Source organism: Myxocyprinus asiaticus, chromosome 13 (genome assembly GCF_019703515.2).
Source record: "Myxocyprinus asiaticus isolate MX2 ecotype Aquarium Trade chromosome 13, UBuf_Myxa_2, whole genome shotgun sequence".
Taxonomy (NCBI): domain Eukaryota; kingdom Metazoa; phylum Chordata; class Actinopteri; order Cypriniformes; family Catostomidae; genus Myxocyprinus; species Myxocyprinus asiaticus.
Window position 1 is genome coordinate 40149168 of NC_059356.1, and position 121055 is coordinate 40270222.

Below are 121055 nucleotides of genomic sequence, written 5' to 3' on the forward strand. Positions count from 1 at the left end.
CTTCCCCTATTAAAGACAATTAAAAATAAATACATTAAAATAATGCACTGGTGGCTTCAGCAGAAGCATATACCATCGATTAACAACCTCGGAGCTCATGGTCTTTCTTGAAAGGTTTATGAGTGATCTTTAAAAATCTGTTCATCTATGGAAAACAAATAATGGGATTTTAACTTCTGGAACACTATTGCTGTCTCTGTCTTGCAAGAGAGATTTAGAATAACAACATATGAGATGTTGATGGCTTTCATACATGTCCATTAGTGCAAATTCGAATATGCATGCTGTCAGCCTCAAGTTGACACAGTAACAGCGTTAAATACACCAAAATACTTGTGCAACTGCCTCTTTTTGAAGCCTCACACAAATGTAAGTCTTATTTGTTATATAGTGCAGTCAATAAAATGCACAGACCAAAATACGCCTACATTTCTGAAGTGAACAAAGCATGACCCCTTTGGTGTGTAACATAAAAGGGCACTATATTGAGAAGGATATCATAACGTAAATTGACTTGAGGCAAGCTGACAAAAACATTGCGGTTAAATGTACTTTTGCCAAGACATTGCCCTTTAAAAAAATACATTGTTGTCTTCATGTAAGCAAAATGCACATGTTATTTGTAAAAGAAGTATGTGTGTTCTTTAATTGGAGCTTTTTGGAGCGACTTCCACAACATTTCTGCATTTAGATTCAAGCTTCCAGTTATTTACTATAGGAACAGTTTAATCTCTATTATAGTATGTGGTTTCCAAATGCCATTTAATCAAACTCTGTTAAAAGTAAAAGTCTCACTCAGAGAAACCAAACAAATCCCCCCCCCCCCCCAAAAAGGCAGTGCTTTGAAGAATTGGCAAGATGAAAAGGTTTGCCAAACTACACAGATTGCAGAGTTGCTATGGGGAATTTCGACTACTTTTTCGACTCCTGATGAGTGGGCCTGTATTCTTCATGATTAATCAGTGTTTTACTGTAATCCTGAAACCCTACCATTCCTTTTGCACATGCTTTCCCTATCTCCAGGTCCACAGATCCTTCATCCTATAGTGTGTGAGTTTGCATGTGTGTGCATGACTCCAAACAATAAAGAGGATAAGCACTTTCCTAAAGAGGAACAGCTGTGGAAGCAGTAGTAGAGTGAGGCTGGTATTTTTGGAGAGCAGACCTTCTGCACCATGAAAGCATGAGGTGGTTCACAACACCTGTTTGCTCAGGACAGATACCCGCTTATCAAAGCATAGAGTCTCTGAACATGCAAGACTGAGCTGATTGGCATAATGACAATATTTGTCTCAAAGCCTAGAGAATTATGACGTTTACGTTGTTGTTAGCTGAACTAAACTTATGCATACAGACTTAGAGGCCAATCATCTTCCATCAAGAGAACTATTTTGTCATAATTTAACTATAATTAATCCATATATGGATGGTATAGATGTAAATGTAATGTCAAGGGCACAGTAGCTCCTCATCTGACATGAACCACCTGATCTATTACAAGACAACATCTCTTTTAAGATCAAATTTTCGGCTGGCTGAAGAGTTCCTTTTCTTCCCTCTATACTGCTGCCTTTTCCAGGTCACATCCTTAGAAGCTGTCTGTGTTGTGTTGTATTTGGCTCTCTGTCGCCTGCAGCTCATGCTGGCTTTTGACAATGTGAGAGCTCCCAGAAGGCTTTGCTCTCCCAGGATAAACACTTAAGCTTGGCTTTTTTGTGTTTTCATACATTTTCAAGTCTGCTTTGGCCACTGCTGCATTTGTCTTTTTTATAGTGTTTAGACAGATGACAGGGCCGTATGAAGACATTTCTTTCTGTACATTTCTTGATAACAAATGACAAAATATGCTTTATTAACAGAATTGTTGACCTGTAGCATTTAAGGCTTAAAGACAATAATGAAAACAGTCCACTAATGGAAAAACTGAAAGTGAAATGCAATGATTCTGATTGCAAGTGTAAATGTTAGGTGGTGGTGGTATTCAGCCCTATGGCAACAGACTGATACGATTACTGCACTGTCCTCCAAATTGACAATCAGAAGTTTATTTTCTTGGACATAACTATGAAGAATTCTGAACATTTACAACTATCGTCATTTAAAAAAAAAAATAAAAATGTCTATAACTTAAGGGATATGGCCACAAATTATAAGTCTCTTTCTATGACTTTGGATATTTATAGGTAGCTGAATGTGTATTTGGCCGTTTGTAAAGCAGAAAACTCTTGGCAAGCACCTGGCAACATTCTTGTTTCATTTCTATGCCTTTCATTTAAAATACTGTTGGTTTGGTTTCTATTTTTGTTTGAATTGTCAGAGAGGCGGAACAAATAAGCAGCAAAAAATGTGTTATTTGGTGGATTTGTAGCGGTCACAGCAGGCATTCCTTTTAATTAAATAAAATGTATAATAATTAAAATATAAATAACATTTCTCTGTATTATCTACTTTTCTGCAGTTACAACATCTGCTGTGTTTGTACTTCTCTGGTTTACTTTTGCCAGTCTGTATTGTGGTCCTGCTAATATAGTTGCCTCGTATTATAAATTGCTTGTGCTTTTCCTCATTTGTAAGTTGCTTTGGATAGAAGCATCTGGATAAATGATCATGTACAGTATGTGGAAATGCAATGTAAATGTAGGCTATAAAAGTTACATTTATTTAAACACTGTACTGCATACAAATAAAAGTGACTTGACATTGTCTGTATTTCCCAAAATCTTCAAAAACCAAACTCTGAAATATACAGTGTATGAATTAGTTCCTTTTAGGTCAAACGGCTTGTAATGTGCAGCTATGACCTGCCATGGACATAGTGTTGGAATGCATTGCTCGCGACTGACCCTATATGCACCTGAAAGCGATGAGGTGGCGTTCTCTCTCTCTCTCTCTCTCTCTCTCCATTATTCTGAGAGGAATAAGGAGGCAGACCCAGCTCTTGGATGAGAAACTTGTATGAAGATGAAGAGAGAGAGAGGGAAAGCGTAAGCTCTGATTGGACAGTTATAGAGGTGCGACGTGTCTGCGGAAGAGAGAGATGATTATATATATATATATATATATATATATATATATATATATATATATATATATATATATATATATATATATATATAATAGTTGTTGTTTGATCTTTTTTTAACAAAGAAATTGTTTCTACTCTGAATCAGCATCACAATAACAGTCCTGCGTTTCATATGCCAAGCACATAGTTACTTTCAGTGAGCAAATAAAATTACATTTGGCATATAAATGCATTAAAACAATGACTAAACAAAGCTTAAATTACTCCAAACAATACACGGTACCAGCCATCCATTCTTTTTACATTTTATTTCAGTTTTAATCAATAAAAATCTAACATGATATTTTGAAAACGATCTCATGCAAGTCAACAGTCGGTTTCATCATTAAGTGTTCAGTTTGTGACTTCAGAAATTTTTTCCATTGCAATAACTACGAAATCTCCCGATATACTTTTTTTTTTTTTTTTTTTTTTTTTTTTTTACCAACCTATAATAATAATAATATCCTTGAATGCACCTTTTTGCAGTTGAGTTGAAACGTAGTATATACATTAATTTGAAAACACCATTGAGTCCTTCTCATCTTCAAGATAATCCCGAGGAAATTATTTTTTGTAGAGAAGTCTAGCATGTCTGTTAAATCAGAATGGAAATAAAAAGTCCGGAGATATGTCCACAATACAGGTGGTTTCCTTGGCACAGCACCTAACTTAACCAAAAAGAAGTTTGGAGAGCAAACCCTCACCTTTTTATTAAGAGATCAGGTTTCTTTAGATGTAGGGGTGAAAAAGTTTTGAAGACAGCCCCTCCTGTCCCCGGTGAAGGAGGGACGCTATTCTATTAAATGTGGACATTATTGAGTTATCTGCTGCGCCCGGCGCCTCCCAGAAAGTTTGAGGTATAAAAGCCCAGACATAGAGTTCGTTTAGGCAGTAGGGAGTTTCTGTTGGGGTCTGGATTGGAGTCACAGAAGACCGGACCCTACCGTGTATGATTGGAGTCTAAAGGAAAAAAAGAACTTCCCTCGCCTCAAAGAGTCTACATGTCTAATATTTAGACATGTTCAGCTTTGTGGATATTCGGTTGGCGCTGCTGCTCAGCGCAACTCTGCTTTTGACAAGAGGACAAGGCGAGGACGATCGTAAGTATAACTTTTTTGAAACTGTTCAAGCTTTGCTGGAGGTTGCTGGTTGCAAAGGGCTGAGGCAATTTTGTGATGCTGAAGAGGGAGAGAGGCAGCAGTAGAAATGATTCCCTAAGGATTAAAAAGCCATGCTGTGTCTTATATTAGAAATTTCATATGCTGCACAAAATAGATTATATATATATATATATATATATATATATATATATATATATATATATATATATATTCTGGAATGTGAGAGGAACATTGGCAGTCTGGACGTGCATTAGACACACTGGGCCTTTCCGAGCCTTTGGAGGCAAGTTGGCACAAGTTTTGAGGCTCTCCTCCACTTTGTTGTCCTCAAGCTAAGTTTCAGCAGCTGCTGAAAAAAGCATATAGGAAACTAATAAATAAAATAGTCAATATTAAGGCATAATACTTATTTTGCTTGGAAACACTGACTCTCTGAATTTATATATACAAATATATGGAACAAGTTAAGATGCAGTTGCATTTTGCAAATACTGACCAGTTGGGGGAAGGAAAAAAACATTTCTTTTTTTTTTTTTTTCTTTTTTTTTTCTTATTCTTACTTCTTGTTCTTTTTCCCCCAACAAAAAGATGATCTCATTCTAGGACTGGTATTTGGAACATCTTCCTGGGTAGTGAGGTCTGCTAACTGCATTAAAACAAAACAACTACTATCTAATATAGAAGAATGCCCAATATGGAATAATTCAAGAGTTCAAACTAAATGCATTTTAAGTTTTATATTCAGACTAAATAATTTTCCAGACCCATCATTTTAACAGGCTTGAGTTTTTCAGGCAGTATCACAGCGCCCCCAGTGGTTTAATACACAATGACATCATATTTTGACAAGTGTCCCACAATGCCCCCCCCCCCCCCCCTTCGTTTTTTTCAACCCCTCATATGATGATTGAAAACACATGCGGACCCTGCAGACCTTCCACTCAAGGAAAACGTGTGTCGCTGCCAAGCCGACAGTTTTAAATTACTTTGTGATGGACGGTCAGCTTAAAGCAGATGTGGAAACTTTTTTCCCTGAGCTTTTTTACTCCCTGAATAATGGAAATTGGGCATAACAGCGCTGCGCCACCTACGGGTCATTTACCAGACCAACACATTTTCTGTAAAAGGCAATATGTCATTACCTGCATTTAAACCCCATAATTCTCACCAGCCATCTCCAATGTCTCTAGTGGAGGGAGGAGAGTTTCAAGGCCCAAGAAATGGCCATATTGCAACTCTCATGTCAGCAGATACAATACCAAATCCACATATCCAAATGCACATGAGATTATTCACCAGAGAAGATTTACAGAAGTGCACTCTTAATTGTTTCCTACTTTTCTTGTCTGAGCAAGATCAACCTTACACCGAGAAAACAACTCTAAACTTTACTCAATAAGGATTAAATGAAATCAGTTGTCTTGAATAAGGCATTCTGGAATGTGAATGCACTTTTGCACCATATATGATGACAAAACTCAAATATGCAACGAATATTTGAATTCCAACTTCCATGCAAATTCAATTATACCTTACTCGTTCTTTCCGCAGGCACAGGCAGCAGCTGCACGTTGGACGGCCAGATCTTCAATGACAGGGACGTCTGGAAACCAGAGCCATGCCAAATCTGCGTGTGCGACAGCGGCACCGTTATGTGCGACGAGGTGATCTGCGAGGATACGACCGACTGCCCCAACCCAGTGATTCCCCAAGACGAGTGCTGCCCCGTCTGCCCAGACGACGGTACGATGCCTTGATTCTCACGCACCGTTTCTTTATTTACCAAGGAAAATGGTTACCTTGGGGAAACGAGACGGATCCACTGAATTTACAACCCCCCCACGGATTTTTACATGTGATCTTCGACCTTCCAGACTTATTGTCACACTCTGGATTATTTTCTCTCTTGGTGCTTGGTCCAGTAGGCCTAAATCAAGGCCCTAGCCAAGGCCTCAAAACTAATTGGGGAAAACTACAGACTCGCCCTTCACTATATAAGCTGACTGTTACTTTTAATATGTAGCATTAGTTCTTAAAAGTCATTTTATCTCAGACAAAAACATTAGATCTTACAAATTAGGATAATTAAGTTGTATTTTAATATGATTTTAATTTGTCCTTTTTCTGTTTTATTTTATCTGTCAATTTTATAGATTTCCAGGAGCCCAGTGTTGAGGTAAATGTTGATTTAATTTTATTAGACTCAAGACTCCCTAATAGACAAGCTTGTATTACCTCAAATGATTTTGCCATTGTTTGCTTCATAGGGGATCTTATATAATAAATAATATAAAAAGTTAATATGAAAACAAACAGCAAGAATCCTACAATAAGTTGGCCTTACAGAAGGCCTAGTTGAAACTCATTTGGGACTAGTTAAGAGTTGTTATTATTATATTCATTGGTGAATTACAATATTTATTTATCTGATGAAGTCCTAATAACTCCCTTTTTTTATCACTTTTTTTAGGGACCTAGAGGTTCTCCTGGTGAGAAGGGAGAGAGGGTAGGTTTATATTTCTCTTTTTATTTAGATGTCTGTTCATTGCTTCATCAAGGATTTTGTTTAGTGGCTGAAGCTCCTCATGTTATTTTATAGTCAAAATGTTTTACATTTTTCATTTAAAAGTTGTCTGTTGTCAGTGAGTTATACCTTATAGCTTAAATTGCACACAGTTGAATAGTTGTTAATGATATTTTCTAACTTGGCTGAGATTTGAGGTCGAAAAAGTGCAGTTAAGTTTTGTTGGTGAGGTTATGCAGATTTTACTGACATTTTTTAGATATAATAAGACACAAACTCATTAGATTTTAAACAAGATATTAAACATTATATACTGATAATAATATAAACTCATTAGAATATAAAGGTGTGAGAATTTTGTGATATAATGAGACACAAACTCATTAGGAGACATGTGTCTGAAGGCACAGAAAGTGCCAGTACTGACTAATTATTTATTCATATGTTTTACTCCTGTCATTTCTTCATAGCAACAAAATAATGTTAACTGTAAGCATATGCAGCTGTTTTTATTTGCCTTAGTAAATGGTATTTGTGGTACAATTGTGATGAGGCACAGGGAGATGATCTGGTCTATGTTTAATGTAAAGAAAAGATGAAATTATATAACAGACCACCATTTTCCACTAATTCTACCTTTATAAAGTAAGAATGACTGATCTGTAAATGTGTTGCATGATCTTGAACTATAAGGGCTTTGATGTGAACTACACTGGGTGTACGAATATATCTGTTAACTAGTGTAGCATCAGTCTCATTCCCTCAAATCCTATTTTTTCTTTCACCTTCTCTCAAACAGGGACCTCCCGGCCCTCCTGGCAACGATGGAATCCCTGGACAGCCTGGACTTCCTGGCCCTCCAGGCCCCCCTGGACCACCTGGCCTTGGTGGAGTAAGTATCTCACCCTAAAGAGGGAAAATACAACACCTTTCCAACAGACAGGTTAAAGAGGTGACTTATAAGTGCCTTCAGGCCTTGTGCAAATCTTCCGGAAGTTTTACTCTCCCATTTAGTCGTCTAAGTAAATCTGTAAGCCAGAATCTGAAATCAGATCACATTTAAAGAACCTTTAGGTCACAGAGCTGACACATTTCAGCACCATTATAGTGGACAGCGCCCAGAGGGCAGTAGCATGTAAAGATGCCCGAAAAGGAAAATGCTGTCATAATTTATTCACCCTCATGTTGTTTCTAATCCCCTATGACTTTCTGTGTTCTGTGGAACACAAAAGGAAATATAAGATAGGAATGGCAGCCTCAGTCACCATTCATTTTCATTGTATGAAAAAAAAAAAGATGCAGTGAAAGTGAATGGTGACTGAGGCTGTCAGTCCCTAACATTCTGTTACATTAAAAAAAAAGTCATATGGGTTTGGAACAACATGAGGGTGAGTAAATTATGACAGAATTTTCATTTTTGAGTGAACTATCACTTTAAGATAATCCCCCAAATATAAACTAGCTAATTAATTTTAAGTAAGATTCATCAAAGCACATGAACATTATTTTGCTTTGATCCCATCCTGTGCTGAGATGAAGAAAAATCCTTTTTAAGTTGTTAAAGTACAGAGGGCCTCTCATCTCATGCTTTTTGAGAAGAAAATTCATGGTTCCTGTTCAAATTACTAACAAGATCTCTGCCTTTTTTCCTTCTTGTCTCTTCAGAACTTTTCTCCTCAGATGTCTGGTGGTTTTGATGAGAAATCCGGAGGAGCAATGGCCGTCCCAGGCCCCATGGTAAAAATGCACACATGCTAACATACAAACATTCATACATGCATGTACACACACACCGTTCTACAATGCCCTGGCTTGCATTTAGATATGCAGATACGCTTGATGTACCTTATGTCCTTTTTTATTCCTCTAAAAAAAAATGTCTGCTTAGATCCTGATGAGCAAACAACATCCCAAACAGTGGCATGAACATTTCAAACACCTGCTTATTATGTTCTTGTCTCTTCATCTAAACATTAAATTAGACTTAGATCTTAAACAGCCTCATTACAGGCCACACCAAGACATCTAAAAGCCTGTATGTAAAAGCATGTAACTCTTAACAAATTATCATGTAAACAATGTGACTTTTTCAGTTTGCAAGTGTACTGACTGTGTCTGTTAACTTTTTAAAGGGACCTATGGGCCCCCGTGGACCCCCTGGACCTCCCGGAGCTGCTGTGAGTACTCCCTAAAAAAAAAAAAGCACAAAAAAAAAAAAAAGAAACATGCTATCTCCACATAAAATATACCTTTGGACCAGTTACACTTTGGAAGTTCATATTTTAGTCAAACTGAAGCATAGAAAAAGATTTGGAAGCTAAAGTGTGCAGCATAGGACTGTAGCACACAAATAAAGTGTATATATGCAAAAGTCTTAGGCACTTAAGATGTTTCACAAAAGCATTAGTCTTAAGATGGTTATTTATATCTTCAGCTTTAGTGTGTCAATAGGAAATATAAATCTTAGACTTCCAAACATTACTTTTGCAAATAGAAAAGATTAGAATAGAAGAACAGGGAGCCCTGCAACAGATGTCATGGCCCCCACAGAGCCCCCCACTGAACATCGAGTCAGTCTGAGATTACATAAAGAGACAGAAGCAATTGAGACTGCCTAAATAGATAGAAGAACTGTGCCGAATTCTCCAAGAAGCTTGGAACATCCTATCTGCCAACAACCAAGAAAAACTGTGTCCAGGTGTAAGTAGGAGAATTGGTGCTGTTTTAAAATCATTAAACCTAATTCCAATAGATTTTTAAAACCTTATATAGATTTTTGATCACTATACCTTTTATTGGATTTTACTGGCATGGCGCTAAATCACAAACAATCAAACCTAATTCCAAAAAGAAATATTAAATTTACAAATTGGTAAACATTAGCTTTAGTATTTTAACTAACTTTAAACTTTATAATTACATCCACCCAGAAGCTTAAATGAACTATTTTTGCCCACTGCATTTTCTGCCATTTCTTCCCCATGAATCTATTGTTATAGTAACATTGTGATTCTCTGTCCTCCTTAACAGGGACCACAAGGTTTCACTGGCCCCCCTGGTGAGTCTGGTGAGGCTGGTGCCCCTGTGAGTATCTAAACCAATCATTTGTACACTGAAATTAAATGCACACCTTTGAATCAGGATTGAAAAAATGTTTTAGTGATCAGTTAATAATAGATAGCAGTTGAAACCAAAAATTATGAGTGTATTTCACTTAAAAATAATATTACTCTTACCCCACTGAAATGTTTTGACATGTCTGCAATTTGACTCATGTGGGTCAAATGAGGGCAAAAGAGCACAAGCTTCATTAAACTTGACCTCATGCCTGCTAATTGTTTTTCCATTCAGTAACATGACATCCAGCTTGTGTAATATCAAAACAAAAGTCTCTTACTAAGCCAGTTTAAAGTAATTTTAGTCAATTCTTCACTTTTATGCTGCCACAATGTGAGACACATGCAGACACTCACATAGAAAACTAGTTTTTAACCTAGATTATTTAGCTGTTTTCCGTCCTTTAGGGTCCAATGGGTCCCCGTGGTCCTGCTGGTCCCCCTGGAAAGAATGGAGAGGATGTAAGTATCATACACATGTAATCTCCACAATTCATAAAATTACAGTAAACAAAAAGTTAAAAACCTTTGTTTATTTCTAGAAAATTAGGGGAACCTCATTGTTGCCATCAACTTTGACTTCATTAGTGCACTGTAATACTATTACAGAATGGCATACTACTTCTGCTATGATTAATGCAATGTTAGTGCTAAACATAATATTTATAAACATATGAAATGGGTCAGGGAATGCGCTCTCTTGCTTTGGTTCTTTCTTTGTCCAACAACATTCAAGACATCCAGCATTTTAATAGTTCACATACAGTAAAACGTGACATGGTTCCTGAGACAGTAATCGAAATAGCAAAGATTATTCTGTCTGACAGAGGCCTATGGTTTACATACTGTCTCACTATTTCTTTTGTATTTCTCTGATTTCATTCTCTGCTTTTTTGGTAGGGTGAGTCTGGCAAACCAGGTCGCCCAGGTGAGCGTGGACCCACAGGCCCACAGGTGAGTGTACTAGTGTTCCCAAAGAACTTTTTCCATTACGCAGTAAAGTAACTTTTAAGTTCTGCTGATGTTTAACAGATTGACGATTGAATAATTTATGGACTAAAATTTTAAGTCCAATATGGTGCATGACTCAGAAAGAGATGCTGCAAACAACTTTTGAATGGTTGTGGAAACTGAAGTATCCACCTTCCCCTGTCCCTTTCTTTCTCTGCCTAGGGCGCTCGCGGATTCCCCGGAACTCCTGGCCTCCCAGGCATCAAGGGACACAGAGTGAGTGCTCCAGGAAGTGTTTCCTTTAGTTTAATGACTGTCAAAATATATCCACATATCTAAAATCTTTACATCCTTCATCTCAATATCAGGGATTCAGCGGTCTAGATGGTTCTAAGGGAGACACTGGCCCTGCTGGTCCAAAGGTGAAATCCACATTCTGAATCAAAATCACACTTGGATGAAACCACTACATTTCCACAGTAAGCAGATCACTTAACATTCTGGTTTATCCATTAGGGTGAGGCTGGTGCCCCTGGTGAGAACGGAACTCCCGGCGCAATGGGTCCTCGCGGTCTGCCTGGCGAGAGAGGCCGTCCTGGTCCTCCTGGTGCTGCTGTAAGTGACCATATGACCTTGATAAAGTGGTCTGTCCATCTCATAACTGTCCTAATATACAAGTTCTATTGAGAGCCAGTATTGTATGTAAAGATGATATGAATATGTAGAGGAGCTTTGTGCCATAATATATCTTGCCAGCAAAGGACAGTCACATGCATATTAAAAGTATGGCCACAGAAATTATTTCAGTCTTCTAGGGTAGCTTAATGACATTTTAGTCGACACATTATGCTAAATGTTTTCAAATGAGTTGATATCATCTCTCCAACATAATATTAAAGCACAGTATTTATAATCCTTTAAGTAAATCCTCTGCTCTGTAGTGCACAGATTGCACCTTGTAATATAGTAATAATGAATGAGTTGCTGTTATAGTTTCTATAATGATGGTCTCCATCTTGGCTCCATATAATGACTGTTACTCCATTTTTTTCAGGGTGCTCGTGGTAATGATGGTGCCGCTGGAGCTGCTGGTCCTCCTGTAAGTAACCTTTTTTTTTTTTAACCAATAAATTATTATTGAAAACTTCCACAAATAGACACCAGATTATTTCTGTAAAATCACCAGATCTATATCGCTCACCAGATCTATGATCAATATGATTAAGAAATTTAAAAAGATGCTTAAAAATTGTCTCACTGCAAATTATTTTTCTTTGTCTATTTTCTAGGGACCAACTGGACCTGCTGGTCCCCCGGGATTCCCTGGTGGCCCTGGAGCTAAGGTAAATAAAATCAAAGATTTGACTTCCAAACAAACAGTGAAGGTGCCAGGAGGTGGCACTGTGATTGGGCCAGTTAAGGAGTTGATGTTTATGTCAACTCATGGCACATAGATGCCCCCTATAGCACTCAGATTTCCATTTGATGGTTGAGATGCCCCCTATAGAATTTCAGGGATGAGATGTCCCTATAACACTCTAATTTCCATTTGAGGGCTAAGATGCCCCTTATTGCACTCTAATTTACACTTCAGGGTTGGGATGCCCCCATAGCACCCTAATTTACTTTTTTTAGGATTGAGATGCCCCCTGTAGCACTCTAATTTACATTTCAGGGTTGAGATGCCCCCATAGAGCACTCAGATTTACATTTGTGGGTTGAGATTCCCACAATAGCACTCTAATTTACATTTGAGGCATGAGATACCCCCTACAGTACTCTAATTTACATTTCAGGGTTGAGATGCCCCCATAGCACCCTAATTTACTCTTTAGGATTGAGATCCTCCCCTATAGCACTCTAATTTTCATTTCAGGTTTGAGATGCTTCCTATAGCACTCAGATATCCATTTAAGGTTGAGATTCCCCCTTTCACACTTTCATTTACATTTGAGGGTTGAGATGCCCCTTTAAAACTCAGATTTCCATTTAAGGTTTTAGATGCCCCCTCTAGCACTCTAATTTACACTTCAGGGTTGAAATGCCCCCTATAGCACTCAGATTTCCATTTAAGGGTTTAGACTCCCCCTTTATCACTCTAATAAACATTTGTGGGTTGAGATTCTCCCAATAGCACTCTAATTTACATTTGAAGGTTGAGATACCCCCTACAGCACTCTAATTTACTTTTCAGGGTTGATATGCCCCCATGGCACCCTAATTTACTCTTTAGGATTGAGATCCCCATATAGCACTCTAATTTACATTTGAGGGTTGAGATGCCCCCATAGCACTCTAATTTACACTTCAGGGTTGAGATGCCCCCCTAGCACCCTAATAGACTTTTTTAGGATCGAGATGCCCCTATAGCACTCTGATTTAAATTTCAGGGTTGAGATGCCCCCAGCAGCACTCAGATTTCCATTTAAGTGTTTAGATTGCCCCTTTAACACTCGGATTTCCATTTCAGGGTTGAGATGACCCCTATAGCACTCTAATTTACATTTCAGGGTGGAGATGCCCCCTATAGCACTCAAATTTCCAATTAAGGGTTGAAATTCCCCCTTTAACACTTTAATTTACATTTGTGGGTTGAGATGCCCCCTATAGTACTCATATATCCATTTGAGGGTTGAGATGCCCCCTCTAGCACTCTAATTTCAATTTCAGTTTTAAGATGCCTTCTGTAGTACTCTTGTTTCCATTTTAGGGTTGAGATGTCCCTTATAGCACTGTAATTTTCTTTTCAGGGTTGAGATGCCCCTTTAGCACTCAGATTTCCATCTAAGGGTTGAGATGTCCCCTATAGCACTCTAATTTCAATTTCAGGGTTGAGATGCCCCCTATAGTACTCTAATGTACTTTTCAGGGTTGAGATGTCCCCTGTTGCACTCTTATTTACATTTGAGGATTGACATGCCCAACATAGCACTCTGATTTACATTTGAGGTTGAGATACCCCTATAACACTACAATTTACATTTTAGGGTTGAGGTGCCCCCTATTGCACTCTATTTTGCATTTTAAGGTTTGAGATATCCCCTATAGCACTCAGATTTCCATTTGAGGTCTGAAATCCCCCCTATAGCAATCTAATTTACAACAGTGTAGTAAGTGTTGAGATGCCCCCTGTAGCACTCTAGTTTACACTCAAGGGTTGAGAGGCTCCCTGTAGTGGTTTAGTATACACTCAAGGGTTGAGATGCCCCCTATAGCACTCTAATTTACACTCCAGGGTTGAGAAGCCCCCTATAGCAGTCTAGTTTACATTTAAGGATTGAGATGCCACCTACAGCTTCAGTCAAAGACAAACAGGTGCAATCTTGACCTATTACCTCACTCATTCTATCTGCTTTCTCTAGGGAGAGGTTGGTCCTCAGGGAACTCGTGGTGCAGAGGGACCCCAGGGTGCCCGTGGTGAGGCAGGCAACCCTGGACCTGCTGGTCCCGCTGGACCCGCTGTAAGTGAATTTTTTGAGTTTTATAATTTTCACCCAGAAATATATTTTCCTTAAATTTAAAACACTTGTGAGGTGCTATCCTGAAACACCTTGTCTATTTTGCTTTCTTTCTACTGTAGGGTAACAACGGAGCTGATGGTGCCGCTGGTCCTAAGGGTGCTCCTGTAAGTATCATTTTTTTCTTTATAAAATGTGTATCAACAATTCTTATTATTTTTAATAAGTTACTTTATTAGTTAACTTTAGGCCCCCATATGGTCTCCTCCTGGATGAGAACTTTGGTGTTAGTAAATTAAACCCAGCTTATGTTTCTCTCTCTGCTGCCACCTGCAGGGAGCTCCTGGTATTGCTGGTGCTCCTGGTTTCCCTGGACCTCGTGGTCCTTCTGGACCTGCTGGGACTGCTGGTGCCCCTGGCCCCAAGGGTAACACTGTAAGTGTCAAATTCTTCACAAATTATCAGCTCAATTTCTTTTTAACTAATTTCACAATTAGCTTTTGTTCCTTAGACAAATTAAGAGATAAAGATTTATTTGCTGTTGATGATAATGGTGTTGATGAGACTTTTTAAAGTATGATGTATATCAATTTTATGTTTCTTAAAAGTCTTAATTTGTTTCTTAATTAATTGGAAAGCACTTTGGTCAACTGCTGTTGTTTTTAAACATGCTATAGAAATAACATGTATTGAATTGTATTTTATGGTTGTTTTACCTGCTTACTTTGTTCACCCTTTTTGTTTTGTAGGGTGAGGTTGGTGCCCCTGGTGCCAAAGGAGAGGCTGGTGCTAAGGGAGAGGCTGTAAGTATTTAGCTTTTGTCAGGACTCTTATCATGCACATTTAGGTGAACCATTTCTCAACTTTGGCCTAGGATTGTGTCTAGTTTAGCAATGCCCTCTCACAAAGCGAATCATATTTCCTGTGACTTGTATAATAATTGATTATTTATCTTAATTTCTGTCTTATTTCTAAACAAATCTTCTTTCCTGGTGTGCTTACCCAGGGTGCCCAAGGAGTTCAGGGTCCCCCTGGCCCCCCTGGTGAAGAAGGCAAGAGAGGGCCCCGTGGTGAGCCCGGTGCTGCTGGTACCCGTGGACCACCTGGAGAACGTGTATGTACCCACATCAAGCCTATCCAGATAATCTTAGACAGTGTTTCAGATAAGATTATGTATGGAGACCTAAACTGCTCTCTTCAGAGGTTTTCCCTTATAATCGATGGCCTGTTGAGACATACTACTCAAGCAAGTTCTAAACTGAGTGGCACTGACCACAACAACACAACTCTTTGTGCAGGGTGCTCCCGGTGCTCGTGGTTTCCCTGGTGCTGATGGATCTGCAGGTCCTAAGGCAAGTCTTAAAAAGATATAACATTTCTCATACTAATGACTATCCCTTTTTTGTTAGTAACTTATAGGACTTATTAACTAAACTGACTACAATACTTTCACATTAAATTCAGTTGACAGAAAATCAATTTAGCATATTTCATTTATCATATTTCATCAGTAGTAAACTGTGCCACTCTTTTTATCTCTCTAACAGGGTGCCCCTGGTGAGCGTGGAGGCCCTGGAGTTGTTGGACCTAAGGGTGCCACTGGTGAGCCTGGCCGCAATGGTGAACCTGGCATGCCAGGATCCAAGGTGAGAATGTTGACATCAATAGGAATTCTATATCATTGTGCATCGGTTGTGTGTTGGTATGCCAATCCCATAGTTTGACCCCTTCTTTTTTCTTGTCCATTACAGGGTATGACTGGTAGCCCTGGCAGCCCTGGACCTGATGGCAAGACTGGCCCCGCTGTGAGTGCCCCCCTCTCTACATTCTGTCACACCAAATCCACTACTCTCCACATTGTGTTATTACTGAGTGCTGCAGTAGTCTAACATCATTCATATTATTGCTGGGATCCGGGGTTTGAATTCCAGTAAAACCAGGCCTGAAACTGCTCTTTTGAACTCCTGGATTGTTTGTGGTAATTTTCTGTTGTGAGAACCAACAAAAGTAAGGGTAACTATAAATTGAGAGCAAAAGGGGTTAAAAAAGAAGACGACTGCCATATTACAATAAATATCCAGAAGCCTAAGTCAGTTTGAGTCATAATCAGCTTCACATTGATAATTTTCCCACACTATGGATTATAATATCCATGAAAACTAAATTTTCACCAACATATTTACCTCATAATATATTTCAGTCCCATATACTCAAATACACACTGCATACCCAAAATTCATACAAGTTTGATGAGGATCACAAAGCTCACAAAGCCTTTTATTTTTATCTGACAGGGTACTCCTGGACAAGATGGCCGCCCTGGACCTCCCGGCCCTGTTGGTGCCAGAGGACAGCCTGGTGTAATGGGATTCCCTGGACCTAAGGGTGCTGCTGTGAGTGCTTTAGACTCTCTTTACTATTGTCACTTTGACTTGTGAGGGCTGGTTTTTTTAGCTCCTCAACAGTCGGTGATAAAGCTGGATATTTCAGCAGAATCCACTTGAAAAATTTAAACTCTGAAACAATAGCCAGGCAAAACTTGACTGTATCCTTTATATGTTGCTCATTTGCTTAGTCTCAGAACCTTTTGAGCACAGGCTCAATGTGTATTTATTATGTGTATTTACTTACACAAGGCTTTCTAATTAGATGTTATTTATTTTTGCCCCCAACAGGGTGAGGCTGGCAAACCTGGCGAGAGAGGTGTGATGGGTGCTGTTGGTGCCACTGTAAGTATACGTAGCTTTCATTTTGCATACCACAGTATACTTCTACCATTTTTGGCAACAAAAAAAAAAAAAAGTGAATCTTCGTCTGGGCCTTATTGTATTGATTTGTGCTTGACAATAGGGCGCTCCTGGTAAAGATGGTGATGTTGGTGCCCCTGGTGCTCCTGGACCTGCTGTAAGTAACACTTTCAATATCCCACAATGCATCTTCCAGATCTTCATGTCATTTTAGCCTTATTAAAACTTCATCATAAACAACAGCCCGGTTAATTCATCATATAAAGTGTCTCATCTCAAATAATGGCTAAGTGTTCATCTAACAGCCTTAAATGATAGATGAGAATAAATATAGCACAGCTACAACTTAAACCATTTTAATCTGCTCAGTTATAATAATACTTACAATCTATGTAGCATCCATGTATAATTTCTCTAATAAAACACTTTGGCTATTGTGTCTCATGGCATTTTTCTCTACTGAATAGGGGCCTGCTGGTGAGAGAGGTGAGCAGGGACCTGCTGGTCCTCCTGGATTCCAGGTAAGTGTGCTCACTTACAATATCCTACCTATCCAATCCACAAAAACATGAAGTTTTTGCTGTACGAAGTCAGTATCCTCATCTCTTTGTTATGCATCTGCATTGCAGGGTCTTCCAGGACCTCAGGGTGCCACTGGTGAGCCTGGCAAGCCTGGTGAGCAGGTAAGATACTTGCTATTTTACTAGTGTTGATACAGATGTATGAAATGTATAAAATTGCAGATTCATTTTACAGTAAAGAGCTTGCTTAATCAATAGTAAATTTATATAAGACAGAAATAGTAGCTACTCCTGTCCTTTGACATTATATCGACTTATTCTAACAATTCTGTAAGCAATTGCCTAGTTATGAGTGAAAGCAGTGAATTCCCTTATCATCAGAAATTAAGGGCAAGTTGCACTGCACCCTCTAGAGATGACCAGATGTGACACAATTATATTTTGCCTTATTACAGGGTCTCCCTGGAGAGGCTGGAGCTCCTGGACCTGCTGGATCCAGAGTGAGTATCTAAAAAATCAAGATCACAAAAATACCACATAGTCCATAATGCCAAACCTTCTAAGTGCTAGATTATTATGATGGTTACAAACTGATGGAATCTCTCTCTACTTTGTTCTCAGGGTGACAGAGGATTCTCTGGTGAGCGTGGTGCCCCTGGCCCCGCTGGGCCTGCTGGTGCCCGTGGTTCTCCTGGTTCAGCTGGTAATGATGGTGCCAAGGTGAGTCTTACCTGTCCTGACACAGCATTCTTAAACACTAGTGTTGGTCAAGCTGAACAGCTACCACTCTTTCACAACTACAAACAGCTGGGCAGAATCCAAAGGAAGCCTCTAAATATAAATATTTTCTTGCTTTCCTAGGGTGATGCTGGTGCCCCAGGTGCTTCAGGTGCTCAGGGTCCTCCTGGACTTCAAGGCATGCCTGGTGAACGTGGCGCTGCTGGTCTGCCAGGTCTCAAGGGTGACAGAGTGAGTGTCAATGACGATTGTCCTACCACACTTAGCATACTGCATTTTGACAGCACATACTCGCATTAAGTTTCCCTGAACACAAATTATGTAGAGCCCTAAACTACATCACACCACCATTGGTGATTACTCGAAGAACTTGTGTTGATCATTACTTGATCTAATCTATTGGCAAAATCAGGTAAAAGTGCACCTCCCCAAAATGCAGTAAACATTGAGATTATAGCCTGACAAGAACATGTATAGAAAGACACTCAGACAACTCAGTGCAGATAGACACAAAAACGTGTTAGGCATTAACAGCCCGTTAGGTGTTTAACTTGACAGACAAGATCTTCAATTTACATTACGCAGTCAGATAATGCAATGGCTAATGGTGTAAACCTAATGGTCCAGATCCCAACACTGACGGCAAACTCTTATCCTAGGGTGACCAAGGCGCCAAGGGTGCTGATGGTGTCCCTGGTAAGGATGGCATCCGTGGTATGACTGGACCAATTGGACCTCCTGGACCTGCCGGAGCTCCTGGTGACAAGGTGAGTTTCTTTTGAGCTGGATTCCATCGACCAATTGTCACTGATGATAAATTCTTACAAAGTTGAAGAGACCATTCCACCATGTTTTCTATTATTTGTATCTTAACCTAGGGAGAGTCTGGTGCTGCTGGACCTGTTGGACCTACTGGTGCCCGTGGACCACCTGTAAGTACAATCCTTGCCTTTAAACAGTTTAGGATGAACAAAATAAGGACAATTTGAAGAAACACTGATCTCAGGCAAGTTTTACTGAAATGTCCTGACACCTCATCTTTTCTACAATTACCACTAGGGTGAGCGTGGTGAGGCTGGTTCTCCTGGACCTGCTGGATTTGCTGGACCTCCTGTGAGTAAAAACCACCAGTATAACCTTACAACATGTTTTAAACATTATTGACCAGTTTATAGTTAAAACATGTAATTTCTTTCTAATAGGGTGCCGATGGTCTGCCTGGTGCTAAGGGAGAGCCTGGAGACAATGGTGCTAAGGGTGATGCTGGTCCTCCAGGACCTGCAGGAGCAACTGGTGCCCCCGGACCTCAGGTGTGATAATCCACTATAACCTTCTCAAATCAAGGACAATTGTCTCAGATTTTTGTCAACTGCTAGTCCAAAACAGATGTGGATCATGTTCTTTGCTCAAGTGAGGACTGTCTATTATTCTTCCAAATATATAATAATTTGTATCTACGTTTGATGAGCTCACATAATAAAGTTTTCTAAACTAATGTTGACAGTTTTGAGCATTATTTATGAAATTAATTGATTTGTGTCATACAGGGTCCTGTTGGTTCTACTGGACCCAAGGGTGCCCGTGGTGCAGCTGGCCCCCCTGTGAGTATGACTACCATAATTTCATATTTCTTCATTGTTGCTAGATGTTCATATTTACCACAATTAAAATTATAATACATTCTGCTACCAAAGGCACTTGAAACTTACATATCACAATGGAACTAATCCATTTTGACATTTTCTGTTAAGGGTGCTACTGGCTTCCCTGGTGCTGCTGGCAGAGTTGGGCCTCCCGGCCCCGCTGTAAGAACACCTTCAATACTGATATAGATCATCAAACATTACATTAAGACTTGGGATCAAAATTTGGATCTTCTTCCATAATTAATAACTATTGTCTGATCTTTGTCTTTTTTAGGGTAACTCTGGACCCCCAGGACCTCCTGGACCCTCTGGTAAGGAGGGCCAGAAAGGTAACCGTGGTGAGACTGGACCTGCTGGTCGCCCTGGTGAGGTCGGTGCTGCTGGACCACCTGGTGCCCCTGGTGAGAAAGGAGCTCCCGGAGCTGAGGGTCCTCCTGTAAGTTCCTCATGCCGATCAATAACCGAACGTTCTTAAAGTCTGATACATGACCAACCAAACCAAAACATTAGAGAGAAAATGACAGTGCCTTGCAAAATTATTTAGGTGCCTTAACCAATTATCTCTTTATATTGTATTTAAGTATCCCTACAAGTACCAGCTTCACACACTATTCAAGTGAACTATTCTTATTTTGGTGCATTCTTCCATGCAGATATGTTCCTGTTGTTCAGGTTTGTTACAGTAGATGATGTTTACGCACCACAATTTTTAAATTGTGCCACAAACACTTGACAGGACTTAGATCAGATCTGGACCATTGCAGACATCTTGCTGATTGAAAGAAAAATATTCTCCCAAGTTTGGTATTGTAGTAGGCTAAAAAACAGATCCACATTATGATGCTATAACTACTATACTTACCTTCAAATTGGTGTGGTAATTTTTGAGCTGTGTGTAGTGTTACATGTGCACAATACATATTTCTTAAAACTGGGTTTAAAAGCTCCATCCTGGTGTCCAATGAGTCTTACAACAATATATTTTCCCAATATCACAACTGGCCCAATAGTAAGCATTTTTTGGCAAGCACTAGACTTGATTTCAAATAATTATTTTTGAGCAATTGTTTCCTTTGAGTCACCCCTGCATAAGACCAGTGATATGCAGAGCTCATGGTGTGGTTGAAGATTCACCTTTACTCCATTTTCAGATACTAAACTGTATCTCCTTTCAGTGATTGTTGCCCTCTCTGTTGCTTCTCTGTACATTAGTTGTACAAAATTTTCTCAGCAGCATATTTCACTTTCAATATATTCTAACATACAAAAATGTCATATTGCAGTTATTGATTTCAGTCCTAAAAACATTACACACAGAAATCTATTGTAACATTTGTTCAGTAAACTGTGAGAATTGGTAAATCACAGCAGTGTAGTTAAGTTATACAGTACATTCGATAAAGGATTCAGACAAAACATGTTACTATTAGCAGATTGGTAGATTTACTTTTATTCTAGCTACAAAAATACAGATCAGTGTCAAATAGAAGACGTTTCCTCTGTGATGTATTTTCTAGATTATCTCACTAATATTCTAATTTTTCTCACAGGGCTCTGCTGGTATCCCTGGACCTCAAGGTATTGCTGGACAGCGTGGTATTGTCGGTCTCCCCGGACAGAGAGGCGAGCGTGGTTTCCCTGGTCTCCCTGGCCCATCTGTGAGTGTTCTGAATCCTTTATTATCACTTTTAAGTCTGTATTGAATGGGTGGCACTGGATAATTTCTTCAGCCAGTTTGTAATTGTGGTAGTATTATTCATGGGTTATTCATTTTTGTTGTCTTTAATATAGATGAAGGATAGTTGAAGCATTTTCATAGCCACAAACTATGCTCTTCTTCATAATGGTGTGATTTAGGGAGAGCCTGGCAAGCAGGGACCTGGTGGCCCCTCTGGCGAACGTGGTCCTCCTGGACCTATGGGACCCCCTGGATTGGCTGGACCTTCTGGCGAGCCTGGTCGTGAGGTGAGGATACATACCTTCACACCATCGCCTGTTGCACTTCACTTAGTTGATAGTTTGTAGGTTCTCTTGCCTTGTTGACTCTAAACAAACAATAATTTACCTTTCATTAGGGTACCCCAGGTAACGAGGGCTCTGCTGGACGAGATGGTGCTCCTGGCCCCAAGGTCAGCTGTACTCTTTATGTTTTCTCATAATATATACATCCAAACCCATGCTACACACATTAGGCAATTTAACTTACTAGTTAAACTTCCATAAATATAACTTCTGCAGTGTCACTGGCACCATGTCTCTCAGAGCATTCTGTTCCCAAAATAGGGTGACCGTGGTGAGACTGGCTCAGCTGGTGCTCCCGGTGCCCCTGGACCCCCTGGTGCTCCCGGACCCATTGGCCCTGCTGGAAAGACTGGTGACCGTGGAGAGAACGTTAGTGTCCCATCTCCAGTAAACTACACTATGAATATTAAGTGGTTTAACAAAGCTTGGGAGTATATTAAACTCATCCAATTTTTCCTCCTTAGGGGCCTTCTGGTCCTGCTGGTGCTGCTGGCCCTGCTGGTCCCCGTGGACCTGCTGTAAGTCCTCAATCAAATCACATAAGGTTTGCAAAGCTGATCTATGTGTAACACCATCTGTGGTGCATACTATATTGTAAACTGAGGTGTCATCTCTTTGTGCAGGGACCCGCTGGAGCTCGTGGAGACAAGGGTGAGACTGGCGAGGCTGGAGAGAGAGGCATGAAGGGACACCGAGGATTTACCGGAATGCAGGGTCCCCCAGGACCTCCTGTAAGTGACTCCATATAGGCTGCACCTTAATTGTCATATAATATCCATAGGCTGGTTAACATGTTCGTAATTTCTCAACTTGAAGTTAATTTCTTTTATGGTTTCCTATAGGGACCTTCTGGAGAGCCTGGACCTGCTGGATCTTCTGGACCCGCTGGACCTAGAGTAAGCATTCTCACAGAATACGAAATCTGTGCCATAGTATTTGCCCTGGTGTTGTTTCTCTGCTAGATGAAGCATATGCATGATGGCCTGTCAAACAGAAATCTTCCTTATGGGAATACTTGTAAACCACATAAATAATATCTATGCTCATGTATAGTTTTCACTGATATAAACAAAAATGTTGCATACTTATACATGTACGCAACATTCCATATATTTCAAAATACAAAAAAAAATTTTTTTTTATTAGTGATAGAAAGATAAATTGGCAGATATATGTCCATGACTCATGAATTTAGTAAATGTTGTGTAATTTTTTTATTTTTTATTTTAGCACATATTTGGTGAATGGTGATCTTGATTGGTATAATTATAAGTACTAGCCTATAGTAACACATACTGTATGTCTGCATTATATTATTGGCCACCTCACTGTATTGGCCATAGAACAACCCTTATCAGTCAACCGCTAGTTTTCATATCGTGTAACATATTTTTATTTTATTTTATAAACAGAATATACACACATGTATATGGCACATATATTTAAGAACTATAATTTTATATTTTCACATCAGATTTCTGTATGAATGTGTTTTGGAGTTGGTGTTTTGACACAAGTACTTGACATTAATTTTGATTTGGATATTTTTCACTTTGTATTAATAGGGCCCTGCTGGATCTAGTGGCCCCGCTGGTAAAGATGGCATGAGCGGACTTCCTGGACCCATTGGACCTCCTGGACCCCGTGGTCGCACTGGTGAACTTGGACCAGCTGTGCGTGACTCTTTCTACTACATGAGTATGCGCTCACTAAATCAAATAAACACTTTAACCGTCTCCATATTTGATTTACTCTCTTGTGTAGGGCCCACCTGGACCTCCTGGACCCCCTGGACCTCCTGGACCCTCTGGTGGTGGATTTGACATTGGCTTCATTGCCCAGCCACAGGAGAAGGCCCCTGATCCCTTCCGCAGCTTCCGTGCCGACGATGCCAACGTGATGCGCGACCGTGACCTTGAGGTTGACACCACCCTCAAGTCCCTGAGCCAGCAGATTGAGAGCATCATCAGCCCAGATGGCACCAAGAAGAACCCTGCACGCACTTGCCGTGACCTGAAGATGTGCCACCCAGACTGGAAGAGCGGTATGTAATGGCCAGTCTCTACAATGCACAAAACAACTGCACAAATGCCTTTTGCCCTGCATCATGACTGTACTACATTACCATACCAAGTTTAATCCCATTCCTCTCTCAAAAAAACAGGCGAGTACTGGATTGACCCTGACCAGGGCTGCAACCAGGATGCCATCAAGGTCTACTGCAACATGGAAACTGGCGAGACCTGCGTCTACCCAGCACTGTCCACCATTTCCAAGAAGAACTGGTACACAAGCAAGAACATCAAGGAGAAGAAGCACGTCTGGTTCGGAGAGGCCATGACCGATGGCTTCCAGGTGAGTTTGAGTTGACAATGCGAAAGACCATAACAGAATTTCCCTTCATGTATCCATATTTGCTCATTATCTGTGTCGTCCTCTAAACTCTTACAGTTCGAGTATGGCAGCGAGAACTCCAAGCCTGAGGATGTGAACATTCAACTCACCTTCCTGCGCCTCATGTCCACTGAGGCCTCCCAGAACATCACATACCACTGCAAGAACAGCATTGCATACATGGACCAGGCTTCTGGCAACCTAAAGAAGGCTCTTCTGCTGCAGGGCTCCAACGAGATTGAGATCAGAGCAGAGGGCAATAGCCGCTTCACATACAGCGTCACTGAGGATGGTTGCACGGTATGGAACTTCTTAATCTCTTACTTTTCTAAATGAGAGCATCACAGTCACTCAAAATCCCAATATCTCAGCAATAGAGCAGAGAAAAACACCTAAAAATAATCTGACACTCCATTAATGGCACTTTATCAAACTGCAAAGCGACAAAGTTTACTTGAATATGAGAGCTAATACCAAATCTATTATGAAAATGAAATAATAGCTAATATCAAGTCTTTACCACTTTATTCATTATATCATGTTTACATTTACATTTGTTAATTTAGCAAACACTCTTATCCAAAGTGTCTTACAAATGAGAATAATAGAGACAGAAGCATTTAATGAACAAAAAGGACGTGCTACCAAGTGCTTGCTGTTAGTTTAGAGAAAAATATCATAGAAAACAACAAAAAAGAATAATTAATAACAGAAACAATATGCTAATTTTATGCTAATTGTATCCCTCTTTTCCTTTTTCCATCTCTCCAGTCACACACTGGTGCATGGGGCAAGACAGTCATCGACTACAAAACAACAAAAACATCCCGTCTGCCTATTATTGACATCGCCCCTATGGACGTTGGTGCACCTAATCAGGAATTTGGCATTGAAGTTGGCCCAGTCTGCTTCTTATAAAAAAAGAAATCTGGACTTGAGATTGTTTGTGTGCGTGTGTGTTTTTTTTTTTTTTGTTTTGTTTTTGTTTTTTATTTTCTAGCAATCATCTCTCTAAAACCTTTTCTATGCATTAAAATCAAACCCTAGAATTCAATTTGGCTGTCCAAACGGTCCACTTGCTTAGACCTGCGGTTCAGAAGAAAGTGGTTGTGTGCTATCAGGCTTTGTTCTTGGACCACTATTCTGTCACCATCCACACTGAGGACACTTTAGAAGACTCATTTGTTTCACTGGCAACAAGAAAATAATATATACCTATAAAGTGTAAAATCCCCCAGGAGTTTAAAAGAAACTGATACAAGTGACATTTCTCCAACCACTGCAGAAGGACAATGAAAGAGCAAAACCAAATGCTTTGTACCATGTTCAGGTGTTAAATAAATCTGTAAAATGACATTTAAGCGTCTTTGTGTTATACCCATTAGGACCACCGGGTTCCGAATGGCAATGCTCCTTTCAAAGAGTCACAGAAAAAATGAACGTAAAGACAGGGGTTCAACTTTGTTTTGATGTCTTATGGCTACCTCAAAAAAGAAACAACTATGATTCCCAGTGTTGACCTACACCAGGTCAGGATTTTAAGTGGCAGAAGTATGGTTAAAAGAGCAAGTGACAGCTGTAAAGGTGCTATTTCCTCTTGAGGTCCTGTTAGCAAGGTATATTAGGAGTTTTGCTTTTTTTTTCCTTTTTTTATTTTTTTTTTTATAATAATGTTCATCACTTTTGCTCGCAGGGCCTTTGGTGCTAAAGAAACCCTAGTATCTTGCTGCCCAGTTGTAACAGATGCCTCTTTCTCTGAAGTGTTTACTAAGAGCCAAACAGCAGTGCTTTTGTTAAGCAGTACTGTAGCTGCGATACACACAGTCTTTTCAAGTGTAGAATAAGCAGGTGGAGTCTGTTTTTATTTACCAAACACCTTTTATGACACTTTTTGGTTGTTGTCTTTTGGTTTCTTTAGAAAATAGATCCCCCCCCCCCCCCCCCCCCCACACTTTCATCCCATGATTCTGTTATCAGGATTTGTTTTGTTCTTAACCATGGTTTTTAAAAAGAAATACAGGCATTAAAATAGAAAAGTCCTAAAATAAGGAGAGAAGAAGACACACCATAGGGAGTAAAACAAGAGGATATGTACCTATTTTGTATATGTATTATAATTTGAGATGTTTTTAATTATTTTGAATGCTGAAATAAAGCATGTTACGTGGTCGACCTTATGTTTGTCAGAAGTGATCTTGACTCGTCCCTGACTGCCTAATGGACTTGAATGAAGCACAGCTTGCACCTGTTACAGTTGTTTTGACTAAGAGGAAGATTAAAGAAAATCTCAGAAACGTTTGTCTTTGGTACTTTATGTTGTCAGTATCTACCCTACATGACATCCTTGAAGCAAATACATTTCTATTTAGCTTAAAGTTATTATAAATGCTATATGTTCTGATGCGTAGAGGAGTGAACTAACCTGACGCAGCCTGGTGGAGGTTATCTTCTGCCATTTTAATCGGAAAATGATCGTTGGACTCCCACATGCCGATAATAATTCCACAGCTAATCCATCGGTGACAGCTCAGCACACGACGTAGTCGAATTGATGCTCCCAACATTACGTCTGCACGTGAAATCATTGGTCATGCTGTCGAGGAAATTGTAATCCGCAAGCATGTCAAATTCCTACAACGTGAAAGATGAGAGAGATGTCACAGTGAGCGCTTTAAGCTTAAGTATTAAACATTTAACAAATTACTTTTGGGGGAGCCTCAACTCACTGTGTAAAGGGAACCAGCCGTTTGCTCCAGTGTGAAGTCGAATGATGAAGGTGTTCGGTGGTGAGGGTGGTAGTCCTGCAGGACACAACAGGGCCATTGTATCGTGAGGTATGCGGAGCCTTCCGTAGTGGGGGGCTTGAATATTTGAACCGCTAACTGAATCCATGCCCTCACTTTCACTTCAATGTAAATTCTTAGGGGCAGGGGAAAAATGTCTTTGTAATGATACTAATTGTGTAAATTTGCGTAAAAAATATGCAGAAATCTTTATTATTTGCAGGATGTTTTTTTTTGTTTTTTTTTTGGGGGGGGGGGGGTGGGTTCTTCTTCTTGTTAAAACTACATTTGGTTTTTATTTTTTAAGATTTAAGTTTTTATTTTATTTATTTTTTTCGTTTTGATTAAAGGTATAGTTCACAGTTCAATCTCTCAACACTTACCCTCATGCCATCACAGATGTGTATGACTTTCTTTGAATATCTCAGCTCTTTTGGTCAATACAGTGCGAATGCAAAGTAAATGGTGACCAGAACTTTGAAGCTCCAAAAAGCATAAAAAGGCAGCATACAAGTAGTCCATATGGCTCCAGTGGTTAAATCCATGTCTTCAGAAGCGATATGATAGGTGTGTCTGTAAAAAACAGATCAACATTTAAGTCCTTTTTTTTTTTTTTTTTTTTACTATAAATCTCCACTTTTACTTCCATATTCTTTTTTTTTTCTGAACTTTTTTATTTTATTTATTTTGTGATTCACTGTCAGGGTTCTGCCCTTAGTTTTGTCTTTCTGACTTTTGTGGCAGAGCCCTGACACATGTCTTGTTAGTCTCTGACTTGTGTCTGGATTCAGTTACTTCGGTTGGTTTGATTTTAATTTACTTTATGTCCAGTGTCCTGAACCATGAAGCTGGTTTTGCTGGCTAGCCAGGTAAGTTTTAGTTAATTTGCCTCAACCCCAGGTTTTAGGAACCATGAAAGTTGGTCGGCTTTTAGCGGTGTTCATCGCCATAGCAACTTATGCCACACGACTAACCTGCTCCACAGCAGGTTTCGTTCTGGATTACAGATCGCTAACAGATGCTGAACCAATCAGCTGTGAGTAAAATGACATCTCTGAAACGTGTCTCTTAAAACACACTTTACAATTACAATCTGAGAAATCCACAAAACTGACTCTTCCTGATAAATTATTTATTTGAGAATCTAAATGTAGATTTTCAGCAGATAGAGTGTTGTATTTTATTTAAAATGTAATTGCTTTTCATTTACCCTCTTTAGCCGTAGCAAAAATATATTTGAAAATATAAACATAATATGTTAGGCTATCTATAAAACAGCCAGTAAGATGGATTAATATGATACCTGCAAAAAATAATAGTTTTTAAAATATTAAAAGCTCAAGATTGCTTTGGAAAGGGGTGAATGCCACCCAAACCCCTTCTTTCTTTCATGGACTCGAGATTAACATACAGTATTTTATTTAAGTTATAATAATATAACCAATAAGCAATATAAGCAGTACACAAAATACGTCTTTTAATAAAATAACAAATATGTCTTATTGTTGCATGCCAATTTTTTGTAATCTGTTTTAAAGCTGCTATTCTGATTACCCTAAATATATTTTGTTCAGTTTTGTTTCTTAAGAACAATGGCATTTGACCCAAAATAAGATTTTCTGGATGTATTTCTATTGCGCAGTCAAATATTAAATTAACCTGTCTAATCACTTAATTCCAGTAAGTTGTCAATTTAGAGCACTCATATAGAATTTGACTGTAATGAGCCCTTTTTTTCTCCACAATTTCTCCAACAATCCCCTTTTACCATGCTATTGTATTTACTTTGAATAACAGGTGTTATAAAACATCTCATTTGTATTTTCCAAGCATATTCCCTCCAAACACTGGATTGAGTATGGAATGTATTATATGATATTTCTTGCTGACTCATTTTTATTTTTAATTCATCCTCCCACCTACATATAATTTTATTCAGAGTGTCCTGTATATCTCTTTCAAGTGCACACTTTAAAATACCTAACATTTGTATTGGATTAGCTGTATGTAAATAACTAACAAATTGTGAATTTGGAAGCTCATACATTTTTTGCTAGGTTTGAAAAAGGTATCCATTCTTTTATCAGTGAACAGTTGGTGATATCTTTTCAGACCTCTATCTGCCCAAAACTTAAACACATTATCTAATCTGTTTGGCATGAAATCAGGATCTTTAGCAATTTCTTGCAATTGAACTATATATTTCTTAATTTGTTTTTTAATTTTTAATTTTTATTTTTTTTTATTTATTTTTTTATTCTAAAAGTGCTATTAACATAAATATTATCTTGATTGATTTAAATGTGTTTCTTTGTTTGGGTAGGAACAGGGATATACTAATAGGTTCCCTCATTTGATAAATTTCCGTCTTCCTCCACTTCACTTTTGATTCTTCATTCATCCAAATCAGTATAGGTTGAATTTGGGCAGCTTTATAGTAATTTATTAAATTTGAGAATTCTAGTCCTCCAAGCCTTTTTGACAATTTAAGAATTTTAAGACTAATTCTAGGTTTCCTATTATCCCATATATATATATATATATATATTCCATTGTCTAAAAACACTTTCTGATATACTAACTGGTAGATTTTGAAAAAGGGAAATACATTTAGGGAGAATATTAATCTTTATAGTCTCTATTCATTTTGTAATTAAAAGTAGCCTATATTTATTTGTAATAGTTTTGAATGATATATATAATGTTTTTAATTCAAATAAATAAAAAGCTTTTATGTCTTAAATAAATTTAAGCTTGTGTGTTCTTGTTGTGGGTCAATATGAATTCACCAACACATTGATTTATCAGCTGTTTTTTATTTTTTTTATCACATTAAGAATTTGTTTTCAGCAGTCCTCTTGAGCTCTCGTAGCAGCCGCTGTTTCTTCTTGTTGTGTAAATGTCTTTAATTGCTTCATAATTTTACAGTTATCCCTTTTACTGTATAAATCATGTGTTTTAATTCTTCATGATTTCATGCTGAACTCTTGAGCAGTGTAAATGCATTTTAATTGTTTTTATATTTTTAAAACAATGACTTGAGCACAGTTTAAATGAATTTAAATTATTTTTGTTTTCATAATCATCAGCTTATAGCAGAGAGGTAAATCCAGCTGAGTCTCTCGCGAGAAGTGAATCACGTTCTCTCACAGGATTGGTTGTAAACTGCAAATGTCACTCACCAAGCCTGTTGACAGAAAGGTTGATGAGCTGCATCATGGTACCAATTAAGCCTTATTGGACTGGATTGAATTTGTCAACCTGAAACCAATCCTGAAACCCTGAGTTCGTTCAGCGACCTTCATGGTACAGGCCTCAGGCACTTGTGTTCTGTCTCATGTGGTGTGATTGCATGTTTTGTCTGGTCTGTGTCTTGTGTTGAGAATACATGGTTTGCCTTTTGGTTTCCCACAAGTGCAGTGGCGGATTTAGGCATGGGTGACATGGGCAGTTGCCCAGGGTAGCATCTTGTGGGGGGGCGGCACGAGGCAGGAGGGGGTGACACCCAATCCCCCCCCTGGTCAACAACTTTGGGGGCGTGTTGAAGCGGGTTTCGCCCAGGGCGCCATACAAGCTAGAACCACTACTGGCCAAGTGTTCTCTTGTGTTGTTGTTTTCTAGCATGAGTGCATGTTGCTCTTGTGTCATTCTGGCAGCATACACTCATGTCTATTGTTGTGTGTGTGTTAGCATGAGTGCATGTTGCTCTCATGTCATTCTGGCAACATACACTCATGTCTATTGTTTGTGTCTGTCGTTTGTGTGAGCGTGTGGTTTTGTTTTTGTTTCTCATTGCCACGCACTCCTCTGTCTTGAATGATAACCCCGCCTCCTCGTTTGCCCTGTTATCTTGTTATTAGTTCCACCTGCCTCCCTTGTTACCTCTTTGTTTTCTACCTTATTTAATCTCCCTTTGTGCTCTGTCTGTTGCCAGTTTGTTGTCTAAGGGGCCATTTACACTAAACCAAATACGGAAAACTTTTTATGCGTTTTGGCTGTTCATTAACACGACAACGGCGTTTTGTGTGTAGATTTACTGCATCACTACTACAACCAGCGATTGCCATCTTCATTGTTTGTATTCAGCACTCTGTGGAAGAATGCTTATGTGTGCAGGCGCATAGTGTTTCTTTACAAAGTGACATCGCCAACTACTGGCCTGGCATGCATAATACAGCATTTTTAGATGTTTTCGCGGATCCATGTGAACAGGGATCGTTTTGACAACGTTGTCGTCTGTACGCAAAACTTTTCAAAAACGCAAAGGAAAACTTCTCCGTTTTTAGTACATTGTTGTCGTGTAAATGTACCCTAAATGTCATATCGTCTTGATTGTGTGTTTGTTTCCCAGTTAGGTTCCTGTCGGCCGTCTTTTCCTGTTCTGTAGTTATCTATCGGTTCTCTTGCTCCAGCCCCTCAACATTCTTGTCGCCCTGGACTGTGTTTTTTCCCCTACGGGGTAGTTTTTGTTTGTTTTCTGCTATTTTGTTAAAAGCCCTTTATTCACTGCCCTGCATTTGGGTCCTCTCTCCTTGCCTCTGGCAATCCTTGACATTCGCATTCTTCGTGCCCATCACCACCTTTTGGTTGGGGCTCGTCAAAGGTCGAGATTTATAGTAAAAAGGTACTTAAATATTTATCTGTTTCTCACCCACACCTATCGTATCGCTTCTGAAGTCATTGATTTAACCACTAGTGTTGTGTGGATTACTTTTATGCTGCCTTTATTTAAAAGTTTTAGTCACCATTTACTTTTAATGGACCAACAGAGCTGAAATATTCTTCTAAGAAATCTTTCTTTGTGTTCTGCAGAAGATAGAAAGTCTTCTAGGAAATGATGAGAGAATTTTCATTTTTGGGTTTACTATCCCTTTATGTCCAGATATATCATCTCCATTTTAATTCTACTCATTGAAGAAAGGTTCTGTATAGTTTATGCAACCCATTTAAACTTTGGTAAAATATTTCCATCTAGTGGTCAAAAAGTGTTGTTCATATGGGGGAAAAGTGACATTTTTAAATTATATTATGGTGGCATGGTGGCTCTGGTTGTACTGTTGCATCATAAAGGTCCTGGGTTCGAGTCCCAGCTCAACTTTTTTTGTATGGAGTTTGCGTGTTCTCCCTGTGTTCCTGTAGGTTTCCTCAGGGTGCTTCGGTTTCCCCCACAGTCCAAAAGACATGCAGGTTAAGTTAACTGGAGACTCTAAATTGCCATCAGTGAGACTGTTAATGTCTGTGTGTGTTGCCCTGTGATGGACTTGTCACTTGTCCAGGGTGTTTCCCTGCCTTTGTCCTGAAAATTCTCTCATAATTTAAATAGTCACTGACTTAAATAATGATTTGTTTCTAACCTAAATCTAAAATTGGATCAAACAACTGGAGTTGGATAGATAGCTTTAATTCTGCCCTTAAATGCTTTTTGGACCTTCAAAGTTCTGGCCACCATTCACTTGCATTGCATGGACCTGCACAGCTGAGATATTCTTCTAAAAATCTTTGTTTGTATTCTGCAGAAGAAAGAAAGTCTTACACATCTGGGATGGCATGAGGGTGAGAAAATGAGAAATTTTTCATTAATAAAAAAAATAGCTCTTTAAAAACAGGATGAAAACAAAGCTTACAGGCTCATTTTAATGAGGTAGTTAAAGAGCTAAGGTTATAGTTCATGTGAAGAGATCTATTGACAAAATGAAGTACCATAATTGTGTAACTAAGGCACTTTTCCACTGCACGTTACGGTTCGACTAAACTCTGCTCGCTTTACTTTTCTGAGCTTGCTTTTCCACTGCAGTTTAGTGCAGCCTCAACGTGGGTGGGATTATAGGCTGATCATCATAGTTGCGCCACCTCTACTGCCGTAGAGCTACTAACGTACTCCTCGGCTACTAACGAGAGGAACGTCTGAACCTCGTTTATTGACCATGGCATGGTTTTGCGCACAGCAAATTCTTTTTACAATTCGAAAGTCACGTGAACAAATGATACTGCTATCGCTGTTGCTAACTTTAAAACTAGCAGGTTGATGTCTCGTGTCGCAAATCCAGTGACGCTGGTAGTGACGTTTCTCTCTGACCAATCAGTGATCTGCAGGGTTTGACGTCACATTTAGTATCGGCTTGGCTCGCTTGGAACCTCGACCGAGGTGGTACTAAAAAACTACCAGGTACCAGGTACTATCCACAGTGGGAAAACCCCCCAAAAGCGAGCAGAGTCGAGTCGAGTCGAGCCGTACTGTGTAGTGGAAAAGCCCCAATAGTCAAAAACCACCAATATATGTTCTGTTCAGTAAACAATTCAAATAGCAAGAGACCATAAAATGATCAAGACAGCATTAATGAATCAGATCCAGAGATGAGTATCTGTTCAACAGTGTAGTATATAAACTAACAAGACTTTGCAAAGAAGCAACCTGTTTTTTTAAACACGAGACGAGGTATTTATCGCAGGTGAGTGCAATTATGCTTGTTAAACATTATCTGGAGTGGATGCCCTCTGATCAATGCCAAACATGCATCAAACTATAGCTAGCTACGCACATGTGCAGAACACGCCAAGTACAAACAGTAGGGAGGCATGCTGTGTGGGTTTTGTTTGTAATGAGATTAGTATCATGAAATCTGGGTCACCGTGGCGGCAGTATGCAGTAGATCTGTTGCCAAGGCAACCACACAGCTGTTAGAGAAGGGCTGGAACTGCAGTGCTCAGCTGTTCTGGTTCCCTGAGGAAGTCTCCATCACCTGCCCCTGCTGTTCTGCAGACACCAGGAACGTAGTGAGAGAGGCCTGCTGTTTAAAGGAACTGCAATATAGGACATTCAGTTAACCTTTTTATTTTCTTGCTATAACACTTTCTATTATTTAGTATAATAAAAATGCATGAGCTAATATCCTAGTCTTAAAGCAGGATAGGTGGTGTTATAACAAAAAGAGTTTAATTAAAATGACCTAATCTGTTAAAGTGGTTGCTGAAATGTGCATTAAATTTTTTCATCCCTGCTCTGATTTGAATTAACCATGGTTTCCAACATCCTTACAATAAGGGCATTCAGTCCAAAACATCTGGGCTTGGTTAACATTTATTGAAGATTACATTTACATAAAAATACCTAGCATCTTTAGTTTTGCTTAATTTATGACAATGTACGAAAACAGCTTTATTGGCCAAGTGTGCTCATACACAAGGAATTTGTACATATATTAAGAATATACATGGCAAGAATATACATGTAGACAGAAAAACAGAAAATAAATTATGTAGATGAGTGTGCAAATTGTGTTTAGTGTTTTGAAAAGTAGAAATAAATATTTTGTGTTTCAAAATTACAGCAGAATTACAAAAAGATTGTTGCCAAGGTGTGTTGGGTCCATGATTGTAGGATCCGGAAACAGGATAATGATGCATTTTGGTCCTGCAGAGAGAAACATTTTAAGAGAGGTTGACAGGTGGTGAGATAAAAGTTTTGGTCTAACCATTTCACTCTCAAATTATTATTTAAATTCTCTGTGTCATCCAAAAGTGATGTCTTAAGAAGCATTTGACACCAACTATGCAGTCAAACTTTAATGCACTTTTTATAGGTATCTGCTTGCCAATTCATAGCGCACAATCAAATGCCTAGCCTACAAACAAGATTGTCACAGATTACCTCTCCATCTTTTATGCCTGTAACATCATAGACCAAGAAAAATATCCTTTTATCCCATTTTACAACTTAATTAAAAATTCTCCAGAGCAGCATATGACAAATTGGAATACAAATGGAACTGAAAAGGCTGTCTCGCTTCAACTTTAATGCATAATCAGTGCCTACAGACAAACTCGTCCACAATCTCCACAATCACTGACTGAAACTCTAACAAACACTCCCCAGGGTGTGGGTTTCCATAACGGTGTCCTGGCTACAGTGCAATCTGTCCTAGGGATATCCTGTAATTCCATGACTCACCACACGGTGTCGCCCTCCACAGACCAGGAGCCTAATCTCTCTAAAATGGGTCAGTGTGTCTTGAAGGCCTTCGCTTTGCAGAGGTTTGATTAATTTAGAACGATATGGAAAGGGCACGTGTCTACATTACAGGTTATTCCTCGAGCGTACCCCGTTTGGTAGTTGAGAGCCTTGTAAAAAAGCGTTTATTTACAGCTTTAATTTAGACGTACCGAGTAGCTCTCTATGACGTGATAATGTATTAATAATGTCCTATGTTTACCTATTTGACCTGCTGAGAACAAAGAGTGAAATCAAATATTATAAGGATCTATCTATCTATCTATCTATCTATCTATCTATCTACAGTTGAAGGATTTCATATTAACAAACTACCATTTTGGCAAGTCGTATAGGACATCTACTTTGTGCATGACACAAGTAATTTTTCCAACAATTGTTTACAGACAGATTGTTTCACTTTTAATTGACTATATCACAATTCCAGTGGGTCAGAAGTTTACATACACTAAGTTAACTGTGCATTTAAGCAGCTTGGAAAATTCCAGAAAATGATGTCAAGCCTTTAGGCTATTAGCCAATTAGCTTCTGACTAGCTAAATTGAGGCAATTGGAGGTGTATCTGTGGATGTATTTTAAGTCCTACCTTCAAACTCTTTGCTTGACATCATGGGAAAATCAAAATAAATCAGCCAAGACCTCAGAAAAAAATATTGTGGACCTCCACAAGTCTGGTTCATCCTTGGGAGCAATATCCAAATGCCTGAAGGTACTGCGTTCATCTGTACAAACAAAGGTACGCAAGTATAAACATCATGGGACTATGCAGCCATCATACCGCTCAGGAAGGAGACACATTATGTCTCCTAGAGATGAACGTAGTTTGGTGCGAAAAGTGCAAATCAATCCCAGAACAACAGCAAAGGACCTTGTGAAGATGCTGGAGGAAGCCGGTAGACAAGTATCTATATCCACAGTAAAACGAGTCCTATATCGACACAACCTGAAAGGCTGCTCAGCAAGGAAGAAGCCACTGCTCCAAAACCACCATAAATAGCCAGACTACAATTTGCAAGTGCACATGGGGACAAAGATCTTACTTTTTGGAGAAATGTCCTCTGGTCTGATGAAACAAAAATTTAACTGTTTGGTCATAATTACCATCGTTATATTTGGAGGAAAAAGGGTGAGGCTTGCAAGCCGAAGAATACCATCCCGACCCTGAAGCATGGGGGTGGCAGTATCATGTTGTGGGGGTGCTTTGCTGCAGGAGGGACTAGTGCACTCCACAAAATAGATGGCATCATGAGGAAGGAAAATTATGTGGATATATTGAAGCAACATTTCAAGACATCAGCCAGGAAGTTGAAGCTCGGTCGCAAATGGGTCTTCCAAATGGACAATGACCCCAAGCATACCTCCAAAGTTGTGGCAAAATGGCTTAAGGACAACAAAGTCAAGGTATTGGACTGGCCATCACAAAGCCCTGACCTCATTCCGATTGAAATTTGTGGGCAGAACTGAAAAAGCATGTGCGAGCAAGGAGGCCTACAAACCTGACTCATTTACACCAGTTCTGTCTGGAGGAATGGGCCAAAATTCCAGCAACTTATTGTAAAACATTTGACCCAAGTTAAACAATTTAAAGGCAATGCTACCAAATACTAACAAAGTGTCTGTAAACTTCTGACCCATTGGGAATGTGATGAAAGAAATAAAAGCTGAAATAAATAATTCTCTCTACTATTATTCTGACATCTCACATTCTTCTAATAATGTAGTGATCCTAACTGACCCAAGACAGGGAATGTTTTCTATGATTAAATGTCAGGAATTGTGAAAAACTGAGTTAAAATGTATTTGGCTAAGGTGAATGTAAATGTAATGTCTTCAACTCTATCTATCCATCCATCCATCCATCTATCTAGTCAAGTCAAGAAAGATTTATTGGCATGATTTTTAACATTTTACAATATATATATATATATTTTACATAATATATTTTAAGAATATAAATATACTATCTATCAATCCATCTGAATCAGATTTTATATATATATATATATAATTTTTGTGAAAATAATCTTTTTTTGTGCCACTACTGTGCAAACCTACCGTTGAATCGCTGCCCCGTTACCAATGTTCATATACCATACGGCCTTGTTGAAAGGGTTCAAACCTGCGATGCTGATGTGTGCTAGTGGTGATGAAGAGAGAGTAGGGCGCGCGCGGAGAGAGAGAGAGAGAGAGAGAGAGAGAGAGAGAGAGAGAGAGAGAGAGAGAGAGAGAGAGAGAGAGAGAGAGAGAGAGAGAGAGAGAGAGAGAGAGAGAGAGAGAGAGAGAGAGAGAGAGAGAGAGAGAGAGAGCGAGCGAGCGAGCGAGCAAGCGCGTCACAAGCTCATGGGGGGGAAATCAAGAGGGCGAAAACGGCTCGTGGACACAATGGATTCGCGAACAGAAGAATTTTGCGTTGATTAAAACACAGAGTCTTCGATGAACACGAGAAACAAGGTAAGCAAGGTGTTTTGAGAAGAGCGCGCGACACGTTATGTGCGTTATTTGTCGCGCTTTTCCTCATTTTCTTTGATTCCAGCGGTGAACAGTTATTCGGACGGCAGAGGATGCAGGAAGCGACGTCGCGAGTCGAGGCATCATTGCAGAAATTGGGGCCCGGTAGTTCCGCAGGGTCCTAATGTGATGTTTTGACAGGCTGCAGTTTTAATCTCTTGACACTTCTGCAGCGCAATTATCGGCGCAAACAATCTATTTATTTCAGATGTTAATTCGCAATTTGACCAGTCATACACAATATCTCGGTTCTATCCGGAATTAAAACGACAGCCGATTTTTCAAGTGCCTAAAGGCTGGCAGATTCATTCTGCCAAGATAAGTAATCTACTGACATTGATGTCTGACAATGATCAACAGTAGCAGTATGGGATCAATGCAAGTATGCATGGCATTTCCCAAGGATTCGCGAACCTTTTTGTTTTTAAAACAGATATCAAACGATTTGAGATTGTGTCTCGTTGATCTCGTTTACCTCTGACTGTTGAATGTTTCGTTCATGAAATGACTTCCTGTATCTGACACAAAGATCAATTTGATGCCTACAGAGATCATAAACCGTTACAAACGTGATCTGATCGCTATATTCGGATTGATTGTCCATGTTTGGCTGTCATTCTTAATAAAAAAAAAAATGTAGGCAGATATTTAAATGTATTTAATTTATAAGACTTTCTGTCTGTAAAATGCATATTTTGTGTTGAAGAAAATAACCCTGGTAGCACACGTACATAAGAACATGTATATTTTAGGTTGTTTGCTCATCTGCAGTACGTCTTTAAGACGTTTCTTCTCGGATGTCAATGAGACATTCAGCAGATGTCTTTGAGACGTTTATGATTTAGAACGTTTGTAAATCTGATCTTTTTTAAAATGTTTAGCAGATGTTCATTAGAATGTGATGCTTTCTGTATATTCTATAAAATATCTAAAACATCTAGGAGTTGTGCGATCTAGGTTGTTTGCTGATCTGCAACACAATTTAGACATTTTCTCTCGGATATTGAAATTACATTCAGCAGATGTCTTTGAGACGTTTATAATTTAGAATGCGATGCATTCCAGATGAATCGCTCTTAAACAGACATCTCGGAGATGCACGTGTGCTATCTGGGAAGTCAATTTTTATGTACTGTAAGTAAGATGTACGCTCATTTTCAAGGGAATTTCAAGGAAATTCATCTCTACGGATGCGTTTCAAGTCAATAGGTAAAATGTTTACTTAGTATTTTATTTTGTTAATATTTCAACGTAAAAAAAAACAGTGATGCTTAAATGTTAAAATTGAAAGTGACAGATTAAGAATCAGGCCTTTATTTTATTCGTTTACACCTGCACACATTGTACCATTTTTAAAGATGCATTCAGCCTTGAACTTACACTGACACCTAGTGGAGTGGATGCAGCGTCATTAAAATGCAATCGTTTTTCATCATTTTCAGTCAGCCATTTAAAATGAATGATTCACAGTCAGGCATGATTAATTTAATCCACGAGTTAAAGTGTCCAAAAACAGGGTTGTTACTGAGATTAAGCGAGTAGTATTCGACTGGTCATGTGATCCTAACATGGCAGCCCCCATGAGGGGACCCTCTCCTTGTAAAATAAAACAGCTTTCATAATGTTACTGATATGACAGGAGTCTTCATCTTATATGAGTGGTCATGATTTTTAACATGTGCTTCAGTATTTCTGTTGATGTCTTTAGAAGAAAAACTTATCTAATGAGGAAAAAAACACACTGAGTGCACCATTAAATGAACTCTAAATCTAAAGAGATTTAACTTTTCTGGCTTTATGACCCAGGGGTATCTGTGTTTCCAAGGCAGAGCTGTCAATGAATGCCCCAAAACCACTTTAGTGTTACTAGACATTTCCTGTTTATTCTATATTGTATATATGTACATAGCTGCTACTGTATATGAGCTTCTGTTTTAGTTGACAATTCAAGTTTATTTGTTTTCACTCTCTCTTTCCTGTGTTTTGCTCTGAATTTTATATCACAGGCTCATGAGGGGCTTTATTATTAATGCTGAAGTGTGTAATTTCTGCAACATTAGCACCACCAAAGTAATTGCAAAAATAAACATTGTTTTCAAACAGATTCCCAAATACACCCTAAATTTTCCATTGGTCGTACAAACAGAAATCATGAGTCAATGTTGTTGCGTCGGGCTGGACGGGTCAGTCAAACAGATCAAGATCTGAAAGCACCACATAGCCAGAAGTGTTTACATTTTTCAGGGAAATCAACCCACGAATGGTTAACTTAATTGTCTCTGCATATTAAATGGTATAGTATAGTATTTTAACATCGGAAAAATTACACGCATCAGCTTTAAGTATGTTATGCATTCTTGTCTCTTCTTCATACTTAATTTTCTCTTTTTCTGTTTTTTGCTGCTGATAATGTGGACTGATCTGTGAATGCTTCCCTACGTCTGCATCTTCACCTGGCATTCCTTCTTGCAAAAAGAAGTGGAAGCAGAGGGCTATGCCATTTCTGCTCATCTTTAGTGCTGTTTGATTAACCATGATGAAGACTGAACCCCCATCTGCAGCCAGTGGCAGCACTACCACCACCCTCGTAGTGCGAAGCGCATCTCCGCACAGAAATGCCTATGAGGCTGGAATTCAAGCTCTTAAGCCAGTAAAAAATCCCAGTGCTGCAAATGGAGAGGATGGGAAACCTCGACCACAGGGCCGGGGCCGCAGGTACGGCTCCAATGTGTACCGCATCAAGAACATGTTCATGCAGATGGGTTCTCCTGGGGATGAAGAGGATCCATCGAAGGCTAAAGCTCAAGACCAGGCGGTGCGACTGTCCCTCCCCAGAGCCAGCAGTCTGAATGAGAATGTGGACCACAGTGCGCTACTGAAACTCGGCGGAACTGTGTCAGAACGGGTTAGCCGCTTTGATGGAAAGACTGATGGTAGCGCCACCCATGGGACAAACGCAGGTTTATCCAAGCTTCAGGAAACACGGAAGATCTTTGAACAACGTCATCTCCAGGAGAAGCAGGCCGCAACTAACCGGATCCTGTTAAAGAAAGAGCGGGCATCAGGATTCCAAGATAGCCGTCTGGATGTTGTGGTTCGCTTTAATGGCAGTACTGAATCATTGGACAGGATGGACACAGGAGACTATCCCGCAGAAGCAGTGTCCCCTACGGTTAGCCAGCTGAGTGCTGTGTTTGAAAAAGCAGACCAGCGTAACAACCTCCACCGACCGTCCTCAACTTCCCCACTGCCCTTTCACAGTGTAAGCCCTACCCCGAGCAAAATCGAAGGAATAAACTCCAAAATCATCTCCAGAAAGGTGCGGGCCTTACCTACAACAGGGAATCAAGAAGAAGGAGCTCAGCATAAAGACCAGGAGGCTGGACTTGAGAGTCTGAAGACTAGGACAGCTACCCAATCTGAGGATGTCACCGCAGGTACAGATCTAGATAATTCCAGGTCAGAGGAGATCCAGGACGAGGTAAAGGAGTCCAAACCTGGTGAGCATGCAGGATCCATCGTGCTAGATGCAGGGAGTAGACTGGTGGAGGCGGATGTCCATGCCTCTCTGGAAAATGGGGAGGCCACCAGCAGCCATGAGCCTTCAGAACAAAGAGAGGAAATTGGACAGCCAGCAGGAGAGGCCTGCACTGAGGAGGACTTGCACAAAGAGGATATCTCTGAAGCTGACCTGGTTGACATCAGCGCGTACAGCGGCATCGGAGAGGACTCTGGCGGTAGTCAGCTGGATGAGGATGAGGAGGCAGAAGATGATGATGCTTACGAACCAGAATCCAGCTGTTCAGAAGTCCCCGGGCTGCCAGTAGAAGATGAACCACCCCCTAGCAGGAAGATTCGTTTCAGTACAAACCCTATCAAGGTGAGTGCCTAAAATGTGTGAAAGCAAAGATACTGTAGAAAGAGAGGATGCATTGTGTCCAGGTTCAATACAGGTCAAGCTCAATCGACAGCATTTGTGGCATGTTGAGTACAAATGAATATAATTTTGATTTGTTTCTCATTTATTCACAAAAAGCAAAAGGCCTGGTTATAGGAGGGCACTTACAATGGAAGCCACAAGACGTAAACATTATGTGTGTTAACATGAATTTAGTGTGATAAAATTGCTTACTAACCTTATCTGTGCAAAGTTTTATCTAATATGTAATGAATAATGTACAGTCAGCTGGTTGTTATCACAAAATAAACCCTGACAGGGTGATCAGGATCACGTCACGAAGTGGAGGGGTCTTTTATCACCCTGAAGGGGTTTATTTTGCGATAACAACTGCTGACTGGACATTATCCCGCTTACTATACTGCTACTAACCAAATAAATAAATACATGGACATAAAATATTGATTTGTGTTGAAATTATGCAATTATGTGACAAGAAAGTAATGGCTGAACAGCTGAAATCCACCTCCGGTTTGTGTCAGAGTTCTGTTGGTGTTTATTCTATGCAAATGACCGTTGACCACTCATTGTCCAGCTTATTGCTAGACTACTTGCCAAATAAACAAATAAATGGATGTGAAACATTGATTTGCATTGAAATCATGTAATTATGTGAGAAGAAAGAAATCGCTGAACAGCTGAAATTCACGTCCGGTTTTTCTGTTGGTATTTATTTAGCAATTAATGAACGTCTGACTGCTCATTATGCATCTTATTACATGTGTACTTGCCAAATAAATAAATAAATGCACATGAAACACTGATTTGAGTTGAAATTATTTGATTAGCTTACTTGTAGAGATCGCACAGTAATCCAAGAAGCAGGAAAGATGGCTCGCAAATACCCAGATGAGTGGTCTGATACATGGATGTGCGGTTGTTACTGTGAAATATCAAACTGCTAGATGGCGCCATATCTATTGCTCCATAATAATACCTAATATTGTAATGTAATAATAACAACGTAATGCCAGCAAACCCTGTTATCTTGTAAATGTCCTAAGACAGGTTATTGTTCCCTGATTTTGTCACTCTAAAGTCATGTTAACATATTAACATAGCATATTTAAAATTCACATTTTGTGGCTATACTTTTTAAACAGTGTGTTTTTAAATGTGTATGGACTGGTCCACATTCACTTCCATTGTAAATGCGCTTACTCTAACCACATATATATATATTTTTTTAAATAAACCAGGGACCAGCTGAATTTCTTTTTTTTTGCGGTTATCAACATTATGCCACAAATGCTTTTGATTGAGCTTATTGAACTCGGAAATTCCTTTAAACACATTAGTGTGTAATTTCAGTATACAGTACATTGCCATAAAAGCAATTTCAATTTTAGGCTGGAATAAATTGTGGCAGATTATAGCCACCATTTGTATAAAAAGTGTGGTTGGACAGAGTCTGGATGGATGCTGGACTAAGAATTTGCTTACAACACGATTTAAAAGCATGTCTTTCTTAGAAGCAATCTTAGAATGCATGTGTTTGTGCAATTCCAGATGAAAGTATCATTAGTTTGACGAAGAAGTAGTAGATGCTTTTGTTTCCTTCAATGTTCAGACTCTTTTATGAAGTGAAAAATGTTTCACTGCATGTAGTCACCTCCAGGCACCGTCAGCACTTCAATATAGCACACACAAGGCCACTGGCCCCCTCCAGCTGCTGAAGGCCCAATTCTGTAGGATTAAGAGCACACTGTCTCTTACTTTTTTCAGTTTATGCTGCAAACCACATGGTTAGAAAGGTGGTACACAGTAGCCTTTGCATGAGAGTCACATGGCTGTTTTCACTCTGTTTTTGCAACTCTTGCATATAGAATTATATTCTTGAAACTATAGTGGTACAAAACCAGTCATCTAACACTGAATTGCACAGCATACAGTACCAGAATTGCTTCTCTATAAACAACAATTGATATGAGCTAAATCTTCATTTCTCGTATCCCTTTACTCTAAATATATGAGCTCACTTCTTTAATGAATTCCAGAGGTTTCAAATTGGTCTCCGCAAACCATTTGGGCCATTTTACATTGCTGCTTGGCATCAGTCACTTGTGATGTAATTCTCAATTTTGTTGTGTTGACAGATAGATACAAAGCCTCAACTTTCTAAGAGTAGTGTAACATTGAATAGATAGTTTACAAAAATTCTGCCACCATTTACTCACCTCCTGCTGTTCCAAACCCCAATGACTTTCTTTCTTCTGTTGAACACAAAAGCAGATGTTTTGGGAGAATGACGGCCTTAGTGACCATTCGCTTTCATTGTATGGAAAAATTATGCAATGAAAGTGAATGGTCACTGAAGCTAATGTTCAACCTAACATCTCCTTTTGTGTTCCACACACACAAAAAGAAAGTCATTAGGGTTTGGAAGAATGTGAGGATGAGTAAATGATGACAAAATGTTCATTTGCAAATATTCAAGAAATTCTCCTCCAAATATTCATATAGCTATTGTGCATCCTGACAAAACACACGCACATACCCAAACACATCCAAAATGGCAAGGTGTTTTGCTCGGCAGTGCTAGATTCACATTATGGGAGTCACCAGCTCCCAATGGAGGCATACCAAAGAAATGCTGTATCAGAAGCACACACATGTTATCTCACTGACGTCAAGGGGATTTGATATCAGGGGGCGTGTCCTGCATTTCCAAATGGTCCATGGCACTGTCCCTCTTTGTTTTTATTCTAGAGATATTAGATATTAGCATATTTCAATTCACAGCAGAAATGATCATGTCAATAGCAAGTGGTTTAAAGAGAGCTACTTGATAAATTAGGAATCAAACCGTATTTTATGCTACAAATAGTTCTTGGTCTAACATTTATTTAATCTTGATTTTATTCTTCCAAAAATGAAACGTTTCTCATAATTTACTCACCCTATGATAGCCCAGGTGTCTATGACTTTCTTTCTTCAGTAGAGCACATTTGAAGAAAAAAATATATCTCAGCTCAGTAGATACTTGCAAGTGAATAGTGATCATACTTTTGAAGCTACAAAAAGAACAGACAGTTAGCGTAAACTTCATCCATATGACTCCAGCGGTTAAATTAATCGTCGACACGATCGCTTTTGGTGCAAAAAAGATCAAAATTATTTGATCAATATGTACTTTTTAACTATAAACCATCGCTTGCTTTCAGCAGCAGTATGTGCATTCACGAGAGCACTGAGTTCACGTGGGCTCTCGTGTGATGAATTCATGTTGGCATGTTACGGATGTAATCTCACGTTTTTCTCTCAGTTGAGACATCCAGGTGCACCATTTATTGTGAGAAAACAAACAGATACAAATACTGATCTAAACTAAAACCAACAAAGCTTCTGTACAGCATTCCTCCTTCTCAGTTGTGTCGCACGTGCTTCAGTTCTCACGTGAAAATGCCAACGCGATTACGTCACACGTGCATACTGCTGCTGACAGGAAGCGATGGTTAAAAGTTAAAAAGTACTTAAATATTTATCTTTTTCACACCAAAAGCGATTGTGTCACTTTAGAGGACATCAGTTTAACAGCTGGAGTCGTATGGATGGTGTTTACGCTAACTGTCTGTTCTTTTTGGAGCTTCAAAAGTTGGATCACCATCCACTTGCATTTTAAGGATCTACTGAGCTAAAATATTTTTCTGTTTTTCATCAAATGTGTTCTGCTGAAGAAAGAAAGTCATACACACCTGGGATGGCATGAGGGTGAGTAAATTGTTTTTAGAGAATTTTGGGGCCTGGGTAGCTCAGCGAGTAAAGACGCTGACTACCACCCATGGAGCTCACAAGTTCGAATCCCAGGGCGTGCTGAGTGACTCCAGCCAGATCTCCTAAGCAACCAAATTGGCCTGGTTGCTAGGGAAGGTAGAGTCACGTGGGGTAACCTCCTCGTGTTTGCTATAATGTGGTTCGCTCTCAGTGGGGCACGTGGTGAGTTGTGCGTGGATGACGCAGTGGATGGCACGAAGCCTCCACACGTGCTATGTCAACAAGCCATGTGATAAGATGTGTAGGTTGATGGTCTCAGACGCAGAGGCAACTGAGATTTGTCCTCTGTCACTATGCCACCACAAGGACTTAGAGTGCATTGGGAATTGGGCATTCCAAATTGGGGAGAAAAAATAAAATAAAATACATAATAAGAGAATTTTCATTTTTGGGTGAACTAACACTTTAAAGCTCTTGTATATTTTAAACATGGCCTCGTTAGTCCCTTAGTTCCTTCTGCTGACCACTACTGATCCTACAATACTGCTTGAGATAGACAAAGGCCTATTATACCACTTGTGGAGTGTGTGTGTGTGTGTGTGTTTGTGTAAATGTGAATGCTGTGACAATTTTTGTAATGTACTATCTGTTGTAGGTATGTATTATGTACTGTAGATAGGTAGTTTGTGGTTAATGGTAGACTGTGCATACAGTTGCTCCAAAATAAATTTGGAGACTCAGACATGCTTATAAAAATATGAATGGCATTTCATTCGATTTTTCAAGGAAAATACTTAACAAAAAAGTTTTTTAAAAAGTTGAAATGTTAAAACAATTGATACACTGTTCAAAATAAAGACAAAAAAGTATTTGGGCACATTTTAGTTGTCAAATTTAGCAGAAATTGGAACACATCTGTATTTAATTTGATGAACGTTGTCTGCGACAACATCTGTGTGAACTTGAGGGGAACGGGCATCATACATTCACAAAAAAAGACCTTGGGACAAATTAAAAGTTAAAAAGGTCTTTAAAAGTAATTGCAAAAATGGCAGTGAATGTAGTTCTGAGTAAAGCTCTAGCATCATTTCTTTGCACATGCCACTTGGGTTGATTGGTTTGACAATTAGTTAACTAATGCAATGACATTCATACATTTATACATGTGGCTTTATAAGTGTCCAAATACTTTTTGCAGCCATTATACATATTTATTTAAGTTTAAGAAAGAGAGACAGGGAAAAGATACAATGTCATCTTCTGAAATGTCGACTGTTGTTTACATGTTAATGGTGTTGCCTGTTGCTTGCATGAATATTCAGTGTTTATTGTACTGCTTGTATTCTCGTTGATGGTTTGCATTTTTGTTCACATCTAGTTTATAGACTGGCCTTGTTATTAAGAGTCCAGACAGATGTGGGTAGACTCTCTTATCCGTTCAAAGACAGGAAGAACTCCAGCAATTTCAGGAGAAGGAGGCAGGTTTTTTGGGGCTGTTGGTGGAAGTTTCCTTTCAACATTGTATTGCAATTCATTTCAGAAGTGAAATGTTCTGGATTTAGATTCAGTCAGATCCTAAAAGAGTAATAGAAAGTCAAAGTTCTTACTCCGATTTAGCAACTGGAAGAAAAGCAGTATAGAGGAAGTGCTATTAAAGCTTACTTGTGTCTCAGACTAAAACTGTGAAATTGGTCCTTTTGAGACTAAACTGTACAATTTGTGCACCTCTAGTGGACCAAATGTAATTGCAAAAAATAATGACAGATTTCCCAAACACTTCAAGTGCCTCTTTTGCCCTGCACTCCATCTACTTTTGTTTGGACAGTTAGTCCTGCCCTAAACTCAAGAGACATTCAGAAAGTTTACATGCACTTTAAAAGATCGATTTCGGTCAGACTGAAACAATAATTTGTTTTTTTGTTTGTTTTTAGTAATGCTTTAGTCCGACTGAAGTCGCTTTTGAGAAGTCGGACTAACAGACCTAAATAATGTAAATAGATCGACTTTGTCTAGCTTGCATACACGTTAATCATACCACACTTGGCCTTGCTGTTGTGTGCTCTTGTGTGCAATGCTTGAAAAACGTGCAAATTGTATTTTAACACTTCCTCAGCTGACGTCCTTTCGTTAAATATTTGGTTACACATCGTGTCATGAAAACTTGGACAGACGGATGAGGACCGTAGCATGACTGTGTAAAAACTAGGGGTGTGACGAGATCTTGTGCCCCCGCCACTTTTAAATTGTTTGTGTGGCAGCATTTAAGGTACCCAGTGGAAACAATAAACGGTGACAGAGTGACAGCCAAGACACGAACAAAGGCTGTGTCTCGTTTTGAAGGCTGTGTCCTCCGGAGGTCGCATTTATCGGGCGCATACGTCATCGAGGCTGTCTCATTTCATTTTTTTCGATGAAGTGTGCGGCCGACAAATGCGACCTCCGGAGGATGCAGCCTTCCAAATGAGTCACAGCCAATATGTAAGCACTGTAAGAAAATAGTGCCATACACCGTGGCTAACACAAGCACTATGCAAAGACACCTATAGAACCACCGTAGCTCTCAACTAAAATCAGCCAGGTCTGAAGAGACTCATGTGAAATCATACAGGAGAGAAGCCAGTCAGTTGAGTTTGTGGCAAAACCTTTTACAGTGCTTGCATATTGTTCTGTCTTTTTCTGCATATGATAATTCATACTCAGAAAGTAGAACTGAAGTGATTTTCATTACAAGATGATTAGTTAAAACATTTCAAAATGCACCTGCATTTTTTTTGCATTTTGTGACTTTCAGTCGATTAAAAGACTATTTTTCCAGCCATATACACTACTGGTCAAAAGTTTTGAAACACTTGCCTGAAATGTTTCTCATGATCTTAAAAATCTTTTGATCTGAAGGCGTATGCTTAAATGTTTGAAATTAGTTTTGTAGACAAAAATATAATTGTGCCACCATATTAATTTATTTCATTATAAAACTAAAATTTATTTAAAAAAAAGTTTTTGAAATTGATAACTTGGACCAAATAATAAAGAAAAGCATCTATATGCCCAATATATAGATGGGAACTCCTTCAATACTGTTTAAAAATCATCCCAGGGTGATACATCTAGAAGTTGGTTGAGAAAATGTCAAGAGTACATGTCTGTAAATTCTAGGCAAAGGGTGACTTCTTTGAAGATGCTAAAATATAACACACTTTTGATTTATTTTGGATTTTGTTTAGTCACAACATAATTCCCATTGTTCCATTTATGTTATTCCATAGTTTTGATGACTTTACTATTATTCTAAAATGTGAAGGAAAAAAATGTAATAAAGAATGAGTGTTTCAAAATTTTGACCGGTAGTGTGTATAGTGTTAAAATATCGTCTCGTCTCGTTCTCGTGAACCCAGTATTGTGTATCGTCTCATCTCGTGATCTAAGTGTATCGTCACACCCCTAGTAAAAACCCATTGTAGCTTGATTATAACTGGGCATGTAAATGTACTGAGTGTTGACATGTCCTCTCAAATAAAGAGAAACATCATAGAGCCACAATATTTACACTATTCTTGAAAATCAACCTACAAATTGCTTACTTGAAATTGTCTCTGCACATTAAGGTTGCGTAGGGAAAAAAGTATTTTATAATTATTATATTATTATTGTTATAAGGACTGAAGGCATATTGATAGGAAAAATAGGCCAAAACAGGATCTACCACAGCATAAAATTGCACTCAAATGTTGATGTTTGACTATATCAAATAGCTGTTGAATGTGCACCCTTTTAGATTGTCTCAGCCTGCAAATGTGTGCTTTAGCAGCCATTCAACCTAAACAGATTGAGTCCATTCCTGCAGCTAAAAATAGTGAAAAATCCAGTGAAAAAGTCTTGCACTACAGGTGGTGCTAGAGCTTTCTCAGGATTAAGGTAGCTGTGCATTAAGGTATTCATGCCATAACACAAGCAATAATGGTGCTGCTGTGTGGTGTTGTTGACGTGTTGTTGAATGAGGCCCAATATCAGGGTTAAGCAGGAAACTGAGGGGAAAAGGCAATGCTGTCTTAAAGGGACAGTGCATTTTTTTGTTGTTGTTGTTGTTTTTTTTTTTGGAGTGGTTGAAATCCATGGAAACATCTGCTTGGTTGCCTCCAAGCTCTCTTGCAAAGAAAGATGTTGAGTGGCTTGTTAGAATCAAAGTACAGCTCAAATGACAACTAATGAAGCATGGCATCATACTTTAACAACCCACTTTTGTTCTCCAGTGACAGAAGTAATGCAGCATTCTTCAGATTCCACAGCAGATCTAAAGGGCTGCTGAGCATAATGAATAGGGCTGAGTTTATCAAATATTTAGGATATATTCTAAATTATTTGGTCGGTGATGTCAAATTAACCAACATCATCAATATTAGGATGATTTTAATGTACTTTGTGGTCATTAAGTTTCCTAAAGTTGGTCAGTTTCGCTAAGACGGACATATTTTATTAGCGTCTCTGATTTACTGTAATCCTCAAAAGCAAAAATGCAGATAGTGTTGGCAAGTTCGATTTACTTCAATAAATCAGTGCTTTCGCACTGTTTATTTCATCTAATTGGTTCAAAGTACAGCTTAAATGATTTGTTTGTGTCATCGGCCAGTATTTTCACTCAGTTTTTCGTGTGTAGGCCTGTGGTGATTATTAAATATAGTCTGATCGCGGTTATTTGATCTAACCGTGGTTATTAGAAAGAACAGCGATTATTGCGCATTCAAATCAATTTTACCGTCCAATTTTGTGTGTCTCATTTTCTGATGTTTTTGCTTTATGTGAGCACTCCAGCTGAACTCGTACTGTCTCACTGACCTGCACCCAGAGCAGCTTCTGAATCGTGCCATACTCCAGCGAAAATATAAGCGAGGATTTTGATAGGGAAACTTCTGAAAACAACTGAAAATTGACATGGAGTAAAATATCGTCTTGGGATTTTGACGGTCGAAATTGAGATTGTTCAAATGAAGATAGCAGTTAATCCTGAAAATCAATATTTTTGCCCAGCCCTAGTCCAAACACTGAACTTCATCAAGCTCTAATTTAAGATATATAGTGTTGCCCAGCCCTAAAATATTAGACTGTATGTACGTTATCTTTCAGTTGCATCTTAGAACCATCCTAGCATTGTCTTCATGTGGTCAGATGTCAAACAGTTAAATTGCACAAATCAGTGTTGTGTTTATGCTATTTGCCCCTCTAGTCATTTTGCAATAACCCCAGTTTTCAGCCTCGAAGGTGTCAGGGTTGCCAAAGCAAGCCTGTTAGTTTGCCAGAACTATAACCACCCACCTTCCAATTAAACAAATGCTGTATAGCAATCCATTCATGTATATTGATTGAGAAAGACAGAGAGGTTGTTAGGCTAGCTGAATTATATACTTGCAAGCTGGGGGAGGACTGTTTAAATCCTATTGGACCTTTGGCTGGCTTTTGGTGAGGTTATTGATTGATGTATGGCCTCATTTTGTTAAACAGTTCCCACCGCCCATCGCCTCAGTCAATGGCTAGCCTGAGTGCTGCATATCAGACCCAGGGCCTTGGCAGAAGGCAGTAAAAAAAAATAATAATAATAATAATATATATATATATATATATATATATATATATATATATATATATATATATATATATATATATATATATATATACTGGTGGCCAAACGTTTGGAATAATGTACAGATTATGCTGTTTCGGAAGGAAATTGGTACTTTAATTCACCAAAGTGGCATTCAACTGATCACAAAGTATAGTCAGGACAGTACTGATGTAAAAAACAGCACCATCACTATTTGAAAAAATGTCATTTTTGATCAAATCCAGACAGGCCCATTTCTAGCAGCAATCACTCCAACACCTTATCCTTGAATAATCATGCTAAATTGCTAATTTGGTACTAGAAAATCACTTGCCATTATATCAAACACAGTTGAAAGCTATTTGGTTTGTTAAATGAAGCTTAACTTTGTCTTTGTGTTTGTTTTTGAGTTGCCACAGTATGCAGTAGACTGGCATGTCTTAAGGTCAATATTAGGTCAAAAAGGGCAAAAAAGAAACATCTTTCTCTAGAAACTCATCAGTCAATTATTGTTTTGAGGAATGAAGGCTAGACAATGCTTGAAATTGCCAAAAAATCCCAGAAGATCAGCAGTTACAGAAATACTCAAACCAGCCCATCTGGCACCAACAATCATGCCGTGGTCCAAATCACTAAGAATGTTTTTTTTCCCCATTCTGATGGCTGATGTGAACATTAACTGAAGCTCCTGACCCGTATCTGCATGATTTTATGCACTGCACTGCTGCCAAACTATTGGCTGATTAGATAATCGTATGGATGATTGTTGGTGCCAGATGGGCTTGTTTGAGTAATTCTGTAACTGCTGATCTCCTGGGATTTTCATACACAACAGTCTCTAGAATTTACTCCGAATGGTGCTAAAAAATAAATAAAAAAAAAAACAGTGAGCGGCAGTTCTGTGGACAGAAATGGCTTGTTGATGAGAGAGGTCAACAGAGAATGGCCAGACTGGTTTGAACTGACAAAGTCTACGGTAACTCAGATAACCGCTCTGTACAATTGTGGTGAGAAGAATAGCACCTCAGAATGCTGTTATGAGATGGGGGTTGGCGCTGATTTGGCGGCACGAGGGGGACCTACACAATATTAGGCAGGTGGTTTTAATGTTGTGGCTGATTGGTGTGTATATTATATATATACATATATATATATATATATATATATATATATATATATATACTGTACTCAATTACTCACCCTCATGTTCTTTCAGATGTGTTCCACGGAAGAGAGAAAGTCATACAGGTTTAAAAGAACAGGAGGGTGATTAAATCATGTCTCCCTCTCTTTCTTTGTGCTGGAATTTTAAACAGTTTGAGTCGATTCCTGGGAAAAACAGGGGCTTAAGTCCCAGACAAGCTAGGTCAGCTATTTTGAGAAAGACGGGACATGATTATTATAACATTTTAATCTGAATTTGGGATAAAAAAGTCTGGAGTACTTAATACAGTCCCTGAAATTTGATATGGATCAAATACAGCCCATTTGTCCCTCTTTAGAAGCATTTAAAGAAATTGCATCTACATTTCAGATTTGGATCGTGGATTATTGTATTGATGTTTAAACACCTTATTCGCTTTGTTCTAGGCTTCTTGTTGCTGTGTAAAATATTAACAATTAAGGTTAAACTTCTTCCTATAAGTGTTTGTTTAAAGGTATAGTTCACCCAAAAATGAAAATTTGCTGATAATTTACTCACCCTCAGGCCATCCAAGATGTATCTGAGTTTCTTTCTTCATCAAAACAGAATTTAAGACTTTTAGGATTTCATTTCAGGTAGGGACGCACCGATACCACTTTTTCTCTTACGATCCGATCCGATTCCGATATCGGAAGTCTCAGTATCGGCCGATACCGATCCCGATCTGATACCAGTGTTGTTTTTTGCATAATCAGTTTAGAATATCTTTACATTATTGTGTGGAACTAATTGGGTGTGCTCTTTAATATGTAAAGAAACACAAACCTCTAACTACGCATTATTTCAATATAAATGTATAGCTTATTAAGAAAAACTTTATTGTTAACAAGTATACTGGTAATTCAGTAATTCTAGTATAAGTTATCAGTAGAAAAGAAGCCAAATTATTATATATTTTCTTTTTTTTTCAACTTGTATCTGGACTTTAAAGGATTTAGATCTGTTTTTTGTTCAGTTTAGTTGTAAGACATAGTCCACTTTTCATTCACAAAGTTATTTTTTGGAACCCATTCAGCTTAAATATTATTATAATTTGTAAACAAATGATAATAATAATAATAATATATTATAATAGTAATATACAGTACTATATCTCAATCGTGCACCTTTTGTCACGGATCCATGCGGTCTCTTTCTTCCTCACTGCCATCACAGCGCTCACTCTCCCCTGAGTTCTGATTACACGCACCTGCATATCATTAGTGGCTAATCAAGGACTGCATATATACCCCGCTTTCACACACACTCTTTGTCTGTTCTCATCGATAGTAACTCTGAGACTCCACACCTTTCTACTGTGTCAAACATACCTGTGTCTTCATTATTGCCTTTAAGTATCATAAGACTATTGTGAGTTATCTGTTCATCGGGTCTATACCCTGACTGGATATTACTCACCTGCTGTTTGCCACTCTGCTCAACTGGATTTACTCACATGATGTTTACATCACTGTTTCAATCATCTGTTCAATAAACCCTGCTACTGAGTTCACATCTCTGCCTCTGTGACACCTTTAACTTTTAAACCCTCACGCTTTTATTTTGACATTCTAAACTCTCCAGGAAGTCCTGTGTGTGTCTGTTTGTAGACAAGTTCACAGTAGTTTAATTCGCTTCTTATTCAAATTCTGGAAAAAAAAGCACCTCCAATCCAATTCTAAATTCATATTTTAAGTGAACCGAACTATTGAGCATCTACATCTGAGATGTTGTTCGTGAGTAGCGCTCAAATATTGCGCACAGCGTGAAGGCAAAAAATTGCCACGGGTGTGTGTGTGTAAACAGAGCAGCGCCATTCAATAACGCGCTGGAGCTGCGCGTGCATTTTATATATTTACTTATTAAACAGACTTTTGTGATTCACAGAGCTATTTCACATCTTCAAGTGGCTTTGAATAAAATGCACGAGTCATACGAACTACTTTAATTGTGTTTTAATGGTTCTTTTATGTCATCTTTTGAGCTTGACAGTAACGAACATGACTAACACTCAGTATCGGATTTGGATCGGGCTCATCGGACCGATACCTGATCCATTTAAAAACGTCAGTATCGGAGCCGATACCGATCCAGGTATCGGATTGGTGCATCCCTAATTTCAGGCCTTCTCCTCTAAACAATGCAAGTGAATGTCCTCCGTTTTTTGAAGGTCCAAAATGCATATTTAGGGTGCATCAAAATATACCACACGACTCCAGAAGAAATAAAGTTCTTCTGAATGCAAACAATTGATTATTTTGAGAAACAAAACAATACTTATATACTTTTTAACTACAAATGATCGCTTCTGTACATCTCTGTGATGTGCGCTCATGAGAGGGGTGACGTAAGATCGTTGGTAAGGTCACGCCTCACGTGGAGGAGGAGTCAGGAAGCGCGTCATTGTTTACATTGGTTTTTTTTATTATTATTTGGAAATTATTTTTCATTTTATTTTATATTGTTCTGAAATTGTTTTGGACTGTTTTGGTTTGTGAATGGCGCTTGGTCTGTGGTCTGCAAGTTTATCTTGTAAACAGTGACGCGCTTCCTGACTCCTCCACGTGACGCGTGACCTTACCAACGAGCTTACGTCATCCCTCTCATGAGCGCACGTCACAGAGATGTACGGAAGCGAACATTTGTAGTTAAAAGTATATAAGTATTGTTTTGATTCTCAAAATAATCAATCGTTTGGGTTCAGAAGAACTTTATTTGTCTACTGGAGTCGTGTGGATTATTTTGATGCACCCTAAATATGCATTTTGGACCGAGTACATTCACTTGCATTGTTTAGAGGAGGAGGCCTGAAATGAAATCCAAAAAGTCTTAAATTCTTCAACAATTTTAACGTGGTAATATTCAAGCCAATTTTGAATACTTTTCTTTGGGAGTTAGGATGACATTTATCTGGCATTTTTTTATAATTTGTCCTGCATTGTCCTTCTATATTCTATGTGCACTTTGAGAAAAGCTCGTTAAAAGTGGCTCGCATGTTCATTTAAGAATTTGTGTTGTTTAGCGCTGGGTTCAGGTCCTCAGGTTCCGCTGTGAGCGTGCTTCTCTCATGGTTTTCAGAACATTTAACGGATGTCAGTGACCACGTTTACATGCAACGGTTTATTCCAGAGTTATTGTCGAAAGCGATGTTTTTAAACGTCATGTAAATGAGAACACCGGTTTCCTTATGCCATTTAAGGGATTAAGAGAAAGCGGTTTAACACACCTAGGCTTCTGCCGGAGAACGCAGCTTATGTGGCCATGTAAATGCATAAGCGTACCATTCTAGTCAATTTTTAAAAAAGTGCGCATGCGAGTTGAACAGACTGGATAACCAATGTCATGGGAAGGAGCAACATCATATCAACAAGTCAACACAGTGGGAAGAATAAATTTTTTTTTTGGCAGTACAGTGGGAAAAGTACATATACTGTAAAATATACACATTTATACACACCAATTTAAAATATTGTCTGCTGTCCCTCACGTCTGCATATATGTGCTCGAGTACTTTGGGGGAATCCCAGAGTTTTATGTTAGAGGGAAACCCCACTATTGCAGCACAATTCCCCTGCAGGTCACGATGGAAGTTAAGGAAACAAACACAGCAACAATTCTGGAATATCTGGAAACAAAGTGAAGTAACAGAGAATAAAACAGCAAAGTCTTCCTTGGATGCCATGTTTGTTATTTACACAAGCATCACAGGGAAATGCTTACTGACCGAGCCACATGTATACGGGAGTAAAGAGAAAGCAACAAACACAGTGCATATAAACACATATGCCGATTTCAAGTCTCACGCAGCTTTCTCGCAGTAAAAGGCTTTCTGGTGTACATGTAAACTAGCTCAATATTTTCACTGAAAAAATGACATTTGGGTTGTTTCTCATCAAATTCTATTGTATGCCTTTAGAAGATTTGGAAAATGTTACAATCAAGTCACATGGACTACTTGTATGATACTTATGGTTCCTTTTTTAAGCTTTAAAGTCCCTATCATCTGCCATTGTATGGAAAAGACGGACCGGAATAGTCATTAAAAATTTTCCTTTTGTGTTCAACATAAGTAAGACAGTCATATATTTTTGGAACAACTTGAGAGTGAGTAAATGATGACAGAATTATTATTATTATTTATTTATTTATTTTTTTTTTTTGTGAACTATCCCTTTAGGTACAAAACATTGGGCACAATGGGCTCAAATTAAGGATTACTTCCCATTTCCTCCATTTGATTCTCTCTGTTCGGTCAGATTGATTCTTCAGGTGTTTCTCAGTGACCTAAGGTCGGTCTGGTTATTTTTGCTCCTGGGGAGAGAGGGTGTATTTACTAATAGAGGTCAGATATGCTACTGTCTTTGACCAAAGAGACAGCACCCTCCAACTTTGCCAAATGTTTGTCTTTTCTTATTGTCTTGTGCTCAAAGCCATTATCACATTCTGCTCTGAGCCATTATGTGATGTTTATCTTTTTATGAATCAGCTCTGCATCCTGTAATAGCTTCACCATCTTAAAAACCTCTCCCATTTTGGCATAAAGGGACTGTCTTGGTATGAGACATATACATTAGTATTTGAAATTGCTATATAGCAAGACAAGTAATGGCATAATTGGGTTGCCAAAGCAGTTTTACACAATATTTATAATAATGGACTGTAAAAAAAAAAAAAGATTTTATAATAATAATAATTGTATTTACTTATCACACATTATACATTTGCACATATACAGTGAAATTCTTTTTTTCACATATCCCAGCTAAGCTGGGGTCAGAGTGCAGGGTCAGCCATGATATGGTGCCCCTGGAGCAGATAGGGTCAAGGGCCTTGGTCAAGGGCCCAACAGTGGCATCTTGGCAGTGCTGGGGCTTGACCCCAACCTTCTGAACAGTAACCCAGAGCCTTAACTGTTGAGCCACCACTACATAAATGTCTATAAATGTCTGTTATGATGATAAATTATATAGACCCTTCTCTGTCTCTACTTGTTTATCATTTTTTTTATATTTTGTTCAACTTACAGAAAATCAACATGGTATCACCATGTTTTTTGGGCATGGTAGCCTGGTAATAATATCCTTGGAACACGTCTCTAGCTCTCTTCGTGAAGGAGGAGGTGGGAGCCGGATAAACAATCCACGTAGTCTTTTATTGAGTACACTTTTCAGCTTATTAGCATATTATACCACCACTCTGCCATTGTACCACTACAGTATATTTTTAATGAGGCTCAGTTTTGATGTAAATCATTATAGAGCTTTTAAATTTGGCAGCTTGTATGCCTTTGTTTTGTGTTTTTTTTTTCTCCCCAATTTGGAATGCCCAATTCCCAATATGCTCTAGGTCCTCGTGGTGGCGTAGTGACGGAGGACAAATCTCAGTTGCCTCTGCGTCTGAGACCGTCATCCACGCATCTTATCATGTGGCTTTTTGAGCACGTTACCGCGATAACATAGCGCGTGTGGAGGCTTCACGCTATTTTCCGCGACATCCACGCACAACTCACCATGTGCCCCACCGAGAGCAAGAACCACATTATAGTGACCACGAGGAGGTTACCCCACGTGACTCTACCCTCCCTAGCAACTGGGCCAATTTGGTTGCTTAGGAGACCTGGCTGGAGTCACTCAGCACGCCCTGGATTCAAGCTCGTGACTTCAGGGTTGGTAGTCAGCGTCAGTACTCGCTAAGCTACCCAGGCCCCCCTGCTTGTATGCCTTTGTTGAGCTGAAATGTCTTGTCTTGAATTTTAAATTTTTTGTCTCTTTAAGCAGCGAGTCTTTTATATGTATGGCATCTTCTCACAGGCCTGTCGGTTTATCTCATTTTACTCAAGATGTGGTGGTGAAGTTTAGTCAACAGCACAGTGAATCCCAAAATCCTCTTTTGGACATCAGTGTTTTGTCATCATCAGCATTCAGCCAAGTGATTCTTGTCTTGATGCTCGAGTGAAGCATTTAACCTTTAGAAGCAGAGAGCAAATTTCTGTTTGTACTCAAAGAAACATTATGGCTACAGACAACAAAGAACTGTATTAAAAATCTAGGCTGTCGATTTAGTGTTAATTCAGTGCAATTCATTATTTAAAAAAATAGAGCTTTAAAAAAAATGTATACGGTTAATCATGCCCCCTGACCATATGCAAATTACTTAATAATTAATTTTTCAATTCAAGCTTGAAGTACTGCCTTAATGCTTTTGTGAGTCCCAGTCACTGAGGCAGTCACCACAACTCCAGCTGTACAGGCTACAAACCGACAGCAGGACAAAAAACAGCAAAATGCAGGTGTCTTGAGATGTTATTTATAGTTTCCAACTGTATTTCCGTTGACAAAGCATCCTGTATATGTAGCATTTATGTCTAGAGACATGGAAAAACAATGAAAAACGATAGCCATTGTGAGAAGTTCCAAAAGCATTTGTCTGATGCATGTGTACATAGACCAACAAAAATAGCACCTGCAAAAATGTAGGGCCTGAACCTACAACCTTTCAGTTACTGGTCCAGACCTTTACCCACTAGGTTACACCACCCCGTATGTTGTTCTGTCAAGTGTAACAATTCTGCATGTAGGTAAGCTTTGTGCAACTAAAAGCCTAATCACTCAGCAGTGCTCACTAAAGGCAATGCATTTGTTGTTTGCCTGAGTTTCCAAAGCTCTAAAATTAAATATTGTGGTTTTACAAATATTTTGGCTCTAATTAACACCAAATATATTTTCAGCATGAAATGTGTCTCTCACTGAGCTCTCTTTATTATGGAACAGCCAAAAAAGCGAGGATAACTGAGACAAATCTCTTTATTTGGTAATGGACATTAAGTAGATAGTAGCTGATATCTTCTGATGTTGTTTTGCAGAGGTGGGTGTGGGGTTTTTGTGGGTATTCAGTGGTCTTGTTTGTAAGTCAGTGTCTTTGTCTTTTTTAGTTGTGCACAGAACTTTTAGCCGCTTGCTAGTTCCTGCATAAGAAATGCCAGCCAAGGTAGCAAACTGCTTTTTTCCTCTGTGTGGGAGAGCAAAACGTCAGCTGTTGGCTGTTGGTTGATCACAGGGAGTCTGTTATAGAAAGGTTGCTAGGGTCACACTGGAATGCCCAGTGCACTCGTTTATTTCTTTAGTTCTTTCTTATTGGCTGGCACTCCTCTTTAGCAGTCATCCTCAAGCGTTGGCTGTTTGAGAACGAGAAGCGGCACACACTGAAGCCTCTGTTCTTCACTTCTTCATCTCTCTCAGATTCTCTCAATTTTCTCACTTGGCCCTTTTCTGTAAACATTCTCTCTATAAAGCACTCTGCCATGTGCCCTCCTTCTCCTCCTTTTTAAGTAATGCTCTGTTTCTCTCTTGACTACTCCTTTATTTATTTCTCTCTCTTTTTCACTTAAAAGTCATGATCAAAGTTAAAAGTTGGACCAAAATTGACAATGATCTATTTTATTTTTTCCCAAATTCTGTGTTTTCCATTTAATTCCATTTAAAGTTAATTAAATTTTATCATCAAAATGGTGTACTTTATTCTCAATGAAAACAGAACAATTGGTTTTCAACATAACAACATGGTATTATTTTTATTAAATGAAAAGCTTCTGTACAGATCCTTAGCATAATCTAAACATAACACTGGAGTTATTTTTTGTCAAATAAATTGCAGCATAATAGTGCATCAAAGTATAAATTAAAATATTAATTAATATTTAATTATATTTAATAAAATCACAGCCTTTTACACTTAAATAATCACACTAGGCCATTTTGCAATTTTAATTTGAGTAATTGTGCATTCAAACATTCATTTTATCCCAAATGTCAAATTTGGTAAAATTCCAAGTTTTATAGTTAATAACATTTTTATGACTGGATTACGCGATTCCATCCATGTTTTCCACATTTTAGAAATCATAGCACCTTAATTGACCCCATTTACTTTTTATTCATACACATTCGATAAATTATTTAGGAATGGGTCATGGTGGTCAATTAGTTGACTATTCGGTTAGTGAGGTTCAGTTTCGTTGAGCTACGTGTGTTACGTTTGAACGCAAGAACTCATCTTGTAAACGCCTCTAAAGAAACATGTCCGATCGAGGTCGGGTGAACACAAAACCAACCTAAATATACAGAGCTTCCTTAAGACCTATTAGTCAACTAGTTGTTAGGCAACCCACAGACTAGTCAATTTTGAAAATATGTAGTTTTTCTTTTTGTAAATGATTCATCAGTGCATGTTAATCCTAATATTTCATCAAAATGTAAAAACTTTCTCCAGCTCTGAAATGTCCATCCTCTTCATCTGATGTCACCAAGCCCTCATCTGCAACCACCTGCTACAGAGGCCACTTTCATGATCCAATCAATTCCAGAGGATAAAAACAGCTCCCAGTCTAAATTTTTTTCTTGTCATATATTGTTTCAACATGTCACATTTCGCAGATAAAATGGGATGTGAATGCTGTCTCATGTTGACTTTAATAGTCTCTACCCTTCTGTTTTCTCACTTTACACAGCGATTAACACTCCAAATTGGTGGTTGCAGGACAATTGGACTGCATTCTGCATCCACATTATTTATGCATGGCCTTGAATCTTCTGGTCGTGTTTCTCTAAATGTTTCAGTAATACTGATCTGACTCTGTGCACCTCACTCTCTGCCACCTTGTTTGTTCTGATAACGGATCCTCAGATGAGTTTCCTGGAACACAGAGCCGCAGCAAAGGGAGCTGGAGTGGAGGCAGGCACGCAGCCAAAATTGCTTTTCCATCTCAGTTTTGTTACTAAACCCATTTGTTGTGCACACTTCGTGACTGCACCACTGCAGATTCAGTCTCCAACTCTGTCTGCTGTCTCTACTTAAAGGTATAGTTCACCCAAAAATTTTTTTGTCATTTACTCACCCTCACGCCATCCCAAATGTGTATGAATTTCTTTATTCTGCTAAACACAAACGAGACTTTTAGAAGAATATTTCAGCTTTGTAGGTCCATGAATGGTGACCAGAACTCTGAAGGTCCAAATATCACATTAAGGCATCATAAAAGGTAATCCATATGACTCCAGTGGTTAAATCAATGTCTTCTGAAGCAATCCAGTCGGTTTTGGGTGTGAACAAACCAAAATGTAATTCCTTTTTCACTGTAAATCTTGACAGCAGGCTCCTTGGCGATCATGATTTCAAGCTCGATTACACTTCCTATAGTGCCTTCTAGTGCTCTGCGTATGCGTCAAGCACTAGGAAGTGTAATCAAGCTTAAAATCATGATCGTGCCTAGAGACTAAAAGGAGTTATATTTTGGTTTGTTCTCACCCAAACCCGACTGGGTCACTTCAGAAGACATTGATTAAACCACTATGGATTATGGATTAACTTTTATGATGCCTTTATGTGATATTTGGACCTTCAGAATTCTGGCCACCATTCACTTGCATTGTATGGACGTACAGAGCTGAGATATTCTTTTAAAAATCTTAATTTGTGTTCTGCAGAAGAAATAATGTCATACACATCTGGGATGGAATGAGGGTGAGTAAATGATGAGAGAATTTTCATTTTTGGGTGAACTCTCCCTTCAAAGGGAAAAATGATAAAAATAAAAAATAAAAATTGTCATCATTTACTTACCCTTATGTCATTTTAAACCCAAATGCCTTTCTTTATTCCATGGAACACAAATGTTTTTTTTTATACTTCTTTTCAATATAATGAAAGTGAAAGGGTACTGGGCCTGTCAAGGTCCAAAATGACAAAAAGACAGCGTGAAATTGGTCCATATGACACACTGTATTCCAAGTATTCATAAATCATGTGATAGTTTTGTGTGGCAAACAGACCGAAATTTCATTATGTCATGTTTGGCTTCAGTGGGTTCATTCATCCTTGAGTGTCTTGTGACCAAATATCATTGACGTTAGATGTAGACCGATATATGGGTTTACCGATTAATCGGTGCAGATAGTTGCTTTTTGTGCTAATCTGTAGGTGGCACTGGAGGATTCTATAGTTAAAACGGCTTGATTTTTCAGTATAACAGTGGCCTCCAGAGGTGAAATAAAAACAATCATGTGGGGGTTTGTTGTATCTTAACCTTTTTTATTATTGACAAAATTCATTCATATTTTTATCCTCACTTCAATGCATATATTGTTATTTTGATTAGATAATCAAGCGTTCTAAATTGAAGTGAGGTTATGCAAAGAAAAAATGCATCTATATGGAAATGTGCCCCGTCAGCACATACATTGTGTCTCTAACTTCATATCTTGTAAATAATAATAGGCAAAACCTTTTTTCCTCATTAAACTTCATCTGGTGAAATACATAATGTATATATAAAACCCTTAATCTGATGAATATATAGGATATAACAAGCTTAATTTGGTAAATAATTAATCATAGAGCACTGTAACAGAGCCAAGTCTCTGTCATTTCTAAATAAGAGTACCTTGTGTATATGGGCTTGTTTATAGTTAAAAGTACCACTTTATGTACCAAATATAAATTTTTTCTTGTTATTTTTGGGGTTTTGGATCAACAATAAACTGCATCTGGGATTGTATTCATTTTGGATTATTGTAGCCTTAATGTCTGTGCCTGTCATAGTAAGAAAAGACTAAGAAAATGTTTAACATTCTATAAATAGATTTTTTTAAATATCGTCCGATTAATCAGTTATCTGCCTTTTCAACTACCTTAGTTATCGGTATAGGCAAAATCCACTATCAGTTGACCTGTAATTGACGTCAAACTTAAATTTCAGTTTGTTCATCACACAAAGCTACAGTTTGGCTTCAGAAGATTTGTAGCATAGCACACAAGTCGTAAAGAGCACTTTTATGTTTATTTTTGGTGCTTTCTTGTCATTTCGGAGCTTCACAGCCTCAGTCCCCATTCACTTTCATTATATAAAAAAGTGGCATTGACCAAAAATTCACCTTTATATTGCACAAAAGAAACATTCATCAACAACAAGTAATTCGGGTTGGAACGCCATGAGTGATTAATAGAGATCAACCAATATTGGTTTTTAATGACTGATACCATACTGATTATTTTTGTGTTTAAGTGTCCAAAAACTGATATGCATAATTCTACACTTGTTCAAAGCCCCTCACTTAATTAATATTTAAAATATAAAGTCTTTAGTGTCCAACTTTATCAGTAAACCTAATATTAAAGAACCGATTAAGTGAAAAACTGTAAATATCAGTCAGATCGATTATCGGTCTATCTCTATTAATTAAATCATGATATAATTTTTATTTATTTTTTTAACTATCTCTTTAAATCTTTTCTAAATACATCTACAGTAAGGCTCCTGTAACAGATTGGGGAGAGTTGCTGATCCACAAGTCATTAAAACCATCGGCAAGCAAATCACAAAGGCTTTACTCATTCTATCCCGAGAGACTGCATTCCAGTGCTCTGAATAGCAGTCCTGATGTTGAGAGACTGAAATACAATTAGATACATTTGCGTGTGTGTATGTGTGTGTGTGTGTGTGTGTGTGTGTGTGTGTGTGCTGGAAACTGTTGGAACAGCTGGTCAATCTGTAGATCAATATTGAAGGTAGTATTAATGGAAGAAGACCAGCTATTGTGGCCTGGACAGGAAGCCCTGAAGGCATGTGTGAGACCATGACTGTTTTTCCTTCATCTGAAAACCTATTCATGTCTCCCAAATGACACTTGTTACACCCAAGTCCCATTTAGCAGACTATTTGAGTTCCAGTGGCCAAGTAGATGCTTCAAAGGGTCACCCAAAAAGAAAAATTCTGTCATTTACTCACCCTAATGTTGTACAAAATTTGTATGACTTTCTCGGTGACTGAGGCTAACATTCTGTCTAACATATTTTGTGTTCCACAGAACTAACTCTTGTCTACTTTACTTCATCTGGGTTAGTTTGGTTAGCTCAGTTAGCCTGCTAGCACTTCCAACCCTTCATCCAGGTTAGGTCTAAATGTCAAAAGTTCTCAGAGTGCCCCAGTCACACTCTCTTGCATTGAAAGCAAACAGCAGCCAGTCAGGTAGAGGTCAAGCGCCCTCAGGGTTCACAGCCACTTGTGGGATTAAGCCAGCTGGTTGATTTTTAAGGATTAGCAGCAGTGTGTCTTGTAAGATTAAAGGACTACTGCCTGTTACTTACAATAACCTTTGGCTTCGTTTCATGTTTTCAGTAATAAATCAGATTATTTAAGCCTTTTCTTTGTGAGCAAGGCTGCACTGGTTAATTAACAGCTTTTTTATAAATTTTGGAGAGGTTTGTGATGATTCAGTATTGTGTGCCTCTTTTCTGCCTGTATTATCATGTTAGATCAGTTTTGCCACCAGACAGAGATATGATTAGTAGGTAGATCCCTGATCCCTGGAGGTTGCTTGTCACTCTGTCAGTCTGGGTTTTTGTCTGACAGGACCATGGCGTCATTGTCCCATTTCTATCTTGTGTGTCGTTGTCTGTGTACGTGTGAGCGCACGGCTTCGTTTTTTTTCCCTGCCGTACGCTCTTCGGTCTGTCTTGTGTTTCATGTCCAGAGCATGGGGTCTGGATCCTGACTTCCCTGTCTGGTTCGGTTTCGGACTGTGTTGGGATCCGGACACTCATGCTCCATGTTCTGTCTGTTATTGACGTGAGTAAATCATGCTTATGTCATCATGGCGGCATGCACTCGCGTCAATAGTTTATGTCTGTCTCTCGTGAACACGGGTGCGCCTCATGTTGCGCTCACGTTGCGCTGCGTGCCCGCATCGCAAGCTGTCTTGTGTTTCATGTCCGGAGCATGGTGCCTGGATCCTGACTTGCCTGTCTGGTTCAGTTTCGGTCTGTGTTGGGATCCGGACACTCATGCTCCATGTTCTGTCTGCCCCAGCCTGGATTTCACTTTGTGCTTTTCCCCTATGGGGTAGTTTATGTTGTTTTTTTGTTTATTTTTTGTATAAAATAAATTCCCTTTATTTTTACTCTGCTATTGGGCCCTGAGCCTTCTCTGTGAACTTGACAGTTGCTTTCTGATTTCTGTGCTGTTCAGCAGATCTTAGGCAGCATCCTGTTCATTTGTTTATATGTTCAGGGTAGGTGGTGTAAGATGTAAGATGTATTGTGTACAAATGAGTGTGTTGTTGTGTGTGAGCTTGTTAACTTTGAACAGTGTTTCTCCACTGCTCTTAACCTCACTGCACTGCAGTGCCATCAAAGTCACTCACCCCATGTTGTTCCAAACCCATATGACTTACTTTTTTTTGCGGAACACAGAAATATATATTTTAGGGATGTACCAATGTATTGGCCACCGATATTTATCTGTCGATTATTGACCAAAGTAAAACCACTGGTATATCATTCAAAGCATGAAAACACTGAAAAACCGATGCCATGTTTTTAATAAATTGCATAAATTTATTGTATTCTATAAACTTTCTTACATTTTATTTTGTGTAAAATAAAGAAATACATACCAAAATAAATGAAATCAGAAAAAGTAAAGCATTCCAAATTTATATACATACACAAAAAAATTATTTGAAGATTTACGTACTTTAGTTTTCAATCAATATTCAAACAATGTTCAATCAAATTGAGTAATCTCAAAATAAAAAAAAAATTAAAAAAATAAAAATATTTTAAATATTTAAATTACATAATTAAATTTTATGGAACTATGGTGTGAAATGTAAATGCGTAAATCTTAAAAATAGGCAAAAATATTTTTTGAGTGTATATTTCATTGTGTGTCTCTTAAGATTTTGTCCTGTCATGTGTTCAACAGATCCAATCCATGTTCAATAAAAATCATGTATTGTTAGAACAACAAAATAGTTTTTGAAACTCTTTGTACATTTTTTTAAAGGTATAATTCTTAAGCAAAACAGTGATCTGATGAAAAAATAAGGTAAGTGCCAAAATATTGGTATTGGCCTATAGGTTTTTGTTTTTGGCATCTGCCAAAAAATTTAATGTCGGTGTATCCGATATATTTTGAAGAATGTATATATAGGTGTGGGTGAGAAACAGATCAATATTTTTGTCCTATTTTACTATTAATGTACTTTCACACAGCCCTCCTATGCAAGTTCACAAGAGTTCTTCTTCTGTTTTTTGCAGATTCACATTCTTCGAGTATATGCCAACTGAATTGTTGTGCAAATCTGATTTATTTAATCTTTTCCTTTGCTTTATCCCTCCCATTTTTACTTTCTCCTCACTGCCCAGTTGGTGGCGATATGCACAAAGAATGCAAATAAGCAAAAAACGTCCTGGTTACTTTTGTAACCTCCGTTCCCTGATGGAGGGAACGAGACGTTGTGTCGATGTAGTGACACTAGGGGTCACTCTTGGGAGCCCCAAAAAACCTCTGATTTTGAAAAAAGGCCAATGGGAATTGGCGAGTGAAATTTGCATGCCACTCCCCCGGACATACGGGTATAAAAGGAGCTGGCTCGCAACCACTCATTCAGGTTTTGTGCTGAGCCGAGACAAGGTCCCGGCCATTTCTGCGGGTACTTCAGTATTGTGGCAAGAGGGACACAACGTCTCATGGCGTCTGCTCCCTGCGGGTGGCTCCACGCCGGGGCCGGGCCGCGGGGGCAGGCTGTGGTGGAGCCGGTGTTGTTTCGGCAATAGGACGCCCTTGGCGACGAGGTGCGAGGTCTTGAACCGCGCCGATGCAGGATGTGCTGAATAGCCTCCGTCTGGTGTTTCACCGCCAAGAACTGCTGGGCGAAGTCCTCGACGGTGTTGCCGAACAGGCTGACCTGGGAGACGGGGGCGTCAAGGAACCATACCTTGTCAGCTTCCCACATCTCGACCAAGTTGAGCCATAGGTGGCGCTCCTGGACCACCAGGGTGGACATCGCCTGCCCGAGAGTCTGCGCCGTGACCTTTGTCGCTCGGAGAGCAAGGTCAGTCGCCGAGCACAGCTCCTGCATCAATCCCGGGTCAGAACTACCCTCGTGCAGTTCTCTTAGTGCCTTGGCTTGGTGCACTTGCAAGGAGAGCCATGGCGTGCAGGGCGGAGACAGCCTGTCCAGTGGCACTGCAGCCTTAGTCGCCAAAGACGACGTAACCCTACAGGCGCTGGACGGGTGTTTCAGGTGGCCCCGCCAGGTGGCGGCGTTTTGCGGGCACAGGTGCACCGCAACCACCTTATCCACCTGGGGAATCGCTAAGTACCCCCTGGCAGCCCCACCATTGAGGGTAGTGAGAGCAGAGGAGCTCAGAGACCGGGTCCGGGTCCGGCCAGTGAAAGGTGCCCACCACGACTTCGTGGGCTCCAAATGCACCTCCGGAAAGAAAGGGACCAGGGCAGGGCATGGCCGTGAGCGGCGCTCTGGGCCCAGGAACCAATCATCAGGCTGCGAGGTTCAGGGGGGTGAAGGGTTCCACTCCAGCCCGACACACGCAGCCGCCCAGGCAAGCATGGCTGCCAGTTGCACGTCAGGCTGCGACTGGGCGACCGCACCCGAAGGTGGGAGCCCAGTCGAGTCCTCAGCGTCAGACTGCACAGCCCGCTCTCCGATGCTGCAATCGAGAGCGCATCCACTTCGCGAGTGCCGAAACGAGATCACGAACTCGCCCTGAGACGAGCCGGCAGTCTCATCCCAGCAGGGCAAACGAGCATACTGGGGAATGGGAGGTCCGTGGGGAGTTACCCGGCGGAGTGGCTCCCATTGGGGTCCCCAAATCGCCCCCAGTGCTAGCTGACACAGCCTCAAACCCGTTGGTAGAAGGACCGAGGCGGGGAGCCGTTGGGGTGGTCTTTCCCTCTAACGAAGGAGAAACCACGACCACAACGTTGCCATGGTCACGCTCTCGCAGTGAGAACATGACCCATTCACAAACGCTATCTCCGCATGGGCAGCACCCAAGCACGTAAGACCGCGATCGTGGCCATCGGAAGTGGAGAGGTAACGACCGCAACCAGGAAATACACACAAACGGAGAGGCATCTTTAAAAAGGGGGAATGGCGTGCAAATTCCACTCGCCAATTCCCATTAGCCTTTTTTCAAAATCAGAGGTGTTTGGGGCTCCCAAGAGTGACCCCAAGTGTCACTACATCGACACAACGTTGAGTGAGTGACAGATAGGGAACAGAAGAACTCTCGTGAACGTGCATAGGAGCGCTGTGTGAAAGTAGATTTATAGTAGAAAAGGACTTAAATATTGATCTGTTTCTCACCCACACCTATTATATGGCTTCTGAAGACATGGATTTAACCTCCGGAGTTGTGTGAAAGTAGATTTATAGTAAAAAAAAAAAAAAATGTATTCAATGTTTTGTTCACCATTCAATTTTACTGAATGGACCTACAGAGCTGAGATATTCTTCTAAAAATCTGTCTGTGTACAGCAGAATTAAGTCATACACATCTGGCATGAGGGTGTGTAAATGATGAGAGAATTTTCATTTTTGGATGAACTATTATTTAATGTCACTCTGGATCAATGGTGTACTTTAATGCCACCATTTTGCACCATTTTGGGTCCTCTGCGAGTGTGAGAGTGGCAGTAAATTGTGCTTCCTATTTTAGACATTTAACCTTTCATTCATAGGAAAACTGATTGTGTTTTAAAAAGGGAAAAAGGGTGGGGGAGGAAGAGAGAGAAAGAGGAGAACAGGATTTGAGTACAACACTAGTTAAAAAGCAATAGTCGTGCAAAAATGAAAATTGTAATCATTTACTCACCCTCATATTGTTTCAAACCTGTATAACTTTCTTCTGTGGAACACAAACAAAGATGTTAGACAGAATTTTAACCTCGGTCACCATTCACTTTCATTGTATGGAAAAAAAGATGCAATGAAAGTGAATGTTGACTTAGACTAAGGGTGCTTTCACACTAGCACATTTGGTGCGCACCTGGTTTCAAATGACATCAAAGATCGGTTTGTTTGAATGATGTGAACACTGTTTTCCGAACTTGGGTGTACACATGGGAACCGCACCCGAGACCACTTATAAAGGTGGTCTGGGGTACGGTTCATGTGAACTCCAGTTCGGTTCACTGCTGATTTGAATGCAATCATACCAAGTCGCGGAAGTGAATCGCTTGTGATGATGTATAATCTGCATTTCTGCAGGCTCCCTATCGCAATTATAATGATATAATGCATTTCTGATACCTGCTTGTGTCCGAATAAATCACCTTCAGAGAGCAGCTCACATTCTTCACATCTCTTGCAACACACCCGCGGGCTTGGGGCAGACTAATGCTAACATTCATCACATCATAGCTCATTCTATGCATCAGTGGCAGACAAACTCATGTATTGTTCTGTGCATGTAAAGTTTTGGTGGTAAATCCAAAGAGATTATGTCTTCTTGATTTGTTGCATAGTTACAGTGGTAAACAGCTGCCACTTGTACTCACATTGATGATGCAGTCGGTCCCAAATAATGTGATAGACCAGCAGGGGGAGGAAATGAACTCGGGTTCGGTCCAAGCAATTGAAACAAGTGTGAAAGCACCCAAACATTCTCCAAAAATGTTCCTTTTGTGTTCCACAGAAGAAAGATAGTCATACAGGTTTGGAACAATTTAAGGGTGGGTAAATGATGACAGACTTTTCACTTTTGGGTGAAGTATCCCTTAACTCTAATAATTGATGTGGTACTCTACTTCTTTTGACAATGTTGGTCACAAGTGACAATTTTAAAATGCTATGCAGTGCTTTACCCTGCTTAGTGAAGCTGTTTTTCTGTTTCTTTGCTTGTTGGGAAAAAAAAGAGGGAGAGATCACTCAGTTTAGCTTGACATCAAAGACTCAGGCTGAGTTCGGAATTGCATACATCCCATACTACTCATGCTACTTCTGCCATATCTGTCTATGACAGAAATAGTAAGAGTAGTATGATAGAATGCAATTCCGAAAACCAAAGCATTTAAAACTTGGGTAAGTTGCAACCCGGTTCTTATACACCTGTTTGTAAATTTGCACCTGAAGACTTTGAGATTTGCTGGTTCATTCATGTTTACATACAGGTGGACCCAAGGGCGTAGGTTTGGTTTGAAAGTTGGTAGGGATATATTGCAAGCTTGTTTAAATTAATTAGTTTAAAGGATTGTGTCTAAGATACAAATGGAAATTTGTGTAATCTCCAGAGAATGATTAAAAAAGCCCTTATGCACTAATCACAAACAACTGTGATTGTTTGATCCTGAACAGTGCCGAGAAAAAAAACAGGTACCACGTGAAAATGCATTTTATGCACCACTTCAGAAGACGTCGGACAATAACTTGAAAAATAATACTGAGAATTTTAAGTAATTTAAATTCAAATAAAAACATATTATAAAATTAAAGTATTTTATAAGTGCTAAAATTGTCCAAATGTTGTTTGGGACATTTTCGATTTTCTGAAAGTCGGTACATGGACATGTCCATATAATCCCTACCTAAATCTACACCTAGGGGTTAACCTAAACTCTTCATAACGGTAGATTGCGCACGAAAGGTTTTATTGGTTTTCCAATGGTTGAGTGTATTCCAAATCTCTAAATGGCAGAATATTATCTATCTGAATCCCTTTGATTAGAGGAAGCTATTTTGGGGATACGTGCAGCCAGATTGTGTATCTGTGACTTATAATCTTCAATATGCATCATAGCCACAGCTGTTTCAAAAGAGAAACAACCATCCAGTGATAAATGTTTATTACAGTTGTCGAAAATAAAATGTTAATAATTTTAAATGTTAATTTTCTTAACCACGATTAACGCATTTACCAATTTTCACATTAGATTTTAACATTTTATTCAGCTCCTTGTGAGTGCTGAACACTGGTTGGAATTGGGTGGAAACACACTACAGCGATTCTGTGTCAATGATCAAGTGATGGTGAAAGGACCTAACCGTAAAGTAACAATAATTTTTTTGTAAAAGACAAACCCAAATGGGACTTGTAATAAGCCACACTCATCCGACCATCAGTGAAGCATCAGCATTTCCCTGGCGTCGCATTGCAGACAATACAGATTAAATATAATTTACGTGCACAACAAGTAAAACAAGATGTTCTCTGCAAGCGCTTTTCAAGTGGAGTTCAAAGCAGCAAATTATGTAAATGCAGCTTCACGATTGCTGTAGGAAAATGGATAGCCACTATTAACATTGTGGAGGATGAGTGTTTAAGAGATTTAATGACCATTGCAATGAAAACGCAAAGTACTGGGACTAGATATTTCAATTAGTTAACCTCCCACTTTAACTTTGGGAAGTATTTAATGTTACTTGAATTGGTGCTATTTCAGTGCATTTTTTCTTTATACTGTGGAATACTTTGTTTGGAAAATTTTAATAAAACGTGGTTGTTACATTAATCGCAATTAACTATGGAAAAAAATCATATGATTAATCGTGATTAAATATTTTAATCGACTGACAGCGCAACTTTTTATAAAAGGAAACACATGAAATTTAACTTCCATTTTCATTATGATGAATTGTGAAAACAATACCAACCTTTATAACATCTTTTTCTTGACTCGTTATTGATTGTCTGCCATTAGTTACAAATGCAAAATAACCAGTCATGTGATGATGTAGCATATTACGGATTGAAACGTTTATTGTTGCTTATTCCATACTGTTTCACATACAATTACAATACATTGTAGGTAGCATTGGCCTGTACTGTGACTTATACATTAAGCAGTAGGCTAGCATTCCATTCCAAATAAAGCCTTTGATGAAAGTTTTTTACTCTGTGACATTTAACGGCTGTGACTCAGGAGTCGGAAAATGTTGTGAAATTGGAAACTAAATTCAAATTAACTAAAGTGCTTCTCTTCATCTGAGCAGATGAAGAAATCTGTTGATAACTTACAGGAACGGTAAGTGATTCCGATACTTATGATACTTATGATAAAATAATTAACATAAAATAGCAGATGTGGTAAATGTACCAGAAAAGGCAATCCGGCAATTTTACTGTGATGTAACAGGTTTCATGTGTGAGTATGTCTAAATAAAGTCATGGGCTATCCCTGGTCTTTTTGCATCATCTTTTGCTGTCATGGACAGGAACATCTGGAGTCAATAGTGACTTATATACTTATAGCTATAGTTATATCATTAAACAATGTGGACTTTATTTCTAAATATTTAAACCTCAGCATGTGTCTGACTCATACATTTGCATATTTCAGAAATGTTTAGGATTTGTTATTCAATATTAAACAGTAGTCAAAGGATTGAATTCGAATGAAACTTCAAAAAGAGGAGGACAACCCACCATGTTATATGCAGATGAGTTAATCTGCATTATATGAATATCAAACAGGAAGGGAAATAAAGGGATTGTTCATTGTCTGCCATTTTCTGACCTCCCTGCAATGTTTCCCTGCTACTCCCTCTCTCTTTTTGTCCTGTCAGTGAGGGATACTCTAGACCGCCCTGCAGCTGAATCACGTGTGTGATTTTGCAGTATTTTAATTATTAGACAAACTCAGTTGCTGGGAATATTTGTCACAACCTGTCAGAATGCCAGGGGGGGTTTCACATGTGTGGGCCTTTGTCACTTTGTGTTAGTGTCTGTGTTTGTGTGTGTGTGCATGTGGAGTGTGTATCAGTCTGCATGTAAAGACGATCTCCATAGCAACCAGGCTAGGAGTGAAAAAGCAGTGCCTAGAGAGGATGATTTTTACCGTGGCTCTGAGAGAGAAAGGCGTATGCACAGATGCTTGCTCAAAGAAACCAGAGGAACACACTAGCACATACACACAACCACACATACTTCTTTGATATGCAAATCTTTCAGCTTTTTTACTATATTTAGGTTTCTGAATTTGTGCCCTGAAGTGCGATTAAAGATATGGCCTTGTAAAAACCCAGGTGATGGTTTAGGATTTGGGTTAGGTGTGATCCATTCTCTGTCACCATTGTCACTTAAATCTACAGTGTGCTGCTCCAACTGGGTGATCTCTGTAAGTCCCTTTTAGGTAAAATCAGGTCTGCTAAAAATAACCAAAGCACACATGTGCCAGACATTTGGCCATTTTGAGACATTAGCATCAGCAAAATGGCAAGATTTAGAGTGAAAAAAGAGTTATATTTTAGTCTGTTTCTCACCCCAAACCGGTATCTTCAAAAGACAAGGATTAAACTACTTGAGTCATATAGTTTACCTTTATGCTGCATTTATGTCCTCTTTGGAGCTTGGAAGTGTTGGACCCCATTGATTTGCATTGTATGGATATTTTCACATCATATGTCCATCAAAATATCTTCCTTTGTGTTCAGCAGAGGAAAGAAAGTCATGCGAGTTTGATACGGCATAAGGGTGAGGTAATAATGAGAGAATCATTTTTGGGTGAACTATTCCTTTAAGGATGCAAACATGCCGCAAAATTAAGGTTTGTCAGTGTATGAAGGAGGGGAGCTGCTTGCTGCTACATTAACACACTGCACTGTCTCCTGCATACCAGAGAGACTGTAGAATTATGAGCCAGGCTTGGCTAGAGAATCCAGACACAGTAGAACAGCAGCATTCCACAAGCACACACTGCATTTGTGTGTATGTGCATGCATGCCGGTGTCTGAATACACACAAAATAGCATTTGGCTAATATTAGCAGGATTATTTGTCAACTTGTGTCACTTATTCTTTTTAGTGTGTCATACCCTTGACATGTTTTGTAGGGCAGATCTGTGAGTCAGTTTTCGCATGTCTCACGTGCCATCGCAATTACATCACGCACATACTGCTGCTGACAGGAAGCAATGGTTAAAAGTTAAAAAGTACTTAAATATTGATCTTTTTCCCACCAAAGCGATAGTATCGCTTTAGCAGACATTAATTTACCCGCTAGAGTCATATAGATGACGTTTGTGCTGACTGTCTGTTCTTTTTGGTGCTTCAAAGGTCTGATCACGATCCACTTGCATTTTAAGGTCCTACTGAGCTGAGATGTTTTTCTTTTTTTCTTCAAATGTGTTCTGCTGAAGAAAGAAAGTCTTACACATCTGGGATGGCATGAGGGTGAGTAAATGATGAGAGAATTTTCATTTCTGTCTGAACTCTTTAAGACAAGTCGGTTCACTTGATGCCAATGCATCCGAGCAGCTAACAGGTGATACCTCTAACAAAAAGACAATTGTCCCTTAACTGAAAGGTGGGCTTGTAGACTTTGATGACTGTGAAGTCTCCTCTCCTCTCTTCTGGTTGAAAGAGTTCACAGAGGTTGCATATGTTTCACACACATTTGGCCTCTGAATTTCTGCTGTCCATTCCAACATTCTATCTGAGAGAGACAGAGAGAGAGGTACAGAAAGGGAGACACTAAAAGAGACAAAATGGTACAGAAATACTCCCCTTTTAGGAATAACCCATGACTGACGACCCACAGATGGCACTTGGTAGTGGACTGTTTGAATTGGCTTAAAAACTAAAAAAGTGATCGATTGGCAAAATTCCAAGAATTCGAAAACAAGATAAATCTCTGACGTTTTATCATATTTATCATTAGTCATCATTAAAGGCACAATTAACCCAAAAAATTTAAATTTTGTCATCATAAACTGTGTCATCGTACTTTCTTCTTTGGAACACAAAAGGAGATGTTAGACAGAATCAATCACCATTCACTTTCAATGCATCTTTTTTCAATACAATGAAAGTGACTGAGACTAAAAATCTGCCAAACATTTCTTTTTGTGTTCCACGAGAAAAGAAAGGCATATACTGTATGTGGCGAACAGGGCTTAGCCGAGCGGCATCTGGGCAAAGCGAGGCCGGAAAGATAAGTGGTGAACGAGTTCCACCTGTGCGCCACACCGGTCTTGCGTTCCAATGATGAGCGGTGGGAGTATTTAAGGAGAGGAGACAGTGGCAGACGGGGAGAGAGAGATGCACAGAGTTGAGCAATAAAGTTCGTTGGATTGTTCACCCGGTCCCAGCTTCCTCCTTTCCACCCAACCACGAACCTTGATACATTGGTACCGAAACCCGGGAAGGAGGAAGGATGCGCTGTCATGGAGTCCTCACTGCTGCTGTCCGCCAGGAGGCGGAGGAGCCCACTGCCGTCCACCAGGAGGCAGTGCAGCTGGCTGAGGACCATTTGACAGCGTGTTCAGGGGCTCTCCTCACTCTCCCCTCTCTCTGCTCTCTTTTCCCTTGTCCTGTTCCTACTACCAGGCACGTGCAGGTCGGACCTGGAGACCATCCTGCAGTGCGGTTGCCGAGGCGCCAACACTCCCTAGAAATTGGAAGGGAGGGGAGAGAGTAAGTCGCAGGCAGGAGGACTCCCCGGCCTGAGTTTGGCAATGGGGGTATGTGGCGAGCAGGGTGTGGCCGAGCGGCATCTGGGCAGAGCGAGGATGGGAAGGTAAATGGTGAACAAGTTCCACCTGTGCGCCACACCAGTCTGGCGTTCCAGTGAGGAACGGCGAGAGTATTTAAGGAGAGGAGACAGCGGCAGATGGGGAGAGAGAGGCACGGAGCTGTGTGCGTGTGTGTGTCGTTATGTTATGTGTGACTTTGAGAGTGTAGTGTGTTTAAGTTGAGCATTAAAGTTCGTTGGAGTGTTCACCCGGTCCCATCTTCCTCCTTTCCACCCAACCTCGAACCTTGTTACAATGTATAAACAACAGAGAACAGTATTTTCATTTTTGTGTGAACTACCCCTTAAACATATAGGAAATGTGGTTTATATAAAATATACTATAAAGTTACTATAAAGTAACATTAATTTTACATTATAGACATATATTTATTTGTTTTCATAAAGATAATTTCTACTAGTCTTCCTGAAACCATCTCCTTACCTTTTTCACAAGCCAACAGGAGGAATGGAGGAATATAGAGTGTGAAAATTGAGAAGGGGGGAGGGACAGGGAGGGAAGAGAAAAATGGCACAACGATGTCATAATCACAATCGCCAAGCCGGGCCGTTACCATAGAGACAGAGACATGTGAGCAGGCTGATGGTGTTCACAGTGAGGGTGCTCCGACCTGCTGTTCACTTCAGCTCTGAGATAGAGGGTATATTTTTAGATAAGAGATGAAGCAATATATGAACGGGAGGAGTGACCTAGAGAAGAGATGGAGGTGTAAAAGAGAAATAAAACAGTGATATTCTACAGTACATTGTATCTAACCTTGCTAGAAATCCAACTGAAGCGGCTTCTGATGGTCACTGATTTTAAATGGTTTCCAGATGGTTCAAGCTGGTCTTTGCAATTTTTTAATTAGTATTTTTGACTTGTTGTCCTGTAATAGTATTTAAACATCTTTAAAACAAGATACTGTAGATTTACTTGAAATTGCGTAAAATTCCTTTTTTTTTTTTTTATAGAATGTGCTGTATCTTGAATTAAGTTCATTGTTCTTACCCCTTTGGCATTTTTTTTCTTTTCTTGTAAGCAAAAATCTCCCTAAATGTTGTTAGATTTTATAACAAAATTTAATTTAAAAGCTTTAAACAAGATAAAACCAACCTAGCCTCATAGAATGAACATTACTATAATTAAATTTTTGCAAACTGACTTTTACGTACCATGTTCTACATTTTTCGCAGTTTCCTGGTGAAATTAACACTAGTGGCGCTATAACGGTGCGTTTTATTCACTTTCACACAAAACACGACGACAGCAGCTGATTATGACTTTATAAACGCTTATTTTTCACACTGTTACTCACACACTGCTTTGTTTTGATATCGAAACACTTTTACACTTTCTAAAAATTATACATTTTAATGCTTGTATTACAGACTCACCTACATTTGCACACTTATTCCAATGTGTTTGGCTTCTGCAGTAGCTCACCTCGTAGAGTGGTGGACTTTGGATTCTAAAGTACGCAGTTCAAGACCAGTTAAACACACAAGCTGACACATGAGATGAGAGTGTCATTGAAGCAACACAAGATGATGTGGTTGCTTCAGAAAATGTGCTTTTCATGTCGCATTTGTTTTTAGGACACTGTCGTCTGTTTTGTGTCTACTTCTCATTTGATTTTAGGTCACTATTGGTTAGGTGCAGGTTAAAGTTTTAGGTTAGGGAGATACGTTTTACCTCTATCTAATATTCACCGTAAAAACCTTGTCAGATCTCGACACCATTTTACTCGCTTTTGGCACCCCCCAGTGGGCATTTCACTGGGAAACTGCAGCCAAATGTGTAACAAGGCATATAATATTGTTCTGCAAAAAAACTGCCACAGTCACATAATGTTTATGAGATCAAACAATTTGCCAATTATTCTCTGAAAGCAGGTCTCAATATCTTGTGCAATTTTGCTTCTTAGTTAAATCTATCTTGTTTTAAGGATGTTTAGATGTTTTTAGTGAAAAACAAGACTAAAATGCTTATTAATAAAATAATTTCTTGCACTTTGGCCGGATTTCCACTGGGACCAGCAACAAACCAGCTAGCATGTTTCAAAAGCCAACTTGAAGCTTTCCCGAGTTTTGAGTTTTTCCCAGCAGACAAGATCATATCAAAAGTAAATGAACTGTGCAGGTGGAAACAGTGGATTTTATTTACTATTTGGGGAAATTTGATGGAGTTAAATGAAGGGATAAGAGAATTAAATGCTTGTAAATTGTGTGTAGATGAAAAGAGGGAGATGAAATGAAAGAAGAAGAGAGTGGTTGTGAAAGACACAAGCTCAGTCAGATGGGGCAGCCTGAGGAAGTTGAAAATGACTAAACAAAAATTAGAAGGAAATAGAAGTTGACACCAGGCACGCAGAAAGACATATGGGTGATCGCTCATTGCTGACGTTACACGACTGCGCTTGTTGATTTGATTTCGTAGATCAGCAGTTTTTGAGGTAATATTGATGAGATGAGGTCACACTTTGAAAAAAAAAACTGTTCTGTATTTCATTCAACATTTGTATTGAGCAACAATGGTGAAAGGTAAGGGAAAATCCAGTCAGATTTCTACGTGACAGAAAGAAACATATTTTCAAACATATTTGACCTCTTTTTGTCATAAAGAGTTAACTCGACAATATCATACTAATTGAGCTTTGTGAAGCACTTGAGATTCAGGGTCTTAAGTAAGGAGAAAAAAATGACTAGATTTGTATATTCAGAAAGAAAAAACAGTGTTTGCGAGGCAGCAAAATAATAGCATTAAAGTTCTAGGTAAGTTTAGGTTTTAGGCTTTTCTCTGAGTAAATGAAATGCTGCATCCAAGCCGCTTTGCCGTTGCTTGACATTTGTTTTCGGTTGGCTGTGCACAATAATTGTGCAATGCAAAAGTTATAAATTGTTAAAAATGGAAGAAAGGAAAAAGGAAGACAAGACTCATCATAAATCAGTATGCATATAGATGTAAGAAAGAACACCAATGGTTACATTTTGAATGTTTAACGTTGGTCAATGGGATATTTTTCCCATTTTAATCTCAAATTTCTTAATTCATTGCAGCAGTTTAATACTTCGGGTTTAGTGTGTTGAGAAAACCCTAACCAAAATGTTTGAGGCATATCAATACAGTGCTGCCTTGCAAACACTTTGTAAAGAAGACCCTCAATAGGAAGCTGTTTTCAGCTGGTGTCTTACAAACTCACACAAGCAATCAAGTGCTCTTTGAAGACTTGTGGGTAAATTGGCACTCTGTTTACAGAGCAAGATTAATAAGTCACAAATATTATAAATGCATAGTTATACACCCGCATGCTTGTGTGGCTTCAGTGCCTCTGTCTCTCTGAAGGAGAACATGATTCATGACTTTAGCTGGGTAAACTGCTGCTTTAGCTGCGCAGTTAGTGCCGCCCAAGGCGATAGAGAAAATAGTTTGCAGAAGAGGATGACTCTCAACAGTGCTTAATGTTGTGTAATTTCTGTGGCACTTGCAGTGCCAAACGGAAAAGCAAAACTGATGATGTTCCCAAGCTCTTTGTCAGTCTACTGTTGTTTGGATAAACAAATAGTCCAGCCCCAAACTCACACATTTAATTGAGCTAACCTGGCAGCACTCAAAACAGTTACAACAAGTGTCTCAATGTTAACACTCTTTGATAAGTCAACCCACAAATGCCTTACTTACAGTTGCTGTTTTACTTGTGATTAGTGTGAAAGGGAATAAAAATTGTTTTAGTGCATCTAGTGTTATTTTCACAAGGAAACTGTAGCGATATGTACAACAAGGAAAATCGTTTTGCAAAAATGTAGGCACAGTAACGTGATTCTATGGGACCAGATTGCATTTCTGCGCTGTTAGGAAAGACACATAAAGTCAGAGTGGATGTGTTTAATGAGTTCAGAGAGCTGGTGGCTTAGTACCAGAACACTACATTTGGAAAACTGTGGCTTCAAATTCAGTTTGGGACATCTCCTGTTCCCTAGCCTACCCTTGTCTGCTACTGAGTTGGTACTTGTATGGTTGTTCCAACAGGTGAAAACTTGTACTGCATCTTTTACTGCCCAAAATGGCTTTAGCTGCCTGAAAATAATGCATAACAGCTAGATTATTGACCCACAAAAAGATACTAGACTGTGTGTGTGACCAGTCAACCCTCAACGGACAAATTTTTGTTTTTACTCACCAGACTTTTGACAACATGTAAGCGTAATGCAACTGAAGACTAAAAAAGATAACAAGAAAACCGAGAAGGGGGCACCATCATTTCTTTTTTCTTTTTTTTCTTTCTTTCTTTTCTTTTTTCTTTTTTTTTCTCTCCTTTTCTCCCCAATTTGGAATGCCCAATTCCCAATGCGCTCTAAGTCCTCATGGTGGCGTAGTGACTCGCCTCTATCCAGGTGGCAGAGGACGACTCTCAGTTGCCTCCACATCTGAGACTGTCAATCTGTGCATCTTATCACATGGCTTGTTGAGCGTGTTACCGCGGAGACATAGCGCGTGTGGAGGCTTCACGCTATTCTCTGCGGCATCCACGCACAACTCACCCCACCGAGAGCGAGAAGCACATTATAGCGACCACGAGGAGGTTACCCCATGTGACTCTACCCTCCCTAGCAACTGGGCCAATTTGGTTGCTTAGGAGACCTGGCTGGAGTCACTCAGCACGCCCTGGGATTCGAGCTAGCGACTCCAGGGGTGGTAGTCAGCGTCTTTACTCGCTGAGCTACCCAGGCCCCCGGCCACCATCATTTCTAATATATACTGTACATATGTTAGTTTTTATTTATAACATATACGCATTTTGCTTTTGATCCTTTTAATGACATTTTAGCTTGTGCACAAATGTACAAATTTCACATTCTATAAATTTTTATGGTGTCTAGAATTTGCATTTTGAATGATACAAGCTGTTGTTACTGTTTGGAATTTCATACAAACTGAATGGTTTGAAAAATGGTTGGAACCTAATGAAAATAGAATTAATAATTATATCATAAAAATAATAATTTAAGTGCTACTATATCAAAACTACTATGCAAAATAATAACAATAATAATAAAAATAATATTTTTTTTTAACAAACCCTTGCATAGATTTGTTAAAGATTTGTATTTGTGAAATTCTTGCATATTTACAGTGTTTTCTGAAGTTAAAATATTTCATATTGTATAATTGTACCTTTAAATACTCATGTATTTCCACATTTATTACACTTACTACACTGCCTGGCCATACAAAAAGATGCATACTCAAATATTTTGTTGGACCGCCTTTAGCTTTGATTACGGCGTGCATTAGTAGTTGCATTGTTTCAACAAACTTCTGCAACGTCACAGCGTTACTTTTCATCCAGAGTTGCTGGAGAGTTACTCTTTGTTCTCAAAATCACTCAAATGTGTATTAAAAACTTACTTTGACTGTTTACTGAGGTTTTAGTTGATGTGTTTTAATTCACATCACCAGAATGTATTGCTGGTCAGGGGGGTTGAATAATTTTGATTGCAACTGTAATGGACTATTTTCGCATTTCTGGAAGTAAACTATAGCAGGGTAAACTTCTGTAATGGTGAATGGGAGACCACAGCAAATATTATTTTTGCATTCCCATTTGGTCTAATTGGGCAATTGAAAAAATCAACTATTACTATTTCCACGACTTTGGAAAAGAGGAAATAAATAGAGAGCAATCGATTACGGCAGACAAAAAAACAAAACAAAAAAAACAAAGTTACTGTCACTCCGCAGCAGCATTTGAAACCCTATTAAAGTTAACAGCAGTTTTTTCTTTTCTTTTATTTAATGTCAGGGTAATGTAATATAAAGATTAATGTTATAAATTGACATTAAATAATTAAAAAAGATTACATGATTTACAGACTGTGAATATGGTTCACTGTGCAAAACAAACAGGTAAAAAAGTGGGGGGTTTTTTTGCCAGTTTTGCCAAAAACAAATTGCCAATTTGCTTTATTGACCATTGAACCCTGTTTAATTCTATATGCACTTTCACCTTCCTATACATTATCTCAAGTTTTTGACCTTTGTCTTCCCAGGTTTTCACCACATACTCAAATGAGGACTACGACAGGCGCAATGATGAGGTTGACCCAATGGCAGCCTCAGCTGAGTATGAACTGGAGAAGAGAGTGGAGAGACTGGATCTATTCCCCGTTGAGCTGGAGAAAGGTACTTTACTAGATTGTGTGTGTTTTTAAACATGTGTGGTATGTTGTCTTAAGGCCCCGGCATACTTCAAACGAATAATCGAAGAACGAACGGGTGTGGCGTCATTTAGAGCAAAGTATGGCTAACACTTATGTGTTTTTGAGTTTGTTTCTGTGGTTCGTAACAGCTCGCCAGCGCAACCTTCCATGAAAACCTCTTACTGCCATTGGTCCACATCATCGGTAGGTGTGACCTGGAGCTCCACCTACTTTGAAGCCGACAGCTAATTGCCATTCAGTCAGTTAAGATTAGTCAACATGAACACACCAGCCTACAGAGCTATTAGCAAACTGGTGCAAACTTAACGAAATCTGTGTGACGATTCTTGTTGAGACATTTTCTAAGAACAATGTCTTTGTTTGTTTGTTTGTTTGATTAGTCTACAAAATAAATTGAAATCTACTTAAATACTCTTAAGTGCCTGTTCACTCCGTTTGATATGCTGCTTCACTCGTGTGCCATCAACATCCGAAAGCCATTTACACATCTGCCAATAGTTAGATATGCCTATCATTGTTTTTTTTTTGTTTTTTTGTATTCTGCCCGCTAACACTCTTTTATACACCCATCTTTGTAGTAGTATCAGTGTAATCTTAAAATACAGTAACAGAGGGTAACCGTTGCATATTATGGCCGCATATAGCGTGTTTGTGCATTAGCGCCATGAATGCAGAATGTAAACTAGGGCTGCAACTAACGATTATTTTGATAATCGACTAATCTAACGATTATTAGAACGATTATTCGACTATTCGGGCGATTATTGCGACGATTAATCATTAGCTCTAAACTGACTATTCAGCTTGTGCCCCGACATAAAAGGTTGTATTAAACGTGCTTGCTAACAATAAAGAGGACAAAATCATCTTTTAAAAATACCTCTAAATGACATTCACTATATTAAAGGGAAAAAATACTTTTTATTATGTTTATTTCAATAAAAATTTCACTACAAAACAATCCTATTTTTATCAAGTGTATTTGTCTTGTTTTCCATTTAAAATTGTCTAAAAATCCTTAAAATAAGATATATTTACTTGAGAAGCAATATATAAGATATTTAGACTTGCTTTAAGAGAATGTATCTTAAATATAATTGTATTTTGTATATAAGTGTATTTTTTCACTTGGTTATACTTCTGCAAGTGCAGTAAAGACAAAATATACATATATTCAAGATCTATTCTCTAAAAGCAAGTTTAAATATCTTATATGCTGCTTCTCAGTTGAATGCATCTTTTTTTAAAGGATTTTTAGATATTTTAAAATATTTGTATTTTTAATATTATATTCAACATTCTCAGATAAAAAAAAAATAAAAAATCTTCTGCAGTATAGCTGCTAAAATAAATGTACGTTGTTTTAAAGGAGTTTTAGATATATTGGAAAACAAGCCAAAAAAAAAAAAAAAACGTATTTTTTTGTAGTGTATAATGGGGCGAAGACTACCCTCTCTCACCTTTCTGTTCACTTCAATCAATCTTTAACTCACAAAAAAACAAACTCTCTCTTATTAATAAAGCTGTGTTTTGCCAATTTTCTTCACGATAAGAAATGCACAGTGACACATATTATGATTCAATAAGTTGCCATCACGTTATAATCTAGCCGCATTAAGCACGCGCACTCGAGAGATGAGCGTCCCCGCGACAGAGTGTACATCAGCCGGGTGCAGTTTCAATCTCTCCCCCTTAGATCGGGACACTTCGCACAACTCATAGAAGAGGCGCTGACCGCACAGAGAAATGCCAGTTTCCTTATTATTTTAACTTTAATAAAGCTATAACGCATTAAATAGAACTGCATTAAAGATGTAACGCCGGGGTGTTTCCTTTAAAGACGCCCAACACGCAAGTTTTGCTTAAGCTGAGTGTCAGCTCCAGCTCTGATTGTTCCACAACAAGCTTCTGTATTTAATTATTTTTAATTTTCGCATTATAATTCCCTCCTACTTTGCGATCTACATCACCTGAAGCTGTTTGGAAAGTTTAGAGTGCGTCTGGACTGTGAGATGTGTTTTCTTCCTCTCCTCAGTCAGGCGGGAGCTGCAGTGCTGCTCTTGTGTGCAATCATTAGAGTTTCATATGATCTTATGTTACATTAAGATCAAATGACTATTCGACAACGAACATTTTTGTTGACAATTTTTTTATTGTCGACGTTGTCGATAACGTCGACTAATCATTTTAGCCCTAATGTAAACATGACAAATTACACATTATTGTTTGCTTACTTTAAATCAGCATTGTGTAGTTAAAACAGCTTCTTTTACTGATCTGGTGTGAATTCTAGTCATAGAATGAGGCATGAAATCATTGATAACACATTTTAATGTCATATTATTTGATGTTTTACATGAAGTCTTGTGCGTCCTCATATTAAAATGCTCTTCAGCGCCTCCCACAGCGGCATGGCTGGTGTCTGAATGTTCACAAACAATAAACCGTTGCTCAGCTGTTTCAAACTTATTTTTGGCTCTAAGCGAAGAACGAAAAAGAGCTTCTCCATGAGAATGCCGGGGCCTTTAAGGGTCCTTAACAGCCTGTTTTGAAACAAACAGACTCAAGCCACTTGTTTTAGTCTGCAAAGTAATCAGCTTTTTCTGATTAGAAAGTCTTAGGGGTCGGGCCCTTTTCGCTAAAGCAGTCTGCCGGTTACCATAGTTACTATACATGAAATATCAGTGAGTAGAAGTGGAAAAGTTTGAAGATTGAAACATGCTGAGAAAAGCTTGTGTAAACATTTTCAATCATGTGTGACACTATTGTGATTGGTCAACTTTGTTGTTTTGATATTGCAGTTGCAAAATTTAAATTACAAACAAATTAGCAGTCAGCTTGCAATCTAAGATATGATTAAAAATAAGACTGTTCCAAGAGATAATTAGAAACCGAATAATCAGTCCCCCCACGATTTTGCAATCACAATTAATGAACGCAAATTCAGCAACTCTCCGCATTATTTGCGGTAGCTTGCAATGAAAAAAATTCTCGCAATTTTTTCCGAAAAAAAACCCCCAACTTGAATCTGTGGGTCTGATCACAAATGAATGCTCAAAGCTTTATGCAGTCAAGATATATCCAACTGCACAGCCGCCATTCTATCATCTCCACAGTAACAGAGTAAGCGGATGTCTCCTCCTCTGTGTCACTGTGTGTCGTTAACACAGCGTGTATGAACCGAAATGACCAAGAACATTTGCCTTTGCACGATTGTTAAATTAAAGTTTAATGGAGCACTTTGCATTGACAATCAAAATCCTTGTCTAAACTTTTGCGGGACTGCAGACAACGCATGTACATCACAATCTTCACATGCTCTTCAGGTTATCACAAATAATCAAGATAGACTGGTTAGATCAAAAGATTGCGATGTAATAATCACGGCAAGCCTAGATATTTGTTTTTAGTTTACAGTTTTATTGTAGGTCTACTCTTTTAACCTCAACAAAGTTTACTTGCATTGTCTGAGGCAAAAAGCTTGCACTCGCATTAGCCATTTCACGGATTTCGCCTCTTGAATGTGTTTTGTGTGTTTTTATATTTTTTGCCTACTAACTGCATATTCAGTTATTAATATGCACTAAAATATTATCAAGAAATTGCACTTATACTGTCATTGACACAAATTACACAAGTATACTATGATTATTTTGAGTTGTCACTGCAAAACATAACAAAATGGCACAAATGGCATCAAAAATTTTAAGATTAGCTGCAGGAAATTCAGTCATTTTGGGGCGGAATCAAGAAGTGCAGCGAAATCCTGGTGGCACTGAATAATGTGACTGTAATTGATAAATAATTATAATCTCTTAAAATCTGCTCAAATGATTTAGAGTCTCTGGATTGGTGACAAAGTAATTAAACTCATTAACTCATTATTTAGTTATTACTGGCTTAAAGCCTTAAAGCTCTATTTAGTGCCTATTTACTATTTAAAGATTAGGTTTTATGTTATTGATAAAATGTCAGGCAGGTAATTTGCAGGACTGTATTCTAAATCTTGTGTTAGTCAATGTAATCATTTTAAAGTCAACATGGAATCAAATTGTACACTTTACTTTCAAATTCAGTAGTACAAATTTCTGGTCTTATTGTGCATGAAAATCCTGCTTTATTCTGAAACATGTTATTTTACGTAAGTAAATGTTGACTATACGTAGTTGTGAACATAATTTTTTGAAAGTAACTTGGCACATAGGATGATTTATCCAGATCTGTCCTAAGACTTGTAAATGCTACATTGTGATTCCTTTCGCTCAGATAAAGATGGACTGGGAATCAGCATCATCGGAATGGGCGCAGGTGCAGACATGGGCCTGGAAAAACTCGGTATCTTCGTCAAGACGGTCACAGAGGGAGGAGCCGCCCATCGAGATGGAAGGTCAGTTAGAGAATTAAAGGATTTGAATGGGATTTATATGGATTTGTGTGACTACGAGAGTGAAAAGTGGGACTGACTGAAAAATGCTTTGATAAAGTGGTGACGAGGTGGGATTCCCATTCCTTCTGTCTCTTTCTGTGCCACTAGGACGTCTGTTTTCATCAGATCAGTCTGCAAAGGGGATTAAATAGTGAAATCATGGTGGAATAACCAGACATGCACAGGAAATGTGATGCTGTGTCTTGAGAGCTGATCTTGTAGCCTGAGAACATTTATGCTTTTATCAATATACACTTAAAAATGTGTGAATGTGATTGCATTAGATATCAAGCCTTGTTTGAAGCTGTTGTTAAATGACTAAATGCACACCATTTAGTTGCTGCATTGCTTGGCAACCAAAAAATGTTGAACTGCTGAACTAGTTTATTTTGCAAAAGAATTGTTAATTCCTGTAATTATCAGAATAATGAGCACTGGTCTCTTTTATCATAGTTTTATAAAAGCAATAAGCCACTTGAGTCTCTGTGTTACAGTGTTTTCATGATGGTTGAGGGGCCGTTAAATCCGAACGTGTTGTTGCGCTAAAAATGCTTGACAGAACAAAATGCAGGTGTCTTGAGATTCATTTTTGAAAGTGGAAGTTCTTTTTAAAGATGCTGTGTTGTTAATGACGCTGACTACCACCCCTAGAGTCGCGAGTTCAAATCCAGGGCATGCTGAGTGACTCCAGCCAGGTCTCCTAAGCAACCAAATTGGCCCAGTTGCTAGGGAGGGTAGAGTCACATGGGGTAACCTCCTCGTGATCACTATAATGTGTGGTTCTTGCTCTTGGTGGGGCTCGTGGTGAGTTGTGCGTGGATGCCGCGGAGAATAGCTGGGCCTCCACACGTGCTACGTCTCCGCGGTAACGTGCTTAATAAAATACACAGATTGACGATCTTAGACAGGGAGGCAACTGAGATTCTAAGTGATGTGGAAGTTCCAGAGCAGCTAAAATCGCTTATAGCACCTTTAACTTGACAAGGCGTCTATAAAACAGTGAAGCTTCTGCACGAGACACTGAAAAAACAGTGAGACATGGCCAACAGTCAAAGGCTTAGCACGTTTAAATAAACACGAAAATGCTTTCAATGTGAACAACACCTAAGGGGATTTTAGGCATTTCTAAAGAACACCCCTTACTCATGTAATATAATCAGTGATTTAATTTTTGTTTGGCAATAGACAAGCAGAGATCATAGGGTTGAGAGTAGGATTATTTAACTGCCAAAGGCTGTGATTAAAGACAGATAAACATGGTCTGTGTGCGCTTCAGAATGAACCGGTGACGCGCTGATCTGTGTGCACGAGCAGGGGCTCGTGTTTTTAGCGCAGTTCACCTGCATTGTGAAGTACTGCAGTTCCAAACATTAGTAACCTCTATACATTTATTATACAAATCTACCTACATGGAACAGTAAAGGAGAGTTTGACAGCGGTTCACAAGATGTGAAACGTCCTGGTTACTTTCGTAACCTCCATTCACTGATGGAGGGAACGAGACATTGTGTCGATGTAGTGACACTAGGGGTCACTCTTGGGAGCCCCAAACACCTCTGCTTTTTTGAAAAAAGGCCAACGAGAATTGGCGAGTGGAATTTGCATGCCACTCCCCCGGACATACGGGTATAAAAGGAGCTGGTATGCAACCACTCATTCAGGTTTTGTGCTGAGGAGCCGAGACCAGGTCCCGGCCATTTCAGCGGGTAGTTCAGCGTTGTGGCAAGAGGGACACAATGTCTCATTCCCTCCATCAGGGAACGGAGGTTACGAAAATAATCAGGATGTTCCCTATCTGTCACTCACTCAACGTTGTGTCGATGTAGTGACACTAGGGGTCCCTATACAAAACGCCACAACTAACTGAACTGTGTTGCGTGAACTGGTGGTGTGTGATGGGCAGACTGCTGTGTGCCTCGTAGCCAGCACACCAGGCCATCACGTAACCTCCCCCAACGCTCTTATGAGCGTCAAACGGTCCATCAGGAACAAGTCGACTGCCCAACTATAGGGACAGGCTAGCCCAGCCGAGGCCTCTTTTCCCTCTCTTTTCTCCCCAAAAAGAGTGGAATTTGTTAACTGACTGGGAGCCATAAGTGTCTGCGTTTGGGGGTGTTCCTCCCAAGGGAAAGATACCACGGAGACCACACCCCGCCCAAAAAGGGGGGGAGGTATTTTGAGTGGAAGACGTCACATGGACTTACCGAGTCTTGTCGGAAGTATGTTATGTGGAGAGGTCCATTGGTAGGTCCTACCCAAAGGAGGAGGAGTTTCTACAATGCATGGCGACCAGGGGCAGAGGGGCCTATGCCCAAGGAAGACGCAGTTTGCCATAAGGGAAACAATTTTGCGGAAGATATCACATGGGGTCGCCTTCGGGGAACCAGCACACGTGGAGCACCTACCTCAGTACAGGGGCTCATTAGCGCAAGTACTGGGCCAGGCAGTGAGTTTCTCCGCAAACTCAGCTGCCAGAGGGCTAAGGAGGAAAGTCATCCAGGGATCACAGTCTGTGAACACGACTGGGAGTCAAGAGCGCACGTCTTCACCTCAAGGGAGGGGAAAGGTGCTATGCGCAAGTGGTACACCCAGCCAGCTGTCCTGGAACTTACCTGCTCGTGCCTGCCAATACATGAGACGAGACCGGCTCAACCCAGGGATTGTAGAACCTCACAAAGGTGTTGGGTGTTGCCCAGCCCGCTGCTCTGCAGATGTCTGCCAAAGAGGCGCCACTGGCCAGGGCCCAGGAGGCCGCCACACTCCTGGTGGAGAGGGCTCGTAACCCCGCAGGGGGTGGCACGTCCTCAGCCTGATATGCCATCGTGATGGCATTGATGACCTAGTGGGCGGTCCTCTGTTTGGAGACAGCGCTTCCTTTCCGCTGTCCACCAAAGCAACCAAAGAGCTGCTTGGAGCTACTAAGGCTCTGCGTGCAATCCAATTAGATGCGTAAAGCTCGCACCGAACACAGCAATGCCAAGGCTGGGTCTGCCTCCTCCTGGGGCAGCGCTTGCAGGTTCACCACCTGATCCCTAAAAGCAGTCGTGGGAACCTTGGGCACATAGCCCGGTCGGGGTCTCAGGATCACTTGAGAGTAACCCGGACCGAAATCCAGGCACGATTCGCTGACAGAGAACGCCTGTAGGTCCCCTTCCCTTTTGATGGAAGTGAGCGCAGTCAGGTGGGCAATCTTCAAAGAGAGTGCCTTAAGCTCAGCTGACTCCAAGGGCTCAAAGGGGGATCCCTGTAGACCCCGAAGGACTACGGAGAGGTCCCATGAGGGGACGAGGCGCGGTCTGGGGGGATTCAACCTCCTAGCGCCTCTCAGGAACCTGATGATCAAGTCGTGCTTCCCCAAATACTTACCATCTACTGCATCGTTATGCTCCGAAACAATGGCTACATACACCTTCAGGGTGGAGGGTGACAGCCGCCCCTCCAGCCTCTCCCGCAGGAAGGAAAGCACTGATCCGACTGCGCATCTCTGGGGGTCTTCGCATCGGGAAGAACACCACTTAGCGAACAGACGCCACTTCAAGGCATACAGGTGCCTCGTAGAGGGAGCCCTATCCTGAGTGATCGTGTCTACCACCGTGGGTGGTAGGCCACTTAGGTCTTCCACGTCCCGTCCAGGGGCCAAACGTGGAGATTCCAGAGGTCTGGTCGTGGGTGCTAGATGGTGCCCCGTCCCTGAGAAAGAAGGTCCTTCCTCAGGGGAATTTGCCAGGGGGCGCCATACCTGCAAATACGGGATGGCGGACAATGGTTGTGACGACGGCCGTGCACACCGAACATGTGACCCAGGGAACAAGAAAACCGCTCTTTTGTTGAATTTTTGGGTACCGCAGCCTCTTGGACATGCGGTGAAATTAAATGAAAACGAAACAAAAGATTCTCCTCCCGGCCCTCCACCGAGTGGTCTGCTCACTGGCTCTGGAGAAGTGGGTCTCCTTGCCCCTGGGTCGCCTGTCTCAGGGGCGCTTCGAAGCCTTCCTCGGGTTCTTGGCGGCCGGCTGTGAGACAGGTGGCATCTGATTCCTCGGGGTCTTGAGCTGCGCCGGGGCAGGATGTGCTGTATGGCCTCCGTCTGCTTCACCGCCAAGAACTGCTGGGCAAAGTCCTCGACAGTGTCGCTGAATAGGCCAACCTGGGAGATGGGGGCGACAAGGAACCATGCCTTTCAGCCTCACGCATCTCAACCAAGTTGAGCCAAAAGTGGCGCTCCTTGACCACCAGGGTGGACATCGCCTGCCCGAGAGACCGCGACCGTGACCTTCGTCGCCCGGAGAGCGAGGTCGGTCGCCGAGCGCAGTTCCTGCATTAATCCCGGGTCAGAACTACCCTCGTGCAGTTCTTTTAGCGCCTTGGCTTGGTGTACTTGCAGGAGAGCCATGGCGTGCAGGGCGGAGGCGGCTTGTTCAGCGGCACCGTAGGCTCTAGCCGTTTCATAATAAAAGCTCCTGATGAAGGTGAAATAAACACAACTGCATGCAGTGTAAAAATAAAAACCCCAGTTTAGGGTGAAGTAAATAGGACAGAAATATATTAATTTATCTTTTAAAAATCTTATCCTGAATATAATAATAATTCAGTATTATATTATAATAATAAACTTGACTGGGTTCCACAGGAATAATTTAGTACTATGCTCCAGTCAGGCTTCCTAAGCAACCAATTGGCCAGGTTGCTAGGGTGGGTAGAGTCACGTTGGGTTAACCTCCTCGTGGTCGCTATAATGTGGTTCTCGCTCTCGGTGTGGCGCGTGGTGAGTTGTGAGCCTCCACACATGTTAGGTCTCCACGGTAACGCGCTCAACAAGCCACGTGATAAGATGCGTGGATTGACGATCTCAGATACAGAGGCAACTGAGATTTGTCCTCCGCCACCCAGATTGAGGTGAGTCACTACGCCACCACGAGGACCTAGAGCGCATCACTGAATCTTGATTCATACTTGACCAGAACATTCAGTCAATACTTACTGTATACACATGCAGGGGTATATGGTATTGATTTCTGAGAAGAATCTAATTTCCTAATGGCATCTAAATTCTTCAGGCCCTGGAATGAGTCATGGAGCTCATGGAGAAGCTACTTCTACAGTATCTGTCAAACTCATTTGAAGAGGAACTTGTTTTTACTCAGATGTAACATTATGTAAATAATATAGATCATACAAGATTCAGAGATTATTAAGCTGGCGCCACACTAGCCGATTTTTCCAGTGATTTTCAGGTATGAGCTTAATTTACATAATTGCTTGCCAGGCGGAGGGAGACCAAGCGTATATTAGCCACTGCCAGCGGGAGGTCTTTATCACTTGACCGTCAGGTCTTCCTGCTGAGTTAATGGTTCCAGCAATGGAACGCACTTCAAAACTGTTAGAAAAAATTGTTCTGGCTCTTGTGTTCTCATCAAGTGACCAATGAGCTTCTTGTTTTACTAAAGAACTGACAAGACGTGAATGTTTTCATCTGTGAACGCACTCAGATGCTGCATGTCATCACAACGCTTACTGTAATACAGAGTGATTCTGTCAGCAAGCGTTTTTCCTGCATTTTTTTCCTACACTAAAATGACATCAGAAAGCGGAGACACTACAGTCTGTCTTTATTGAACGTAACTGAAAGCTGCATATGGACATACACTTTCTTCTGCAAGCCTTGAGGGGATAAATACACAATCACGCACTTTCACAAGGTAAAGTTACTGGTCTCTGTCCGATTGCAAACAATATCCCTATATAAACCATCAACATACCCGGTGGATCTCCGGAAAAGAAATCTGTAGGTCAGCTCGTCACCGTAATTCATCATGGAAATGCAGATTAAGCCTTTTGGCGAATCTATTAGATAAAATGCGAGTTATTTAATAATTCTTGAGGTAGTTTTAGAATGATCGCTTCTCTCTTATGGATAGCGGCAGAACAGCCACAGGTAGGATGGCGTCAGCAACTTTATGTCAGAAATTAACCTGGGTTCACTCTTTCTGTGTGTATTTGTGCATGCATGTGTGTTTGTGTTCGGGCGCAGCTCCCTGAATGTGAGAATAGGTACTTTTCAATGCAGAAATAATGCAAAAGCCACTAATGACACATAAAAATAACCACAACGGAAATATTACAACTCATGCCCATTGGTGTGTCGGATAATGTTTATTTGCAGTGCAACCTCTGACTCGAGTGCACATTCTGTACCATGCGGAAACATTTTGTGTAACCTTGACATAATCAATACTTTAATATTTGTACCCTTTGACACATTTTTTCAAGTACATCATTTTATCCGGTATATTGATGTATGAGCTAAATCTTCTAAATGAAGAAAATGCATCATTGTAACTATTTTAGCCCCTGTTTCGGAACAAATCATGCAAGCTACAGGTCTAAAAATGCCCTAAATCACACTATTGCAATTGTCGATACTCACGTGGTTCTCGTGTTGTTATTTCTGTGAGCTCCATGTGACAGATAGAGAGTTGCATTGACTTGGTATGTTTGTCACCACTCCACCATTTTGTATCGGTGTCCGACTGAACAGAGTGAGATCTCTGCAAAAACTTAGCAACACGTGTGACACCCTTGGCCAAAATCGAGTTGTTTGGAGTCTGCTAGAGTGGCGCCAGCTTTAGGAATGTTCACAAAACTCACGATTAAATTTGTAATTTCTCTGTGGTCTTGAGTCAGTATATTCATAGTGTATTGAAGTGACTTCTGAAAAAAAAAAAAAATGATTTTTGTTTCTTAATTTGTCCAATGGCCTGACATTTAGAAAAAGCCCACCTGGAAGTAATAGCTTATATAATAATAAGCCCATGTTGAAATGAGCTGTCACCATGTGTGTCTTTCAAATGGCCGAGATATGGAGCAGGGCAGAATGTAGCCCTCAGAAATGCCCTCATTCCCACTGTCTGTAGCCTGATTGGTACTCTTGCTCTCCATAAACATTTGGCTACACTAATTGGTAGGGCTGGGTATTGATACAGATTTCCAGATTCAATTTGATTCCGATTCACAAGCTCTCGATTCGATTCTATTTCGATTCAATATCGATTCATATGGGTTTATTTCAATTATAATATCCCTTTTGCCTACATATAAAAGAAATGATCTCCCAGCTAATGCTGTTAATTATACAGGGGACCTTTTAACTAGGAACATTAGGAAAATATTAATTTCACTAATTATATTTTATTACTTTATCATCATTTTGGTCACATTTTGGCTTTTTAAAAATGAACAAATGTATTTAATCAATAAATAAGATATTATATTTCATATATTATTTTTGTTGCATATTTATTGTTAAAGTGCATAATTTTTACTATTTTTTTTACTATACTATTTTTTTTACTATATTTACATTGATTTGTTGAACACATGCTAAAGCCGGTACTGTCGCTTTAACAAAAAACTGCATTTCTGTAAACAGCGCCTTTAAATGAGCGCATGTTAACTAGAGAGGACTTGAATGGCTTTACCTCATCTGTGGGATGCATGATTACAATTACATTTTTTTTTTTTTGTAGTTGTTTTTGATCAACAACTGACTGTAAAGAACAGAAAGGGTTTTAAAAGAGACAGTATTTAATGAAAAATGGGTTGTGTGGATCTCGTCTTTGGACACATTACACGGAACAACTTTTACTCTCAACATGCAGTGAAAGGATCTTGCTGCTTAACATTTCACAACTAAACTACACAATTACTGGTGAGTGAAATGTAAACATTTACCAGCCAGTTGCAAATATATTCACTTTAGTCGCATAGCGTGTAATTTGGTTGCAAATGCGAGTGATTTCCTCTCATTGTAGTAGAGGGTTGTGCATTGAGTGAAAGATCGATCTTGGGATTAAAGAATCATTTAAAAAATTGCTAAAGAATCGATGTAAATTGGCTGTTTTAAAAAATTGGCTGACAGGGACTGTGTTTTGAATGGGCCTGGATATTTTGAAATGTTTTATGACTGAAAGGTCCTGAAAAGAGCCGATGGAACACAAGAAGAGGTTTAGAAGAAGTTTGGCACTGATTCACTGCAGCTATTGGTCGGTTTTCAGGTCCATTTCTATCTAGATAAATGATTCCTTTGGCAGTGCTTTTCTTTACACCTAAAGTGATAAGATTTATCAGTAACTTGGCCCAGGGTGTAGCATCCATTTCACAGATGCACTGGCAGTCTTAATGGACCTCAACTGTACTATACTTCCCTTTGTCATTTTTCCCTTCATCAGGATCCAGGTGAATGACCTGATAGTAGAGGTAGACGGAACCAGCCTGGTGGGCGTGACCCAGAATTTTGCAGCGTCAGTCCTGAGGAATACCAGCGGAACTGTCAAGTAAGAAAATAGTCTCAGCTTATCTTGAGATACATGTCACAAGTCTGGGTTTGGGTTTGTGTGAGCAGGATATACTTCAGTGTTAGTGGTACTTGCATGTGTCAGAAAGATACATAATTTTAAGCACAGCTTGAATTCAAGTGTGTCACCCATGTGTCCCTTTTGTTACACAACCCAGTACCCTAATTCACAGTGTTAAATGGATAGTTAAGCCAAAATGAAAATTCTGTCCTCATTTACTCACCCTCATGTTGTTTACTATCCCGAATGTCTTTCTTTCTTCCGTGTCTCAGTCACCATTCACTTTCATTGCACCTTTTTTGCCGTACATTGAATTTTCATTTTTGGGTGAACTATCCCTTTAAAATAGTAATATAAACAATGACGGAGTGACAACTAATCATCTAGCCTCCTTGTTTGGTTGCACAATAAAGTAGTAATACTTCTGCTCACTTTATTGGCTGGTGTTTGTGTGTTGCAGGTTTATGATTGGCCGGGAGAAGCCAGGGGAGCAGAGTGAGGTGGCCCAGCTGATCCAGCAGACACTGGAGCAGGAGAGATGGCAGAGAGAAATGATGGAGCAACGCTACAACCCCTACATGGAGGAGGACGAAGAGGTGAGGCTTCAACAGATACTGTAAGAAAAAAATTACAATTTCTTTATAAAGCCTGCTATCAGTTTAAAAGTAAGTTAACTAAAAGTCACCGCAAACAGATTTACAAAAAAAAAAAAAAAAAAAAAATATATATATATATATATATATATATATATATATATATATATATATATAGACATTTTTATTTTTTAAGTTGTCTGTCATTGTTTGGACAAAGGCCCTGTTTGTTTCTAACAGACAGCATGCACCTTAGATTTCATAAGTAAGACTGGAGTTTGTGTCATGCTTTTTACGTAACAAGTGCTGACCCATGAGAGAAAAAGGATGCTGGGTCAGCAGCTTTCATTTAGACATAAGACATGATGAACAAGATTAGGAATATGTCTGACATCTCTGCATTATTCAGTTACTGTGTGTTTCATGACTTTTTATTGGGGTGAGTTTAGTTTGTTTTTCCCCCTAAATTCATGGTCTGAATCTTCTCTCTTCTGCTTAAACCAGTCTCAGAAATGATCTTTTCCCTAAAGGGACAATACTTACCCCATGGATTTGATTTTCAGGGGCTTTTTTGGTTTGTTTTTAAGGGCATTTTTTATAAACATATAATAAATATACTGTGCAATCCTTTTATTCAATTACTTTAATCCATTTATACATTTTTAATCTAAATAATTACATTGAGAATATGTTTCCTCATACCCATACAAGTAAATCAACATCAAATCATATTTTATGTGATAATGTGTATAAATATTAGGCTTATAGAATACTAAGAACTACGATCAGATCTTTTACAATAAATACCATTTATTGCCCCCACATTTTGAATTTCAGGGGCATTTTTGTCACTTTTGGTGGCATTTTTGCTCTCAGCCCTCCTTAATTTCTGACCCTGGCTTAAACAACTACAGGTGAAATGTTTCTAATTCATTTAAAAAACAGAAAGGTTAACAACGCTCAGCTGTTTTTTAAACCACACCAAAGTCTGTCGCTGTCGGCCATCTTTGGAACGCTTTCGGGAGGCTATTTCCAGTCATGCCAGTGCAGCTCCTGTTTACTTGAATGGAGAAAAAAAATGGTTGGTCAAGATTACGATCAAAGAACATATTTCAAATCAGAAAACAAATCTGACAATAGTGGAATCATAAATTGTGATTCTTTACCTCAGATTACGCTAAATTCCCGGCTCGTATAGCTAATGCGCATGCGCATTCTCGAGTTGATTAACAGATGATATCTGTATCTAAAAGGTGATTGGCTCTTAACTGTAAGGTGGGACTTCCTTTCTACATCCGTTGACCTTTGGGCGCTCAGAGCTCCTTGGTTGAGCGTTCCAATTTCTCCCATTCATTTTAATAGAAGTGGCCCATCTCTGCTAAATAATCTCTGACCACATTGACATGAAATACAAAAAGGGCAGAACTTCCATTTTAATAAACACTTCACACGCAAATAAATATTTCACACAAACTAAACAGGAGCGTGATGAGAGGTTAAATGAGAGGTTGAGACTGTAGCATGTCATCGCTTTCCATTTCTAAAATAATAATCCCTTGGTGTATGTGAGAGATTTATGGGGAAATATTTTAAATTATTCTTGGCAATGCATCAACACATCTTTGCCACATCAACACTGTTTTCCATCAGTTTGAAATGTTCAGACTCATAAATCAAGTTGCATCAAAAGACATGTTTTCTCTCTTAATACAACTTCCTCAGCTAACACAATTTAAATGCATTAATACAGTTCTGCTCTTTAATGATGGGTTATTAGAAGTGATTTTGGTGCATTCAGTGTGGAAGACATTCTTTCATCTTTTTAGAGGAGATCACAATAATTAGCTCTGTTTTAACTACACTGTTAACACGTTCATGCGGCATTAAGTAGGACATCCTGTACACATCCCATAATTCTCCTCTACACCTGCCCACGTTGCCATGGTGTGAAGGGAATTGATTAATAATTGAGATGTTGAGGATTAGCACTTCTCACATTGGGGATTCTATGAGATCTTGGGTATGAAAGTGAGGGCAGAGTTCCATGGCAGTACGTCTCGCAGTTTGATTTGCCAGCTCAGTGCCCCCACAGCGTGTTCTCCTCCGCAACACTGAGCCCACATCAGTCTGATGTTGTCTTAACCTTTGAGAGGCGCCGAAACAGACAGTTTGTGTAGTTCTTCACCCACATAGCACATGGGCTAAGGGTCAATGCGGGGTGATGGCAAGAGAACTGAGATAGAAGAATGCAGGAAACACAGAAGCCATCTAAATTGTGATAATAAAATAATAAAAAAGGGGTCTCAAATTAAAGTGAATTGAAATAAATAAAATAAAATGTAATAATAATAATTATAGTTATATTAAAGTATATGAAGTTAAATTATTGTTTAAAAAAATATTTTATAAATAAAAATACATTCTTAATAAAGTATTAATATTATTATTTCTTCAACATATTTATTAATTTATTTACTATTTATCATGTATAAATAATAAATGTATTTTTATTAATGAGACCTGCTTAGACACACCTGAAATGTAAAACAATTGTATTAATAGTATTTTATATAATATACATTTTAAGTGTATTATTTTAGAATGAGTTTTATTGTTAATATTGTTTTACAAATATTTTTTTATTTTATTTTTAATAACAATAAATTATTAAAAAAGCTTATTATATTTTAACATATATTTCATTTATTTGTTTAGCATGGATATTTTTCATTTATGAGATCCACATAAACACCTGAAGTATTGAGACTTCATAACCAAAATATATACATATATACTTTTATAAATACATTTAAAAATAAATACTTGATAAACACAAATTTAATAAGTATTTTATATAATCAATATTTTACACGTATTGTTTTAAAATGAGTTATTTTAATATTATTTTAAAAATATTTATTTTCTTATTTTTAATATAATACATTATTCAGACAGTGTTACTTTTATTTTTAAAATATATTTAATTTATTTATCATATATACAGTATATTTGGTTTATAAGACTCTTGTTAAACACACCTAAAATATTGAGACTCCAGAACAATTCAGTTTGTTTTTTAACAGGGAAAATACATTTTCTGTGTAATGATGGTCACATTCTATAGCATATTTTATGTAATTGTTGTTCAATTTGTGTGTTAAAAACCCTATCAGTGAGAAATGACATCATTTATACAGCATTTATATTACATCTTTCTCACACAATCAACAAAGTGCTGTCATTCACTTTTTTCATGAAAATACAGAAATGATAACCTCCAAAATGAACAGATTATAAGGATTATCATTAACAGGATCTAAACGTGACATTAGAGGAACCAAGACTTTCTGTCATGATAAGTGTCATAAACGTAATGGCTATATGCCCAATATGAGTTTACACTGTTCTCTCATCCAGATAGGAAGTCACCGTGGGGAATTTGCCAGCTCCTGTCCCAACTTGCAACTGGGGAAGTCCATTGTTAAAAACGTTTGTTATAGCGGTGTATTTGTGGTGGCTCTGAGGGAGTGCCGGGTCAACTCGAGTCTTTGGGGTCAGAGTAATTGAAGTTTTGGGATGTCGAGACCATGTTGGTTGTTTTATTTCAGATGCATTGGGACATGTTTTCATGGTGGTGTGCAGTTTCTCAGAAATACACAATCGACATCATTTTGTGTGCATGTGTGTTGTGTGTGTGTGCGTGTGTGTGTGTGTGTGTGTGTGTGTGTGTGTACATGTTTATACTACATTGTGGGGACCAAATGCCCCCACAAGGATAGTAAAACCTGAGATCTTGTGGGGCCCAGCCAGCGGTCCCCAAGAGGGAAATGGCTTATTAAACATACTAAACTATGTTTTTTTTTTAAATGTAAAAATGCAAAAAGGTTTTTGTGAGGGTTAGGTTTAGGGGTAAGGTTAGGGGATACAAATTATCATTAGATCTGTATAAAATCCATAAAATGCATTGAAGTCTGTGGAGAGTCCCCACCATTACATAAAAACAAGTTTGTTTGTGTGTGTGTGTGTGTGTGTGTGTGTGTGTGTGTGTATGTGTGTGTCTGTCCTCTAGAGTCCCGCTGGCTCACAAACCATTTTAAATGTGGCACATCAATGTATCAAGTGGTTGCATTTGTCTCACATTGCTTTTATCAGGCTCTGCTGCGTCTTCCTACAGCTGCACTTTCAGTTCAAAATGGTGGTTGGCCAGTTACTGTTTTTTTTTTTTTTTCATTTCCTGGAAGGTGTCTTCCCCTTGGTCAAACTGGTTTCTGCTTAGCTCAAACCTGACATCTAGTGGACAACCTTATATACCTTACTAACACACTGATAAGTCTTCAAAATGAGCCAGTACACAGAGTCAATCATCAACATCACAGCATCTCAACCACCAACATTATAGATAAACTTTCCTATATTATTATAATATTTTTTCCCATAAAGTCTAGGATCAGATATGCAAATCTAGCTCTCCATTGCACTGGAAAAAAAAATTAATAGTTGATGACAAAATCAAATAAAAGAGATTTGTGTCGAAGAATCTATAATGGAGCATTAACAGTTCCCTGTTAGATTTGCATGAAACCTTATTTTCATGCTTCTGCTTTGCTACTCTTCAGACACATTAGCTTACTGCTCCATGCTTTGCTCCCTTACTTTTACATTTTAATCTCTAATTTTCATATCAAAAGTTCAGCAAAGTGCTCAAAACGACATCATTTGGCACCCACTCTACAACCAGAGACTTTTGGGACTGATATTTTACTACAAAAAATTGTTTTTCTGTGAAAGTGGTCTACCAGCCTCCTACAGCTGGCAGTTTACATTCCTGAAAAGGGACAACACAGCTGCATTCACATAGACAGACGAGAAAGAAAATGCCTTCTTTCAGATCAAACTCCACTTGCTGCACAAACTGCAGTAGACTTCTACAAAAAAATCACAGTTCTTGAAACAAAACTACTTGCAGTATTGCCAACCTTGACGGAATACACAGGAGAGCGTCACTGTGGACCTCCTCAGCCTACAGCAGGTGAGTCCTATAAATCAAACGTTCCTCGAAAGGCTATACCGAGCTTAAAAAACCCAGCAAAACAGATGACAAAAATGGCTGATGAAAGTTAGAATAAAAACCAATGGCATAAACGGAGCTAGACCCAAAGGTACTCGACTGTGATAAGGATAAGTTCGTGGGCAATGGAGGAGTCAGGAGACAGCGAACAGTTGAGTATTTATTCACACACACTTTAACTCAAAATAGCTCTATCTAAATTACAGTCTCTGTTGCAGGTCTTTCCTCTGCCACTGCTCTGGGCCACTCTCTCTCTCTCCTCTGTTTCTCTGGCGAGCCTTATCAGGTCTCCCTCTGCCATCAGTATAATGAGAGGCAGGTGTTAGAGTAATTACAGCCCAGGTGACGAGCCTTACCGCTTTCCCTCTCCCGCAGACAGACACATGACCACACGCCCCCCCCCCCCATGCCACATCGACATATCAGACAGTCACAGTCATCGCATATTGCAGCATTGGTATCTTCCACTCCAGTTATGACTCGATTAACCAATACTGGTATTCTTCCACCCCCGATACGTCTTGAAAATATATTTGAACCATTAATGAATGTGGAGGAAGAAACCCCAAACATGATCAGGCTTAGATCACAACAGCCAGCAGCTAAAGAACTCAAGGTCGAGCAGGCAGCGGCATACAGCTGAGACCACAGCCGAGCCCAGCACTCTGATAGTGGGGGACTCCATTATCAGAAACATTGGTAGTGGGGCTACTACCACTTGCTGTATTCCTTGAGCAGCGGTTTCTGAGGTAAATAAGGAACTTATAAACATTCTAATGAAGACTTTGAATCAAGTTATTATACATGTGGGGAAAAGTGATATTCAGAAAGAGCAGTTAGAACACCTTAAGAGGGATTTCAATGAGCTCTTTGAAACACTTGGGAGACTGAAAGTTAAGTTGTTCATCAGTGGACCACTCCCAGCCCGAGGAACAAATATGTTTTCTCGGTTGTTAAGTCTAAACACTTGGCTACACTAAACCTGCAACATGAGAGGACTGAACTACACTGATTATTTCAATATTTTATGGAGTCAAAGAGAACTGATTAAATCAGATGGCCTTCACCCAAACAAACTTTGTGCAAAAGTGCTGAAGGACAATATCTACTCCTCCCTCCTTCATCCGTCTGCAACATGCACAAATCCACACAACCTGGATGGCACACAAACACCACCGCAGTGTCTGGATGACCACAGGATCGCGCTTCAGCACCTGGATGGACATTTGATCAACAAATCCAACAATAACACAGCGAAGACACAACAACATGGGGCTGAGCCCCACACACAGAGCATACTACAGTCAGACTGTGATGACTTAAAACTGCTCCAAGATACAGGACCCAAGGACGATTTCCAGGAAAAAGGTCAAGGGAGCCAAGATTATAACATACATCAGCCTCCAGAAACACCAGAGCCACAGTCTCTGTCACCACACACCTTCTCCCTCTTGTCAACATCCCCACTCCTGAGCTTTTCTGAGAAAATGGAGGAACTAGGGTATGCTGGTAGAAAGATCTCCCACTCCATTTCTGCGAGCCCCCAGAATCAAGCCTAAAAATGGCGGGCCCCTCTACCACCAAAGCCTGCAGGCCCAGATTACCCTCCATCTGAGGGAGCTCTCCGGCCACTGCCACAATGCAAGGGTACATTTCGTCCTTCTTCTGCTCTTGATGAACAACAAACAACTGATAACAGCTCTAATTGATGTGTATCGGGTCCCCGCTACGGTAGCAGCAAATGTTTACAGAACAGGCGGGAACCCGTTGTGCCAGTAGCTTTTTCAATATCTGTTATGTTAAGTGATAGGAATACTAAGGCTTTCTCAATACGTAGGGCAAACCAATCTAATCTGTTGCATATTAGATGTAAATCTAACATTACTGTGTGGCCAAAAACAGATACTGTCAAGTTAGCACTTTTAAACATCTGCTCACTAAAGAACAAGCCGTTTCTAGTCAATGACCACATCACCACAAACAACCTGGACTTTATGTTTCTAAATGAGACGGATAACAGCTGCAGTGCAACAGTCCTCAATGAATCAGTCCCTCCAAACCTTACTTTTATGAGTGTCTGCAAAGCTGTTAGGAGAGGTGGAGGATTAGCGGCAATATTTAAAGATGTCTTTCAATGCAAGCGTCACTTGGTGATTACTTGACCTTTGAATATCTAAGTATTGTACTAAAAGGTGCTCCACGTATTCTATTTATAATTATTTATAGGCCTCCAAAATACTCTCCTGTTTTTTTTTTTTGTTTTTTTTTTTTGTCATTAACAATTTTTATTGATTCCATACTCAAATGAACACAAACAGCACAAGAAAACATGAAATCAACTTTTATCAATATAGCAATACACCCAAAATACAAAGTCTGGGGCAGAATAAAATTAAATTGCACAAGACCTCACAGACAAAACTCTGAACCCTCGACCAAAACTCTTGAATCTTAGTACAGAACCAAAAAACATGGGCTATGTCCCCATCGTCCAACTGGCATCGCCAGCAAGTAGGTGTGTATTTAAAGCAAGCCTATACAATCTAGTCCAATAAAAACAATGCAGTATCTTAAATTGAATGAGGCGCACCCTTGCATCCTTAGACATAGACTTGACATTTTTAAGAATCCTACCCCATTCTCCATCCTCCAGTACTAAATTCAAGTCTCTCTCCCATAACTTCTTAAGAGATGTTAAAACCCCATCCCCTAGACTCTGAATTAGCCAGGAATAGTACGCTGAAGCCTCATGACCCTTTCCAAAAGCAGCAAGCACCATCTCAAGAGTGTCTGTTGCTTTAGAGGGCTGCGTACTACACCCAAAGGTGGTACAAAGTAGATGGCGCAGATGTAAGTACCTGAAGAATTGAGATCTAGGAATCCCAAACCACTGTATAATATTTTCAAAGGATCTCAACACTCCATTTTCAAACAGATCACCCAGTGTAGCAGCTCCCTTCTCAATCCATTCTGTCCAGCAGAAAGGGGACTTGTTAATGCACAATTTAGGGTTTAACCAAATACTTGTGGCAACGTTCAGGTAGATGTCCGAATTGAACATGCGGGAAACTTTTGTCCACACTAAATGCATGTGTGAGGTAACGGGATGTGTCTTTACTTCTCCGGGCAGCTTGGTAGAAAGACTTTGCAATGGATAAGATAGGGGCAAGGACCTCCTGTTCAATAAAGAGCCAGGGAGGGGCTCTCTCAGGTGGAAGCTACAAAGTGCCAAATGTCTGAGACCAAAAGCATAATAGTAAAACAAAATCTTGGGGAGACCTAACACACCTTTTTCAATTGGCCTGTGTAACTTATTAAAATGCATCCGAGGCCGTTTACCATTCCAGATAAAGGATTCAGCTATACTATCAAATTGTTTAAAATAAAAGAGGGGAACTTCAATGGGGAGAGACTGTAGTAGGTAGTTGAATTTTGGAATACAATTCATTTTTATAAAATTAACCTTCCCAGTCATAAATAAATGTAGTGGAGCCCACCTGTCCACATCGCTCGAAAACCTTTTTATTAAAGGGTAAAAATTAACACTAAATAATTCACACAAATTTGCTGGGAATAAAATACCCAAATACTTAATGCCCTGTTTGGGCCTCTGGAAGGTGCCTGGCTGAAAAGCCGTTACCAGGCAGTACGCTGTCATAGACAAAGCTTTGGATTTAGACCAATTAACTCTGTATCCTGAGAACTTATAAAAGGAATTAATAATTCTGTGGAGGCAAGGCATAGATCTAGTAGAGTCGGAGACGAATAATAAAATATAATCTGCGTAAAGCAAAAGTTTATACGCCACACCTCCCGCCAGCACCCCTGGAAAATCATCCTCCTTTCTTATTGCGGCTGCTAATGGCTCCAGGGCAAGACAGAACAATAATGGGGAAAGAGGGCAACCCTGCAGGGTACCCCTATCCAAAGTAAAATAATCTGAAATTAATCCACTCGTTTGTACCGCCGCTACCGGGTGTCTATAAAGTAACTTAATCCAACCAATAAAAGTATACCCGAACCCATACATTTCTAAAATCTTAAAAAGATAATCCCATTCTACCATATCAAACGCCTTTTCGGCGTCAAGTGAGATGGCGGTGACCAGAGTCTGATCATTCGCCACTGACCACATGATATTGATGAAATGACTAATGTTATCAGAAGAGCTACGTCCCCGAATAAACCCCACCTGATATATATGTATAAGAGATGTCATAACTTTACTTAATCGGTTAGCCAAAATTTTTGACAATATTTTAACGTGTAGCTGGATCACGGAAATTGGACGATAACTCTTACACTCACTTGGATCTTTGTCCTTTTTAAGAATCAGACTGATCCGGGCTTGCGTCATGGTTGGCTGTATAAACTTCTAGCAAAAGTGGAGCCAGTTCTGTAGCATAAGATCTAAAAAACCTCAGTGGCAAAGCCATCTGGCCCCAGAGCCTTGCCTGTAGGCAAGGCCTTAATTACCTCGCCAAGCTCCTCCAAGGTTATATCAGAATCAAAATAATATATTGCTCAGCCGTCAGTTTAGGAAGTTCTAATGGTTCCACAAAGTTTATAATACCCTCATCAGTAGACGAAGACGTGGAACTATAGAGATCAAGATAGAATTCTTTAAAAGCATTATTAATATCAATGGCTGAGGTAAATATTTCACCACCAGCAGATTTCACTGAGGGAATGGTAGAAAAATACTCTCTCTGTTTTATATACACTAACGTTAAAAAGTTTAGGGTCACTTACTCATTCTTTATTTTATTTTTTTTCCACATTTTAGAATAATAATAAAGTCATCACAACTATGGAATAATAGAAATGAAAATATGGGAATTATGTTGTGACTAAAAAAATAAAAAATAAATAAAAAATATGTTATATTTTAGCATCTTCAAAGTGGCCACCCTTTGCATACATTTTGCAGAAATGTACTTGGCATTTTCTAAATCAACTTCTTGAGGTATCATCCTGGGGTGCTTTTTGAACAGTATTGAAGGAGGTGGCTGCTTAGTGGCTGCTTTTCTTAATTATTCGGTCCAAGTCATCCATTTCAAAAACTTTTTTTTTATAAAATTTTAGTTTTATAATTAAATAAATTAATATGTTGCCACAATTATATTTTTGTCTACAAAACTAATTTCAAACATTTAAGTATACGCCTTCAGATCAAAAGGTTTTTAAGATCATGAGAAACTTTTTAGGCAAGTGACCCCAAACTTTTGAACGGTAGTGTATCTAGCCAGAGTTTCCCTTCCTTATCCCCTGACACAAAGTATGACTGTCGTGCCCTGAATAGCCAAAACACCACCTTCCGTGACAAAACAGTTGATTTCAGCCTTTAACATTTGTTGGAATTCAGGATTTTGCTAAAGGGATACATTAAAGCGCCAACTATATGATTTCCTTTTCTCCATATGTGGCAGCACCTCTAAATTCACCAGGGTGTGATCTGAGACTAAAATGTTTCCAATTGAGCAATCAACAACAGATGAAATGAGGGACTTAGATATTAAAAAAAAAAATCTATTCTAGAATAAATCTTATTGACTGATGAAAAAAATGTATAGTCCCTACCAGATGGGTTCAAAAGTCTCCAAATATCTATAAGACCAAGATTTTTACACATCCTGTGAAGGGTCAATGTTGTTCTGGGGGCTTGCACACTTTTGCTTCACTATGATCAATGACTGAGTCAATCAAAACATTAAAGTCTCCTCCCAATATTATATCATGAGGGGTGCCAGCAGCTTGCAACATCCCTTCAAGACCTATAAAAAAGCCCTGATCATCAACGTTCGGTGCATAAATATTAGCAAAAATAAGATTTTGCCACTGAATTTCTGCTAAAACAATAATGACTCTTCCTACTTTACCTTTAATCTGTTTGAGACATCTGAATTGTACATGCTTACTTATCATTGTAATGACTCCCCTGCTCTTACTTGAGCCAGCACTAAAGAAAAAATGTTTTTTCCCAAATTTCCCATTGGTGTTTTTTCCCAAATTTTTCAGCTTCCTGCGGGGAAAGATGCATTTCCTGAAGAAACACTATATCATATTTCTTACGCTTAAGAAGAGAAATAGCCTTCCTTCTTTTTATGGGGTACCCCAACCCATTCACATTCCACGTGGAGAGAGACAATCTGCTCATATTTACATTTGACATTTTGACATATGAGAAAAGATTTATTGTGTCAAAAACAAAATTATAGAGACCACATTCCAATATTAGTTCAATAATCAAACTGAACTTCCCTCAGAACCAAACAAACAGAAAAAAATAATCGACAGCACCAACTGGCGTGCATCCCTCTAAACTCAAACAGTCCATGTACGCCTACGAGAGTCCCCGCAACAAATTGCCGTCGGATTGCTCAAGTCCTGTTTCTATACAAATTTTTTGAGACAGAGTTACACAACAACAGATAATCTATAAAACAAACTCCGGCCAAAACAAACTTCAGCCGCTAGGTGGATCCAAAAAAAAAAAAAACACAAAAGAGGTGCTCAGTTTCCTCGAATGTTCAGTGAGGTGGCCCATTCGGCTGCTACATGAGTGGAACAATTACCTAATCTCTCCAATGTCTTGCAAGAAATTCTCCACAAAACATACTCCAGCCAATAGGAGGCATAAGCACAAAGAACATGCAGATTCATCCACTCAACAGTCCCGAAGGAGTGTTATTCCACAAAATAAACTCCAGCCACTAGGCGGAACAGCACAAAAAGAAACAAAAAAGGCATTCAGTTCCTCGACCAGTCAAGTGGATGTTCAGTGAGTCGGTCCATTCGGCTACAACGTGAGTACCACAAAATAACTTACTTAGTTCACTGACTTTATGAAGGACATCGCTTGCTTTGGGCATGTATATGTTTTGCGGCCATCCTTAGCATCTAATCTCAATTTGGCCAGGAACATCAGTGCAAAAGCGACCTTCCGTTGATGTAAGACTTTCTTGTATTCCTTGAATCAATCATGTTTCTCTCTTGTCGAATTCACAAAGTCTGGGAACAAGAAAATTCTGTGGTTCTTCCAAGAATGCCTTCCTTTATTCATCACCTCGTGTGACACAAGATCTTTATCGGATGATCTCAGACATTTGGCCAAAATTGATCGGGGCCTGTCTCCCTAACTCAAAAGTTAAAAATGCTATTGATGGCATTGCTCCTATAAAGATCCGGACGATCACTGGCAGGCGTAAAGCACCTTTGAGAAACACAACAGCAGTGAAAATCATGAAAAGAAAATGCAGGAAAGTAGAGCGAATGTTGTGGAAAACACAACTTTAAGTCCATAATAATATCTACAAAGACAGCCTTCATGCTTTCAATTTGGAATTAGGCACAGCTAGGCAGACCTTCTTCTCAAACATTATTAACAGCAATATAAACAACACCCACACTCTTTTTGCTGCTGTAGAGAGACTAACAAACCCCCAACAAAGGTTGCCTGTGAAATGCTCTCTGACAGAAAATGCATCGAGTTTGCATCTTTTTTCATGAAGAAGATTAGTGATATTAGAATGGCTATCAGCTCGTCCTCATGTTGCACTGAGGTTAGACAGCACCCACCACAAAAACTTCAGAAATTAGTCACTATGTCCGATTTTGAGGAAATTAATGTCAAAACCCTGGAAGAAATAGTACAGCATCTTAAAACTTCAACGTGCTGTCTTGACACACTCCCCACAAAAGTTTTCAAAAATGTTTAACTGTCTGGAAAAAGATCTGTTAGAAATAGTAAATGCATTAATCTCTTAATTTCGAATGGCTACTTGGACAATTTACAGTCTGGTTTCCGACCGCATCATAGCACAGAAACGGCACTCATAAAGATCCTAAATGATATTCAGCTAAATACTGATTCAGGCAAAATATCAGTGCTTGTATTACAAGATCTCAGTACTACTTTCGACACTGTTGACCATAACATTCTCCTAGACTGATTGGAAAACTGGGTAGGGCTCTCAGGGACAATCCTCAGGAGGTTCAGGTGGTATCTAGAAGGTAGGGGTTACTATGTGAACATAGGCAACTATTAATCTGAGTGAACATCCATGATGTGTAGAGTCCCACAAGGCTCAATTCTTGCACCGCTCCTGTTCAACCGTATAAGCTCCCACTAGGCCAAATTATGAAAAAGAAACCAATTGCATACCATAGCTATGCAGACGATACCCAGATCTATCTAGCCCTATCGCCAAATGACTACAGCTGCATAGACTCTCTGTGCCAGTGCATTGATGAAATTAACAGTTGGATGTGCGATAGAGGTCACTGAATTTGGCAACAAAGGTGAAATTCCAAAGGTGAATACATACCTCGACTCCAAGGGCCTAAAGACAAAAAAATCAAGTATGAAATCTTGGTGTCATTTTGGAGTTAGACCTTAGTTTCAGTCACATCAAAGCAATAATTAAATCAGCCTACTATCATCTAAAAAATATAGCCAGAATTAGACGTTTTGTATCCAGTCAAGACTTAGAGAAACTTGCATTCATCACCAGTAGGGTAGAATACTGCAATGGACTCCTAACCGGCCTTCCCAAAAAGACCATTAGCCACCTGCAGCTCATTCAGAAAGCTGTTGCCAGGATTCTCACCCGAACCAAAAAATCTGAGCATATTACTCCAGTCTTCAGGTCTTTACACTGGCTTCCAGTTACTTTTAGAATTGATTTTAAAGTAGTATTACTCGTTTATAAATTGCTCAATAGCCGATGACCTAAATACATTTCAGATATGCTTGTTGAATATAAAACTAACATACCTCTCAGATCATTAGGATCAAGTCAGTTCGACATAGAGGGTTCACTCAAAACAAGTTGAGACAGCGTTGAGCTGTTATGCCACACGCAGTTGGAACCAGCTTCCAGAAGAGGTTAGATGTGCCCCAACAGTAGCCACATTTAAATCCAGACGGAAAACACTTCTGTTTAGCTGTGCATTTTCTGACAGAGCATTGTGCTGCACTTATTGATTTCACTGAATCATTTTGTTTTTGTCTTTCTTTCAATTTAATTATTTTGTATCTCATCGACTTGTGATACCTATTGAACCTACAGAGAACAATCAGTAAACTCCCTCATTTGATTATTGCAAAACCTGACTCTGTGTTTTTATTCTTCAATATCCATATTGAGGACCCAGCTGTCGCCCCCTACAGCTTATGGTGGAAGAATGCAGGCAGTTTTATTGGTGTAAGCTTGATCAACCAACAAAAATACAATTGTATTATTTTGTTAGGGACTGTCTGATGGAGAGATTGAGAGAGGCACTGCTGTTAGTACTTAAAAAGAGGCCTAAGACACCCTGCACTCTGTACTGAGAGTGGGCGGGAGTGGTTCTGACAGTCCACGCTTATGTTCTAGTCCTCACTTGGAGACTTTATTAAGAATCTAGCAGTGGCTTGATATCACACCCGGATGTTTTGGAATCTTGATTAGAATGTGAGGATGTCCTTGTGACATTGGAGACATCCGCAGAAAGATGGCGCAAATAATAGTCTGAAGACTTTGAATGGGAAAACCTCGTCTCTCTTGGTGTCTCCACTCAGACAGGGGCACCCCGAGTTTAGGAAAAGATAGATAGCAGATTATTTTAGTTCAGATTAGATATTTATTTTTCTTTTATTTTCTTGTTTTATATACACAGTGTTGGCATTGGTTGATCATGGGTACACTGAGATCTGTCTTTGAGACTAAAATTAAAGGAAAATAAATTTAATAATGATTTGGATCATTTCATGTTCTCTACTTTTTCAAGTCGCTGAAGTCGTGCTCTTAATACCTGTTCTCCTGATTTTTATGCTGTTTTATTCTTTTTATTTTATTTTTATATAACATTTTCTCAATGTGTGTATTACTTTTTATTCTTATGTTCTTAATTGGTTTTTATTTATTTTTTTATGTATCTTGTATTTTCTTTCAAATTTATATGTAAAGCACTTTGAATTGCCATTGTGTATGAAATGTGCTATATAAATATACTTGCCTTGCCTTAAAGGTCAACTCTCAGTGAACTGCTGTTTGGTCATATATCAATGCTTTTCTGTGTCTCTATGTTCAGACGGGTGAGTATGCCACAGATGAGGAAGATGAGATGAGCCCCATGTTTCCCAATGCCATCGAGGTGTTTGACCTGGCAGAGAATGAGGACATGCTTTCGCCTGTGGAGATGGACCCAGAGAAACTTACACACAAGTTTAAGGAGGTCAGTGAAACACATGGGGAAACTGCTGGAACTGACTGCTTAGAAAACCTTCACAAATGGTGTTCAAACAAACCTTTCCAAACTGGCATTATTTATTTATATATTATTATATTATATAAAATAATATATAAAATATATGTGATGTATACCTATATAATTTATATTTATACTTATAACCAATATACATACTGTAATACTTATATATTAAGTAGGGATGCAATATTGTCCTATACTGAACCAAAACTGAAAATGTAATGATACAGATAACCAAAATTACAACTTTATAGTAATGACTTATATCCAATATTACAACTTTTTTTTTTTTTTACTTTAAGCTTTCACTCTAAAGCTACAATATTAACATTTGGCTGGTATTTTAATGGATACCTGATAACTATTTTTATGCTATAACCTATAACCGACAAGATGCCCAATATTATTATATATTTATATTATATACTGTAGAAATATATATATATATATACACTATATTGCCAAAAGTATTCGCTCACCCATCCAAATAACTGAATTCAGGTGTTCCAATCACTTCCATGGCCACAGGTGTATAAAATGAAGCACCTAGGCATGCAGACTGCTTCTACAAACATTTGTGAAAGAATGGGCCGCTCTCAGGAGCTCAGTGAATTCCAGCGTGGTACTGTGATAGGATGCCACCTGTGCAACAAGTCCAGTCGTGAAATTTCCTCGCTACTAAATATTCCACAGTCAACTGTCAGTGGTATTATAACAAAGTGGAAGCAATTGGGAATGACAGCAACTCAGCCACGAAGTGGTAGGCCACGTAAAATGACAGAGTATGCTGAGGCGCATAGTGCGCAGAGGTCGCCAACTTTCTGCAGAGTCAATCGCTACAGACCTCCAAAGTTCATGTGGCCTTCAGATTAGCTCAAGAACAGTGCGTAGAGAGCTTCATGGAATGGGTTTCCATGGCCGAGCAGCTGCATCCAAGCCATACATCACCAAGTGCAATACAAAGCGTCGGATGCAGTGGTGTAAAGCACGCTGCCACTGGACTCTAGAGCAGTGGAGACGCGTTCTCTGGAGTGACGAATCACGCTTCTCCATCTGGCAATCTGATGGACGAGTCTGGGTTTGGCGGTAGCCAGGAGAACGGTACTTGTCTGACTGCATTGTGCCAGCTGTGAAGTTTGGTGGCGGGGGGATTATGGTGTGGGGTTGTTTTTCAGGAGCTGGGCTTGGCCCCTTAGTTCCAGTGAAAGGAACTCTGAATGCTTCAGCATACCAAGAGATTTTGGACAATTCCATGCTCCCAACTTTGTGGGAACAGTTTGGGGATGACCCCTTCCTGTTCCAACATGACTGCGGACCAGTGCACAAAGCAAGGTCCATAAAGACATGGATGAGCGAGTTTGGTGTGGAAGAACTTGACTGGCCTGCACAGAGTCCTGACCTCAACCCGATAGAGCACGTTTGGGACGAATTAGAGCGAATACTGCGAGCCAGGCCTTCTCGTCCAACATCAGTGTCTGACCTCACAAATGTGCTTCTGGAAGAATGGTCAAAAAGTCCCATAAACACACTCCTAAACCTTGTGGAAAGCCTTCCCAGAAGAGTTGAAGCTGTTATAGCTGCAAAGGGTGGGCCGACGTCATATTAAACCCTATGGATTAAGAATGGGATGTCACTTAAGTTAATATGCGTCTAAAGGCAGATGAGCGAATACTTTTGGCAATATAGTGTATATATATATATATATATATATATATATACACACACACACACACACACACACACACACACACACACACACACACACACATTATATATTATACTTATATTATAGATAATATACTTAATATTTTATTATTAAGTAGGGATGCAATATTGTGATATATTGAAACAAAATTTACATTTTGGCTGATGCAGATAGCTGATATTACAACTTTTAAGCTATGACCAATATCCAATATTACAACTTGCTACTTTTTGTCTGTTTTTTATTTTTTACTTTAAGCTTTCACACTAAAGCTACATATTGAAATTTGGCTGATATTTTGGCAGATATCTGATAATTATTTTTATGCTATTGCCTATAATCGACAAGATGTTCGAGATTATATCTTTATAGCTTTAAGTTTTCTGGGGGGTTTTTTTGTCTTAAAAACACAGAATTCACCCTAAAGATCCATACTTTAAGTGAAAACAGGAACTAAAACATTTTAATGTATAGTAGAAAACATGGATAATCATTTAGTAGATTTAAAACATAGCATAGAAAGAGTGTATAGTCTACAGTTTGAATAGAAAACAAATGGGTATAATCGCATATACGTATATTCACCTTTCAATATCTGCTTAATTATACTAATGCTGATAATTTAAATAAAATGCTATTATTGACCCATATCGATATGGATACTGATATATTGTGTATTCCTAAAGTTACGTTTTAACCATCCAAAATTATATTAACATATAATATAAATTAAATATACATTATTTAACCATGTGTTAGACATATACACCTGTAAAATATGAAATCAAAAGTAAAATTTACATTGGTTCCATAAAGCATGGACATTGAGTAGTATCTTCATTTCTGTGTCTTCAGCTCCAGATAAAGCATGCTGTGACCCAAGCTGAGATTCAGCAGCTCAAGAGAAAGGTACACCTTTCAAAGATGCCACATTTAATTGTGTTTTTGTATATTTTAAATGTAATTTTGAAAAGATCTTAAAACAACCTTACTTTACCCTTGAAGTGACAAGGTGTCTCTCTCTCCCTGTCTCTCTGTAGCTGGCTCATGCTGAGCAGGATAAGCTGCGCTGGCGGATGGAGAGGGCTCAGTTGGAGCAGACGGTGAGGGAGAATAAAGAGCGGATGGAGAAGTTGGAGGGGTATTGGATGGAGGCTCAGAGCTTGTGCCAAGCAGTGGACGAGCACCTGAAAGAAACGCAGGCGCAGTACCAGGCACTGGAGCGCAAATATAGCAAAGCCAAACGCCTCATCAAAGAGTATCAGCAGAAGTGAGTGAGGGGTTGTGGGAATTGTAGTCTCTTGAGTGGATAATGAATGAGGCTCAATATAAAACTTTTTACTTTAATGAAGAACACTAGACGAAGAGAATGTCATAGGGTTTGTGGTTTTGGATTGAAGTGTTTTGCAGTAGTTCCTTCATGTGAGCCAAGGCAAAAATGTTGGAGAATGTACAATTGTGTTGTGTATGTGTGTTTCAATGCAGAGAGATTGAGTATTTAAAAAAGGAAACTGCCCAGCGCAGATCACAAGAGGAATTCGATGCCTGTCACAAGGTGGAGACAGAAAATCTCCAGGAGAAGGTGTGTGTATGTATCTTTTGTCAGGATATACCATTATGTTTCATTCAACTTTGCATTGAATACATACAGTATATTTATTCAATGTAACAAATACATAATCATTCCCACCAGGATTTCGCTGCACTTTTTCTTGATTATTGCGGCCCAAAATGACTGACATTTGCAGGCAAAAAACATAAATACACTGAAAGTACATTCAAGAGGTAAAATCCGTAATATGGCTAATACGAGTTAAAGACCCTCTTTTTTTGGTTAAAGTTTTTGCCTCAGACAATGCAAGTAAACTTTGTTGAGGTTAAAAGAGTAGACCTACAATAAAACTGTAAACTAAAAACAAATATCTAGGCCTGCCACGATTATAACATCTCCTGAATGTGATCTCTTGATCTAAACAATCTGACGTGATTATTTGCAAAAACCTGAAGAACGCATGAAGTAGTGTGATGTACATGCGTTTCTGCTGTCGCGTGAAAGTTTAGACAAGGATTTGTAATGATTGTAATCGCAAAGTGCTCCATTCCAATTTAATTTAACAATCATGTAAAGGCAAATGTTCTTGGTCATTTCGGGTTCATACACGCTGTTAATGACATGCAGTGCTTACTCTGTTACTGTGGGGATGATAGAATGGCGGCTGTGCAGTTGGATGTCTCAACTGCATAAAGCTTCGAGCATTCATTTGCGACCGGACTATACCACAGATTCATGTTTTATTTTATTTTTTGCAGAAAAATTGCAGGAATTTTTCAAAATTGAATGCTTCCGCAAATACTGCAGAGAGTGGTTGAATTTGCATTAATTCTTGCGATCGCAAGACTGCAAAATCCTGAAGGGACTGCATAATGTTTTTTTTATTTGTCTGTGATGGCAACTCAACTTGAACTGGAATAGTTCACCCAAAACTGAACAATTTCTCATCATTTACTCACCCTTATGCCATCCCAAATATGTATGACTTTCTTTTATCTGCTGAACTCAAATGACGATTTTTGAAATCTTTTGGCCCATACAATGCAAGTGAATGGGTGGCAAAATTTTGAAGCTCCAAAAACCAAATTAGTCAGCATAAAAGTAATTCATAAGACTCCAGTGGTTAAATCAATGTCTTCAGAAGTGATATGATAGGTGTGGGTGAGAAACAGATCATTATTTAATTCCTTTTTTACTATAAATTCTCCTCCCTACTCAGTCAATCTCCACATTAACTTTCACTTTCACAGTCTTCTTATTTTATTTTGATGATTCACATTCTTCATGCATATTGCCCCCTACTGGGCAGGGAGAAGAACTTCTAGCAAAAAAGGACTGAAATATTGATCTGTTTCTCACCCACACTTATATCACTTCTCAAGATATGGATTAAAACACTTGAGTCATATGGATTACTTTTATGAAGCCTTTATGGCCTTTTTGGAGCATCTAAATTTTGGTCACCATTCATTGTGTGAACCTACAGAGCTGAAATATTCTTCTAAAAATCATAATTTGTGTTCTGCAGAAGAAAGAAAGTCATACACATCTGGAATGGCATGAGGGTGAGTAAATGATGAGAGAATACAAATTTTTGGGTGAACAATCCTTTTAACGTTAGCCAAACTTTCGGCATGTTTATACTAGTTACCTAAAAAAAACATCTGGTTGAATGGCGCAGGCATTTAAAAGTAACTCTGTTGCCCCCTTGAGTAGTAAGTTTACCAAAACAGTAGAACGCACATTATGTATCTACAGTTTTCCTGGCCAACCACTGGGGGGTGCCATGATGATTCTAATTGCCGCTGGACTGTTTTCTAATTGTGCTCTCATGAGAAGAAATGTAAAAACTTCTGAAAAGAGCGTTCCATGGGAAACAAAACTTTTAAGTGTTGGTGTTAAAATGAGTTCAGGCTCAACTTGTGCAGTTGTTGGCTGTCAAAACAACTTGAAGTGGTTGAGGGGTGAGGCACTGTCAAAAGACGGTCAGCGCGACTCTGCAAAGTATTGGCACTATGGAGCCACATGTTTTTTGTTTTGTTGGCAATTTTTACAAATTTAATATGCCATACATCACATTATCTGCTAGAAGCATACGACGATGGGACTGGACCCTGAAAACCGGAAAACAGGCTTCCGTTATGAACCTTCACATTAAGGAAAATGTTGATAACCAGCCCACACATTGCAATGCATTGGCCAAAGTGTACTGCTTGCGTACTAGAGCAGAGTAATTTTCCCCCCTAATTTCTATGTGTCTTCCTCAGATTACTGATTTAGAGTCAAAGGTTGGTGCCCTGAAGAATCTGGAGCCTTCGTAAGTCTCCGGCTTCAGAAAAGATGGAGAGAACGAAAGAAACGCCTTCAACCCTGCCCACTCTACCCTCCGACCACATTTTCCCTCCATGGCCTGAAGCTGAACTGATGAACAGGAATCATGATGAGGGGGTGTTACCGGGGACAAAGAGGGAACAAACAAACACTGTACTAGATGCCTGAGGGACATCAACCCAATAGCCCAAGAGGAGGCCCTTTTTATACATCCATTTAGTCATGTTTTCCTTATTTCTGTTTAAGCACCCTCACAAGTATTATGAGCCTCTCTGCAGTCAGTAGGAATGTAGAACAGTAAATGAACACAACTCAAATGCTTGCATCAAAAAACAAAAACCGTGTACTTCCGGTCTTAATCAGTGGAGGATTGGAGTGAGGGGTGTTCTGTATAGCAGTGATTGACAAGAGGACTGTTTGTATATATTCTTGCATATATTTAAATATTGAAAATGCTTAAGCAAAGTGCTGGGGGGAGGAGAGGGGGTAAGGGCTTTACCTTTTTCACATATAGGCAAATAATACAGTGAAAATGGTCCATAAATTTTTTTTTTTTTTTTTGCATGGCAAAAGAGATGTTTTCAGATAATTTATTTTTCCTTTTAAGAACAAAATTGGCAAACAGGGTGAGAAATGTGTAAGCTTGATATTTAGAGTTAGCATTCAGGGGCTTCTAATGTTTGCTTTCTGTAACAAAACAACACGTTTATGAAATGAATAGGGGCTTATGAGTAATGGTTTCTTCAAAGAGAAAACATCACATTTAAACTCTTATTGGGTACAATGCTTATGTGAAACTCAGAACCGTTCAGAGGTACCGTATGCCTCTCACCTCTGGTCTCTGTTACATTACAGTTATGAGACTATACAGTACATTCAGATAAGAATTCTGCACCAATCAGACATATGTGTATTGCTACCCAAACTGTTTCATCAGCCCTCGCTGTTAACCCAGTCTTTTAGTGTGTTTACAGATATATTGGTCTCTGGAGTCTGTGTTAAGTGCATTCAGATTGCACTGCAGAGAGCCCTGGAGAATCCTCATTTTTTATGCCTGTTGGCTGTCCTCCTTTTTTGATTGATTCAGTATTATCATTCCATTAACTGCTATGTGGAATGTCCTTTTTGTTATTAAGTGGTATTAAGAGTCACTTTTGTCTTCAATGTTTTAACCGCAGATGTTTAAATGTGTTTAATTTTATTTTTAAGTCATACTCCTGGGAAAACTGGAATTTTAACACAACAATTGATGGAGAACTTTTGAGGAGGGAATTCACAAAGAATGAATTGCGGCCAGTAAAAGCGCTGTTTACTGGCACGCACACTCTGCGCTGGCAATTCACTGAAGGAATTATGCAGATCAGGCAAACGTGCAATCGCGCCCACAAAATCTGTCCTGAACGCATGATGCAGCATGGTTTGCATGATGCAGCTTTTTGCGCTGAAGTACCACATGCAAAAGTGCTGTAGCTGTTTAGTGAATTCACCCCTGAATCTTTGAGGGTATGCCTCACCTTGTTGTGTCAGGACCTGCTTCTGCAACACAAATTGAAATCCGCAGAACTAGTCTCAACTCGGATTGATAACTCAACCAAGTTAAGAGATATTGGGCATCATTCATAATACACAAGCAGAATGAATTTCTGTGTAAATTGTCTGTAAAACCAAATTGTCGCACCAAAAAAACTGGCAACAAATTTTAATTAGGGATGTCCTGATACCATTTTTTTGAGAACGAGTTTGATTACTGATACTTCCTTTTCGGTTCTCCCGATACCAATAGCTGTTTATTTATACATATATATATATATATATATATATATATATATATATATATATATATATATATATATATATATACATATATATATATATATATATATACATATATATATATATATATATATATGTATGTATATTCTGAATTCCATATCAACAGTTTAAATTATATCATTAAAATCGTGTCTAAATAAATACATTAATTAAAACTTTTTAATCAAATGAAAATAGAGCAATTAGTTTTCAATATAATGTTGTATTAATTTTCTCAAATGTAGTGCTTTTATACAGAACATCACGGCACAATCCAAAATACCACAGTGGAGTTATTTTTGTCACATAAAATAACAGAGCATCACAGACATGGCATAACAACAGGGAGTGCAGGGTGGACAGGACCCGAGGTGAGAGGGGGTTTGCGGTTTAATAATCACACTAGAGCATAATGTGATTTTAATTTGTGCGATGAATGACATTCGTATGTCGGATGGTTTAGTTTTTTGGTATCGGAGCATTTTTACAAGCCCGAGTACAAGGACCAGATTCCGATACAGTATCAGTATCGTGACATCCTTTTATAGCATTAAACTTTCTTTTGTCACATTCTGCAACAATCACAGGAAAATGGTTTACAATTTACACAAATTCAATGTCTCGTTTAATGAATGAGGCTCACTGATTTGAGTACAGATAAACATTCCCAAATTATTGACTATTTACCTGAGCAGTGTTGAGAATTCATTCTTGAGAGAGAATTTATTTAATTTGATCTGATAACTGTTTTGTTCTCCTCTGTGTTGGTCCTCTTGTGTAAATCAAAGAAGTCCTTCCATTTTGTTTCAAAAGCTTCAAGTATATGTTTTTTATACAAGAAACTCTGAACCATTGTGAAGTATTGAAACCCCTTGTGATTATCAGGGTTTCTTACCCTTTCTTTCCCCAAAGTGTTTTATTGTTGTCATAGACATCAGCTGCTCTCAAAATTTTACATTTCTACAGATTTCTTTTAATAGTACAAGTCATCACGTATTTTCCATGTTTTGAAAGTGTTGAATGCTGATATCTGCATCCCAGCAACAGGACAATGTTTTAATGATAGAAAGTACAACACAGATGATAAGAATCTTAATTATGGTATTCTGAGGGCAGTTCTGGCATCTTTTGAATGTTGATCATCCTAATCTGTAATTAGCCTGAGTATGTTTATGTCCAGTTTTGTCTTCAAAGTTACCTTAAAGATTTTTTCAAGCAAGAGAGTACAAGCTCTGACTGGAAACTTTTTCTTCTTCTTTTTCCACTAACCATGGGACTATCATCTGCATTTAGAAGATGATTACTGCTCTGAAAGCCATTTTAAAGCCATCAACCAAGTGCAGACCATTTTCCTGAGAAATACCTCCATTTTAAGGATATTGGATCATTCCACAATGGTTGATGCCATGGTAAATCTAAAAACACAGACCCATTTTGAGGGCTTTTTTCATTCTGGTCAGTTGCACAACCTCAAGGAAACCATCATCTTTAAAGAACAGCACCATCATATTTGCTGTGTACATCAGTGTTTTAACACGCTGGCTAGTACACAACAACCTTGTGTGTGGATCTCTGGATAATGGCAAAGTTATATATGAAAACATTAAATTTTTTATCCCTGTGCGTTATACTGTAGAAACAAGCGTGTTATGGTGGAAACATAAAGATAGAACACTTTGAATCTTGTCAGTGCTTAAAATTAAATTTCACACGTTTAGCATAGCTTAGCTTATCTGCTGCCTTTAATGAAATGAATTTGCTTCCATGTACAGGAAAGGACTTGGTGTTGCTCTCCTCACTTTTTGGTGTAATAGTTGCTTCCTCTTTATATTTGGTGTCTAATAAAGTGAACACAGAATAACCTTCGTTTGAAGTTATTACATTGTGCTGGCGTTGAACAAGCATTTACAACTCAATAACATGTAATTGAGTAATTACGGTGCATTTAAAGAATTATGAGCACATTTGTTTGACACCTAACGTAAAGCTGAAATGCCACTTATTTTATGTTGTTTTACACTCGACTCCATTTCCTCTGTATTGATTTTACTTTCTTCTTCTTTTACCCCTGCCATGTAAATTGCTACCACATGAACCTGAGGAAGGTGTTCTTCATTTGAAGCATCATCATCATCTTGCATAATTACTGTCATTAAAAATAAATGCAGAAATGTGCTGATAAACTGTCTTGAATTTGTCAGATCTTTGTGAGCATTATTTACACTGGCCCTCTGTAGAGCAGGAATTTCTTATATTTTTTTACTTGAAAAGTGTAGGCCTAATATTTAATGAAGCTTTGAAGCGGCCTCTTTGGCTTCAAGTCACACAATTCAGTCACAGTTTGGATTATGACACATCATAATCACTTTCCACCACTGTAATCTTTTCAACGTGTAATTTAATTTGATATACAGTACACTGTAATAGATACTTACACCGATCAGCCACAACGTTAAAACCACCTTCCTAATATCATGTATGTCCCCCTCGTGCCACCAAATCAGCCCTGACCCAAGGGTGTAGATTTGGCTTGAATATTGGGGGGGTTGCAGTGTCAATCATCTACATGTTTCCATTGACCATGGTATAAATATTGGGGGGGTTGTAGTTGCTTGTTTTGATTATTGGGGGGTTACCTCTTACCCCCCACCATCCCCCCTGGAAACTACGCCCCTGCTCTGACCTGTTGAGGCATGGACTCCACAAGACCTCTGAAGGTGTCCTGTGTTATCTGGCACCAAGACGTTAGCAGCAGATCCTTTAAGTCCTGTAAGTTGCGAGGTGGGGCCTCCATGGATTGGACTTGTTGGTCCAGCACATCCCATAGATGCTCAATCGGATTGAGATCTGGGGAATTTGGAGGCCAAGTCAACACCTTGTTCCTCAAACCATTCATGAACAATTTTTGCAGTATCCTGCTGAAAGAGGCCACTGCCATCAGGGAATACCGTTGCCATGAAGGGGTTGTACGTGGTCTGCAACAATCTTTAGGTAGGTGGTATGGGTCAAAGTAACATCCACATGGACACAAGGTTTCCCAGCAAAGCATTGCCCAGAGCATCACATTGCCACTGCTGGCCTGCCTTCTTCCCATAGTGCATCCTGCTGCCATCTCTTCCCCAGGTAAACGATGCACACGCACCCGGCCGTCCACATGATCTAAAAGAAAACATGATTCATCAGACAAGTCCACCTTTTTCCATTGCTCCATGGTCCAGTTCTGATGCTCACGTGCCCATTGTAGGCGCTTTCAGTGGTGGACGGGTAAGCATGGGCACTCTGACCGGTCTATGGCTATGTAGTCCCATACGCAGCAAGCTGCGATGCACTGTGTGTTATGACACCTTTCTATCATGGCCAGCATTACGTTTTTCA

The 121055-nt window shown here is 39.2% G+C and overlaps 2 protein-coding genes across 3 annotated transcripts; both read left to right on the forward strand.

Annotated features, from left to right (window-relative positions):
* The first annotated feature begins 3950 nt into the window (after positions 1 to 3950).
* Positions 3951 to 25661, forward strand: col1a1a (collagen, type I, alpha 1a). The gene is made up of 50 exons (XM_051715305.1): positions 3951 to 4167; positions 5740 to 5931; positions 6342 to 6364; positions 6659 to 6694; positions 7512 to 7604; positions 8378 to 8449; positions 8845 to 8889; positions 9743 to 9796; positions 10237 to 10290; positions 10729 to 10782; positions 11002 to 11055; positions 11148 to 11201; positions 11296 to 11394; positions 11834 to 11878; positions 12069 to 12122; positions 14142 to 14240; positions 14360 to 14404; positions 14574 to 14672; positions 14987 to 15040; positions 15244 to 15351; positions 15536 to 15589; positions 15785 to 15883; positions 15989 to 16042; positions 16532 to 16630; positions 16913 to 16966; positions 17088 to 17141; positions 17452 to 17505; positions 17614 to 17667; positions 17961 to 18005; positions 18127 to 18225; positions 18367 to 18474; positions 18903 to 19010; positions 19122 to 19175; positions 19303 to 19356; positions 19446 to 19553; positions 19791 to 19844; positions 19995 to 20048; positions 20164 to 20325; positions 21440 to 21547; positions 21747 to 21854; positions 21965 to 22018; positions 22173 to 22280; positions 22376 to 22429; positions 22535 to 22642; positions 22754 to 22807; positions 23477 to 23584; positions 23676 to 23955; positions 24076 to 24266; positions 24363 to 24605; positions 25077 to 25661. Exons 1-50 carry the CDS (start codon positions 4086 to 4088, stop codon positions 25221 to 25223), a joined length of 4347 nt encoding a protein of 1448 aa, XP_051571265.1. The 5' UTR covers positions 3951 to 4085; the 3' UTR covers positions 25224 to 25661.
* Positions 25662 to 37397: 11736 nt separating this feature from the next.
* On the forward strand, positions 37398 to 119868 carry LOC127450874 (neurabin-2-like). 2 transcript variants are annotated; one of them, XM_051715315.1, is made up of 11 exons: positions 37398 to 37547; positions 40081 to 41484; positions 81418 to 81550; positions 85855 to 85975; positions 94243 to 94347; positions 94829 to 94964; positions 110104 to 110247; positions 112841 to 112894; positions 113026 to 113255; positions 113471 to 113567; positions 115805 to 119868. In XM_051715315.1, exons 2-11 carry the CDS (start codon positions 40138 to 40140, stop codon positions 115856 to 115858), a joined length of 2421 nt encoding a protein of 806 aa, XP_051571275.1. In that variant the 5' UTR covers positions 37398 to 37547; positions 40081 to 40137; the 3' UTR covers positions 115859 to 119868. The 2 variants fall into 2 exon arrangements, with proteins under 2 accessions (XP_051571275.1, XP_051571276.1); XM_051715316.1 differs by having other exon boundaries at positions 37418 to 37547; positions 40084 to 41484.
* The last annotated feature ends 1187 nt before the right edge of the window (positions 119869 to 121055 follow it).

What these genes read in the sequence shown, in the direction of transcription:
- col1a1a (XM_051715305.1), top strand. Translation starts at nt 4,086, where the DNA reads ATGTTCAGCTTTGTGGATATTCGGTTGGCGCTGCTGCTCAGCGCAACT. An exon ending in CTGGTGCTAAGGGAGAGGCT is followed by an intron (nt 15,041 to 15,243) that starts GTAAGTATTTAG and finishes GTGCTTACCCAG; the next exon opens with GGTGCCCAAGGAGTTCAGGG. An exon ending in CTGGTGCTCCTGGACCTGCT is followed by an intron (nt 17,142 to 17,451) that starts GTAAGTAACACT and finishes TCTACTGAATAG; the next exon opens with GGGCCTGCTGGTGAGAGAGG.
- LOC127450874 (XM_051715315.1), top strand. Translation starts at nt 40,138, where the DNA reads ATGATGAAGACTGAACCCCCATCTGCAGCCAGTGGCAGCACTACCACC. An exon ending in ACATGGAGGAGGACGAAGAG is followed by an intron (nt 94,965 to 110,103) that starts GTGAGGCTTCAA and finishes CTCTATGTTCAG; the next exon opens with ACGGGTGAGTATGCCACAGA. An exon ending in ATCAAAGAGTATCAGCAGAA is followed by an intron (nt 113,256 to 113,470) that starts GTGAGTGAGGGG and finishes GTTTCAATGCAG; the next exon opens with AGAGATTGAGTATTTAAAAA.